The 138,209-nt window shown below is 39.9% G+C and overlaps 5 protein-coding genes across 5 annotated transcripts; 3 read left to right on the top strand and 2 right to left on the bottom strand.

Annotated features, from left to right (window-relative positions):
* The first annotated feature begins 19,342 nt into the window (after positions 1 to 19,342).
* Positions 19,343 to 44,861, top strand: wu:fc21g02 (formin-A). Its single transcript, XM_042392649.1, has 15 exons — positions 19,343 to 19,379; positions 20,076 to 20,222; positions 23,924 to 23,969; positions 25,363 to 25,510; positions 25,621 to 25,678; positions 25,815 to 25,896; positions 31,774 to 31,889; positions 32,284 to 32,452; positions 37,836 to 37,966; positions 39,108 to 39,185; positions 39,422 to 39,451; positions 39,658 to 39,726; positions 39,905 to 40,039; positions 42,392 to 42,520; positions 42,792 to 44,861. The coding sequence occupies exons 2-15, from the start codon at positions 20,217 to 20,219 to the stop codon at positions 42,903 to 42,905; spliced, it is 1,311 nt and encodes a 436-aa protein (XP_042248583.1). The 5' UTR covers positions 19,343 to 19,379; positions 20,076 to 20,216; the 3' UTR covers positions 42,906 to 44,861.
* A 13,331-nt stretch (positions 44,862 to 58,192) lies between these two features.
* On the bottom strand, positions 58,193 to 60,428 carry tmem109 (transmembrane protein 109). Its single transcript, XM_042392737.1, has 3 exons — positions 59,894 to 60,428; positions 59,123 to 59,225; positions 58,193 to 58,834 (listed from the first exon to the last, which is right to left on the bottom strand). Exons 1-3 carry the CDS (start codon positions 60,353 to 60,355, stop codon positions 58,461 to 58,463), a joined length of 939 nt encoding a protein of 312 aa, XP_042248671.1. The 5' UTR covers positions 60,356 to 60,428; the 3' UTR covers positions 58,193 to 58,460.
* A 4,907-nt stretch (positions 60,429 to 65,335) lies between these two features.
* tmem176 (transmembrane protein 176) lies at positions 65,336 to 85,019 on the bottom strand. The gene is made up of 7 exons (XM_042392808.1): positions 84,904 to 85,019; positions 82,914 to 83,042; positions 80,709 to 80,819; positions 80,425 to 80,481; positions 75,731 to 75,877; positions 72,117 to 72,233; positions 65,336 to 66,567 (listed from the first exon to the last, which is right to left on the bottom strand). The coding sequence occupies exons 2-7, from the start codon at positions 83,037 to 83,039 to the stop codon at positions 66,508 to 66,510; spliced, it is 618 nt and encodes a 205-aa protein (XP_042248742.1). The 5' UTR covers positions 83,040 to 83,042; positions 84,904 to 85,019; the 3' UTR covers positions 65,336 to 66,507.
* A 67-nt stretch (positions 85,020 to 85,086) lies between these two features.
* On the top strand, positions 85,087 to 92,592 carry si:dkey-9i23.16 (uncharacterized protein LOC571915 homolog). Its single transcript, XM_042392869.1, has 6 exons — positions 85,087 to 85,225; positions 90,158 to 90,242; positions 90,352 to 90,462; positions 91,454 to 91,510; positions 91,875 to 92,045; positions 92,373 to 92,592. The coding sequence occupies exons 2-6, from the start codon at positions 90,162 to 90,164 to the stop codon at positions 92,478 to 92,480; spliced, it is 528 nt and encodes a 175-aa protein (XP_042248803.1). The 5' UTR covers positions 85,087 to 85,225; positions 90,158 to 90,161; the 3' UTR covers positions 92,481 to 92,592.
* An 8,951-nt stretch (positions 92,593 to 101,543) lies between these two features.
* Positions 101,544 to 126,064, top strand: vps37c (VPS37C subunit of ESCRT-I). The gene is made up of 5 exons (XM_042392684.1): positions 101,544 to 102,228; positions 102,633 to 102,742; positions 113,435 to 113,606; positions 120,245 to 120,327; positions 123,164 to 126,064. The coding sequence occupies exons 2-5, from the start codon at positions 102,650 to 102,652 to the stop codon at positions 123,887 to 123,889; spliced, it is 1,074 nt and encodes a 357-aa protein (XP_042248618.1). The 5' UTR covers positions 101,544 to 102,228; positions 102,633 to 102,649; the 3' UTR covers positions 123,890 to 126,064.
* Positions 126,065 to 138,209: the final 12,145 nt, after the last annotated feature.

The raw sequence follows: 138,209 nt of genomic DNA, 5'->3' as shown, positions 1-138,209 counted from the left end.
ATTGAGCAACACACAAACATGAGATATAAGCTGTGTCCCAAATCCGGACTACATTCTAATTCTATGCAGGTCTTGAGTGTGTAGTGTGTTCATACTGGAAGAGTGACAAAATGAATTACTGTCAAGGAAAAGGAAAGGAAAAAAACACTTTGCTTTCTCTTTATGGAGTTTAATTGGCCTTGAGATTAACAGTTTTGTTTGACATCTGCCTGCAAATATATTGCAAATTTTAGAGTATACACTCTAACTGCCAACCTTGTATTAACCAGTTAATATTTTTGTCAGCACTAATGTGCAGTGCGTAACCTATTAATTGATTTGTATTAAATTGATTTCATTCTACATGTTTTACAGAATGCAGCACCCACTAATTTGTACCTTGTCATAATCCATTTATGATATTGTATTGAAAAGGGATAGACCATTCATTCCTTTGTCATTTGTCATTTGTCATTCGTTGACTGCTGGTGGTTCTAGGCAGGGGTCAGGGTTAGGATAGTCCTGTGGCCCCCTAAAATACAGAGTGTATCTCCACTATTTGACAAATTTCTTTGTCAAATAAATAGTGGACACTTATTGTCGCAGCCAAATCTTTGTATTTTAAGTTTCCTCCAGTGTGTGAAAGCGCCACTGGGTTGTAACAGCTAATTGTCAGTCAGTGAGTGTGGTTAAACATGATATAACCGAATGAAAAGTGTTTTGCATCCTTTGATTAAAAAATAGTTAAGTGTCAAACAGACAGAAGCTGTCACTGCGAGAGTGTGAATGGAGGTCGTTGGAAAAGAAACTCTGAAGTGAACCATGAAGTCAGTCACTCTGTCCTCACAGCAACAGAAAGTTAATAACTTAATTAAAATGAAACACCTCAGAGAATTAGCTTGTTTGTCAGTGTTGCTAACAATATCAGACTGGTTAGCTAGCAGCAAGTTCTGCTGACAAACAAACAACATAGCCGACACAACAACAAATGCAGTGGGACATTAAATATGACATAATTCACCTCCATGAAAGAAAGAAGACTTTCAGATAACGTGAGTCAGATACACCTTCTCTCTGTCTCTGGTCGCTAGTTTCTTCTCTGATGGTTAAATGTTTCTCTGTGGCTGTGGTGTGCATTTATTTTCTTAACAAGAATGCAACAAACAGATCATATAATGTGCTGTAGGTTGTTTGCCCGAACACTGAAGCTGTCCATGAATGGCTCCACTTACACTTAATGTATTGGTTGTTCAGTCACCTGTTGATATTGTGTGATTTGTGAATGAGTCTATACAGAAGTTGTTTACAGAAGTCTGGTTAGTACCTGTCAGATGTTTTTCTTTTCCCCTGTGCTGTATAATGAGTAATGAGCTTAAAGAATGCTGTAGACTTTAGGCTATTGTTTGTATGCCATGCATATAGGAAAGATAAGTCATGTATTTGATACATGCAGTAATACTTTTTGATATTAACATAAACTTTTACATCTGTGAATGTTTAGTGTTCAGTCTCTTTAGTATTCAGTACTGATCTGTACCTATATCAGAGTATAAGCTTTGTGGAAGGCTACTTTATGTCTGTCCACTAAGAAAATACATAGGAAACAAGTGTCATGTCATGTGTCTATGATATGCCATTATCTCTTTTTGATGTGAACATAAATCTGTTGTCACAACAGAACGATAGCTACTATAAATCTGAAGTTGTTAACATTGTCCTAGTTTGCACTTGCTGCCCTGGGCTGTTGGTATTGGGACTGCAGCTAATCATTAGCTATATTTGGAAGCACAGTGTGCAAATACTGTGATTAAGTAAGTTTTGAGGTACTTGTACTTTAGATCACTTGAGAATTTTCATTTTGAGGCAACTTCCACAGCACAACATTTCAGAGAGAAAAATTGTGAGTACTGAGGATTGATATCTGCAATCAAAAAATACTGCAAGTTTGACAACGACCTGAACAAAGATGCCAAGTACAGTCTGAAGACATGTTTTAGAATCAGAGAGATGAAGATTGACTCAAAGCCCCTCTCTCTATCTCTCAATGACACACAGGCTACACAATGCCCTGTTAGACTAAAATGCATTCACAAGAAAAATCAGATTGTACAAATGCAGATACATCATGGCAAATGACCCACGCATATTATGCTAAAATGGATCAGAGTTCAGTAAGGAGTGAGATGGACTTAAGTGCAGCTCACAGTAGGGCTTGTCACACACTCAGACACAATCTTTAAACTTCTACCCTCTGATAAAACACACAGAATCACTATAACAAAATCAACCACTAATTAGCAACTGCTTGAAAATCCCAGCTAGATGTACTGTAGTTTACAATAGAAATATGAGCATGAAAACACTGCAGGCTGACAGTCTACAACTCTCTCCCCACTGAGAAAACACAGACCAGTGTTTCCTCTAGGATTTTTTTCATGGGTGGTAGCAGGCCCCCTAAAAACACCAGTGTTGTCACAGGGCAGACATGTCAACAGTGTCATCATAGACGTGCGCAGTAAAGCAGTTGTTCGTATCGGTGTATATTTCTACACTGAGCTGAAATGAAACAAGTGCACATAAATTAGGTAAATAAATATTAACAATATTTATTTACAACATAAATATTAACAATATTTATTTACAACACATAAATAAAAATATTTACAATTACATATGCACTATTTACAGCACAGGCAGGCACATGCACACACTGGACCCCAGGAAGAGTAGCTGTTGCCCTGGTAACAACTAATGGGGATCCACATACACAATAAACAGTACAACACTCATAACTATTTACATGAACTATTCCCTTTTACAAAGCCAATGGTTCAATGGCACATTGCACAGTTGTTGTTATTGCACATGATTTTCCTTGGTTTCCTGAAAAACATTTCAAGGGCCTCCTGGTAGGGGAGCGCAATTCACAGGAAAACATCATTATTTCATAGAAACACACTACAGATGGTTATACCTCCATTATATCACCATAGAAGCACAAATATATTAAATGCTCAATTTACAGGGTCTTCACTGTTGTTGTTGATTAATCCATCTGCACTGATGCAAATTTGAAATGCAACACACTGTAGGATGATGATCTATCCAGTTTTGAATTATCACTTGCCTTTTGAAAACTGGGCCTGTTACAGAATTGTCACAAAAGTATACTAGGATACATGTTGAGGTTTGTTTATTTATAGGCTACTTAAGTTATTTAGCCCTGTCATTATTTAAAGAGAGAGAGAGGTAGATCTAGGTCCCATAGGCTTTCCAAATTATTGCCTTATCACAAGTCACAACTCTTGCTGGGAAAACAAACAAAAAATGTGACTACTTTGATATGAGGGAGTCTGTGAAATGAGGAGAAATAAAGAAAATGGAAGACACAGAGTTCATCCCTGATATGGAAAAGTTCAGTGAGCTGTCAGCATTGTTTCTACACTGTTCTACAATGAACAGATAAAGCTGGAAGAAGGCTTGAAGCTGGATGAAGCAGGAGAGCTGCTGGCTGGTGTGGAGAATACGCTTTTGGTGTGAACTATCCAATTGTGACTTGCATGTGGTACTTGAATGCTACATATGTAGTGTGAACCTAGTGCACACTGGATGCTCTGACCAAAGAGTCACGCTAGGTTCACTGCCTTAAGTATTTTAGTCTTTAAACTGAAACTTGATCAGCATTAAATTCACAAAACCTCACAGAGAATAGTCCACACAGAATTTAGTTTTCTCATTTTCATCAGGTGACTGTTAAAACTTCTGGCTTAAGTATTTTACTACAAAGTCACCATCCAAAACCCAGCCATGGTTGTTTCTGTGCCTGTCAGGGGCAGAATTTGTTATCTATGTGAATAGAGCCTTAAAATCTTACAGTGTCCTCACAAGTCTGTTAGTGTGGCCAATTAGAGCCACTGGAATCTGATTTTTCTAGTTTTGACCACAAACATAAGGAACTAATAACATGCACCAGAGCCAGATTGCTGCAGTTCTCTGGCTCTGGTGCTGTGCTTAAACCTCTCGATGGGCAGAGTGGAGGTAGAAGTGTTGGGGACACGGAGATGGAGGACTCAAGTGCATGACTCTGGAGACAGTTCAGTTGCGAGATCAAATGTCTTTACTCAGAAACAGGGATTGGTACACATGAAGGCAGTCAGTCAGGCAACAATCCAGAAAACGGCTAGGCAAATACAAGGTCAAAACATGAGCAGATATCTAGAAAACAAGGAACACTAAAAACTAGAAAAATGCTGGAACGCTTGACACCAGGAATGAAGAAGAACTGGCACAGGGAATCTACCCATGTTAAGGTGAGCATGTGTATGTCAACTTTGAATAAATGGATCATCTACTCCAAAGATATACAGCTGTTACGACCCCTCCCTTTCTGCCTGCAGTGGTTCAATTGGCCACTTCCTGCAGGAGTAAGCCATCAGGGAGTGTCAGTCAACCAGTCTGGTCTCATGTGGTACATCCCAAATCTCAAATAAATTGCATCCATGTTTCCCTCACTTCTCACTCCTCCCTTGTGTTGTTGTCCTCTCACCGTGGGTCCATGGAGAAATGCAAGCAAACAAGCGAGGAGAAAGGAAACAAGGAAATTTGTTTTAAGAGACATGAGACATCCTCTCCTCTGAAGCGACGGCTGTTTCTGATGATGGTGTCACAGCTGGAAGCTGCATAAAGTGGCCAGTGTTTGTCATGACTGTTATATTCACCCTGACACAAATAGTAACCCCCACCCCCGCCTTCATGACACCGTGTACATCTCTACTTGTTTTTACATTGTTATTGAGTCACTTGTCATTGTTTGCCACACTGATAGGCTACTTGCCCATTGACTGTAATGAAAGAATTGACCTTAGCCTTGACTTGCTAAGCCATTCACTCTGTCACTTTGATGACTATTGTCATTTCATCTATTTACTGTTAATCAGCAATTCAGTTGCTGAATTTAATTAGATGTGCTCACAAACTATCAACTGTAATGCCAGCTGAATCCCATCAACTCATTAAGAATGTCAGATGCCAGATACCAGGCTTATATAAGTGTATATAATGCCTAACCAAATCTGTATCCTCCATAAGGATTTGAAAACATGTCAAATACTGCAGTAGCTTGTGCGCTTATTTCCACATGGGACATACCAGCAAGAGCAGAAACTTTCAAGACGCAGGAGAGTACGTCTGAGGTGTGCAATCCTATATTTACTAGAGGTAATCATCACGCAAATATATTACTTTAATAGTATATAAACTAACGCATCACAAATACAGCAAACACATTGATAGCTGTAGGTTGTCTAATCAGACATCACAGCATTTTGCCAAACATAGCTACAGTGCATGCACAAGCCTACACACAAAAGGTGGAATATATCTCAGCTGAATTGTTTGTCTTTAAGGTTGAGTTGTGCCAACTCCTTATATAACATTACTCTGGAAAAGAAATGTGAGGAGAGACCTTTGTTAATTATGTGGCTAAAATCACTGTAAGAAGAATTTCAAGAGCACAGATTCAAGACTGTTTTTCACAACTTACATATTTAATGTTTGTACTCTGACATATGAATATACTGTAACATATAATACTGTCAACCACAACTTGAAGCGTCATAAGCGACTATAATGTCAAATACTTAAATTGTCATTGTTGTACAGTCTGATGTATGAATATAATGTCAAATACATACATTGTCCGAAAACTTAAATGTGCTTTTTCCACTCTCAGACATACCTATAACATAAGACAAATAAATACATATGATAAACCTATTGCTTCTTAACTAATTCCTCAAACAAATCCAAAGCTCTCTTTGCATTTGCTTGCCCAACCTGGAACTGTTCTTCCTCCTTGGGCATCCTCCTTCAAGATGGCCATTAAAGCCACCCTGGAGGTCGTTTGGTGGGTCGGGACAGGCAGAGGTGGATGGCTCATCATCCGCCTGTGTGGTGGTGCCACTACTTGTGCCAGGCTGTGCTGGATCCTCCTCTTCTTGCTCCTTACATGCCTAACTACAAGTAGTGGCCCCAGCTCCAGGAGATGATGAGCCACTACCACTGGAGGCCACGTCAGCCACAGGATGATGGTTTACCCCTGCACACAAGTCCATCAGGACTAGGGGCTCAATAGAGGGCGGCCTCCCAATGACCTTGTGCATTAGGGAAAACCGTGGCCAAGTGGCTGCCGTGGCCTCCCCCGTGTCTGTCCCCATCCCCGTCGGTGGATGTTTGAGCTCCTGGAAGATATCAAACAAGAGATTTATCAGTGAGATGTTTACACACTGAAACCACCAAACTGTGATGCATTATGTAAAACAACAAATGTCACAAATGCTTATTATGGAAGTGAACTGAGCTCACAATGAATAATCATTCTCACCTTGTATTTCCTCTTAAGGTTGTCGTTGTTGTGGGAGTTAACCTTCCCTCCATTTTCATCATCCTTATGATTTCCCTGTGGAGTGCAAACCACGTCAACTTATTGCATCCCTGGTATGGCTCCACACCAGAGGAGGCTGGTCCATAGAGACAGAGGAAGTTGCTCCTCCTCTATTTTTTGAGAGGCAAGACGGAGATCAAAATGTAAAAAAGAATATTTGGTTGAAATAAACCATTACCAAATCTCAACATCATTTATAAAATATTTTTTCTCTCTTCTTTGGAAAAAATCCATTATTTAAATTCCGATTAAAATGCGTCAACAGCGACACCTACAGGGCAGGCAAGAGGAGAAAGGGCAGTCTGTGTGAAGTGGTGGGGGGGCAGTGGGGGGCAGAGGAGGATGGGCTCCTGCTGTTTTTCTTAGGGTGGGATCTCTTACATCAATTTAATGTACTTCTATACTACAAGGGAGGATGTCCTCCGTAACAAGTCAACAACCAGAATGCAATATTGACATTGCGTTGGTCCAATGACAGTTTCCAGATTTCATCTTCAATTCTCTACTAGTGTAACGTACGTCGGTGTGACGAACTGATAAGAGAAGACGACCAGTAAGATAAATCGATGGAGTAGCATATCAGAAAATAAATTATAATGTGCAAATTGCAAACTATATTTTTAAACACATCAGTAAAACATTACATCTTATTAGGCCCTTTCAACAACCAAATTCCCTTCTTTTCAGATTTAGAGGTTACGTTTCACTTCTTTCATCAAGCAGTAGATAGCTGCTTCTGTCAGCCAATGCAACAGCTGACTTGTTGTAGCAGCCCTGAAGGACTGTTGAGAATGGATTTGAACTGGGCGGTGCAGCAGCAGCAGGACACCACCAGGGAGCGGCTGGAGAGCTCCGCTCTGCTGGCGCAGCGTTGGCCCTCGCTGCCTCAGCTGTCTGGGCTGGACCCTAAGCAGGACAACGCTGACGTGCTGCAGCCTGACATACACTGCTCTGAAGTAAACTCCTCTCAACAACAATAGAAAGTTAACAACATAACTTAAATGAAACAACCAGGAGAGTTACGGTAGCTTGTTTGTCATTGTTGCTGATGATATCAGACTGGTTAACCAGCAGCCACAAATGGATGTTATGACATGGTTACTTCATCTCCATGAAAGAAAGAAGACAACGTCAGATAACGTGAGTCAGATACAGCCTCTCTCTGTCTCTTTGGTTACTAATTTCATCTCTGATGGTTAAATGTCTCTCTGTGTGTATGTTATGTGAATTTATCTCCTTAACAAGAATGCAGCAAAGAGATCACATAATGTGCTGTGGGTAGTTTGCTTGTTGAAGTTACAGTGAGCTGTCTGGACTCACTCATTCATTTGGAATTGATTCAGTTTTTAATTGAGTGGTTGTTCTGTTACCTGTTGATGTTGTGTGATTTGTGAATGAGTGTGCAGGAGGTCTGGCTACTTGCTTGTGACAATTTCTTCAGTTCGTTTTTAATCTGAGCTGTATATTGAGTAATAAGCTTAAAGTAACTAGAAGAACAAGTGTTAACATGTTCCCTTTGTAATTCCATCATGTTTTGAGCTCATAATTTAAAATTATTGAGACAACATCTGTCACACTATTCAGGCTACTGTAATTTGTTGAAACTCAAAGATCTATGTTATTTAATGTTTGTGTTGGTTAAAAGGCTAGTTTAGCCTTTGATTAGTAGTGTATATCAGTAAACTGAGTAAGGTATTGTGCTCTTGGTCTGTTCTTTGAATAGGTGGAGACAGTTGTTAACTGTATTATGTTGATACATTAAAAGATATGGTGCGCTGTGCTATTGTTTTTTTCTTTTTGAAGGTGGAGAGAATAGCGTTGGTGCCACAGTATTATAGAAGCCCACTATTTCAGAGCAACCTGCAGGTACAAGACATGTTAGAAAAATCAATGTATACAGTTTAGGGTAATTTTATGGAAAAAGTAGTTTTAAACAGGTGTACTCAAACTTCTGATGAGTGTATATCAGTAAACTGAATAGGGTATTATGCTCTTGCTCTGTTCTTTGAAAAGGTGGAGAGAGTGGTAAACTGGATTATAATGATACATTAAAAGATATGGCATGCTCTTGCTTTTTTCTTTTTGAAGAAGGAGAGAGCAGCATTGGTGCCAAAGTAGTAGCAGTGTCATCTCCCTCCTTAATGATATGTACTTTTGGTTTTATTTGAGGTTCATAACAGTGCATTGTACTAAGCAATTGTTGCTCATTTGTTTGTTATTCACATTCACTAAAATTCACCAGAATGCAGGAAATCAAGTCTTTGTAACAAATATTTTCCTAATGGGGGACCCCTCGCTTAAGAAGTGGCCTGACTGGGGCTATAATTTGCGCTTCATTTCCCAACCCGAATGATTTTCCCAGTCCAACCCTGGCATCTCACATGCAAAGTGTGGGGAAGAGCCTAAGTGTGATCACTTACAATAAGCAAGGTACATAATATTTACAGCAAACACTATTGTTAGTGCGTACATAGACAATGGTGATAACGTGATGTTGCATTGATTATAACACCATGCAGGTGCTTGTGCTGGTGAGCGAAATAGCATTGAGAAAACAGACATAAAACAATAAATTCACAACCAGGCCTTCTTGGCTGTGTACCTCTTTCCAGTAAATAGGTGCTCATTTTGTAACCTGACTTTGATTAGTTTTGTTGTGTCTTCATTGTCCCCTATTAAATGAGACATATTCCAGACCTGTCAGTACAGGGCAACCCACTGTACAAGCCATGACACATTATTTCACTCACATAACATGCAGAACACAGCTAGGCATATGTGTATGGTTTTTTATCAGTGACAGTTTGGTTCTTGAAATGAGCAGCTTCAAATAACATGTGGCAGCCACAATGCTTGTAATTTTGTTACTGTAACACTTTCTAACACTTGATGTCCGATAAATGATGGAATGCTGTGCAATAATGATCAAGGATGTTATTAGTTTATGACATAACAAAATGGGTTGTGGATTGAATAAACTTATTGACACATGACAATGTTTAGTATCCCCATCTTCTTGTATTATATCATTGCTCTTTTGAAGTCGTTGATGTAAGCACGTCTGAAGTACAGTGATTCATTGCAAAGAAGGAATTAATGGCACTTGTACTCTTTCTCCATCATCTCATTCAAATGTGCCAGATGTAGGAGTGGAGAATTTATACGCCATGGCATTTAGCTGAAGGTCTTCTGCAAAGACTGCTCTCATGTTTCCTCTCTCCTCGCTCCTCGGAGCAGAAATAAGAGACTTGGGATGCCCGTCAAAATGGCGGCCCAGGAACAACTTCCAGTTCAGGCGAGGAGCGAGGAAATATCAAATGAGAGACTTGAGATGTACCCATTGTCTCTCTCTCTCTCTCTCTCCTAGGCTCCACATCTCTCCAGGTTTTGGGTTTGTTTTGATGCTTTTTCCTGCATTCAACAGTAGCATACACAGTCCTCACTCATCCATACATTCCATTCATTACTGATGCAGTTACTCCCTACACCTCATGCCTTTTGTAAATAGTTAGTTTATTTCCAATAAAACATTCAATTGGCACTTTAACCTGACTTGTCTCCCCTCTTTGTCACATGCACTGAGCTGGTTTGTGACAAATAGGGGCTCGTCTGGGAATTGAACCTGGAACCTCTCGCACCCAAAGCGAGAATCATACACACTGCACATTGGTTTATTTTTTTGGCCCAGAGCACATGTCTGAAACAAGTTAACCCCTTCGCACCTCAGTGGCTTATTTGAGAATATTATTTTTGTTGAAAGTCACCAAATATATATATAAATTAAAGAAATATATATAATATTCAAGTATGTTTCAGATTTTGTGTCTATGTGCATTTGGTGTGTGTGTACTGTGTGTTTTAGGGAGGAGAGAGCCCATCAGTGACAGACACCAGCTCCATTAACACCCTGCTGGGAGATCAGGAAGGAGGCAGGAGACAGCAGGAGGAAGCTCCTCACCCTATCTCTCTGGAGGAAACTCATTTCAGCCACTTGTATCCACAATCTACAAGTCACTACCCAAAGCTTATAACCATAGGTGAGCATTGGGACACAGACCGAATGGTAACTTGAGAGTTTTGCCTTCTGGCCCATCTCTTTCTTCACCACAACAGTCCAGTACAACATCTGCATTACTGCTGATGCTGCACCAATCCACCTGTCAACCTCGCGCTCCATCTTACCTTCACTCGTGAACAAGACGAGATACTTGAACTCCTCCACACGGGGCAGGAACTCATTCTCAACCCAGAGGGAGCAGTCTAGCTTTTTCCAGCAGAGCACCATGGCCTCAGATTTGGAGATGCTGACTCTCATCCTGGCCGCTTCACATTCAACTGCAAACCGTCCCAGTGCCTGCTGGTGGTGCTAGTGTTGAAGCCAACAGAACCACATCATCTGCAAAAAGCAGAAAAGCAATCCTGACGTCCCCACGCCAGACACACTCCTCCCCCCAGCTGTGCCTTGAGATTCTTTCCATGAAAATCACAAACAGAATCAATGACAAGCGACAATCCTGGTGGATTGACACAACTCTCACTGCAGTTATATATGGACTGAATGGCTTGCTGAATGGCCCCGGTATCCTATACTCCTGCAGCACTCCCCACAAGGTGCCTCGAGGGACGCGGTCATAAGCCCTCTCCAAGTTCACAAAGGACATGAAGACTGGATGTGTGAACTCCCATGACCCCTCAAGTATCCTTGCAAGGGTAAAGAGCTGGTCCACTGTTCCATGGCCAGGACAGAATCCACATTGTTCCTCCTGAATCTGTGGTTTGACAATCGGCCGGAGCCTCCTTTCCCGGGACCTGCCATCCAAATATGGCCTGGAGAAGGCAGCTGTATGGCCTTGTTGATCATCTTTTTATAGTTGAATATTTTTATTGACTTATGTTTCTGTTGGGATGATTACACCTGTTTTGCATTACCAGTGCTAGTATAGGTATGTATTGTATATAGTATTTGTATGGATGATCAAGATTATCTTGAAAATGTCTGCAACATTTTATTTTTTGAATTCCATCTGATGCACTTTACTCCAGTTTCCAATGAGGCACTGCAGTCACTCGTGGATGTCCAACAGCCACTGACATTCATCAGTGGAACTCTGAGGAAAAAAGATGTCTTGAATTGCTGAACTTTTCAACAACATGAATGTCACCGAACACAAAAGTGAACACTAAAAGCAAACTCTTAAAACAAACTTACCCAACAGCCTTATTTTTGTTCACTTATTTATTTTTTCACAGATTTTTGGGGATCTAGAGGACAGAATAACTTGATTTTCTCTAGAAAAAGAAAAAAAATGTGTGTTGTAATGGCCACTATAGAATGGGAACAGGATCAGTTGATAGTAAAGTTACTGTACATATAATTTATTGACTCAAAAAAGTGTTGAGTTACTCTGCAATGACAAGCCAGAATCAGCTCAAATATACTGGACTGATTCCAAGTGGCCCAACATTAGCTGCTAACTGCAGCTGACTCTCAGGCCATAATCTCTTTTAAAATGTCCATATAAGTTCCATGTTCCGTTCCGTTTGTGAGTTTGTATATCTGTTTCAGAGTTTCAGTCACAAAAATGTTCCCAAAAAGTAAAAAGAATTTCACGCCGCAGTGCATCAAGTTGTGCTTTCAGAAATCCCTAGACAAAAACGTAACAAATTTGTGTCAGTAGTAGAGGACCTTAAACAATTAGAAAATATGAATCCATCAGAACAGTGTTGTGGTGTGACAAAAATAAAGAGGGGAGGAGCATGTTTGGTTATTAGCAATAATTAATAATTATCCAAGTTTATTATTAATTATTCAAATCAATAAAGTTATTAATGTGAATTAATGATAATGGGGCACCACTCAGAAACCAGGGCCAATAACGAAATAGTATGGTAGTTTCATAAAAGGAGTTTACTCAGTTATGCTAATATCTGAGGGATACCAGCATCCACGGGTGAATGAAGGTTTGAGTCCGAGCTCTGATTCTCTCAACAAGCCTCTTATCACAACAAGTAAACATAATAATCACAAAAGACCTCTCTTTAAATGTACAACAGAATTTATTAACCTCAGAATGAATTAATAAAATTAACAAATGCTTTAGTTACAGTAACAAATTACTGTACTATGACTATTAAAGGGTACTGTACTACACTGTCTAAGCAAAACATACATAAAACAACAGTTGTACACGGTTAAGCACACATGCAGGTGAATGCATGTGTATATGTCTGTGTGTGTGTATGTGTTTGTGTACGTGTATGTCCTATTATCTGGAAATGTGAGACCTATTTATAGTCAATCATCCGACATTGCGTTTGCAGCTGATCCAATACAATTCATACAACAGGCTTAACAGTCAGGAATTCGTGTTACCAACACTAAATGTTAATTCACTGGTATTCTCAGGCTGTGACAAGCAGTAAAGCAGCATGCCTGCACCCTATTGGAGCGGAACCAGGGCTGTATTTTCGTGGAGACACATCGACCAGTGCAAGCAGCGCTCCGACTGTTTGGATTTTCCTGACCTTGAAGCTTGCTCTGCGTGTCTGTGTGGTATTTTGGTGACCAGCGCAGAGAACACGGTGCACAGATGGGAAGCGAGGCGCAGACAGCAGTGCAAAGACAGTTCTTATTTTTTAGTTGAAATTGGTCCAAGACAACAGATGTCTCAGAAACGCATCTGTTTGTGGTGCAATGTCACTCCACAGCTGCTTTTGTGATTTTATCAACAGGATTAAACTAAATACTTGGTGCAGATGTGCTGCAACAACAGATTAATGCTTTGAATATGAATAAATTATTTCAATTAAATACTCTCCAACCAAAATAACGTTTAGCTAATGTGGTTAAAGCAGGAAAGTCAGTAAATCAGTCTACATGGATCTGTAAATGAAAGTGACTCTTACAGTATCTGTCCACAGCTGCTTTTTACTGTATGAAAAGCTTCTCCCTCAGTTCATTAAAGTAATGTGCCAGAGCACAGTGCTGTTACGCATGGCCATTCACTGTGTTTACCTTCATTAAATTACCTGATGACACCAGGCTGCTACAGTATAACCACACACACTTCTACACACATCAGACTGGTCGGTTATGTGACTGTGACTGCAGTGATGTGACTGGCTGAGAGAGTATTTAATAATCACCAGACCCACTGATCTATGTTCACCTTCACCCAGCCCTTTTTGCACGTTGCAGTGCTGCACATACATGAACCAAAATAGCAGGTGCTTATCATTTAAAAAACAGTATAGCACAGCGGCCTTAAGCAGCACATAGAATAGCATGTCCTACCTTAAGATGTCTCATCAGTGCTCTCTTCTCTGCCATCCTGTCAATTATTCCATCAGTGTCCAAAGCCATAAGAATGTGTTTTTCTGTAGCCATAAGCATGAGTGCTTCAAGATGCAGTGCGCCGCAATATATTGTTGATGAATTTTAAGGTTGAAAAGCTGTGCTCACATGCCACATGCGTAATGGAGAGGGTCAGGTCCGGAGCGCCGCTGTTAACACTGTCACTACATGAGCTAATGTTAGGAGTATTACCTGCTGGAGGTTGTCACGCACCTTGCGCTCGTCCTCAGCAGCACCCTCCTCTTCTTGCCCCTGCTCTCTACTAGAGTTAGCCTGCTCATCTGTCCAGATTCTTTCCTCTTCCTCTTCATTTGGCGATGGACTGTTAATGTTATCACTGCAGCTAGGCACGCTAATGCTAACAAGATTTTGCTTGGCAGTGGCATATTAACTTCTTGTTGCTTTTAAAACATTTTGCAGCATCCGCCTTGATGCAAAACCCTAACCCTAACCCTAACCCTAACCTTACTTTTTAATTTACACAATAACAGTAAATAGCCAGGGAAGGCTGCCAACAGGACTGCGAAGGACCGCGAAGGCTCAGCCTGCATCCCAGGATTTCCTGCGAGATGAGAAAGCACAAAAAACTCTGGGGAAGAAGCAAAGAACATGCATTGATGTTACATGAATGCATACAGATGGAGAGGAGGAGGAGGGGAGAGGAGCTCAGTGCATCATGGGAAGTCCCCCAGCGGTCTATGCCTATAGCAGCATAACTAAGGGCTGATCCAAGGCAAGCCTGGTCAGCCCTAACTGTAAACTTTATCAAAAAGGAAAGTTTTAAGCCTACTCTTAAACGTAGAGAGGGTGTCTGCCCCCGGACCGAATCTGGAAGATGGTTCCACAAGAGAGGAGCCTGATAGCTGAAGGCTCTGCCTCCCATTCTACTTTTAAAGACTGTAGGAACCACCAGTAAGCCTGCATTCTGGGAGCGCAGTGTTCTAGTGGGATAATACGGTACTATGAACTCTTCAAGATATGATGGTGTCTGACCATTAAGGGCTTTGTAAGTTAGGAGAAGGATTTTAAATTCTATTCTAGATTTTAAAGGAAGCCAATGTAGTGAAGCTGAAATGGGAGAAATGTGATCTCTTTTTCTAGTTTTAGTCAGTACACGTGCAGCTGCATTCTGGATCAGCTGGAGAGTCTTTAGAGATTTGTTAGGGCAGCCTGATAATAAGGAATTGCAATAATCCAGCCTAGAAATAACAAAAGCATGGACTAGTTTTTCAGCATCTTTTTGGGACAGGATGTGCCTGATTTTTGCGATATTATGTAAGTGAAAAAAGGCAGTCTTTGAAATTTGATTTATGTGGGAGTTAAAGGACATATCCTGATCAAAGATAAGTCCCAGATTCCTTACGGTGGTGCTGGAGGCCATGGTAATGCCATCCAGAGTAGCTATATCATTAGATGATGTGTTTCTAAGGTGTTTAGGGCCAAGCACAATAACTTCAGTTTTATCTGAGTTTAGTAGTAGGAAATTGCAGGTCATCCAGGTCTTTATGTCCTTAAGGCATGCTTGGAGTTTGTTTAACTGATTGGTTTCATTAGGCTTCATTGATAAATATAATTAGGTAGAGCAGTTGGGGCAGATAATATAGACATAATAATAAAGCAAAAAACATGTTGTTTTCTGGTTTTGGTTTAATTTCTATTCCAATTGCTGATTTGAGGACAAAAACAGGAAAAGCATGCCAATTTCTGTTTTTTAATTCATATGAACGGAAAAACAAAATAACGCATTGTATATTTGTTTATCCTGTTATCAAACAAGCTGAACACAGCTTTGGACGGAGGGTACACGGACCCCTTGGGTTGCCTGAGAGGGCAGGATTTAAGCATCCGACTCAACTTGTGGCTGTTTGGCTGGGATGGTGTTCATCCTGTCCATCGTCACTACTGCTTTCAAGCATTATATTTCGGTCTCCAAACCGCCATGGTTACAGGCGAGTTACACCGGCTTTTCCTTTTAAACGCACTTTGGGCGAAAGCGGCAACTCTTGAGAAAGACTGTGTGTGCTCATGTAAATATACAGACATATAGCATATAGCTTGAGAGCAATATATGGCAGCTACTTTTCCCATATTGGCTAGGATGCAAAAGCTAAATATGCTGGTGTGTTTATATCCTATATCCATGGGGGGATGTATTGGATTCTATTCTTGATCTTTATATGGAAAACTGAAAAGATATGCACTACATGGACCAATCTGGTTTTATGTTTTAAATTAAATAGGTAGAATGTTATTGTTATTTTTGTTAATGTTAAGATCAGTACTTGGGTAAATACTTCCGACCACTTCATAAAAGTAAATGTATCAAAGTTAAACCCTGTGTTAACATTTTAACAAGACAAACTCAACAATAATATGAATTAAATGCTTACTTTGGACAACATAAAATCAGCTAAACATACAAATGTATGTAGTATCTTCGATATTTATTTTGTGTAATTTATTTGTATTTTCTTATTTTTAGCATTATCTTTCTGTTTTCATTATCTGTGTATCAATTTATTGTGTAATTTGCTGAATTAGTCAACTCTGTTGAATCGTTTTATTCCTGTTCTTAATATTTGTGTATGTTTGCTGTATAAATGTTCAATGTTAACATTCTGTTACTGTGAGTCAACATTTCCTGCAGATGAATGCTCCTATGTTGCTGGTTTTCACATCTCTGTGTTCACAGAGCCAGTATCTTTTTTGTTGTGTCTTTTTAGAGCATCCTCTGGGATTATAAAATACTAATATTTGAAATTAACATATTATCCAAATGGATATGCATATAGCTATAAGTTCCTGCTACATGTGTCATTCGTTTGACAAAGTACCATCTGTAGTCACAACAATAATAAGAATTAAAGCTGCAAGCAGCGTTGGAACGGGCCTTCGCGGCCTTGCGCACTTCGGGCCGCTGAGCAATCAAAGGGCTTCTGTGACGGGCATGTAGATGTCTTCAGACCCTCGCTGTTCTCAGACAGTGCAAGAAGGAGATAAACATCACTTTCTTTGTCCACTATTTTGCCCGCTGTTGGGGCTGCTTTACTGAAATTTCGTAGGGGGTGCTATTCAGCCAGTTTGCATCACTGATGGAACATTGTCATGTACACGTGTTCAGGCCGGGAGTCTTATCAAACATGTAAAGTTTGGTGCAGACTGGAGCATTTACAATAAAGTTATAGCAACTTCCTCTGTCATGGCAAAACATCAAATCTCAACAGTGTGAGGATGAGAATTTTCTGCAGGGTGAGACATGGCTGCCTTGCTCACACCTGTGTCATAAAAGTCATGCAAGTTTTGTGCCCATTCTCTTGAATTTCAATTAGTAAATTGAAAACCCTTGATGAGTTGTGTGTAAAACAAATTAATTTCCTAATTTTCATCAAGTTTTTTTTTAGGAATGTAAAGACTTTTAACTAGGGATGCACGACATTGGATTTTTGCCGATATCCGATATGCTGATATTTCCAACTCATTGTGGCCGATTGCTGATGCCGATATATGCACATATTTTTACCAGCTGGCTGAGGAGGCTATTATGCATGCGAGCATAGATTATACTGTGATCAAGAAAGACAATATATAAAGGAAGAACTTAGGAAGACTTGAGTTCAGTGGCTCAGCATTAAAGTTCTTCCCTCATATAGGCTATAGTCTTTCTTGATCATTAGTACAATATATGATTGCATGTGTAATAGTCTCCGCAGCCAAGTGGGAAAAAATATGTGCATATATGGCAAAATTGGCAAAAATGACAGTCAAAAGTAATCGTGTTAAATAATTGTGATCCAATATTGAACAAGATAATCGTGATTATGATTTTTGCCATAATCGAGCACCCCTAAAAACAACATAAATTGTGATTTACACACACACACACACACACACACACACACACACGCACACACACAGAAAGAGTTTAAATATGTATGTGATAAATTGTAAATATGTATGTAATGAATTGTTTTCTTTAAGAAACTGTTACTTGAACATTTTTCAGTGTGCTCCTAAAGTTATATGTGTGCTCCTAATTTTTTTCATTTAGGAGCACATGTACTCCTTGAAAAAAAAGTAAGGATTGAACACTGATGATGTGATGTGTAGGAACACTAAGAAACTGGAGTGTGGCGCAGTCCAAGGGCTTCTGTCACAGGCATGTAGATGTTTTCAGACCTGGGCTGACAGGTCTGACTTTACCAAAATTGGCACAAAGTCGTACTTTGATGAGCACACTGCGGACTTCCTGTTTTTGATTTAGGTCAGGAGTGTCAGCGTATGATTTGTAGGTCTTGATGAGACGAATAATTGAGTTTTGGTTCGATCTCTCTACGACATTCCTACGGGCTGTGGCGGCCATTTTGGATACATAGGTGGTGCTATAGAGCACATTTTGGCACTTTGGAGGTTAATTTTTACATTTGATCAAATTTTTCACCAGACCTGATGTGCGTGCCAAATTTGGTGAGTTTTTGAGCATGTTTAGGGGGTCAAATTTAGGGTTGAAGTGGCGTATTAATAAAGAATAATAATAAGAAAGAAACAAACACACGAAAAACAATAGGGTCTTCGCCCTTTGGGCTCAGGCCCTAAATATAAATTAAAGCTGCAAGCAGCGATGATCGGGCCCTCGCACCCCAGCGCATGTCGAAGTGACGCTCAGTCGAAGGGCTTTTGTCAGTGACTTGTTGTGTAAAGTTTGAGGCAGATCCAACCGTGTACACTCAAGTTATATCAATTTCCTCTGTCATGGCGAAACATCAAAACTCAACGCCACGCCACGGCCAAACCATCATGATCATACACTAGTCTAGATGACACACACTGATTTTTAAGTCCTTACGATGGATTCTGTAGGAGGAGTTCTTTAAAATACAAGGTATGCGAAATGGCCAAGAAAAGGCGAAAATGTACCATTTTTTTCAAGATGGCCGACTTCCTGTTCGACTTACAATAAGGCTTCAAGAGGCTTTTTTGTGCGTGTTGACATTATACATGTGCCCTGTGAATTTCATCTTTCTACGTTAATCTGGAAGGCGGGGCTGCAATTTTGAAATTTTAAAGGGGGCGCTGTTGAGCCATTTTGCCACGCCCATTCAAAGCGACCACATAGGATTTTAGCTGACATCACTCTAGACATGTGTGTCAAGTTTCATGACTGTAGAGCAATCCCTTCTCCCTGAAAAACAGTATCATATTTCATGGCGAAGGATGTGTCGCCATGGTAACAGCATTCAGTTTTGGGTCATGAGCTGCCAAATGTAGCATCACCAAGGTCTTGTTTATTAGCTGACTTAATTTCAGGTGCATCAGCCAAATTTCCTAGGAGTAATTAGACAAAGTACGACGCATGATACTTCCTGTTGCCAGTAGGTGGCGCTATGACTTTCGCTAAATATGAGACTGAACATGTGTTCAGATTGGGACTCTTAACAAGCATATGAAATTCTCAGTAAATTTCAGCTGGATTCGATCACCGTGCTGCCCACAGGGCGTCAGAGCGTAAAACATGTAACTTCCTGTTGCCAGGAGGTGGCGCTATGACTCATATCCTGTATTGTCACATGGACCCGTTCAGGGCGGGACTCTTATGAAGCACAAAAGGTTTGGCTCTCTTAGGATCATGTATGCCGGAGTTATAGCCGTTTCATTTTTCATGGCGAAGGATCGAAATTCGCCGCCCAGCCACGCCCCCTAGGAAAGACTAATGAGAATTGTTTTAGCAACTTTTAATCTCCTATGCCTGTAGATGATACGGACCGAATTTGAAAGTCCTGGGGTCAAATCTCTAGGAGGAGTTCGTTAAAGTATGCGGGCTGGAAATGACAAAATCCGTGCAAAATTTCAACTTTGATACAAAATGGCCGACTTCCTGTTGGAGTTAGGCTATGTGTCCTTGAGACTTTTTGGTGCGTCTGGTCATGATACATATGCATACCGAATTTCGTTCTCCTACGACAATCTGTATCGAGGGGCTCAATTTTCTTGACTTTCTAGGTGGCGCTGTCGAGCCATTTTGTCCCGCTTTATTTCGAGACCCATAAAATATCGAAATTTTCGCCAGTCCTGACATCTGTGCAAATTTTCATGAGTTTTCGTGCATGTTTAGGCCCTCAAAAATGCGTTTGTTTCGGAGGAATAATAATAATAATAATAATAATAACTCCTTCAGTTTCAATAGGGCTTCGCACCGGTCGGTGCTCGGGCCCTAATAAACACTTTTTTCCCTGTAGGTGACATCACATCATCACATCCTCCGATGTGATTTACGTTCCTTCACTTTTTCGACATTTCCCTTAGCATCCTGAAGGCACCGCATATCTGATCCTCCTCCACCCATAACCACCCTAGTCCGAGCGGCTGCAGCAGTGTGACACACCAACTACCTACTATAACTACGTTATGAGCCCTGAATAGATTCAATTCACGGATTATCTACACATGAAGGTAAGTGGTACAGGTACAGGTAGATGCTACATTCTAAGCGTCAGTTCATTGTTAAAAAGGGAGGGTTTTCAACACGCACAATTCGACAGGCACATTTTGTTCCTAAATGCCCATCCCAACATTCCGGTTAGACTCCTTAAAACTAGCAGCTCTGTTGGGTGGGGCATCTCAATGGCCACAAATTCATGTGACTGGAATTAGTCTATTGAAGTGGACAGCATGAAGCGAAAGAGGCTCCAGTATGACCAAGAATACAACACGGTTCAAAGCAAGTGAATTGTGGTGTTTGTTAATGCAGACTGAGCGGTGCTTGCCTACATGTCTGCCTGCCGGAGTTGTCTCCTGCTCTAGTTTGTGTTTTTACGTCCAACACGAGCTTTGAAAAGGGACTCAAGTGAGGAGTGCTTGTTAAATAAGGTTTTAGTTCATATAAAAGGCACATTCAGTCTATTTTCCTAGTGCAGCGCGCGCTCTCGTGCGAGGAGGAATAAACTGATTTTTTTTATCGGTGCACGCGCGCCACACCTATCTATGCCATGTATCACATTACGGGTCATATTAGCAACATTAGCAACATAAACATTTTTATACGTTTCATATTGCAAACAAACCACCAAAGACCAAAGGGGTTAAAACAATGGTGCAGAATATCTCCTTTCTTTGTTTCAGTGATGTTTATCCAACATACCATCATGTCCCACAGGGGGCCTGTGTCGCTTTCAAGTGCCGTCGAAATAAGCAGTAGGAAATCGGCCAGAATTTTCTCCTGACCATTTTTTTTTTTATTTTCTGGTTTAGAAAAATCAATCAACATGAGCCGCATTAAGCCTTGATTGCTTCTCAGACATCTGATTAATCTCAGATTTTCACCAGTGAAATAATCCAATCACACTGCTAGTGAATGACATTTGTGCAAAAGTCTGCTGCTTGAAATCTGGCTGTAATGACATCTTTTCATATCCTTTTTTGTTTTTCAGAGTGTCAAAAATACCTGACTTCATTTAGAAGGTGGAGAGTAGTGATAATACAGAACAAATGCATGCTTATGTCATGTGTGAAGTCAAACTACACTTCAATAATATACCTTAATATATTTTATGCATCAGTTTATGGAGTCATGAAACTGAAACATTGAATTTAACATTGAATATTACCTGTAACTGAACATTGATTTAACAGCCTCAGCCAGACTTGTATGACATCATCATATCTTAGTGATAGGGTTCCCCTAAAAGACAGTAGTAATTAGATAGTTTATTGTTAGTTTATTCATACAATTTTGATTGCTATTTCTTCTAAATCTGTTGTTCATTTTGTACTTACAGTCACTTACAGTGGTCCTTTTTTGACTTGCAGTGAAACAGTTCTATACAGAGCAGCATAGTTTAAGGAATGTTATGGATGCAGTTCTGCTATATTAAGATCCAGCAACCTGTTGCCTTTCTATTCTGAGCAATACCTCAGAATAGAAAGGCAACAAGCAGAACAGCTGAAATGCAGACAGGGGCAGATTTTGAGAGCATCGAGCCTGACTGGATTGATACAAAGGAGAGTTCTCTTTCTAATGTCAGATAGCTCATTAGTTAAAGAATTTCATAACATTTGTTCCAGTAAGAGTTAAAAAAAACTGTTTAGTAGATAAATGTGAATGGTTGTTCAGTAGTGGGCAGTGTGTTGAAATAGCTGTCTGGACAGTTTGAACACTGTTTGGGAAAATGACTTTGGGTTAATAAATGTTCCTCATGTCTTCATTAGGACTGCAATACTGTGTTGGTACTGACTGAAATGTGTATGTAAGAAACTGCCAAGTATGGAAAGTTGGCATTAGATATCTAATCAGATTCATAATCTTGTTTACTTGTTTTTATTAGATAGTTCCTGATTCATATTTTGAATTTAGTAACTGCAGGAACAATGAATGGATTTATTGTGAATTTAGAATCAATTGTAAATTAGTAATTTTGTGATGGTTTATATTTTGGGTTATTTTTTGGTTTATTTGTTATTGCACTATCACAGTGATTGATAATCAAGTCACAAGAATATGGGTGGTGATATTCGTATCATCAATTTAAGCACCTGTTCACCTGCATGGCAGCTGGTAAGAAGGAGGGAGAGGATGAGTGGGCCCTGTATTTTTTGCTGACAGCTGTGATTGCCTCTGATTGCTGTGATTATTTTGAGTATATGTTGTGCACATTATAATAAGTTAATCTTTTACATTAATAAAAGTTATTAGACATATATTTTGATCTCAGCTAATCTTTCTGATAGCGTGTCAGACAATCAGTAATCAAGATCCTACCCAGACTTTTTACTTTGTTTCCAGGAGTCGCTACAGTAACTTTAAACTGTATGTTATAAAGGTTAAGCATGTTTTTTACTGCTGCATGGTCTTGAGTTAAAATATAACTCTGATGCTTTTGAGAGGTTTGGCTGTAAGTTGTTAAAGTAACTACAAGGAACTTTTCACTGGTCATGAAACAGTCTCATGATGCCTCTGTATGACCTACATAAGCAAACAAGACCATCAGCGAGAAGATTGGCTATTTCTATATTCAGACGGGTGACAAATTAAAGGAAAAATCAACATAGAGTTGTCTTAGGAAGGTGTTGTGCAGCGTTACAGGTTGCGTTTCTCCAAAAGTTGATTCTGGTTCAACTTTCTTGCTGCGGCCCCTGCAGCCCCCCCCTGCAGGGGCCGCAGGTCTGCTATATTAAGGTCTGCTGCCAGCTGGTTATCTTAAGGTAGGAATGCGAAATTAATTTTCTCTCAATGAAAAACGTAGTCTCCTTGAAGTTTATGACAAACTGCCAAAAACAGGCCGACGAGATACAGCAGCGAAACAAGCGTTTAAACAGCTGTTCTGTATTTTGGAATAGTCTACTAAATACATTAAATAAATTAAATACTTTAAATTCATGTAGTAAATATACAAACATCAATTAGATGGTAATCTGCATGAGAAATTAAGAAAAAGAAACAAAATTGGTTATAATAATCACTCGCTAATAGTGATCAATTTTCTTGTTTGCGCTTTGCAGCTAAATGTAGCAGGCAGCTATTGTTTGTTTGATTTTGTTAATTGAAGTAGGAACTTAAGTTATTTGAGGTTTTACACTTAGCAGTTTATCTTTGCAATCATTTTTATTTTTATATTAAGCATTCATTTGACCCTTGGTCTCAAGGCTGCCTTGGTTTCTTATTGACTAAGTGGACTAAAGGAACATAAATCTTACTCGTTGAGTTGACATTGAGTAGCAAATGTTTACATTTGATTCAGTGTAATCTTTTTTATTTGAGACCTATAAAAGTGTCTACTGCAGGCAAATGGAAAGAGTAACTCAAAACATCAATCTAGAACCAAATCTATGAATGTATTGAATTGAGAACTGATTTTGAATCGCAAATCAAATAGATTTTGAATCGCAAATCGAATCGGTTTTGAATCGCAAATTGATTGTGAATCGAATCATGACCTCAAGAATCGGAATCAAATGGAATCGTGAGATTTCCTGAATTGTGCACCCCTAATGCATTGTTCAAACACAGAATTGTATGAAAAATTCTAGCCAAGCTCCCAAAGATTTTAATCAGAAACTAAGTAAAGACTTTGACCCTCTGTCTACAGTGATAACATTGTGGATTGAATTTACTACTAACGATTTTTAATGAAATCTCCTCTGTGTCTTGTCTGCAGATGATGTGGAGTGTTGTGATTGTGCTGGCTGCTGTCCTCAGTGTGGGTGAGTATCATTTCATTTCTCCCACCTGCTGTCAATGATGCTGCATTAGATGGAATATTTAGTATGTGCTTTTCAGGCTGACAGATTGCTTAAAGGCATTGTTGAAGGTAAGCTGACCTGTAGAAACCCCTCCCATCTCCAAAGTCCAAAATTTCTAAATGTATCACCAGGTATGGCATTCATGGTAACCAAAAGGGTAAATACTCATAGAAAAGTCAGTGATGGGAGAACAAATGTGAGGAGCTATGAGAATTTGCCCAGTGTTACGTTCACACACACACCTGGTGAAATGTTGTGGAAAGCGGGCATGGCTGTCAGATTGTTAACATCAGTAATCACCTTGTTGGGACGGGCAGTAGTGCGTTTGGTTATTAGCAATAATACATAATTATCATAGATAATTATGAATTATGAAAATAAGATATTGTTAACCTTAATCAATAATTCGGGCACCAACTGTTGGATCTGTGAGGAACACAGTTGATTATTTGCAATTATCAATTGTCAAAGATAATTAAATAATTATAACAATTAATAGAATTATTAATATGAATTGAACAAATACGGGGCACCACCCGGAAACCGGGACCAATAACCAAACAAGGTAGTCTCATTAAAGGAGTTCACCTAGAATGTTAATATCCGAGATATATCAGCATTCGAGGGTGAACAAAGAAGGGTGAATTCGAGCTATGACTCCTTCAATCAGCCACTTTTCACAATGTTACACACAATAATGACAGAAGAACTTCTCTATAAAGATATAACAGTGTTAATTAAACTTAGCAAAATTAACAAAGTTAACAAATGCTTCATTCAACAAGCCGTTAACCAAGTAGTTTGCTGGTCGGCTCAGATTCAGTAGTCTCTGTGTTGAGATATTTCAGCATTTCTTTGAGCTGTTTTTTGTCTCAAATCTTTCCATCGCTGCTCTGTTGCTCACTGTTTTTGTCTGCTGAGCTCCTGCAAAAGTCCCAAACCGGAAAACATGTTGTGTTACTTTGACAACCAGCAACATTGAGTTGTCAGGTCAGCTGCGCCTTCCTGCATATTAAACAGAATTGATGGTGATTTTGACATTTATTGCTTGTTTATTCTGTTTTGATATATTTGAAAATGTTACATAAAATGTAGTTAATGTAAGTATTGGCAATTTTTTTAAGGTGGTGGAACATTATTAAAAATGCACAATACATGAACGATAATATGATTAATCTCGCGGCACCCCTGGCCTGGGTGTGACTTTTTTGGGAACCACTGCGTTACATGATGAACAGTATGCATACTACCAGCACAACTGAATGGAAAGTTACCCTTTTCACCCCAATTTTCCCAAAATTCTGTTAATGCCAGACATTTTGCCTCAGTCTTTCTTCTCTTGCCTTCGTCTCAGAGTCCTATGCAGTCCACGACCTCCATGAGCGTTTGGCCCACGGTCGCCAGCTGAAGATCTACCTGCCGAAGAGTGCAGAGAAGCTAGAGTTCAGTCCAGCAGATGATCCCAGTAAGACCTATCTGTACTGGGACAGGAGCAGAATCAAGTAAGAAATACACAGTGTTCTGATTGTGGACGTGATGATCAGGGAGTGAAGGTTTGAGTTTCTACCAATACTGATGTATTTCCATGTGGTTATTGTTTTGACCTCTATAGGGTGACTAAAGGCAGGGTATCTGGTACAGGCAGTGACCGACGCTGGTACATCGACAAGGTAACCAAAGTTATTTGTTTAGAGTCCAAATGTTCTGGAAATGGAATTAAGTGCTGGATTAAGGCAGTGGAAATTTATGGAAAGAGTTCGATTTCAAGTGAAGGTGTCGCACTTGTGGTCTGTATGTTTCTGTCAGGTCACTTATGAGGACCAGGGGACGTACACGCAGAGAGACTACTGGAATAATGAGGTGTCCACTGTCAAAGTGGCTGTCACACGTGAGTTAGCCAAGGGCTGTATTAGCCATAACTTTCTCTTTCTTTGAGAGCACAGCTTGAAAATGTCTCATGGGCTGAACACAAGCAACTGTGTCCAAAAGTCACAAGTCACAGGATAACAGTAGATGCACAAGTAGTACAACCAGACCGAGCATGACTGTATCATTAAAACCCCTGAGTATATTGGGAACTGAGCAAGCATGTGTTTTATCGCTCATAAATTCAATTTATCATTTCTAAGTGGAAACATGTGATATTTATTCTTTCAGTAGTTTTACTTTAATATCATGTTTGTCAAGATAAACAAACAGTATTTAATTATCTCAAACACATTTCTATTTAACAATCTGTGCATAGAAAGATTTCATCTCATAAACACCACTTTGAATCCCAACTGAATGAACAATGAAGCACATAAGCCTTTAATCCTGAGACAGTGATACATGGAAGTCCTCATTATCAGAAAACACTATTTGTACGATATAACAAACCGGTATATCAGTATATTAATATTATATATTATAATATAATATTATAATGATATTAATTTATCATATACATTTAAATACACATTTTAGAAATGAAAGTCCATTCACATCTATTGTTTTGGGTCAGAGTTAGAAAACAGATATCTGAAAACCAGGGGAAAAAATGTATGTGGCTAGATACCAGAGGCCAGTAAGGAAATATGCTATAATGTATTATTAGTAATCACCAGGCTCTATCATGCCTCCTCAAATGACAGACAGCTGGCTGAAAACCATATGATCTCAGATATGGATATGGACAATGGATTTTCACCCACTAAAACAACCTGTAATCCCAGTCATGCTAAAATACGTTCATGTAATGCCACTTGTTCTTCTCACGAGGGAGCAAAGCTCGTAGCATACTGCCAAGGGTGCGGTTGAAGTCAAAAGTCTATGCACACCAACTCAAGTGGAGCGTGAGTTTGGATGGAATGAAGAGGGGCTCTAGCTTCAGGTTCTGGAGATTTGCTCACAACACACCGTTTACACTTTGCCACATACTCCTTCATTTCCTGCTCTTGGCCATCCCAGTAAAACCGCTGACAAGCCTACTGAAGTGTGCGACTTTGGCCTTGATGCCCTGCATCATCATGGATGCCCTTGAGTACTATTGGTCTCAGTCCTGGTGGGACAACAAGCTGGTGGACCTTATGGCCTGCAGACAGGTCTTTGGTTACCCTGTACAGAAGACCATTTATCAACTTCAGCTTTTCCCATTGCCTCAGAAGTCTCAGGACATGAGCGTTCTCATGGCTTCTTTCACGCCTGGATGGGCACCGCTTTCACTGAACGTAGTACAGGGCTCTGGATATGGTGGTGTCTTCCTCGTGCTTCCGTTGGAGTTCATGTGAGACGGCTGGAAGTGTTCCTTGAGAATGGAGGGAGTAGATATTGCCAACTGCCTCTATAGTAGCCACTCGGTCTCGTGAACAGGGCTGCAACAGTGTTGGTGGTGACATTACTAGATTTTGCCTTTCCTTTGGTGTTCCAGGTTCTGAGGACAGGATCAAAGTGTTCACAGTCAAGTGGAATGCGTCTTGGACATCCTTCTGAACCTCCTTCGCCTCATTGACAAGAGACTGGTAGCGCTCTTGGATAATTTACCAGGTGATACTGCCCTTAATGAAAGGGATTCTGCTGAGGCGGTCAGGGATGACATTCTGCACGCCTGGAACATACTTGAGTCAAAGTCAAAAGGGGCCAATTTGGACACCCACTGCTGCTCACTAGCATCCAGCCTAAGCTTGCTGAGGATGTAGGTGAGTGGGTTATTATCAGTCCACACTGTGAACGGCTTTCCTTTTAACCAATGACTGAATTTGTGGCAGAAAGCCCACTTCAAAGCCAGGAACTCAAGGCAGTGCGCAGGATATCTGTACTGGGCTTGGTTCAGGGACTTGCTGGCAAAGGCTACAGGTCTTGCTTTCTGTTCACCCCTTGCTACTTGCCTCAGACATGCACCTAGACCATAGGTGGAAGCATCAACAGACAAAATGAAGAGCTTATTGAAATTTGGGTGAGTCAACACCACAGTGTCCATGAGAGCCTGTTTCAGAGACCAGAAGGCTTCCTGGCATTCTGTTGTCCAGTCAGCAGGAGATAGCTTATGACATTTTGGGCGCTGGGAACGGGGCTTGGACTTGGGCTCAGATGTTAGCTTATATAGTGGTCTTGCTAGGGTAGAGAAGCCTTCAATGAAGTTGTTGTAGTGGTTGAACATGCCCAGAACTGATCTCAGCTTCCGAGGAGAGGGAGTACAACCATCCTCCATCATGAGGTCCTTCTCTGTAAGGTTTGCTATGACCTCAACCATCTCTGGATCTGTAGACACACCATTCTCAGTGATTATATGGAAATGTCACCTTATATGGATTATAAGGTGACATTTCTTTGGAGCAAGTTTGAGGCCGTGGTTTTGCAGGCGACTGAACACCATCTTAAGTCTCTCAAGGGCTAACTCCTCAGGTAGTGCAAAGATGAGGAGGTCATCAAGGTAACAAAGGAGACTGGTGTAGTTCTGGTCACCAAAGATGGATGTCATGATCCTCATGAAGGAGCCTGGACTGTTGCAGAGGCCCTATGGTAGCCTATTATACTCATAGAGGCCAACAAGGGTTGTGTATGAGATGAACCTTTTGTCATCATGGAGGGGGACATTATAGAAGCCAGAGGTCAGATCCATGGAGCTAAAGAAAACATTACCTCCAAGAGCAGCCAGGGTATCAGACTGGTGAGGCAGAGGGAAAGCATCCCTGAAGGTACATCTGTTTAGCTCCCTAAAATCAGTGCACACTCGAAGGTCTTCATTCTTCTTGTAGACTAATACCAGGGTAGATGCTCACTCACTGCAGGACTTCCAAAGAGGTGCCACAACTCTGCTAACTATCACATTTCAGTTGAGGGTTCTTGATGTTGGAGGCTCCACGATAACTGCACTGCCAATGGAGAGGTCAGACTGCACTGGGAGTTTGCCTCATTGTATGTGCTCTGTGCGAGGCTGCAGTGTTACAGATTTCTTTAATTTCACTGTGCCTATCTTGTCAGGAATATGATGGCCTCTCCAACGCTCAAGGTTTGCCATCAGCCCCAGAAACTTGGCACTTTCTCCCACATTTCCAGTGTCAGGTTTTTTCAGAAGTTTCCAGTAAGCCCTGTCATTTTTCATGCAGTGCAGGAAGTGTTTTATGACATTGGTGCCTATGATGAAAGTGTCAACTTGACCAGGTATCACAAGTACAGGAACTATCATCTGAATGCCATATACAGTCATTTTCAAGTCATAGATGCACTTGGGTTTCACAAAACACCTCCACAGCCCACAACTATTTAACTACTGGAAATGGCTGATGATCGCACTCAAGGAGGATGCGCTATGTCTCCATATTTATAGTGCAGGCCATGGAGCCGCTGTCTAAAAGTCCACAGAACTGTCTGCCTGCTGTCTCAACTGTTGTATAAAAAAGACTGTCACTGTCCATTAAATGCTGTGTTCTTTGAAATATCACTTTATCATCTCCTTCTTGTTCACAAAAGTAACTTCACACTGACTGAAGGTCATCTGCATCTGAATTGTTGGGGGCAAATTCAGTGCCCACATTCTCCCCCTCTGAATGTGGACATGCTAGTTTTCCATCGGAGTAGTGTTGGCATGAGCAGGACTAGAAGAGGCACTGACAGTGTGCTGGTGTCTGGGGCTGTCTGTGATGCTGTCTGCCTCTTGAAAAGCATGAGAAGCAGAGGTGGTCACGAACATAGTGTGTTTTTGTGCTGTGACTTCTGCTGTCACAGACATGACACATGTTACGGGGTCTGGGGTACTGGAATTGTGTGTTAAAGGAGGGACTGGGTCTGTTGCTATGAGCCTGCTGATCATGGAGGAGCTTGGACAGCATGTCTATCAGGTGAGACAGCGATGTGGCATCAGGGTTGCTGGACAGAGGAACTGGCTGTGAGACAAGAGGCGGGGTGGGCTCAATTCACTGAGGGCTAGGCCTTTTCTCCACGAGGGACTGAGTACTCACAGTATACTCTGACTGTGACATGCAATACTGTGGGATTGTGTGTTGTCTTCTACTTGCAATTCTGAACTCTTGCTGACGGCTCTCAAGCATGTCCTGCACCTCCACAACAGACCATTTTTCCAAAGGCTTGCTTCTGAAGAATGTGGCTAGGTGCTCATCAGGACAATGACAGATGAATTGCATTGATACTTCAAGTCCAGGTTCATCAACTGAGCCACCCCTCCGATTCAGACAGTCAACAACATGCTCCTTAGTTTCATTAAGGCGGAGCCAATAATCAAACGCAATCTCACCAGTGCTTGGCAAGGTGGCGTAGAAGTCAAATAGGGGAGTTGATGAGGAGATGGCTTCACCAAAGTGCTGTTTAAGAATATTAAACACTGCATCAGGGTTATACTCAAGGTTGTAGGGGCTGTTTCTCACTGACACCTTGACTATTTCCTTAGCTTTGCCTGCAAGTTTTTCCATTATTTCCCTAAAACAAATGTTCTCTCTCTCTCTCTCTCTCTCTCTCTCTCTCTCTCTCTCTCTCTCTCTCACACACACACACACACACACACACACACACACACACACTCTCTCTCTCTCTCTCTCTTCATCTTTTCCTCTCTCTATTTATTTATTTTTTCTGAATTTTCTGGTAAAAAATATTCATGTTCCAAGTTCTTGTTGAGTAAAAGTATATAAGTATATCTGATATGCCACAGTATATAAGTATATCTAATATGCCACACAACTGAGAATACCTGAGTATGCAGGACCTTTAGTAAAGGATCTAAAAGGATAAGCGGTATAGCTAATGGGTAGAAACAAATATACTAGGGCTGTCTTTAAAATTTAAAAAGTTAACTAATTAATCTCACATTTTGCTGTGATTAATCACGATTAATCACTTTTTTTCTTCCTAATATTGAAGCTTGTAATAATGGATATTAAAATGTAAAATCATGGCATTAATGTAGAATCAACACCAAGGAAGAATATTAAAATTCAAATAATATTGTTGAATAGCATCTTTTTAACTTTGAACACAGATTCTCTCCTGTGAACTACAGATTTCCAATAAAACCATCAAGGCCATTCACTGTCAGCTTGACAGGCATATTTCTTATATGCACTAACAGAAATAATGACAAAAACCAGGCCTTTTAAAATGCCAGTTGAATTTCAAAATCATCAAGCCCATTAAAATTAGATCATCTTAGAAGGGAAGAGGGGAATAATATCTTAGATGCACTAATATAAATAATAATTAACAACAATAAATGTGTTCCATGTTCGAATGCAAGTTGCATTTCAACAAGGTCCGTAATCCATCCATAATCCATGCAAATATGAAAAAAGAACAAGGAAAGATTCTTATTCACACATGGAAGACACAGAGAGAGAGTTCAAAGGGACCCCTTTTATGAATTAAGCTAACTGTAGCTAACTTTGGAGCATTATTTACCTGCCCTCCTGAAAAGCTAGCATGACATGGTTGGTACCAAAACCTTAGGTCATCTGGTGTCATATGATGTCAGTATCGTCAACCTATCTTTAAAACTAGTAGGGCTGTAGTCAACCTAAGAAAATCTTGGTCATCTGAAATCGTACTTTTTAAAAGAACTACATTGCCGCTGCCTTAGCTTTGTAGCTGGCTACTATGAAGTTAGCCATCTAGCTTAGTTTACTGTTGCCTATCTTTCAATGTAATTTAATTTCTTCAGGAAAAACCCTCTATGTGTTCAATATGTCCCATGGTGTGCTCAGGACTAAGGCACAAATATAACTCCATACTTTGGTAGTGTGACTTTATTTCTGTATTCTTCTCTTCTCTATTCCAGCCAGGCATTACTATTTGAAGTGTCTAGCAGGCGAGACTCTCTACATTTCACTGGAGGGCATTGACCTGGCCGACGCTGTCCTCTCCTTTTCGGGGGAGGCTGCGAACGTTACACTGGTGAGATGGATGAAGGGATAAATAGATGATAGATGGGAGGATGGTTGAATAGGTGATGTGCACAGGGATGGAGTGGATTCAGGATTTGGGGATGGATTGTTCAAAGTACAGAAGTGGGGGGTTGAATTTGTTTCAATACCTGTGTTTTCATCTTTCAGTATGTCTTTGTACCACAATACTATATAAATGCTGAGTATGTGTCAGTGCATTAGCTGGCCCTAAGAAATAATAATTTCCCAAACACCAATTACGTCTTTGAAGTTTTCAGATGGATGTTTTTGAAAACCCCATCAATTTTATTTTTTGTAACATTTTAAAAGCTTGCAAGCATATTCCCTTGTGATTCAGATGGAAATGGTGCTGAGTGATGACCTAACAGGAATGTCTCCCACAGGTGCGTGATGGAGCACGGGTATCCCAGGACCTTCCAGATTACTGGGACAGAGTTCGGACCCACTCCATGAACATTGAGATCAGAAATGTGAACTACAGTGATGAGGGACGTTACACCCTGAAAGACCGCAGGGACCGGTTGGTGTCTGTTACCAGGATGGACCTGACAGGTAGGTCTTCATATGTATATATGTGTTTGTCTGCAATCAATGAATTTGAATTTGATTTAAAAAGCACAGAAAAAGTTTTCAAGTGTGCTTTTACTATTTCTTCAGCTGTTCTGTCAGACTCTGAGCTGTAGAGAATAAGACAGGCTTCTTGCTAAACACAAGACTTGAATGGTACCATATGTAATGATGTACCTGTCTTAATGAGAAAGCTGATGGCTGGATAATAGCTAGACCACACATTTGGAGTTATCATACAATAAATAATGATTATATTGCTAATTAATCAGTATTTTAGTACGCGAGAGAGAGAAAGAGAGAGAGAGAGCAGCTGTGGTAGAGCGAGCTAGAGAGTGAATGAAGAGAGCGAGACAGCTGGTGAATCAAATCAATAAACGTTATTTTCTGATTGTTTCACAGCAGTAATGTTCTAGAGCACAAATAAACACCCCCACACACCTCTGCTAAACCCTTTGGCGGTGGGCCGCACCACCTGATTTGATCTGAATACGGCCTTACTCTGTTCATTCATCCATTTCCTTCTGTCCAGCTTGTTCATATCCCTGGCATTAGAATCTGCTCCTTTTATGTTAAAGGGCCAGTATGATTCAACAGCAGTGTTTGTCAATGGTGAAATAGTTTCAGAACCTCCCCAACACCTTTTCAACAGTGGGATTTGGGGATTGTGTCCGACAATTTTTGTAACTTTCTGAAACAGATAATCAGTCACACTCACCTCACACAGTGACTGGCCAGGCATGGCGAGGTGACAATGTTGGCAACTTCTCTATCTAGCTTTTTTTGCATTCTTCACACTACAACACTTTTCATGCACACAAGCAAGTGTGACACCACAAATGTCTTCCAGGAGAGACTGTCTGAAAATGTGCTTCGTATCTCTGAATTGAATGATTATCACGATTTTACTCACCAGAACCGGAACAACTATAAACACTTTTGTCTTCCAACGTGGTCGAATATGTCATACAAATTAGTTATTTTCTAGCATATACAGGCCCTTAAGTATTCTTTACTTTACTGTCTTTTTCCAAGCTTGCAGGCAGCCACTAATTTCCCTTCATTTTAGTGTGATATGAACATCATTTTATGGCTTGTTTTATATATATTTTTATCGTACCTCTTGTGGTGTTCAGGCATATGGTTCTCATTCCATAAAATAAACCAGTACAACAGCACACAGAACATGGCAATCCTTCCAGTACACTGTAGTGTTCTCATGTAGTGTCGAAACTCTGACTAAACACCAAGTTAAATAATAGCCAATGAAGAGAGAGTTGTAGTAAGGTTGCTGTTAGCTTGTACACAATTGTAAACAAACGTATTTAACTAACTAATCAATACTAATATATGCCAGATAACTGTAGTTTGTTAAACTGTAAAGTAGTTATCAACTTCTCATATTCAACTAGAAATAGTTACCAACAAATTATTTCTAGTAGAAGTTTGAGACATACAGTAAAAGTTGAACAAATGCCTAGGAGGGAACACAAACACAGTGAAGAGTAGTTATCATGGTGAAGAATGTATAAGCTGACAAAACAAATAGAATGAAAAAGTATGTAAATTAAATAAAATAAGGAAAAAAAGAATCAAATGCAGCTATACCCAGTCAGTTTTCTCATCTCTGGCTCAGGTAAGATCGTCATAGGTTCTTCTCAGGTTGGATAGAAATTTCTGGACCTGTGATAACCTCTAATGCACAGTACTGTGTAAACAATTAATGGTTAATGGCTCATGGTTAATAAGAATGACCTGTAACTGTGATGTCACAGGTACTATAGTAACTGTACTTGACAGAATCTTGCCTTCGGACTATCATTAAAGATATAAGGCCAAGGCTGCATTCACATCAAATCCGGCAATCCGGCACTACTAAGTGGTGGGGGCTTGTTGTTTTAGATGAGACAATGGGCTCATTTGAGATGAACCAGGCCTGCGCAGAATTGATCATTGGCGATCACTGCACAATGCATGTTAGATTTTTTTCCGACTTAATTGAAACAAGCTCTAATGTCATGCACATGTGGGCAACAATAATTTCATGAGACTTAGGTGGCTGCAGTTGTTGGAGGCAGGCACTGCAGTCGCTCTCCACTGACTGCAAGGATCAGTACATGATGGGAAAAATCTGGCTGTCACCGGATCAAAAAGACTGGAAAGGTCTGGGTGGGGAAAGTGAAAAAGTGGCGCTTGTCCCTCCCTCATTACCACCACTGAGGTGCCCTTGAGCCAAGCCCTTATCTTATACTGGGCAACTTCCAGGTGTGAATGTGTGTACCTGTGTGAATGTGATCAGGGCAGAAGAGACACTCAGTGAAACTTCCCTGAATAAATAAAGGTTAAAAAAAAGTCTGATCCTGTACAAAAAATTCAGATGTGTTGATGACAACTTTTATCAGCCACAAAACATCCAATAACCAATTACTGCAGATAGCTAACAATATGAACATTATGCAATTATTTAATTCTGGTCAGCATTATGACCTGAAATAAGAAAACTTTTGGTAACAAGTGTGACATGAAGATTCTTCTCCTCTGTACAGATGTTAAGCCCTGACAGTCTAAATATTCGGATTTGATTTGTGTTTTACTTTATTTATCTATTTGTTTGTGCTATACAAAATGCTATTTTTATATAATTGAAAAATGTAATATATACATGAAAACGTTCACATGCAGGTAACAAACAAACTTTTACCTGGATATACTCAACTATATTCATTTAAAGTAAATAAACATTTGTACAGGAGAGGTAGGAAGCTAAAATCTTATACCAAGACCTCTCCCAAAAACTCAAGACAAGATAAATTTAATTACACTGAAAGAATGAAAGAAAATATTTTTTTTAATTTGAATTTCTTTATCTCTAGAATGAGATGTGAATGAGTTTAATTAGTCTGATTAATATGATAATCTAATATTGGAGATTAATGTTACAGAACAAATGCTGTTTGATGATCACATGGTATCAGGTAATTTTAAAGTGGAAACAGACAACTTTTCAACATCCCCCCAGTCTTAGCAAGTGGTATTATTGTTTGTGCTGCTGTCGCAAAGACCACTAGATTGTTTTCCTCAGAGCCTAGCTCCGTGAAGAAATGATCAACACCACTTTGGAAATTGGAGAGTAGAAAGAAGCATGTTCACTGAAAAGGGTTTGAAATTGTCACAATTTTATATTGAATTTGGGAACAGGCAAAAGCTAACTAACTATAAAGCAAGGAGTCTCTGTCTGTCTGTCTATATGTATGTATGTATGTTTGTCCTTTGCATATTTTGAAAAGGATGTGCAGTGTAGAGTGTGAAGTTGTTTGGATCAGCGGTTCTTGAGAAATATATAAAAACACCTCATAAACAACATTGACTTGCTGCTTCTTCTGCTCATGGAGTGAATGAGTTGAAATATGGACAGCACCATGTTGTGGCAGAAAGAGGTGGACAACAGAGGAATCAGATGGTCGAGACACAGGTGTCAGATGGGGAATCTCTTTTATTTCACAATGGCTCACCAACAACGTAGACAGACAAAATTCCAACATTACAGAACGTGACATGCCTTTTTATATTGGAGACAGGCTATGCGTGTGTATGTGTTCATGTTGCGTGACAAGTCTCATCCTGTTTTGCCAGACTCTTTGGCACCCTCAAATCTAAAGAACAATGAGACATTCCCCAATTTCACTTATCTTGGACTTTGACCAAATTTGAGTAGGCATCTCTGCACTAAGTGTGTGTGTGGTATTCCACCTCTTTCCCAATATCTCCAGATGTCTCCTGTTTTGGTTCAGTGGACTGACATGTTTGGTATCGGTACAGGTCACCGCGACCTGGCACTCATTCCAGGTCACAGTTGCCTGACCCTCATTCCCCTACAGCCACTCTGCCATTGCAACTCACACTGTGGTTAGAGGTGGTACATCCATACTGGTAATAACTTGAAAAAGTTTAAGAGACTTAAGCTCTACTATTGAACTGCGTACTGTGAATGAAACCTGGCATGTACGTTCAAGTCTTAGTGCAGGATGTGTCAGGATGGTGCTCTGACTCGACTTCACACTTGATGGGTGTACTGCTGAGGACCCAAGGAAGTGTAGTGTGGAGTATGAAGTTGTTTGGACACATGCCACGTTTAATTAACTTTGAGTAAACAAGCAAACAGCGAGCTGCTCAGCTCTGTGTCTGAGTGCGGCGCGGCTGTTTGATATAAACACCGTCACATCACAGCGGGGTGGGGCGTCTGGGCTCTGACTTGCTGAGCAGGACAAAGGTACACGCTCTGCTCATTTAAACTGCCCAAGAGAGAAGAATGAGCATACACAGGAGAAAAAAACAGGCGGAGGCAATAAAACTAGCAAATAGGAGCACAGACACCTTTGATTGACAGGAGATTCAACCAATGGAAGGCCGTAAACTGCTTCTACGGTTCAACCTCAGTTTAGTCTCACTAGTTAAATTTCTGTCTGAATTTAAACTATTTAATTAATTTTAAGTCCACATCATTTTAATTAATACATTTGTCAGTTGATACATACATACGCAGTTCTTAAGAAATAATAAGCAATCAGCCCATTCCGAACAGGCATGTTTTGAACAGGCACTGCCCTAGTTGTAATGATGTGCATTTCATAGTAATAACATAGTTTGAGTAATGTTATTGCTTTGCACAAACAAGTAACTACAGCAGTGGTTGGCATCAGGGTGGAGGGGGAGTAACATTGGAAGAAAACATTCATTCATTTAGTCTATAATGGAGACATGAAAGCAGACTAAATTCTTTAGTATGTGTTGAGAAAAGGGAACTGGGTTGGTAGCATGTTTATGTTTTTACAAAATGAAAGAAACTGCAACAGAGATGGTGATAACATATATTCTGTCTGTTGATTTTCATATGAACAAATAGATCAGCCTGATAGCTAGCCTGACTGGATACTGACAAGAAGAAAGCCCTCTAGAAAGTCCTCTAGAAATCAAAAGACAAGTTTATTCAGCTAGTATGCAACTAAAACGTAGCGTATGCAGATATAAGTAGTGTGTCATCAGCAATGATCACAAGGTAAACAGTCAAATACGGTGTTCACGGTACGAAGTAATCCATCAGGAATGTGCAGTTAGATATATGTTTGGCCAGCACAATGTGACGTTTGGTTGCGCTTCGGCAAAATTTGAGTCTGGTCCGTTTTCTTGTCAGATGGCTGCTGCATTATTTTGCTGGCCCCTATGAGGTCCCCCCTCCCGCAGCGTAAATGCACTACCACCATTCAAATTAATGAGAGGACTACCATTTTTCATGCATTGCTGGATTTGGTCTGAATTTGGCCCATAACAGCTGTACCTGTGCACACCCCAACATTCTTTTCCACTGCAGACCACAAGGAGTACTCAGGAGGAAACCCGCTCATGGCTCTGCTCTTACTGCTGGGCATCCCGGCTGGGATTTGCTGCTGCTGTCGGAAGAAGATTTTCAAAAAGAAAGCCACCACTGCTGCAACACTACAGGTACTAATAGTATGCACTAACAAGTAAACATAGCACAAAAAGTAAGGAAATTTGTGTTTGGTAGATTATCTCTTTGTTGTAACAATGCTTCTTGGCAATAAATCTTATAACGTTGGAAAGCCTGTTTATTTCCCTTTTAAATGGTGCCACATTTGTAAGGAACATGCATTTTTGGGATGAGCAGTAGAGCTGGGTATGTGGGTTGTGCCCATGAAAAATATGCCAAATCTTCTCTGCCAATGCCAAACAGCTTATTTTGCTGTTGCTATTGACTCTTGTTATGGCCTGTCAGGGAGTCAGGGTGCGGGCCATGTTCTCTACCGATTTAGCATTGCACTTACATAACATTGTCAGACTCTCGATTAACAGTAAAAAAGAAAGCATGAAAATCGATGCAGCAGAACCAAAGATGTTTTCTTTTTAATTCCACACATTCTCATTCCCTGTCAAAACCTGGTACCTGAAGTACCCAGTTGAAGATTCGGATGTGTTAATGTTATGTCACTGAAGGCAGTTTCTCAGACCAGCTCCCTCTGGAGTAACAAAAGGCTTTATATAACTTTTTTTTATGTACAGTATGTAGTAGTACTCCCAACACCCGGAAACACACACTGATATGTAAAGGCCACCAGTGCCTACTTTCCCCAAAGGAAGTTATTATCATCACTCCCTGCTATGTTGAGCTTGCTAGCTTCCATGTGTGGAGTGACAAAGTCAGAGACTAGACACCAAATATCAACACTGTACATTCTGCATTCACATGATAAACCATTCCACATGAGTTCGCTGACTGAAATATTGGCCCCTTTAAACATTTTGTGTAGTAAATTAATAATCTTCACCCCAAAACTGATATATAAAAATACATTAAAAAACATAAAAGAGTTCCATCTTCTCAAATGTGAGGATTTACTGCTTTTCTATGTTTTGTATCATTATAAACTGAATATATTTAGGATAGACAGAATAGGCTATTTAATTTTTCACTATTTGCTGACATGTTAAAGACTAAACAATTAATTAATCAAAATTATTAATTTGAAGAATAATAAACAGATAATGGATAATGAAAATATCATAATCATTAGTTGCAGTCCCCAAACAATGTACTGCCTCATCATTTGTATGTCTCTCTCTCCAGACCACTCCAGTCCATCCTCCTCCCAGTGGTCCTGTTGGACCTTCTCCTCCCTACAGCACTCCAGGACAACCAGGAGCAGTGAGATCATACTCCTAATACTGATCACTTTTCATGTAGTCATGGATGTTATTACTGTACAATTGGGTCTTCATATAATTTCGTATAATTGACAGTATCCCATAATAGTATCACATATTGTTTAGTGGAAATGGTCTTGTCTGATGGAATGTTTATATGAATGTCTCAAAGTGAATCTTGATTTGTTGATGTTTACTCAACAAATGACAGAAAGTGACTGTTTTCTGTGTTTTCAGGAGTACTACCATGGACCTAACCCTGGCATGGTACATAACACACACTTACTATACAAAGTCAATACCTGTTTACATGATCATTATACAAATTATCATCATTAGTGTTTAGTAATAGTATTTAGTAATTAGTATCACAATTAATGGTGTATTATTGGTGATTTGTTTGTGTAATGTTAATCTAAGACAAGTACTTTTCTTGTGTACATTTCTGTGTGTGTATGTGTGCTCCTATACAGGATCCTACAGTCCATCCTCCCCCTCAAACCACTGGCCCAGGACAGTGGAATGGCCCCCCACCCCCTGCTGTTAGTATCACAATACAAGCCTGCTTTTTGAAATATTGGTAAAACCAGGCTTACATGGTCTTACCAAACTAGATTCAAAGCTGTCAGCTGGAGTTGAATGTTTTGGTTTTATTTTCTTGTTTGTCTGCTTCCTCTCTCAGTATTTACTGATCTAGTTCCTGTTTGTCTCCCCATGCAGGGTTTCAGTCCAGGCTACCCATCTCAGAACCCTGCCTACCCTCCTGCTGGCCCAGCTATGTACCCCTCTGCCCAGCCTCCACAATGGAACGGTCCACCACCAGGCCAGTACCCCCCTGGACCTGTAGCTCCTATGGTATGATCCAACTGTTAAAAGGCCAATACCTGCTTTCCGCCCCGTCGCCATAGGGGTCTGCAGACATAGACACATTCCACATGTGCGCACTAGTAAACAGGGCTACAGCATGATAACTTTCCAGTTGTAAAATCTGGTCTGTGAGTATTACAAACCACTGTGCAGTGTTTTCCTGATCAGCCTTTAAACACAATAATATGTTACTTCAACCAGACTTTTCAGTCTGAATGCAGTTCCTGTATGTTAAGAAAAGTGACAGCTTAATGAAAATAGGAATGCAGTACATGCATAGGGTACATTGCAAGCCTCTTAAATTGCATCCATGTTTCCCTCACTTTTTCGCCTTTTCCTTGCATCTTAGTCCCTCCCATTGAGGATGCATGGAGAGACGCAAGGAAACCATGGGAGGAGGGAGGAAACAAGGAAATATGTTTTTAAAGAAATGAAGTCACAAATGTACTCCTGAGTGGACAGCTGCAGGCACCATGGACGCATAGTAGTTCTGTTTGTACTACTTTCTAGAGTCCATTTGAAAGACGTGTTCCACACATACGCAGTAGATCAGTGTCTACAGGAGGACAGCGTAGTGGTTTCAACAAATTGGTGGTACGCGGATGTACACACAGAGCCTACACATACACCCTCTGATGATGAAATTTACATCACGGAGACCCTTGTGCACTTGCGGACGCGGAAAGTATGATTTCCTAGTAGGTCTATCTGCGGACCAGCAGTATTTACACGACACACCCACCTTACTACATGACACACCCACTTGGTTAGGTTTAGCATGAGCAGTGGGATGATTAGGGTTAGGGGTCAGGGAGGTGTGTCGTGTAGCATGCCATTATGGTGACAACAAGGGAGGGGGTGTCGTGCAGTAAAGTGGGTGTGTAATGTAGTAAAGTGGGTGTGTTGTGTAGGTCTGCAAGACTGCATATAGACCCTTCTCATAGTTTCGGCTTGAGACGTCCTTTCCTCTGAAGCATCATGTGAAGCAACGTCTGTTTCTGATGCTGGTGACACAGCTGATCACAGCTTTCATTCATCTTTAACAGCTGCAGCGACTTTTGATGAATTTGTGTTTGCACACATGTGCACTGTGTCAATACTAATAAAGGCTCACAATTATCACTGCCAGAGCAGCTGTCTCCTCCCTGCAGACTGTTACCTGTTTAACACACACCTGCACGTCAATAAGAACCTGCATTCTGTAATTATACTGTGTACTGTGTCCTGCTAGGAGGCACATGAACCATTTCTATCAGCAGAATGCATTTGTATTATTTATTTATTATTTGCATCTGTATTTATCGATATTTTGATTGTATATTCATTGTTTAATAACCCAGATTATGGGTAGGGTGTCTTTTGAACACTGGAAATTATTTTTGGCTAAATGTTTCAGGGAAAATTGAAATTATGTAATTCATATCGAACCCGAAGCTCAGGAATTTTCAGCCTCACATGTGACTGAATGGAAATGATGACAAATTATGTATAATATAAATGTGTTTAAACAGTGTTTCTTTCTGAAGGACAGAATCTCCCTGACTTTAAATTTATCTATAATAACAGTTAATGGGGGAAATAACAGATCATGAAAAGAAAAATCTTTCTAATAAATGAAGAAAGTTGTTTATGGTTCTTTTGTTGATCAGACTGACAAATAACAGATTTTCCTATTTACCTTCCTAATAAAGCACTATTTGTTTTTTTAACTTGATAAGCTTTTCCTAAGAGGCAAGGCAACTGTATTTGAATAGCACCTTTCAACAAAAAATGCACTTAAGTAAAAGTATTAATATCATAATGTAAAAATACTCCAATACTAATAAAAGTCCTGCATTCAAAATATTACTTAAGTAAAAGAAGAGTAATGTAATAAAGAGTAAAGTAATATGAGCACAGTGTATTTTAATTATCAAAAGTAGAATACTTGTTCTGCAACAAAATGGCCCCTGTGAGTTATTTTATCAAATATATTACATTATTGAATCATTGTTACTGATGCGTTAATGTGTAAGAAACATATTATTGTTGTAGGCTAATAATGTTGTAGGCTAGAGAAGGCCAGGCCTTCCCTAAATGTAGAGTTAAACAAAACCAAAAGAGTGAAGAGTGAGAGAGATGCATCAGCACAGCAGCAACAATCCCCCCCCCCACATTTACTTTAAAGAAGCAAATGTGAGTGATGACTGAATCTACTTAGTTATAGTTGCGAAGTGGTTTACATAAGATAAAAAGAGTGTGTGTGTCTGTGTGTCTGTGTGTGTGTGTGTGTGTGTGTGTGTCTGTGTGTCTGTGTGTGTGTGTGTCTGTGTGTGTGCCTGTGTATGTGTGTGTTTGTAGGGCTATGCTCCAGCTCCAGTCATGTACAGCTCTCCTCCACCAGCAGCCAGTGAACCTGTGAAGGAGGAGGTCAAGATGGAGAATATGGGAGCCTCACCTGCTGACCCTCTGCTGACTGCTGCACCACAGGTACAGACACACACATATACACACATGCATCCATGCACACATACACACACACGCAAGTAATTGTACTTGTACTTATTTGTGGTGAATACATTACCAAAAATTGGTAATTGAACTCATGGTTCTGGATGACATTTTAACCATGGGGAAATGACAGGATCAGGTCTGTAACAGACATGGACCCACATATGCTAAAAACAACGATTATGAGAGAAGCAAACTTAATCTGTTGTATTAACTGTATTATCACAGAATTTTTATTTTCACCCCCCAGGCTGACACAGCTTCATCTCCTCAACCCCCCTCCTCCACCAATGTTCACAGCTCCTCTGACGGTGCCTACAAGTTTCAGATCGACGGAGGGACAAACTCCACCAACTTCCTGTAGAGCAGGTCCTGCCCCTGGAGCAGCCTCCTCCCAGTCGTTCCTCACTTTAGTTTTACAGCAGCCCTCTGTGACCATTTTGCATTCCTTTGTCTAAGCATTCAAATCAGGGATGCAAAATGGCACAGGTAGGAACAATGAAAAGCATTTGGACTGTACATACCCCTTACCTTCTTGCCTTGCTCAGTGTTTAATCCCTTACCTGACTGAAAAGAATGTGTTATCAGGCTAAATTAGCAATTATCTGTGGTATATAATCTACTACAGCTGGGTCAGCAAGCTGTGTTTGTGAGCAGTCACATGTAGGATTCAAAGAGTCAGTTATTTTGGGATCAAACTTCCAGAGGCAAGGAGATAAGGAAAGGAGGTGTTCTCTTTTAAGTGTTAGCAGGTGGAATAGAGAGTGATTTCTTATATAATGTGCCAGAAACCAAGAAATTAAGAGATTTACTCAAGTGTGGAGCTTTGAGGTGTGTTCAGACTAAACACAAAGATAATGTTTGTGTCATTGTGCTCAATCAAATTTGAGCAGTGGAGTGTTTTTTAAGTTTGTGTTTACTAGCTACTAACAGCCAGTGGAACTAACCAGACATCTAAAAACAGACACTGACTGTATGTGTATGTGTTAAATGTGGCCAGGACTGTAAATAGAGTCTTAAACCTTTGTTATACAAGTGAATATTTATCTGAAATTGTTGTGAAAATTAATCTTGAGCAGATACTTCAAGAGATCCCGGGTCTGTTCCTGTCCATTTGTGTCCATTGACCTCAAAAGTTGGCATTGAGTGGAGTCTGAACACACCTTCAGGGCCTGGTCTCACCAGGAAGCGGAAGGGAGAAATTTCTTCATGTGACATTGTAGTTATAGATAGTACCAGTCGCACAGTCAACAGAAAGAACACACAGTAACACCATCTACTCAATACTGTAGATACCCTAGTTTCACATCAGGCTGTTGTGTTCTGTAAAGCTTCAGAATCTCTCCTTGTTTGGGTTTGCTTATTTTAAAATTTGGTAAGAAATTTCTGTGTACTTAGCTTTTGGGGCCCATGGGGTCTGGTGCACTGGGGAAGTTGCCTGCTTTATCCGTTTGGTAGTCCATCCTGCAGGTCCTAGGTTCTAGCAGAAGTGACAGATTTTCTAATGAGAAGGACTGTAACACAGAATTACTAAAAGGATAGATACCTCAGTTTTTGACTGGCAGGTCAACACTGTTTGCTATTGGTCGATGGTGCGAATTTGTGTGTAAAAACCTGGTAAAACTGAATTCACTAGAACCCCCCCCTTCAAATGAAGTTGGTCTGGTGTGACATGTGGCTGCTGTACATGCTGGTGGGATCAGGCCCTCCAAGTGTCTTTTTAACAACCAAACTGTAAGAATGCTACCAGAAGAAGCACTCTGACTGCCTTTCAAGGTGGCCACATGCCTCCTTACTGTTACATCAAAAAACATATCACTTTCTTTCCATCCAGAGCCTTAGGTACCTATATCCCAAACATTTATCAACATTCGGAGAGCGAACCAGTGTGTCATGACAGTGTTGCGGCTTCATGTTTGTCTGTTATTACCCTGCATAGGTGGTTCAACACCTTTTTGAACTATGGTGCTTCTAAAATCTACACCACCTACATAGTAAAGCCCAGGCCAAACAAGATGTTCAATGTTAGCAATTGTTGGCACTTGTTAATTCAATTTGATCATTTGGATGATGCAGTTAAAAAACCAAAGGGAGTGTACATATTCACCAACAGTTGCCTGTTGAGTGTTGCTGCATCCTTTCTGATGTCCAGGATGTAGGTCAGAAACATTCCTACTTATCAAGAATACTTTTCTTAAAACAGGTATTTATTGACCTGTAAGTAACATCACAAATGCCTTTCTCTGCCAAAGTCTGGTTTTATTGTCAGTATCTTGTTCTTTACCTCTGCATGTTGTGAGGAGTAAATGCAGTGAACTTTGATGCTTTCATCATCACAGGGTATGCAGACCAGATGCTGTCAGTATTTCATTGTCTTGAGGTCGGCTGGATCCAGTATATGTCTTGCATTTGGTGTCTAAGCAAACAGGTTTTTGGAGTCACATCTAAAACTGAGACGAACAAGTTCAGGTCACTTGTCGACAGTTTACATTAAAATAACCAGCATGCTTCACTAAAAGGAGGCTTAGTTTTTAGTTAAGTGATTTACGTAGCACAGTGCTGTCAAATCATAGCTGGCTTTAAACATAACTCATACAATATACATGTATATATAACTAAGCTATTCAAATGTTCTGAACACAGTGAGTGCCTTTTCATTTCTCAATGTGAAGGTGACTTTGGCCTCTTTTCTACTTGATCTTTGTGTCTTTGGGTCAATTTTCATATGAACAGCAAAATATGGTCTGTGGTTTTTTTACCTTTATGTCCAAGACCTGATGTTACTGACATGTACAGACCGGTGACAAATTAAAGGAAAAAACAAAATAAAGTGGTGTTGGGTCACCACATACCGTCAGAACAGCTTCGGTGCGCCTTGGCATTGATTCTACAAGTCTCTGAAACTCTTCTGGAGGGTTGAACACAATTCTTCCAAAAGATATTCCCTCATTTGGTGTTATGATGAAGGTGGTGGAGAGCGCTGTCTAACACACTGGTCCAAAATCTCCCATAGGTGTTCAATTGAGTTGAGATCTGGTGACTGCGAAGGCCATAGCTTATGATTCACATAATTTTCATATTTGTCAAACCATTCAGTGGTCCCTCATGCCCTGTAAATTGGGGCATTGTCATCCTGGAAGAGACCACTCCCATCAGGATAGAAATGTTTCATCATAGGATAAAGGTGTTGACTCAGAACAACTCTGTATTGATTTGCATTGACCCTTCCCTCTAAGAGGACAAGTGGACCCAAACCATGCCAGTAGAATGCCCCCCACAGCAAAACAGAGCCACCAGATCCCCACACTGTGGGGGTCAAGCATTCAGACCTCTGCCGGTTTTTCTTTTAATTTGTCACTTATCTGTAGCAATGGTGATATGAACTGCGGTTCGCAAAAGGTTGAAAATGTGGTTTTTATTGTTTTTGTGTAAGCGCAACCAATGATATTCACTAAGTGTAGATGTAGTAGATGGCTATGGGTGCTGATGCAGTTGGAGACAACATCAAACTGGCACTATTTTTGTGGTATTTTGGTCTCTCCAGTTCCACATCCACCTCTGGATGTCAGGCCAATGCCAGTGGTGCTGGCACTGGCTTCCTACCTCTCATTTTATATTTCTTCATTCTGTACATGCACGTGCTACTCTGTGTCAGTGAAACTATGCATGATAAAACAAATTTCTGGAATTACTTTCATTTCTAACTCAGAGCTGAGGTTGGTTGCCCAAGAAATTCACAATTAGTTATCTTACAGGAGATTGTTTAAGGGAAACTGTGCCCTGAATTAAAACAGATCATATGTGATCTGTTTTAATTCACCTATCATTTATCTATCTGATAGATAAATGATAGGTGGATAAAGGAAAGACTGCAAACATTCTTCGGTTTTTCAGCATTCTTCAAAATAAGTGCTTGTTGGATTGTCGAACAGTGTCTGAAACCCCCTCCCCACAGGGGGCTATGTCCGACAGTTTTTGACGATCTGACAATCATGTCCACTTCACACAGTCGCTGACCCAGTGACCAGGGTTTGAACTTCTCTCACAAGCCTCATAAATTCTTCTGTCACTTTTGAGTAATCAACATGGTCGGACCCTCCCTGCCTTTAGCACAAGCCACAAAATCATGCTGCTGGTGATGTACCTGGTGCTCCTGCATCCATTTTATTATGACATGGCTTTTCTTCTTCCTGTGGATAACTAGTCAAACAGACAACCTCATATCACATGAAGAAATTTGCAGCTGCTTCAATGGATTTTGATAGCTGAAGTGGTATCAGCAGTTTCATCCATGGTTTATGCCCTAGAGTTGATGGTAAACATCAACTCCAGGGCATAAACTGTAAACAATCACAAAGGCTGAAAAACTATTTGTCAACCAACAGTAGCCTCAAAAGAACAGAGTCAATAAAGGTCTCAGTATGCTTCAGACTAATGATTTTATGTTTTTAAAGGTTAAAGGGTTTATACTTGTTCTGTATGGCTATGTGTCTTTTTAGTCTTGATACAAGGAATCTTATAAATGTGGCTAGCAGCGCACATCTTTAGACAGTCTCTCTCCGAGAGCATTCATAGCTCTGTGTCTACCTAATTTTTTGACTATTGACCCACTCAGACGTCAACATCGTCAGATGTTTTTGCTTTTGCTTGCCTTGGTTGGTTGGAGCTATACATTTGAGGCGGTCTGATTGTGTGGCTTAAATGACAGCTGTAGCATTCCATAGGTCTGAAAACAGCAACTGAAAATTACACTTCAGTGGTTCTTGCTTAGCTATATTTGCCAATCTAGTGTTTTGTACTCTTGTCAACATGCTTAAAGATGCTCCTTGATTTTGTTATAGCACCCAATGATGCACCCACAGGGCTGGAGGAAATGTGGAGATTTGGGGGTGCTGTAACAAAATTGGTGAGTGTCTTGAATTTGTGCTTGTGTCATTAATAAACCTGAAATATATGTTCTCTCTATATGTAAATCTTGTATCCTTTTTGAGGCAATGTAAGGATAGTGAAGTACTATAGGACCTACAATACTTACCTTTTTTATTTCCATTGTACTTGGGAACAGTGTGCTTGTAGCTGTTTGGGAATACAGAGGGTGTTTTTGGATATTTGGTGCTTAGCTGAGTTGGGGCATGCTCCAAACAAAATCATGTCATGTGGTTTTAATTCTCTAGGTTCAGCCTGGGGTGTGATCAGAGCAGGGGGGCTTTTTGGTTTTACAGCAATCAATGATAAGGCCATATTCCACAGACAGACACTGATTGACCTATGATATAATATAGTGTGATTTTTTTATAATATTAAACACTAAATCAATCATAAAAAGTCCAAAAAAAATTCAAGCAAATAAGTAAGTTTCTGGTGAATCAAAGCTTCAAATTAATCATCATAGAGCTGTATTTCTTTCATTTTCTCCATAATCAAGAAAAAGCTGCCATTGAGTTGAGGTTTGAACAAAAGACTTACGACTATACAAGTCTATAACATCAGAAAAGGAAAAAAAACTGCAAAATGATGTATGAAAACAAGAAACAGTGGCAGTGGTACAAGACTGTCCCATGCCGCAAAGTTATGCCATTGATCTCCTTTAACAAGTAGCAATTTGATATGAATGAGTGAAAGTAAAAGTTTTGTCATGCCTATGCACACTGCCCCCATTCCTAAATCACAACTTGTCTGACAGAAAAATCAAGGTTGAGGGATTAAGATTGTGTCTGGGAACTCCCAACAGCTTGGTGGAAGAGTAGAATTTCACATGGACCCCAAGGGGAACATCTCTCTATCCCGCTATATAAAGTAAGGAATCTCTGTCTGATTATATGTATGTATTTATGTATGTCCTACGCGTATCTCGAGAACTGTTCATCCAATCTGCTTCACACTTGGTGGGTGCATTGCCAGGGATACAGGGGAATGAATTGCTGAAATTTGGTGCAGCTTGGACATGCAACACATCTAATATTAATAAACTTGAAATAAACAAGCGAACAGTCAGCTACTCCGCTCTGCAGCAGTGGGTGGGGCATTTGGCCTCTGCTACTGCATGTCATGGTCAGAGCTGTACAACCCTGCCATGAAAGAAAGGAGGGGATAACATCTCTCTTCATTTGATAATGTTAAAAGTTAGGCTTTTTTGTGGGTTTCCCAACTCATTTAAAAAAAAGATGAGAGAAAAAGGGAGAGAGAGGGCGAGCGAGCTGAGTGCAAGAGCGAGCAACAGAGAGACAGCGCTGGTGAGGAGAGACAGTGGTTGAAGGCTTTGTCTGCGAGAAAGAAAGCCTGTGAATTACAGAAATAAAACGTTGGGTTCCCTGACTCATTTTTAAAAAGACAAGAAAAAGAGAGAGGGCTAGCTAATTGAGAGCTCAGGGGGAGCGACTTTGTGAGGCAGAAGGGCAGAAGTTGCTGCAACGACATATAATGAGAGGAAGCAAACAGTTATTTGGCATTTTGTCCTGTAGCTCTTCAGTTATCCAGCTGCAATTATCCACTGGTAAAATGTTTTTTTAAATGTAAATTGTGGTTTAACCGGAGCCATTACTGAACCTGTCCGACTGCAGCTCTGCTCCACAGCGGGCAGAGCTGCTCCAGCAGTGGACCTGTCAGCTGCAATGTAGCTCTGCCAAAACTGATGTTTAGGCACCGCATTGAACAGGACTTGTCAGCTGAAGCTGTCCACTGCAGGGCAGCTCCGCCTAAATGCCAGTTTCAGCAGAACAGGTTCAGTTTCGACAGAGCTGCTCCACAGCAGACAACTTCAGCTGCCAGACAGGACAGACAGTTTCGATGGAGCCCTGGTTACACTGCGATTTAACATTTTTTAACAAGATTTTACCAGCTGATAATCGCAGGAACAGAAAGCCAGAGAGTTGAAGAGCTGCATGGCGAGAAGCCAGAGGGATTTCTGTTGTATTTGTGGCTTCCAGCAGCTTTTCCTCCTGCAGACAGTTATGAACGGAGAGACCCCCTCCAGCCGGCCAGCACCGCTGTAGCTGCTGTTAGCTGCTCTCCGTCTCCATCAGCATAGCGTTTACCCGGGGTAAATTCCCATCACTTACCATGTAATTACCCGGAACTTACGGTGTAACTTCCTTGTATGAATCTGTACATATAAAATACTTACCAGTTCTTACAGGTACTTAAATGTAGGTACAGTGGAGGTAACTTCCTCGTATGAATCAGTATGTTACATATATATATGTGTACTAAAATCAAATGTTTTTGCTCATGGCAGTTATGACAATCATTTTTTATGCATGTGTGTTTAACAGGCAAGCTTCACCCACACTCCAGAGATTTATTCTGCTTATGTCGTATGTCTTCATTGTATGAATTTGAATAGAAAAAGTCGAGAAATGGGTCTACATTTTTGAAAATGAGCTCCTAGCAGACATGTTGATCCAGTAGTGCAGCAACTCATATCAGGCAAACTTACCTCTCTCAAGTGCACAGCTATGGAAGGCTTGTATTGTCATCCGAGGATGAAAAAATAACAATACAGTAATGTTATAATATACATAGTATATCTTTAATTACACAATAATAAGGTATGCAGGAAGTTATGAAAAATAATCTTATTTCTGAATTACACAGAAACCACAATGTATGTGCTTTTCTCCCAGTCTTATTCTGTAAGTACAGACTACTTACCCTATAAGTACATGGTAACAACAGGGAGCCGGCTATATTATTAAGTTCACACTGTTCCCCAGTCCTTATTCTGTAAGTACAGACTACTTACCCTATAAGTACACTGCACGTTATCTGTGCTGTAAGATGAAAGTATAGCAATGACGTTTATAATTGATATTATTTGAGGGGCGCATTGGTATAGGGTTGGTTTAGATTTGTAAATTGGTTTGGAGGGGTTTAGAAATGGTAGGACTCAGTTGTATATTGATTTATCGCCAGAAATGTATATCTTTTGTCTTTTTGTTTGTATTTTGTAAGTAAATAAAATATATATATTTTTAAATTACAATATGATATATCAAAACAATGGTTAATCCATTTTCTGATCAGGGTTCTAATAGTTGCAGTACCAACAGTATTAAATGGACATGGAAGCAAATCAGATGGTTAGTGAAAGGGTGGTGCTTTTTAAGGCTGATTTAAGCCAAAACTAGGAACATAACCTGCTCTGGACCAGGTTAAGTTTGCAGCATAAGTTCCCTAATAGCATCAACTTTTGGGCCATATGTGGTATTTAACTGGCACATGTGGCTGAGATATGACATGGAAAAATGCATATTTGCCAAATTATAACCACATATGTTTCACCATACCTTGGCAATCATGTGAACTGACATGCATTGATGTTCCCCAAACATCACCCAAATGGTTTGCACCTGCTGCTGCACCTGTATGTGGCTTCAACCTGAAAGACACAGTTTGGAGGGTTATAAAGGTAACCTTTTCAACTGCTGTTGCAAGACTGATGAACTGGAAGGGGGTGAATTAAAAAATATCTTTCCAGTGGCTGATCTTGAAGGCAGTTGTCATTGGTAAGCAGTGTGACAACACTATATATATATATATATATATATATATACATACATATATATATATATATATATATATTAGCATGCTTTGTCCACAAGTACTCATGGTTGGGTAAACGTGTGTGTGCATAGGAAGATATGACAAAGATATGAATAAAAATATAACACTGCTGTTGTCTGATGTGTTCTGCTTTCTCATGGCGCTGTGTTAGGATGGCCATGTAGGGGCTGGACTTTAAAGCAGGAGGTTTGAGGCAGAGGTTAGGTGCAGACCAACCAGGTGTTTATTTCACCCACAGACACAGTACAACAGTCATAATTCTCCCCATAAAATACTGTGGACCACAGGCAGCATGTGATGCGGACAGCAGCAGTGCTTGATGGACACTGGCAGCCTTATATGGCCAGCCACTGGCAATGACCTTGACCCCTACCACAGTATAGGGAAATCTGCCCCTCCCCAAACATCAAAACTACACAAAAACAACAAATACATTAAAACACATTCATACTACACCCATGTCAAATAGTATACCTAATCTAGATTTATGCTACACATTACAGTAAAATCACAGAAAACCTGAACAGCAGATTAAAGTACACTAACACCCCTACACTAATTACCACATGGTATCTCCCGGAACCTTTAAATTGGTGCTCAGGTAGCCTGGAGACTCTTTTAGCTAGAACACCCTGGAGAGGAGACAGAACAGAGGTTTGTGACCTACACAAACATTCAATCCACCATCATTTCAGCAAAGGTTATACCTGTGGTGGCCACACCACATGTGAGGACCAAGTGTTAGTGGTTTTCTTTAACACTTAACATACAGACATTTCAAATAATGACAGTACACATAGTCTTGTTTTTATACAGCACACACTTTATTATTGACAGTTTGTTTGCTAATTTGAGTGCACGCATTTTGGTTAACGTTCTGTCTTTAATATTTCTTGCTTGCGTTCATGCTTTACCTTGTCTTTTTTTTTTCATGGATCCAGCGAGTCCTCCCTCTGGCCAAAAGAGTCGGAGCTGGTCAAGATGGCCTCTTATTCTGTGGCAGGCAGGAATTGGAAGAGGTCAACCGGGCGTGCAAGAGGGGAGTCTGCCTTTCGAGATCCAGTTATTTTAATTACTTTAGGACTTTAAGTTTTATTTTTCTTGCTTTGATAGTTAGATTGCTTTTAAATAGTTAATTGATTTAAATCTTTGTGGATATTAAGTAGGGATGCACAATATTGGTTTTTTTGCCGATATCCAATATGCCGGTATTTCCAACTCATTGTGGCCGATGGCTGATGCCGGTACCGATATATGCACATATTTTTTTCCAGCTGGCTGAGGAGACTATTATGCATGCAAGCATAGATTGTACTAAGTATGCTAACATTAGCTGAGAGGCTAGCGGAGCGTTTGCCACAGCATGACCAGAGGGAAGCACAGCCAGCTAGCCTCCCAGCTAATGTTAGCCCCGGCTTTCTATGTGGATCCAACCGGAGCATCGAGCCCCAGTTTGTTATTCAGGTTAAAGTGGGAAGAAGCAGCAGGTCTGACGGGCAACTTGAGTGAGGTGGAGCCTGCGGAGGAAGCACCGGGACTGTAAGGATGAAACAGTCCGTGGAGGGAAGCAGTCAGGGGAGAAGGCAGCGGAGGAGAAGGCAACAAATTGGCCTCTCATAATCAGCAGAAATGGCCGATGCCGATATTTCATTTTAAAGCTTTTATCAGACTATACCAATGATGTGCCGATAATACCGTGCATCCCTAATATTAAGGTTAATTTGAGATGTAGAGTTAAGTGTCTGTTCCTGCCCCCCTTGTACGTCTGTGTGTATATAAACCCTTCCTTATGTGTCATTTGTCAGTTATGTTGAGTTTAGTTGAGGTTGCTGTTTGTTTAGTTGACCTCAATTTGAGTTAAAGGGCCCTAGTTTTTTAAATTACTTTCCTCTAGTTTTCCTATTTTTGTATTTTGGAAAAAATAATTTTTTAAATTGAAATTAAACTGTAAATAAATTACTATTTTTTGCTTTATACACCTGGTGTTCCTTAGTCTTACTGCTGGGTCCCTGACAATTGGTGGCAGTGGTAGGATCATCCAGTTAAAGAGCCAGAGTGTTTTTTGTTTTTTTTCTTTATGCTTTTTCCACTTCATTTTCCCCCCATTTTTTTCTTGCTTGTGGAATGCTGAGAGGAAGAGGAAGCAGAGCAGGTAGTAGCCAAGCACTGCAGCTGGAAGTGGAGGGACAGACAGACAGTGAAGGAGAGAAGTGTGAAGCTACTGGTGGGGGTAACAGGCATTGAGGGGGAAGAGATTAAAGAACCTACTATTGCAGATCTGGCAAACATTCTCCAGGCCTATATAGGACAGCAGAGGGCACGAGAAGCTCAATGGGACAGAGAAGTGGCTCAGCAAGTCCGAAGGTTTAAGTTTCTGCAGCACCAGTTTAATCCTCTCCAGCTGGAAGTGCAAACACGAACTGTCCCTGGGCCTCAACTTGCTCCATCACAGAGGCTTAAGGTGGACACTAGTTCTGCTAACTCTCCATCACAGATTGTTTCTCCACCAGGAACTGTTCATTGGGACATTACAAATCTAGGTCAGTCTCGGTTCTTCAGGGAACCTAAACTCCAAAAACTGACTGATTCAGATGATATTGAACATTTCCTAATCACCTTTGAAAGAATAGCCGTTGCATGGCTGATGAAATAAGTGAAACCATTTTTCTTGAGCAGTATTTAAGAATGTTATCTCCTGAGCTCCAGGTTTGGATCAAGGAACATGACTCCCAGACTGCAGCTAAGGCTGCATCACTGGCTGACATGTTTGTGGCTGCACGTCCAAAGAACTTATCGTGGGCCTATAAATCCTGGAAGTCAACCAAGGACAGCCCAAAACCTGGCCCAGCTCAGCATGCTTCAAGCACAGCGGTGCCTGTGGGTAAGCCTCCTGTAAAGGAGAACCAGCTAGTTTCTAACACCAGCTCAAAGAACTTTAAACTTCCCATTCGCTATTTATGTGGGCAAGAGGGCCATACAAAACCAAGGTGCCCCCAAAGTACCGTAAAACTCACCCAGATGTGCTATGTGCCAAGACCGAAATTTGAGCCAGAGTTAAGATCTCAGCAGCCCTTAAAAGTGACCTCAGTTCAAATTAATGGGCAGGATCTTAAAGCGCTCATTGATACAAGAAGTACACAGACCCTGGTGCAGCGTCAGTATGTTCCTGCTCATGCCATCTGTACTACTGAAACTGTTCCTATCTGTTGTGTTCATGGGATGGAAAACTATCCAACTGCTGATGTATATGTCAAAGTACAAGGACACACTTATTTATTGAATGTGAGTGTCACAGATGACCTCCCGTTTCCTGCTGTGCAAGGCCATGACCTGCCTGTCCATCTGGAATTGATTCATCCCGTTCAGCCCTGCAATGTAGCTCTGACCCGGGCCCATGCAAAGCAGTCAGGTGACACAGTACAAATCTCGAGCACACTGCCATTCTATGATGCTGAAATACAGTCAGGGCCCACTAAACCTTGTCTACCTAAATCCCGCAGACAGAGAAAGCAGGAGAAGTTCAGGTGCACAGTAGTGTCTCCTCCTGTTGTTGCCCCTGAACTACCACTGGGTTTCAAACTCCATGAGAGTATTAGTCAGTTGCAGCAGCCGGATGCTAGCCTAGCTGAGTGTCTGCAGAAAGCCAGAGGGAACAAATGGGCGGGGAATGATGAGTCTTGCACTGGAGTTTATGTTCTGCAGAATGGTACTCTTTACCATTGCCACAGATCAGTCAGACAGCTGATGGTTCCAAAAATAGCCCGGGACACTGTCCTTACTTTGGGCCACTCCATTCCCTGGGCTGGCCACCTAGGGAAACATAAGACCACAGCCCGCATCCAACGTCATTTCCACAGGCCTGGCCCATGTAAAGATCTAACACAGTTCTGTAGGAGTTGCCCTCAATGCCAACAAACATCAGCTAAATTCCCCACCAGAGCTCCCCTCCAACCACTCCCAATAATCAGCACACCATTTGAGTGCCTTGGAATGAACATTGTGGAACCAGTGGAGAGGAGCAAATCAGGAAACTGGTTCATGTTTTTCATTACAGATTATGCCACTAAGTATCCTGAAGTGTTTCCACTAAAGTGAATTAAATCTAAGCCTATTGCATTGTGCCTTGTACAGTTCTTGTCAAGAGTTGGTTTTCCCTAGGAGATACTGACCGACCAGGGCTCTAACTTCATGTCCAAATTGCTGAAAGAGGTGCACCAGCAGCTGGGCATCAGAGGTTTGAGGTTTACACCTTATCACCCACAAACAGATGGACTCACAGAGAGGTTTAATCAGACTCTGAAGCAGATGCTCCATAAGTTTGTTAATGGCACTGGCTCAGACTGGGACCAGTGGATTCCTTACCTCTTGTTTGCCTACAGAGAAGTTTCACAAGCCTCCTCTGGCTTCTCAGCTTTCAAACTGCTATTTGGTCATGAGGTCAGGGGTCCCCCAACTCTTCTAAAAGAAATCTGAGAGAGAGATCAGGTGAGCAAAGAACCTGTTAATGTTGTTTTCTATGTTCTTCAGATGAGGGAGAAGCTGGATAAAATGACTGCACTTGCCCAGGAAAACATGGCAGCAGCGCAGCATCAACAGAGGACCTGGTATGATCGAGCCACTCGGGAGAGGGCTTTAACCCTGGCCAGAAAGTGCTGGTGATGCTGCCCACAAAGGAGAGCAAGCTGTTGGCCAAATAGCAAGGGCCTTTTCAGGTAATTAAGAAACAAGGCTCTACCACCTATGAAATCTCGACTCCAGGTCAGAGTCACCCCACTCGGATTATCCATGTCAACCTGTTGAAGTGGGTCCCTAGGCCTGGGGAGACATCAAGTGTTCTACTAATCAGAAATGTGAAAGATGAGGATGTGGAGGAGCAGTATCTGCCAGTGCCAATTCCTTCAGCCTCTGACCTTGACCATTTGCCTGAGGCCTAGCAGTCACAGGTGAGAGCCCTTTATGCACCTAATGTTTTTCAGGCCAATCCAGGCCGTACAAATGCCATCGGGCATCATATTGCCTTAAAGGAAAATGCCTCAATCAAATGTATGAGTTATCGGATTCCCGAACGCCTCCTTGGTCCACTTAAAAAGGAGATTGATTTGATGTTGTCCATGGGAATTATTGAGGCTTCCCAGAGTGAATGGTGTAACCTCATTGTTCTAGTACCTAGAAAGGATGGCACAAACAGATTTTGTATTGATTTCAGATATTTGAATGCAATTTCTAAGTTTGACTCATATCCAACACCCCGTATTGATGACCTCATAGACTGACTAGGCAAGGCCAAGTACCTCACCACCATTGACCTTTCTAAAGGCTATTGGCAGGTTCCTCTGACACAGTGGTCTCGTGAGCTGACTGCCTTCCGGACTCCATGGGGACTGTCATAGTTCACAGTCATGCCTTTTGGGTTATATAGAGCTCCAGCTACCTTCCAGAGGCTCATGGACAAGGTACTGTATGGCCTATCAGATTTTGCTTTTGCCTACTTGATGATGTTGTTGTGTACAGTAATTCCTGGGAGGAGCACTTGGAATATCTCAGAATTGTGTTTGAGTGTCTCCGCAAAACGGGTCTCACCATCAACCCTGCCAAGTGTACAGAGATCGAATACCTCGGCTATGTCATTGGGTATGGTGTCATCAAGCCCCAAGTTCAGAAGGTCCAGGCCTTTCAGTCCTGCCCTTTACCCCAGACCAGAACTCAGCTGAGGTCATTCATTGGCATGTCAGCTGGCATGTAAGTTAAAGTAACTAGCAATTGTGGGATTAGCAAGAAAGTCGCTATAAGGAGAGAGCTAAGAGTGCTTAAGTGCTTAATGTAAGTTTAAATGTACAGGGGGTAATTAGCCGCAGTAATGAAGTATATAGCAAAATTAACTGGGTTGAGAAGCAGAAACGCTACCAACAACTCAAGAGAGAACACAGAAGCTAAATTAGACAATATGCTTACTGCAGCACATCGGCAGCACTTAGCTTTTTTCACTGAGAAACATTTACCACATCCAGTCAGGATATCTGGATATCAGTATATATATGGATAGCATCGCATGTATATATACAGTACATATAGCATGTCCTGACACATTTCTGACATTACGATAAATGATAGAAAAGTTGACTCTCTCTGAGTTTGAGTATATTCACTTTTATGAGTTAAAAGAATAGTTTGCTTTTGGAAAATAGAGTGAGAGGAGAAGACTGATATCAATCTCATGTCTGTATGGTAAATATGTAGTCAGCATAGGTTAACATGGCTTAGCACTGAAACAGGGGGAAACAGCTAGCCTGGCTCTAGGCAAAAACCACCTACACACACCTCAGAAGTTCACCAATTACACTTTGTATCTTGTTTGTTTAATTTGTATACAAACAGAAATGTAAAAGCAAATATTTGTGGTTTAGGGGGAACTTGTATAGCTACCTACCACACTGCACATAAGAACAGGGTTGATGGAGAAACTGTTCATCAAGAACCAGCTTCAGCAACTCCCTTGAAAACCACAAATTTGTATTTTTTACATTTTTTTATGGACAGATTGAACAAATAATATACAAGGACACAGCAAGGCTAGCTGTTTCCCCTTGCTTTCAGTCTTTATGCTAAGCTTGGCTAATACATCCCTTTAATACTTTACACATAGACATGAGAGTCGTGCTGATCTCATCTCACTTCTGGATAAACAAAGCAAATATGAGCATTTTTCAAAATGTTTAAATATTTCTTAAATGTAAAAGGACAGTTAAAACATTGGAAGTAAAAGCTTTGTCTTCTTGAATCCTTTACACTTTGGCACAGTTTACACTTCCAGGGCCTGCACCTGTGCCCTGATTGATGGCTTGCTGGAAGCCAAATTGCCCCTCTGGGACATTAAAGCTTTACTCTACACATTCTTATTGGAATAGTCCAACAGTTTGTGGATTATGCTTATTCACTTTCTTGCTGGAAGTGGGAGCTAACTGAGGAGGTAGAGCCATGAGGCGATTAGCTTAGCTAAGTATAAAAACTGGAAGCACGGGGAAACTGCTAGCCTGAGACTGATTTTAATCTTTTCTTCTCAGTCTCAAAAAACAAAAGCAGATAAGCATATTTCCAAAAATGTTTCAATGTTGAAATTTTTTTAATGTGGTAAACATGTCTACACACTGCTCTTACACACTGAAGCACAGTCTTTTGATCATATTGCCACAAATGACTTTAAACCCAACATTATAGAAAACATCCAAACTGTAAAATTGTGCTTTTCTCCTTGACATTCCAGAAGGCCTGGAAGTACACCAATGCTCCAGCATTTGTAGATAAGGCATCAGATAGAAAAAATAGAAGAAAACATTTGACTTTTCTCAGTCTATCTCTTTTACTCCTCCGTCCTCCTTGACCTCTCCATCTCTCTCAACCGTCTCTCCAGGATCTTCACCTGCTCTGCCAGGTGAGTGGTCTTATCTTCCACATTAGATCCCCTCACAGTCCCGACACCCAACAGCACGCAGATGCACACAAGGACAGCCAGTCGCACTGCCATAGTTTCTGTGCCCACACTGTGATCGCTCAGGATCAATCCAAAACAGGCCAGAGCTACGCCCACTTTCAGCAGCCATAGGGCCCGCCTCAGAGTGGAGGCAACCAATCGGAAGGCGAGGGAGATCAGGCAGTAGCCAATGAGAGCCATGAGAACCCACTGGGCAACAAAAATCAGCCCCTCTGGGGTCACCTTGTTAACTGGGATGCCAACTGTGGAAAACAGACAGAGCAAAGGGGACAATTTAGTAATATATTAGAGCATTATTTAATATTACCTCAAGTTTATTAAAGATGAAGAAATATGTGATTCAAATCTGCAATAATCCTTCCATTATATTCAATTATTTCTATCAGTAAGGTTAATATTGTACACACCAAGTTAATTGCTGAGATGTAGGAACATGGTGACATCACTAAAAGGGAGAGGCAGACAATCAAATAGCCTGTTTCTATGTCTCTTTGTGATGGACAGGACAGACTTTAGTGTGAAGTGTTTACCTTGGATTCCAGCAGCCTGGAGGAAGTGTGTAACATATTGTAAGAGTACGTTCACACCACTGGCCAAACTTCCTGCAATGACCCCCAAAACCTGAGAGAACGCCTGGAGGAGAGTAGGAGTGGGGGGAGTTTGAGCAAGGATTGCAGCTAACTCATGGTCAGATAATGTAGACATGGTTAAAGCATTACCTGTATATACATTTACCTTTAAGATTATCAACAGTAATTCAGACTGAATGTGAAAAAAGTCGAATCAGGACCCACAGTAACCTATACTGTTGCTCACCTTTCAATATAGCACTGAAATCAATATCACACAGGGCAACGTGTTTAAAGCTATATCTGACCATGTATGGCACTGCACAAAATAGTGAAAACTATCAAAGGTTATGTTTCTAAATGTGTTTTATTCGACCAACTGTCCAATTAGGCCCTAAAGAGATTCAGTCTATTATTAGGGTGATTAAGAAACACATCAAATCATCACATTTCAGAAGTGAAGAATGGAATATTTACTTTAAAAATGACTTAAACAATTAATCAGTTAATGATCGACTAACTGACTTACCGTTGCAGCTCTATGTAAATGCATGTGTAATATGAGCTGAGAGGTTACTTTACAACTACAGAATATGGTGTTAAACTAATTTTTGAAAAAATAAAGTGGTGGATTCTAGACTTTGTTTTTGGGGTATTTATCCATGTAAATCCATATGCAGTGTGTGAGTGTGTGTGTAGCTGTCTTTCGCAGGCCACACTGTTGCACTCTACCTTCTGTACCGACAGCACCGTCTGCTCTCCGGCCAGCTTGCCCAGGTAAGTCCTCCCCTCCCCGGCCAGGTCAGCCAGGGCTGCCCGGAGCTCCTGGATCATTCCGGAACGACTCTCGAACACGTTCTCCCCCGAAACAGAAAGCAACAGTGCGCTCAGTGTGCACAGCGAACACAGCCCGCTGAAGAATTTTTGTGTTGAATGGGAAAACATACCGGAAGAAGGTTTAACTATCAGCAAGACACATATACAGACGACAAGCGGTAGACAGTGAAATGTACAGGAAAGCAGCCACAGGGGCAACACAGCGAAGTTTTCCAAACAGGATGTGGAAAATCTTGTTAGTATGAATGAAGAGACATGTCTGCCACCCACTGGGCAGACTGTGCAACACGTTTCCACGACGGCTTTACAGTAGTTTCCCTCCACCAGTAAAGTCTCTATATTGAGTCTCTTACACATCGCTATGCGGGGGTTGGCTGAAACTCACAGATATTAAATGCACAGCTAGCTGTCTGATCAAGAATCAGTCAAATGTCTGTGTTGATTCGTCTTTTCAGCTGCATCCATAGTGCTGCGTTCAAATACATTCAAGCAGCACGTTAACTGCAGTTATCAGAAACTCGTCATGTACAGTGCAAGAACAAGACGGTACAATAAAAACATACAGCTAAACAGAGATGCAAAACAAAAACATACAGCCATACTGTAAATATATCCACATGTCAGATCATTATTATACTGTGCATAAAGGGTCATGATTATATTATAATAAAAGGTTATACAGAAGAAAAAGCTGCGCAGTGTGCTTCGTAAAACATCAAAAAACCCATAAAAAGACAGATGCATCCTCACTGATTGGAAGAATAAATGCTATAAAAATAGTCTGTTTGATGCAATTGTTACATCCTTTTCAGAATATAACCATGTATATAAAAAAGTCTTTTTTTTAAGCAGTTTGATCATATTATTAATCCCTTTTTGTTGTTGTTGTTATTATTATTATTATTATTATTATTATTATTATTATTATTATCATTATTATTATTATTGATAGTCCACCCACGTAGCCATGGGTATGCCCGGATGTACCTGTGCCATCTTAAACTGGCACACCCAGCATAATCATAGCAGCCTGTCAGAGGCTGTCAGACAGACTCAAGTAATAACTGTGATGCGACTCAGCCGACGCACTGTAACGTCAACGCTACAGCAATTGCTACAGAAAGTTTTTAATGTGTTATTTGAAAAAACCTGAGGAAGAAGAAACTCCTCCGCCTCCGACTGAGTCCACCAGACTCAGCCCACAACGAAGTCAGCCCAGCCGCTCACTCCCTGGTGGTACAGCACTTTCTCCCGGTCAGCCTGATGTGGGTTCACGCATAGCCAAGGGAAGTATGGGTGCTGGGGGAACTGCAGCCTCCAGGTGACTGAAAACCTATAGGCCCATTTGTGTTGTTGCAATAATACTATTTCTCTGTCATGTACAAGCTGGTCCGAAAAAATTAGACCCTGAACGTAAAGATAGTGGAGTGGGGAAAAGAAGCGTGACACGCAGCTCATGGACCCGGTTGACACATGCCGGTTAGAAATGTCTCTGACAGCCCAACTACTAAAAATTGTAGTCATCAACTTGACAGGACAGAGGGAAGTCTCCAGAGGGAAAAGATATGAACTTTTAGCTACTGAAATATTTTTTAGAAAGCTCTGAGGGAACTCAGGAGGATGGTTGCTTTACTCCAAACAATTTCACTGTATGAACTTGAACTGTGTATGTGATCTTTTGGATGTGTAGGAGAACGCAAAACATTAATTAACATTAGATCCAGATAATTAGCTAATGAAATTAGGCTGCTGTGTCTTGTGCGTAAATGCGCACAGCGTCTCCCTCAATTGGACGTTTCTGCTGCAGTCGGATCGCTGCAGGTATTTAATAAAGTCAAACATTTTTAAGAAGGGGGTGTTTAATAGTCATAATGAAATAAAGTGGTATTAAAACTAAATTGAAATTTTAAAATCTATTTACAGGATGGAATAGTAATAGTTTTGAAGTGTATGAAATATATGAAGGTGGCAAGAGCAAACATTAAACATAAATAATTAATAAATTATTAAATATGTAACAGTGGAGCTTGAATACAATGCATAATCTAAAGTCCAGTTTGATTAAATATATGAAAGTGACAAGTGCGGGGATTAAATGAGGGATGTGAAATGTAAATTACAGTTTGATAACTCCGTCTTCATCCCGTTTACACACACGCACGCACGCATGCACGCATAACGTTGGAGTGCTTTACTGAATGCCATTGCTCAATATTAATTGAGGAAGAATACTTTTTAAAAAAGATGATTTTATATCAAATATACTCAGCCACATATTCTGGGAAATATAAAATTAAATGAGCAACTTCACATTTTACAATCACATGCTATGAATTGCCTTTTCTTAACAGAGATAGTGGTGTTTGGATTCAGGTTGCGGCGGACGGCAGCAATTTGAAATAGAATGAAGCCCACTGATGGCAGACAGCCCAGAACAGTAGTCGAACGTGCCACATCCACCCACAACACAATGCTCTTCCCTAGCCTTCTGCTATTAAAACCTAACAAAAAAACTTTATTTTTCAGAATTGAAGGAGAAATAACAAAGACTGATGGCCTTGAGATGAACCTATCATACTGTTGTGTTACTAAGGACACGCTGGTGTTTTTGTATTGAGAAATGTTAAAGATATCATTAAAAGGAAACCTTAACACCTGCCTGAGTCACATTAATGGCTGTATTTTGACATTTGAGTAGATTATATTATAGATGCGAAACACTAGAGAAGTAAAAGATGCACAATACATTAAAGTTGGTTTGTGATTGTGGAGACCTCTGTGTGCGCACCTCTGCTAATTAAAGACATGCAAATTGAAGTTTTTGTGCTCTCTGCAGTTTTTTCATTATGACCAATCTGTGTGAGAATGTGGAGAAAAGCCTGAAACACTGGAAACCGCTCCACTCACTCAATTAGACGCAAAACAAGGGCAAATTGCACTCAGCGGCATCTTTTGTGAATAGGACCTTAAAACGGGGCAGATTGCAGGTGCAAATGCTGCGTAATGCACGATGCTATTAGCGGGCGCAATCCATTCTTTGTGGCTTTGGCCCAAAATGTGGAATGGTCACTCAGCTGCACATGAACCGACAATACAATAAAACACTGTTGTGTTACTTTATGCACAAACGGAATATTTGAAAATTAAAGACAGCGCGTTCATTTGATATGAAAAACATTTTATTTTCATTGTAAGTCAAAATAAATTATTATTTAACTATAATCATCAATTATTAAAGGCTAAAGGTCTGTCTGTCTAGATATTTTATGTTGACATTGGCACTTTCTAAAGGCAAAGAAGTCGAACCTTTTATTTTGAAGAATGCAGCGCAAACACAATTGATAGAGGACGCTGGCTAATCAGAAACAAGGGGGCGTTGAAGGCCCACCCACCAATGAAAACGAAACATTGACTAGTGAATTTGTTCTGTCAGTAAGAACTGAAAACAAGAAATCAAGCTGAATTTGTGTTTTTTGGTTTTTGCCCAAAATTTGGGACCTGTTTCCGGTTTCTGTCTGTGTCAACTGTACCGAAAAAACCTTGGTCCTGGACACAGACCTGTTCATTCTTCAGTCCAAAAATGAATAATGATGAAAGGAATTGGCAAAACCAAAAACGGGCCGTTTTTCATTAATTGATTCTGACACCAAAAATAGTTTTCCGTTTTTGGTTTTGAAACAAATAACATTCATAACATTTTAACTCAGGTGGACGCATCTCAATTTGTTCTTACAAAGTAAGGCTATTTGTATGCGTTTGCATAAAAAATTGTTTGACATTCAGTCTGAACAACCTTCACTTGAGACCTCACCTGACCTATGAATTACATTTAGAAATTTTGCATTTGAGTTATACATGAAAAATCACCATTGTGTTTTCCAACTGAACTAAAATATAGACAGGGTAGGGAGTCATCAGCTTTTCAGCTGTTTTGAGTTAGAGGAGTTAAAACCTATGTTGTCCAGATGAATCTCTTACACCCAGTCTCTTTGATCTTGTGATCACATAAGAATGAGTGCAAAATCAGACCGACCAACCCCCTAAAAGAAGTCCCAAAGAAATTTTAGGTCATGTGTTTAGCTGAAGGCAAACTGCTCCAAATGGTTGACGTAGTCAGGGAATGTCATTTGTACAGACACACTCAGTATACCTTTAATTAAGTACAGAGAGTTAATGAAGTGTGCTGTAACTGTAACTATAAGTGTCTTTAACAGCCAATATGACTAATATTTGATGAAAATACACATTTCCCTTTGCTCCACATGTGGCTTTCATGATTTAATAACCAGAGCTGCTTGTGAATTGCAGCAGCGTGTTTGTTCTGTTGTTTTCTCTCATGTGTATGGTGTGCTGAAATGCCCACATTTCAGCCAATTCCTCCAGCTGTAGTCCATACTTCTTCACAAACACACACATGGATTTGAGAAAACGTATCTCATTTGACCACAGGTTTAATTCACACATATGTACATATGATTTTATTTTGTATAAAATAAACAAAACTATATCAAAGAGTTAGTACAAAATTAATGATGAACACATCTCTCATAAAACTGTGTAAACATAGGCAAGTGGAAATAAAAATGGTGCACTTTATACTGTTTACTTAGTGTCACATGTTCCTTCCAAAACTGTGATAAAATTAAAACCGCACGGGAAAACAGAAGGGAAATCAGAGGGCTCTGTGTGGTGCAAAACTCAGTGTTGCTAGTAAAGTGAGGTTTCTTCCTCATCTGCGCTAGTTTGCACTCCAATGCCATTCTATCAGGGTTAGGTAAAAACAGAAGACACAAAAAAACTAACGTGACTGACTGTGCTCTGACTTGGTCAATGACGGACATTAGAGGAAAAGCTTGATATTTGGGGAAACTTGCTGAGAGTAAGATGAGAAAGTTGATATCACTCTCATTTCTGTTCGCTAAATATGAAGCTGCAGCTTATTTACAATTTAGCTTAGCATACAGACTGAAAACAGAGGGAAACAGGTAGCCAAGCTTTGTCCAATGATAACAAAATCCACCTACCAGCACCTCCAAACTCACTAATTAACATGTTGTATCTCCTTTGTGTAATCCATATAGACAGTAGCTTCCTGGTTATCAGCCAACTGGTCTGGAGCCGGAAATAGTCCAGCACATAACCCCCTGTAAAATATTGATTTGCCGTTTTTATACAGTTCTGTTTTTGTATGGATTAAACAAACAGGATTTTGCTTTAAAGGTGCTGGTTGGCAGATTTTGTTGCCTTTGGTCAGGTCCAAGCCAGCTGTTTTCCTCTGTTTCTAGTCTTTATGCTAACTGGCTGCTGGCTGTAGCTTCATATTTACTGTACAGACACAAGGCTGATATCAATCTTCTCATCTAACTCTCAGCAAGAACACAAATAAGAGTATTTCCCAAAATGTCAATTTTTTCCTTTAACATCATTAAGTATTAAAGTTTATTCTAGACCTTGGAAATATTAGTTTGACCAAAAAAAAAAAACCTGTTCTGGAAAAAGCTAGTAAGTGGATTCTGACTTGGGATTGTTTTTATCAAATGAATGGTGCTGATTTGAGGGCATTCCTGTGTCATTTTGGATCATGTTTGGCCTCATCAACTTAGTGGAAAATAGATATTTTGTCAAGTGGCAGCTCTCACATGGACTGCAGAGCTTTTTCCTCTAGTATTTCTTTTTGCACTTTTCTGTATTCATGTTACATCTACCCTCACTAGCCTTTGGCCTGCTACATCCCCACCGCATCTTAATGCTTCATGAAGGGAATGGTGTTTGGCTTTACCCAAATTTCAGAGTCTCCAGACTATCATGATTACACACAGGGGACCATGACGCAATTTTGAATGCACTTTTTAGGTGACTTTTTAAAAAAGTGTTGATTTATGTGCATCATAAAGAAAGAATACCTATGCAATCAATCATTTTGTGTATATTATTCCTCCTGATTCCACTGTGTTTTCATGTGAGTCCCAAGTGCAGCCACAGAAATGTCCACTGCTTACTGCACACTGGTAGACACATTTTCACATTTCACTGCCACAAAATAATTAAGTATCTTGTGATGGATTACCGAAGGAGAGAACAATTTCTTGTATCTCTCTTCATGTATCAACATTTCTTCACTTCATCTTTCCTCCGTCCTCTTTAATGCATTTGTTAGTATTACATATTTCAACCACTGTGTTAATTTTGGTGTTTTAAGAGTATTGCTGTTGATCCTTTTATTGCAGCTCTGTTGTTTATTAAAGGGTTCAATCATTTGGTTGAACTGAACAAATAATCTAATATTCAGGTCTTCACATACTTTCAGCTGGTGACCACTCAGGTAGCACAGTGGATAACTGTACTAACAGATACAAGTAGATAGACAAATGAGATCTTAACATCAGCTAACTGGTCACCTCTGTGAAAGATGATCAATCACTTTGACAAAAGTTAATCAGTACATCTTGATGACAGCTGATCAATCATCTTTAGAGATCATCTACCTGAATTTTGGTCAAATGATTTGATCAGTTGAGGACGGGAGGTGGGAGTGATGTGGGCGTTGATGGAGCAGCTTGAGTGAGAGACTGCAAAAGACAGGAAGAGAGAAAGTTGGCATTGATGTGAACATAACAAAGACTGCTTGTATACAGTATACACTCTGAAAAGACCATTCACTTTTAGGAGCCTTTGGGAGGGGACAGCCGTCTCTGTCTCAAAATGTGGACTTTGGTGGAAGTGGTCCTTGAAATGGGACGCAGCTCCAGTGTCAAGTGACTGGTTTGTATTATTAGTCAAGACTAATATTGGTGGGAATGGTTGGAATGTCGGTGTGAATTGAAGTGGGTTTGAAAAGAAGTTGCCGTCAGTAAAGGGCCTGATATATGGGCAGTGGTTTGTGGTTCTGTTTGTACTACAGTGGATGTCTACATACCCAGACATTTCACACGTTGGTCAGCACACCAGGACCCCTTGTACCAACATGTTCTCATCCCAGGTTGTCAAATACCAATGCTTTGTCACACCACTCTGGTGTCTCATGCAGACACAGAAGGCACTCTTTGGCATCTGTATAGTGACGCACCAGGCTTTCAGTTAAATCCAATTTAAACTCATCTGCTGCAATATTACATGCTCATAGCACCTGGTGTGGTCTGTTTAGGTTTAGGCACAAAAACCACTTGGTTAGGTTTAGTTAAAGATTGTGGTTTGGGTAACTTTTAGTCATCTAACTATCTAGCCAACCACCCAACCTGCCTTCTCTTGAAAAGGAAAATGTCACCCTATATAGACATCATCAGTCTCATGGCGTCTAATATTGACATGAATGGGTTTACATTGGCGTTAGCTGAAAGCTCAGTGTGTCTCATGTAGACGCTAAAGAGTGCCTTGTGCGTCAATATCAGACACAGCAAAGTATCAGTATTTGACACCCTGGGAATAAGAACAGACTGCTTGTACACATGGGCAAAACATCATACCATGCAGATGCAGAACGAATGATTTGATAATGCTCTGCTTTAGGGCTGTGTCATTTCTTTCAGACATGTTATAAGACATATAAAAAACACTCTGCTCTGAATAATTTGTGTCGTCTATGATTTTTCCACAAAAAAGTTACCTCATTAGAAATTCAATCTCCTCCTTCTCCCTCATGTTAAAGTCCAGGATTGGCTCGAAACTAGTAGAGATGTCATAAATAATGCTCTGAGGTACACGTGTTAAACTCTTTAATTTAAGGTGAACACAGAAATTTTCCACTTTCAGCAGATGAATGTGAAAACAAACTGCACTGCATCATTCTGCACAGTGAAGAGCACAACATCCAACTGAAGACACAAAAGGCACACGTTTGAGTGGAGGGGGGCTTTTAACAATTTCCTACCAACTTCCCTGGAACTACAGGTATATGATATTGTATGAATTATATGGAAATTGCTGTAAAATCAGTGTTACCAAACAATCAGCTGACTGATCAGTTGTTGTTTTTTTCAACACAGAGAGCATTGCTATGCTTTTCCCTCCACATTACACAACATAGTATTTAATGATGCTGTCACACAAGTGAAAAGAAAACGATGTTTTGCTTTACCACACACTGAAATAGCAGCAGCCAGCTAATATCAGCCCAGGGAGAAAGCGGTAAACAAGGAAATGATCCCCTGCCTATTAGACCAATTGTTTGTTTTGAGGATATTGAGGTAAATCACGACAGAGGCTCTCATTTCTTTAAAAAACCTTGTTAGTTTGGTCAGTTTTACAAGTTCTTTATTGTGATTGTTTTGACTCAAATTTCACAACAGGGTTTCACAGTGAAAAACTTGTGCCAAATCTTACAATCCTTTTTAGCCATGCTAGCAGCATGATTCTAGTGATGGCAATATCAATATGTCGGTGGGTCCACAACTTTGGTCCAGATTGATATATCTCAACAACTATGAGATGGATTGAAATTAAATTATGTACAGATATTCATGTTCCCCAAAGGACAAATCCTACTGACTTCAGAGATCCCCTGACTTTTCCTAAAGCTCTGCCATGAGACTTTTAAGCTCTAGATTGTAATATCTCAACTACAAAGTATTGGATGGATTGCTGTGAAATTTGTCATAACTTTGATCTCTTGACTTGACTTTTCATTTAGCAAGTCTAGCATTGGGTCAAATTTGACTTTTTGTCCAATTCTTGGTTTATGATGAAATGTCTGCAAAACTTATGACATTCACATGTTGATTCAGTGCTTTTGGGTCATTTATTTTGTGAAAACTATCTGCTCCACATTAAGCTTCAGCTAGGGTGCTATATGGAGGGGAACTGAATGATTCCAGGGTCAGATATTGACTGTCGGCCCCACGTAGCAGTTGACAGCCCTCCCAAATTTTTTTGCCTCACCCCTGATCTACCAAACACCTCCTTCTAAACCAGGGTTTTGCCTACATGGGTATTTGAATGCCATATGTCAGAATTAAGGAAAACATTTTGTGCCAAACTTTATCTTCATCCTCTATAGTGCTGTCAAATTTAACATATGAGCCAAGCATACCAGAATGCCCTCTAGCAACAGCCAAACCTGACATACAGTACATATTCAAATATGACAGACGTGCTAAGCGTCCGCCTAGCCACTAGGGTCAGTGTGATGTACATTTCGCCCATGTTTAGACATATCCACATATGCAAATGCCCAATGTAATACAAACAGAACAGCATCCATTTTTGTTGTCTGTGTCAGAATTCACTCTGGATTATATCAGGTCCTCTATGTTGTTGGTGTTCTCTCTCTATTTATATCTGTTTGGGGTGACAGCATTTTGGATCAGATCTAATTATCCTTTGGTCTATTTCGAACCAGATCTGAATGTCCACAAATCGCGTTCAGATCATGTCTTTCAAAAAATAGAATGCGCATTCTCACTGTGCAGACACCCAAAACTCTGAGCAGGAGTCATCAGTGAGGCAACAGGAAACATGACCCCTCACTGGCTTCCCATCCAAGAATGCGGCTAGTTGTTTTTGAACAAGCTGGGAGCACTGATACTAGTACTTATTGAAGTTTTCAATATAATGAAATACTTATATCATTTAAATAACTATAATAATACAAATCTTATGACAGTAATCATTCGCATCATTATAATTCCATGCAGCGTCTCAATGATAAATGATAACTTTATCAACCACTTACATATGGATGTGGTGTGCCTGCTCCATCCAGTTACCATTCTCTCAGTGCTTCCCTACTTCCCTAATGACTGATAGTGCTGCTAGTGAACAGATTAGAGACAAGACAGCCAATCAAAAAATGACCTACTCTAATTCTCTGGTTGGCTGAAATTGTGGCACATTGTAAGGATGTGTTGAGTGCAGGCGAATTCGCACTGTCACTGTGAGCAAGTGTTCCAGGGTTTGAGAGCACATGGAGTGGAAATTTGAGAGAGGCAAATGAGTACAAGTGAGAGAGGTTACATGGATGGTATACAGTAAGTATAGTATGGATACAGTAATAGCAGCACACAAATAAATTAACTGAGCACAGAGTGGAATTTTATTTGCTCAAATTACATGATTCTATTGTATTCTGATAATATTTTCTCAACAAAATATAATTTTTTTTGTGCTCAAAATGCCTCATTGCATTGTCAGGATTGAGACATAAATATAATGCCATATAATTCTAGTTCTAGTAGTCTAGTAAATCCTCTAAAACAGTGTTCATACTGTCATGAGACTGTCATGAATACAAAGCTAGTTCACTTTTATTCAAGGCTCACATAACCCTGGATAGTTTTCCACTGTACTGAACCTTAAGTTAACAGTAAAATATGATTAGCCTGAGGTGGAATTGTTCAGCACACTGTAGTACTGATTACTCTTCACAAACTTCACTCCTTCATGAATAGCTCACTGGATACTATTAGCTATTCATAAGAATAGAGGAAGCCAAAAGACTTCATTTATTTTTGGCTGAAACTGTCATGGTCCTGTCACAGTCCTATCTGGTCTCATTGTGTTTTCCAGGTTTGGCTGTCTATCTGCTCTGTGTTTCCCTCCCTTGTTCTCCCAGCCAATCGGCTCCCTGCTTGTTCTCCTGCCTGGTTGCCTGTTCCCTAGTTAGTTCTGTCTGTATTTAAGCAAAATTTTCAGTTCAGTCATTGTCAAATGGTCTGTTTGGCTTGTTCCTGAGGTTTGTTACAATAAATAGCTGTGCTTTAGATCCTGTCTGCCTGCTATCTCTTGCACTTGGGTCCACCTGCCTACACTCAGAAACACAAAGTGAACATCAGCTAGGGTTTATTTTGTCACCATAGCAATGGCCACAATGCAATGATGTTCATGCTTTGGCATGTTACATGTATGAATTGAGCCTTGTTAAACTCTTACAAACTGAACACAAGATAAAAGCATGCTACAGCTTTGTAAGCATGTTAATAATCTAATATTGTGAATACTGTGGTGTACTCTGGTAGGTCTTTTACAGATTTCTAATTTCAGCATGGGTTTTTTTTTAAGTAAACACAAAAATATACATACACTGTGACATTCTCTGCTGGGTCTCTGTTGGTTCTAAAACTCATCAGAGACTTATGAAATTGTTTTAGGATGGTCAACAGCTCCTTAAGGCAGGGTGAACCAGGTTTTACTGCAAATAGAGTGGTAGGTCTTTTACAGATTTCTAATTTCAGCATGGGTTTTTTTTTAAGTAAACACAAAAATATACATACACTGTGACATTCTCTGCTGGGTCTCTGTTGGTTCTAAAACTCATCAGAGACTTATGAAATTGTTTTAGGATGGTCAACAGCTCCTTAAGGCAGGGTGAACCAGGTTTTACTGCAAATAGAGTGGAAACTGCTTATAGTGATCACATCTGTGTCAAAATGACCACTATAGGCGGATTATAACCAATTTTTTTTTCTGTATTTCTTATGCAGATTACCATCTAATTGACATTTGTGTATTTATTATATGAATATAAAGTAATGAAATGGACAGAGAGAGAGAGAGAAGCAGTGGTCGAGCAAGCTAGGGAGTGGATGAGGAGAGTGAGCAGTGATAGCGAGAAAGCCGGTGAATGAGAGGAATAAAATGTTATTTTCTGATTGTTTCACAGCGGTTACAAATAAACATGCCCACAACCGCACTCCACACAACCCTGCAGAGGTGCACCGCAACGCCTGATAATGGTGCCGCAGCTGCTAATTGCTTATCATACACGTATCATGGGAGTAAAATAGAATTACTGTAGTTCTAAAAATGTTTTTCCATATGTTTTCATGTATGAAAAGACCCAAAATGAATACTGTAAGCGGACTATTTGATTACTATAGGCAAATTATTTAAACAGCATTTGTATAGAAATGATTCTGTCCCAAGCTTTTTGATCCATTTAAGCGGTTGATCACTGTAGCCGTGATCACTATAAGCAGTTTCCACTGTACTTAGAGAAAATCCTTTCTCAACACAGCGGAAGTATTTGTCAAAGTGAATATCAGCATATAAGAATATGAATAAAAACATATGTGTTGAAACTGTTAAAAACTGTTAGTTCTTACTATATACTTGTCTCTATACAAATAAACATCAATAAAAATATAATCAAGTCTTCGTTAAAGGAGAGAAAGTATTGGAGTCTTACAGCGTATGGTCCAAAGATGCGTCTCTGTCTGTAGAGAAGGAAGCACAGAATGGCAGAGATGGCTGTCTGGGCCAGGGTGAAGAGGAGGAGGGAGGATTTCACTCCTCTGCTCACCTTCTGTTGAAAGGGACACACAGAGGTCACATTGCCTTTTGTCACAACAACACACATACAACACATTAACAGCAAGCCTGTTCGTCTAGCTGTTGAGAGGGGCACCAAAGAGGAAGGGAAACATGTTCATTTTAAAACATCTACTTAATGAATTGATATGATCCTTAAGTACATTTAAATTTTATCATCTCATTTCATAAATATATAAGCTAAGATAAGTTTATTTCAGTCTCACTGTCCTGGGTTATGGTAGCAGGCTGATATCTACAACAGACCCAAGGCAGTTTTTATACTTTTTATTACAAGTTACATTTATTTTCTACTTACACTAAAACCCCTGGACAAGGTTATTCCGAAAAAATAGTGAGCATCTGTCCCATGCCTCTATGACTACCCTTGAAAATGTTTTATTTTCTATATTCTGCCATTGTTATCTTGTCTGACAGGGAAGGAACTATCCATGCAGGACAGGTTTTCATGAAGGTAGGTGTTGTTTCTGTAGTAGGTAGAAGAAACCTTTCTTCCTTCCCTTCTGTTCAGTTCACACCAAACCTCCTGCACACTGTATGAATGGCAATGATCATGCGCTGCTTGAAAAAATGTGAATCTTGGAAAATGTGGGACTTGTAACCTTACAGTTAACCTCACTTCTTTGGATGTCTGTTGAAAAATAAATAGTGCAAAGCAATGTGAGTGTTTAACTTTCAATTAAAGTTGCCCACACATTTACACCACAAATAGACTGATCTCTTTGCCCTTCACTTTTTCTTGAGGCAGCAGGCATGGCTAACCAGCTAGTCCAACATTATTACCCACTTCATCTGGGCCTAAGTAAGGACATTCTTTTCAGTGCATCCATCACTTTGGTCCAGAACAACAGGCCCACGTTCTGAAAATATTCTACACAGTGTGGTCATAAATTGAAATATGTTACTGTTTTACCTCCATACTCCAGCGCATTGGATTTGAAGTGTTGACTCGTAGCTATAAGGCTGTTTGAGGGTGTTCACATCCTTCTGGATGAACAATGTGCGGCTCACAGCCCTTACTCCTCTACTTTTGAATGAATGAATTAATTTATTTGATGATTTTAAAAACATAACAATGTGCTGCAGTCATTACATGCACTAAAAATCGGCAAAAATGAAAACACAGTAAAGCCCGAAGGCTTATTTCCATTGTGGTCCTGTAGTATAACACTTAACACATCACAAGAAAAAAGCAAAACAACAAGACAGCAAGCAGCAGCGACAAGAACAGCAAGACATTACAATCAACAGATAAATAGCAGGTGGCAGGGTAGCTATGTCAATATGCTCATGTTTTCTTGGTCATAAAAAGTCAGAATAAAAATTAAATATGCTACATGGTACCATATCGTTAAAGCCACTTTAAACATGTTCTGTGAAACACTCAATTTCAGATTTGTGGGCAGAATATTCCACTGTACTGCTGTACTGTAGAGAAATGTGTTTTGACCCACTAGGCTATTAAATTGAAAAGGTATGGAGTCTATCAAGCTACCTCTTTGAACGTAGCTATGATTTTCTCTTAGTAGTAAGAACAATTAATTAAGAACCTTGGTACCATATTTTTTAACAATTTTGCAGGTGAGCAACATCTTAATACTTTTTAAAATGTGCAGGATCAAGATGTGCACATGAAGGGACTTTTAATATAACCCTTATCAATTTATTTTGAGCGTTTTGTAGTTTGTTTTTGAGGTGTTGTGATAATATGGTGTACCAGGAGATGGCAGCATCATCAAAATGACTTTTAACTATAGATCCAGCTAATTTGTGAAGAATGTGCTGTCCAGAACAAGCAGCAACCTCTGGGGCTGAAAAATGAAGCCAACATGGAAGTGCCAAAAACTGCAGTTCCTTGAATGGCCACCTGAGGCTGCCTCCAAAAGCAAGTCGATCCCCATAGACCCCCAAGTTAAAATGCCCAACTTTACAGCAGAAATAAACATGTTTACAGCCTGGTTCAAAAATGTTTTTTTGTCTCTATAGCTAAGTTCCCCATTCATGATAACTGTACAAGGGGTGAATTTTTATATAACTCACCCATTTAAATTTATATGGATGAGTTATACAAGCAGAAATAGTACAAGCTGAAATAGCCACAGTGAGATGTTTGATGAAGAGCTACAGACGACCAGCACACCTCCAACAGGTAAACTAATTATTCTTCTTTGCAGTGCTGTGTAATGGAGTCATGACTCGGCATGTCTAACCCAAAATATGTTGGAGCAGAGCAGTGAACTTGTGCGCTGTGCGTGGATCAGATGACCATATAAAAAAAAAATGTTTTTTTGTCTCTATAGCTAAGTTCCCCATTCATGATAACTGTACAAGGGGTGAATTTTTATATAACTCACCCATTTAAATTTATATGGATGAGTTATACAAGCAGAAATAGTACAAGCTGAAATAGCCACAGTGAGATGTTTGATGAAGAGCTACAGACGACCAGCACACCTCCAACAGCTAAACTAATTATTCTTCTTTGCAGTGCTGTGTAATGGAGTCATGACTCGGCATGTCTAACCCAAAATATGTTGGAGCAGAGCAGTGAACTTGTGCGCTGTGCGTGGATCAGATGACCATATAAAAAAATCTGTTATGAGCCGACGTCCACTTGGGCTGAAAGTAGAAATAAATGTTGTAAACCGAGTGTTCAGAGCAGTCTGAAGCCAGTGCTTTTTGCTCATAGGGATTACTTCTACAAACATTTACCTCATTATTTGAAACATTGGCCACTTTTAACATGAACATCTGACATTGTAGCATTATATATAGGACTGAAAATAAGGAAAAGCATAATAGGTCCCCTTTAAAATTGGAGGACTGTGATTTAAAAGGGAACGCCTATACTGTTCATCAGATGTGGATATAAACACCCTCAAAGTATAGCTGAGATCGAGCACTTTATCGTGGTAGTAGACCACAATAAACAAAATGTGTCACTGTCCCTTCTCTCTGGCTGCACTGTAGATAGTCCTCATGGATTTGGCGACCCCTTGACACCATCAAAATATACACACTTTGGTCTGTGATAAATTTTTGCTGAACACAAGCATGGTCAAGACAAGCTGATGACGTATTTGAATCTGTGACTTGTTAACAGTTGCCTTGCCAATGCCTTCATGGGTGATTTGATAATTAACAAGCAATGCAAGTTCTTTTGTTAGCAAACAAGCTCTTTTTTTCAAGAATGGCTGGAAACTGGACAGTCAGCACAGAGCATCTGGCATCCATAAGTGTTGCATTACTGCCATCTGCTGGACTGTCTCTTTCCTCATCTATTCCAGCATTGCCATGGCATGTGTAAAAAAAAAAAAAAAAAAAAAAGTGCAAGACGGAAATGTTCCTGAATGTAGCTGCATGTGTGACTATTGAAAATCAACTAGCGATACCTTAAAGGTTATCCCAGTGAATTACAGGGAACTATGTGTGAAAGAGGCTATAGTGACATTCAGTGACGCTGACACAAACCGTGGCATAGTGTTTCTCATTACAGCTGCCATGTATCATTTTGACACACGGCGCCTCAGGATTCTTGTCCATGTCCACAGAGTAGATGATCACAGCCGCAATTGACAGCACAGTGGACACCATGCTCACCATCAAACACACTCGCAACTGAAAAAAAGAAAAACATTTTTCCTTTTAACCATCAGAGGGGGCAGGAACATAGTAGTAACAGGAACAGCAGCTGCAGTAGCCTAGTACAAATGCTGTAGCAGCATAGCTGAACTTTAGCCCTAAACGTTTTTGGCTGGTCACAGATCTTTGATCTTTGTGTTGAATATTGTCAGGTTGTTGATCAATGATTCCATGCTCTGTGAGGAGCAGGTGGGCTGTGAGAGCAGGCCTCGCAAGCATCTATATGGAACTTTTAAACAGGGTAACTAATGTCACCAGCTCTGCTTAGAGGTGATACATGTTTGTACTGTAGTGACTGTCTGATTCATCATACTCTGAATGATACTATATAGATGGTGAATTGGTGTTGGTGTATGGTTATCCAACTAATACAATGAAAATTGAAACAGGAACTTGAGTGCCAGAAACAGAGGCAGCTCGCCTTCATAGTAAAAGTTGCGCATTTTGAAGCATGTTGGCTGCAGCTCAATTTAAGAGCTAAACTAAATAAATAAACATAACCTAAATAATTAACATAATTAATAACTTCTTTTACACACTTTGGAGATGAAACTATGTAAAGGAAAGCAGAGACGGTGTAACCAGCCCCAGGGATTTTCAAAGTAAACACTCCGTATGTTACAGAGACGCACTGAGCCGCTGCAGACATTTAACATTAAAGTGGACATGAAACATGCATGTTTTGGCACTGATAGTGCCAAAATATATTAGAAAAACCACCATTGCATAAAATTTAATTTTAAAAAGTTGTTAAAACCACAGATATGACAAATTTATTTTTGTAATTTATACCTAGCTATCTAGCTAGCAAGCCACCATTTTGACGTGACGTCACTGCCTACGTAGCAGGGTTGGTTGGTTCCATTGGCCAGTGAAGACAGTGAAGTATTTCTGAACCGGGTTGAACACACACTTTTTGAAAATGAAGGAAGATGAACTCAAAATGCCTGTTCAGTCTGTGGCAAGTCCCATTGCTTACACATTCGAGCCAATAAGGCATGGGAACTGAGCAGTGGTACGGGTGGAAGAAGTCGTGGAGCCGGTGGTTTGGGGTCAAGAGCAAGTCGGCAACATTACTTGGTGTCAGTGTGACTATTGTACGCCAATGCCGTCTGGCATCAGGAGGCTGATCTGGACCATCTTTTGTGTGACCACTCCTGCATCACCATGGTGCACACATTCAAAGCTAATAACGATGGTACCTAACTTTAGTTCACTGGTTCACATAGCTGACTATGTTACATACTGCTACTGGTGAACGAGGCAGTGTGATGCGGAACATGTCTGAGAGGCCTTACATAACAATATGATGCCACATGAATGCTTTCTATGCGTAGTTTGTTTACATCACATTGTGCAGCACGTTATGAAACAGACGTTTGGGATACTGCTGTCAAAACACCATGATGTAGACAGTTTGATGTTGGATATTTGGACAATCAGGTTCATCCTCAATAACTTATCTCTGTACTTTTGAAGCGCATGTTAAGACGCTAACTTGATCGTGTTTCTTTCACCTGAGAAACATAGCCAAACTCCGGTCTGTGATATCAAGAAATGAAATGGAGATGTTCATACATGCTTTTATCTCATCATGTTTGGACTACTGTAACTACTCTAACTTTTTTTTACCTGTCTTAATAAATCTTACATACATCGCTTACAAACTGTCCAAAACGCTGCTGCTAGGCTTAGGCCTAGTCTCACATAACTCCTGTTTTAAGGTCACTGCACTGGCTTCCAGTAAATTTCAGAATTCATTTTAAATTTTTGTGCTCACTTATAGAGCCCTACATAGCCAGGCTCCACAGTACATTATTGACCTTCTGCATCCCTACACCACTAGTCGAGCTCTTAGATCCTCCACCCACGGCTTTCTAAGTGTACCTCGTACACATTTTAATACTCAGGGGGTTCATGCTTTCCAGTCAGCAGCCCCTAAGTTTTGGAAAAGTCTTCCAACAAGCTTAAGGTCCTTGGATAATGTAGACTCTTAAAAAGCAGCTAAAAGCCCATTTGTTTAGACAGGCATTGAGGTAGTATGTGCTATCCTATCTTAATTTGTCCATTTTATCTGCTCTCCTTGTATATTTTATTTGATGTCTTTGTTTTTTATTTATTCTGATTTTATTTTATTTTATTTCACTTTATTTTATTTTATTTTATTTTATTTCTTTGACTGTGAAGCACTTTGTAACTGATGTTTGTGAAAGTGTTTGTGACTGATGAAACTGTCTAATTATTTGACCAAATCACACAGTTACTTAAACAGACCCATCAGGTTGTGGGTGTCTGTCAAGACTCAGCAAACGGATTTCAACAACAGATCAGACACAGATCGACTTTCCTGCTTCATCAATACATGAGGACATATGGAACACATTGGGAAATAAATGAGGTGAAAACAATGATTAAACTAAAGAAGGAAATAAATTTGGACAGCTCCTAGCTGCTTCTAGCCGCAGGGTCAGCACCTTGGAGAGCTGATCAAGGCCTGACAACTGTATATGATGATTTTGTACATGACTAAAATTAGTGATTTGATTTCTGAACAATATTTATATTGCAATATTTTTTAACAATATTTTTTGACATTTTTGAGATTACAATGATCAGGTTTCCATACTTTCAGCAATTAAAACCCTGTTGATTTTACCTGTCACTCCATGACTGAACAAAACGATTTTCAAGAAACCAAAGCTGTAATTAAAAAAAAAAAAACCTTCTCAAAAACAAATGAAAAGAAATATGCAACAAATTAATGAATAGGATCTTAAACTGGTGTCTGGGGCTCACCACGGGAGGGTCCAGGAGCAGCAGGGGCCAGTGTGCTTGATCGTGCGCTTTCACTTCATGCACAAGCCAATCCATTTCCTCTGCAGAGAAGCCTCCTTCTTACTATTTGGCAAATGTGCCATTATAATAGCAATCTGCCAAGTTGCAAGTGCACCTGGAATTTAACAACCTCATTGTTGTGGCCAGATCCTAGGAATGGGCTATGTTCCACACAGCCCAGCTGATCTTGCACCTAAACAGGTTAGGGTTTGCAATCAACTGGAAGAAGAGGGCTCCCCCAGCCACAATAAGAGGTGGAATATCTGGGGGTTGTGCTCAATTTGTGCAGATTGCGGGCTGTTCTGTCGAAACTCAGACAGACAGGCCTGCAGCAGGCAGTTCACAGACTGCGGTGGGGTGCAATGGTGACAGCGCTGACCGTTATGCAGGTGCTGGGGTTAATGGTAGCAGCTCATTTAGTGGTGCCGCTGGGACTGGTGCACATGCCATGCCTGCAGAGGTGGTTGGACAGCCTCTGCTTGGATGCCAAGAACCACGAGCATCGCTTGGTGACTACTCCTCCCTCGGTGCAGGGATACTTCTTGTGTCACGGTGTTCACAGATGCATCCCTGATGGGGTGGAGAGAGGGACCTGCCTGGGGAGAGTGATAGGTGGAGTGTGGTCTCCGACAGAGCTCCGACACATCAACCCCCTCGATCTCCAGGTGGTGTTTTTGGTCGTCCAACACTTCAAGCCCCTGGTGCAGGGGAGACATGTTGGTGATGACCAAGCACCATGATGGCCATCATCAACAGACAGGGTGGAGTTCGGTCCGCTGCCCTGTTGAGGATGGCGGAACCATCTTTGGGGGTGGATGGGACATGTTTGCACACATGCCATGGCCAGGAAAGCTGCTTTACGCCTTTATACCTTTAAGCTTTTATGTCTTTACGCCTTTATGCCTCTCTGTCTCATTCCTCTCCTGTTGGCGAGAAAGAGACAAGAGCAGTGGTCGGTCATTCTGATAGCCCCAGGTCACCACTCCGTGCCCTGGTATGTAGACATGACTCAAATGCTGGCAGCCCAGCCCTGGACCATCCCCCAGTTTCGGGTGGCACGGTCTCAGAAAGTGGGGGTGATAGGTGCATTGTCCACTCTTCGCTAACCTCTACAGCCTTGGCTCTTGAGAGTGACAGGCTGATTGGATTGGACTGTCAACAGGTTGTACAGACCATTCAGGAGGCAACACCTAATGATGCGTGCCTCTACCCCCCAATGGGAACTGCCACTAGTGCTCGAGGCTTTGGTGAAGTGTCCTTGCAAGCCTCTGGAGCGCTCCTCCCTTCTGTGTGCACTGTAAATCAGTGGAGGACTCTTAAGAGTGATTTAGTTTACGAAAAAGATTATATAATACAAAGTATTTAATGACGCAACTAAAATACAGGAGAAAAATGTAAAATTAAAATGACTTTTTCTTTCTCCAACAGCACTTGTAGTTCCCCTGATTTTCCCTGCTGGAAAATAGCCATGGACCCACTGAATTTGTGCTTTGGATACATCCTTGTTAAAGAGCAGTGATTTGAGTGAGGAGGAGCAGAAAATTTAAGAAAGAAATGGAGTCTGTGACCCATTAAGAGAAAGTGATTTGTTGGCAACTGTGCATGTACACCTTTATGAGAATGTGTGACTTTAAGTGATTTGTGAGTGTATAGCTGTACGTATGTGTATGTGTAGTCTGCAGACTCACAATCTTGATGGTGCAGTGTTTGTCCAAGATGATAGCGACCACTCCTGCTGTGATGAACTGGGCCCACCCACACACGCGCCCACACATACACACACACACACACACACACACACACACACACACATACACACATACATACATACAGGAGAGATTGGCTAAGTCAGATGACCAAAGCCTTTAAATGTGTTATTATGACTTTCTTTTTCCTTTTAAGAGCACAAATGTAATCAACAGAAATCAAAATTTAAACAGAATAAGACTCACTCACACATCCGTACACTCACCGTCAGGCCGCTCCACCAAGGAACTCCCAAGTTGACCACCTCTGTGAACTCAGTGAAGTGCAGAGGAATGGAGTAGGACATGACCATCAGCCCCAGCATTACTTGACTCACCTGACACACGCATACACATATATACACACATGCACACACAGAGTAAAAATCATCACTTGCTACCAGCTTTGTGAGCAGTAATCTGGTGTCTAGCTAGCTAAACAGTTCATGTGACCATGTTGAAGGATATGCCTTGCCATCAGACACCAAACACAACAGCACAACTCAGCAGGAAGTGGTAGAGAAAGTGAGTGAGCAACAACTGTTCACCCCCCCAAAAAAATTTCTACTAATTAAACTGCCCTTGAGCAAAGCACAGCTGCTGCAGTGGATCAACTCTGTGGTCCCAGTGGCTGATAATGTGGAGGCATATGTCCTCCCCTCAATAATGAAAAGAGGAAGAATGTCTGGATTAAAAAAATACTGATATGCATTTCTACCAAAGACATTACTGTATGTTTTCAGTCCTTTTTCATGTCTGTTTTTGTTTGTTTGGCCATAGGAAAAGAAACATCAGAGGGGTGTACTACGAAGCGAGATTAGTGGGTTAGCGAGGTATGTTGAGCATAAAGCCAGGGTTTTCAATGTCACGAAGTTGGCTCTCTTTTAACCTGGCTACATCACCATGGTAACTTATGCTGCAAACTTAACCTGGTCTGGAGCAGGTTATGTTCCGAGTTTTGGCTTAAATCGGCAATAAAAAGCACTGTCCTTTCACTAACTACCTGATTTGATATGTCACATTGCAAATTTGTAATGGTGCAAGAGGTTAGGATTACTTGTGGGATGGGATTTTGTTACAATATATCAAATTGTATTTCAAATTAAAAAAAACAAAAAAGCAAACAAAAAAAACTAATGAAGAAATACTTTGAACAAAAAAAGATTAATCTATTGATATTTATCACAGATAATATTCAATCTATAATATTAATTTCAGTTTGATTTGGCCAGAATCTAAAGTGATTTCCACTTATACCTGAATGCACTTCTTGAGAGTAATGTTTAAATCTGCTGCATCAAGTTAAAAGTTTAAGAGCTTTGGATGTGGGAGGTACAAGTGCATTGAGTGGTCAAATAAGTATATAAACTATTTATGAAATTAATAAATTAAGGAATTTGTTTTTTAATTAACGAATTTACATCAGCAATTTTCTGCCAGCATTCCTCTCTTGACTTATTTGCACCGACAGCGTTGCTTTTTGCTGTGATAATGTATTTATATTCTTCATATCTCTCCATTATAATGATCTGTTCCTCCTGACTAAAGAAAGCGGCACACGATCTGTCCATTTTGTGCGGAAAAAGAGTCAAATGACGTGCCAAACTTTTATGGGGACGCGCACAGAGCCTGAAGCAGAAAACCTGGGTTAACAAAGAAAGTTCATATCCACCATCGTGATACCAAGTATCTCTGATCGCGAGTTTAGGGTTTGTCGAGCCAGCTCACACAAAGAAAGCCTGGCTATGTTGAGCTTGCTTCGTAGTACACCCCTCAGGTGAGTTTTTGGTCTGGATCCAGATCCCGTTTATCAGGCTCAAGGTCTTGAGCTTTTTCCAGTGCTTTCAACCTCATCCCTCAGTCTTCCTCATTGTTTTCTTTCTTTCTTATTTACTGTTTTCAGGGTCAAAAAAGAACCTTTTTGAATTGTTATTTTTATTTTTATTTTTATTTTTTTTTTGATTGTGCATAATGTAATGTGGGTTGCTGAATTGTGATGGACATGGTCTTTGGCAAAATGTACCACAACTCTTATTTTAATTGCCACAAATTATGAGAACAGAAACACACATTAACTCTGAGAATTACCAAAAACATGCTGTACCCTTACAGGTGGTGCTACAACATCATCTTACATTTAACTGGCTATTTAAGGAGTATTGTTTGACTTAATTGAGGTGGGCTAGAAGCTTCCCCTTCCTTCTAATCGATTGATATGATATGAAAATTGTTATTGATGCTTTCATCAGACTAAAACGGACTATAACGGTAAACAGCAAACAAATGTATTTTCCAAAATGTTGAACTATTCTTTACACATGAACAAAACTTGCTCCCTTTATCAATCTGACCGTATCCAAAACATCCACTCAGTTCTACAGCTCTGTGTGGTTAGTGTATGGTAATGTACAAATACACAGTTCAAGACTCACCCCCAGACATTTGGGCTCTCCTCTCTGGATGGCAGCATGCAGAGCCTGCTGTCTGTCAGTCAGCTTGACAGTGTTCACATCCTCCAGCACCTGCACCGTCAGATCCCTGGAGACTGCCACCGCCATCACCTGCAGAGGGCAACAGAGGTCACCTTCCATACCACAGGACCATGAACTAGCTCCATTTTTAAAGATGGCACCTTATTATAACAGGTTTTTGAATCCGTGAGCTCGGAGTAAAGGTATGGATTTGGGGTGCTACAAGGCATTCTCACAGCAGATTTGTCATAGCAGGAGAAGCACAGGTGTAACTAACAACATTAGTGATGGCTCTGTTCCATTTAGATGTCCCAGTAAGAAAGCCCATGAGTCATGTAGCCTACAGTACCAGGGTCCTAGAACATGGAATTCAATCCTTATTAATGTTATTAACATAACTATAAATAAAATAAAACCTGTTTTTCCTGCTATGGCATGTAAAATTGTCAACTGTGAGGTCTGCTGGAGGTCAGAAAAAAATAACATTACAGTGTAACTATAAAGGACTCAGTGTAGTGTAAAATGATATTATAGTGAACTACTTAAATAAGATAGTAGAAGATGTTTCAGTGTGTACACTGGTAGTGAGTGGTTGGGCTGAAATGATACAGTGAGCTCACAGTTTGGAATGAAACATGTTCCACTGACAATATGTTTAACAAAGACTGACTGAATGTACAAATATCTTAAAGGCTTTGGTTGTCTGTTTCAAATTTCAGCTGTCCAAAAACCCCAGCTGAAACATCTTCACACAAACTTTGTTTAGATTTAGGACATTCTTGGAAACCTCCTGTAATTTTGCATGTTTCAACACATTGAATACAAACCATGTCTACTGCACATTGCAGCTAGTTATTTTGCAAAACATATTGTTGTGTTTCATAACTTTGAAAGCATTTTTCTCGGCAATCATTGGTTTGCATTATTTTCTGTATGATAAAAAAATCTTCAGACTAATGACAAAAACAGGCAGATTTAGTATAATGAATTACACAAGGAGAGCAAGTTTCAAAAGTATATTACACGATTTTTAAACTTTATGGAAATGAGTGGAAATCAACTGCTGCCCAGAACATTAGGAAAAATGTACAGTACAGTAACAGTATATAGCTTGCATTTGAAACTGGCTAGTAAAAATGTGAAGTATACATGATCTACAATTAAGCTGCTTAAACTTGCAAACACATTGGTAAGACTATGAGCTGGTTCACATTTTAAGGCAGTGTGGAGACCTCTGACAGTCCATAGACTTTACTGCATATTGTTACATTTTTGTAACATGATACATTGTAACCCCTACAGTAGTAACAGATTTGTGTTATGTTTGTTGTGTTGCTGCATTTGGCTACATCTCTTAAAATCAAAGAATGAACCATTTCACAAGAAAAACTAATATTTTTTTCTGTTTCTGCTCGCAAAGTGTTGCTCTCACGTGGATGGTGTTGCAAAAGATGTGAAACACATCCCACTTTTATTTAAAGTCCAATTTTGGCGATTGGGTGATCAAATGACACAGCACATACTGTTCAACAACCAATTAATTTAAATCAAACTTAGTTAGTTAGTTGCAGTGCCGGAAACAGACTATCACACTGCACTATCTCCAATCAGTACCATTGCTGTTACTATTACCATGTAGGGGTATGTAGAGCTGATCAGTCTAGACAGATGTTAACATTTACGCAAGGGTTACGTACAGATTGATTAGAGCGTATTGCATAACCTTACTGCTCCTGTGTTGAAGCCTGGTGTTTGGGCAAACACACTTCTGTGCGCCTGTACTCTGAAGTAGCCAATCAACAGAGCATGTCTTAAATCACCAATTTATGAACCTTTAATAAACGTTAAGCAAAGTTTAAACACAAGGCCCTGCCACACTGAGAGTAATATCATTTGCGGTATATTTAGGCTGTTCTGTAGTTATGAGAAAGTAAATATATATCATCCCTACCTTTTCTGTCGGGATATGTCAATAAATTTTGTCGATCTTTTTCGACCACTCCTGATTTTTGATGCGTCTCTCCTTTTTGTAGGCGGGTATGTGTTTATTAGTATGAAAGAGAGCGACTGTTCTGTGTATCTGGATGGGATCCCGCGGAGCTCCTCCTTTGCTTCCTCTCCTGGCTCCGTGCATTCCAGAAATCATTTCGTAGTCAGGATTTTTCACCATTGGAAGTTTTGTTTGAAGGGCAGTAACGTAAGACTCCGTTTCTCCAGTGTGACAAACAAACCCTATATCATCAAATACCATCACTTGCAAACTTTTGGTTGAGGTAAGTAACCCTGTGCTCTGTTTTGTAGTGTTATTATTCATTAGTGTTATTGTTTAAGTAGGGCAGTGGCGCATTTTATATTTTTCTGGCACAAAACAGTGAGGTTGAAGTGCCGTATTTCACCTCTAATGTCAAGGTGTTTACATCTACATCGGATAATAAGAAATAAAGATATTCTCATTTTTTGTAGCATCCCAATTTTAGGGGACAACATGTTGAATAATTGAACATAAACTTTAAGAAAGTTATCATATTAAATGTTTGTATCAGACAGTGGTCAGTGATTGTTTGAGGACATAAGAAGATTCTGTCTGTACCTGTATGCACACTGTCTATACCTGTATGCACCCTGTCTGTACCTGTATGCACCCTGTCTTTACCTGTTTGCACCCTGTCTTACCTGTATGCACACTGTCTATACTTGTTTGCACACTGTCTGTTCCTGTATGCACCGTTTATTTATGTAGCACCAAATTACAACAGAAATGATCTCAGGGCACTTTTCACATAGAGCAGGTATAGACTGAAACTCTTTAATTTACAGAGACCCAACATTCCCCCATGAGCAAGCACTTGGTGACAGCAGCAAGGAAAAACTCCCCTTTAACGGGTAGAAACCTCAAGCAGAACCAGGCTCTAGGTTGGCAGCCATCTGCCTTGACCGGTTAGTGAGAAAGAGAAAGGGAGAGGGGAGAGAGGGACACAGAGCACAGCAACAACAATAATAACAATAACAACAACAATAAAAATAGAAATATGACTAATAATAATAGTGGTAGCAATGGGCAAATACGGCTTTAATAATAATAGTAGTAACAGTGGGTGTCAAGCTGGACCAAGGGGACAGCATGTGTTCCGCAGCCACAGGCAGCAGGTGGTCCACAACCGAAAGTCACCTGAGAGACGAGAAAACACACAACTCCGGGGAAGATGTTAGAAGTTAGTAACATGCATTAATGGGGCATGAATGCCTACAGATGGAGAGGAGGAGAGATGAGCTCAGTGCATCATGGGAAGTCCCCGGCAGTCTAGACCTATAGCAGCATAACTAAGGGCTGGTCCAAGGCAAGCCTGGTCGGCCCTAACTATAAGCTTTATCAAAAAGGAAAGTTTTAAGCCTACTCTGAAACATAGAGAGGGTGTCTGTCCCCAAGACCAAAACTGGAAGATGGTTCCACGGGAGAGAAACTTGACAGCTGAAGGCTCTGCCTCCCATTCTACTTTTGGAAATTCTAGGAACCACAAGTAAACCTGCATTCTGGGAGTGCAGTGTTCTAGTGGGAAAATAGGGTACTATGAGCTGTTTAAGATATGATGGTACCTGACCAATGAGGGCTTTGAAGGTGAAGAGAAGGATTTTAAATTCTATTCTGGATTTTACATGGAGCCAGTGCAGAGAGGATAAAAGGAAGCCAAAGCAGTAAAGCTAAAATGGGAGAAATATGATCTCTTTTTCTAGTTTTGTCAGTACACTTGCAGCTGCATTCTGGACCAGCTGGACAGTTTTTAGAGACTTGTTGGGGCAGTCTGATAATAAGGAATTGCAATAATCCAGTCTAGAAGTAACACATTTTTTTCTACATCTTTTTGAGACAGAATGTGCCTGATTTTTGCAATATTACGTAGGTGAAAAAAGGCAGTCCTTGAAATTTGTTTTACATGGGAGTTAAAGGACATATCCTGATCAAAGATAACTCCCACATTGCTTGCGGTGGTGCCATCTAGAGTAGCTATATCATTAGATGATGTGTTTCTAAGGTGTTTAGGGCCAAGCACAAGAACTTCAGTTTTGTCTGAGTTTAGTAGCAATGCAACCTGTCTGTACCTTGCCCTGTGGTACTTATACAGTTATGCACCCTGTCTATACTTTTATGTTCCCTCTCTGTACCTGTATGCACCCTGTCTACACTTTAACTTGGGTGGCTGTGGCTCAGGAGGCATAATGGGTCGTCCACTAATCGGAAGACTGGTGGTTCCATCCCCGGCTCCTCCAGTCAGCATGTGGAAATGTCCTTGGGCAAGATACTTAACCCCCAAGTGCTCCCGATGGCTGCGCCAGAGGTGTGTGTGTGTGTGTGTGTCAATGTGCATTAGATTAGATCCTGATGAGCAAGTTGGCACATTGCATGGCAGCCTCTGCCATTAGTGTATGAATGTATGTGTGAATGAGTGACTGTTGACATGTATTATAGAGCACTTTGAGTGATTTGAAGACTAGAAAGGCGCTATAGAAATGCATTCCATTTACCATTTACCATTAGTAAACTGTCTATACCTTAATCACATGCTGTCATACCTGTATGCATCCTGTGGTACTTGTATGCACACTTCTTGTACTTGTATACAACATGCACCTTGACTATACCTGTATGTACCCTGTCTTTGCCTGAATCTAGCCTGTCTGTACCTGTATGTGCCCTGTTATACAGTGTATATGTTTGTACCCCCTCTGTTCCTTTATGGCATGCTATCATATCCGTATGTAGCCTATCTGTACCCTGTCTATACCTGTATATACCCTCTCTGTTTACCCTGTCTATATATCTACCCTCTCTGTAACTGTATGTACCCTGTCTATACCTGTATGTACCTCTATGTACCCAGCTGCATCTGTAGTTAATTAGTTATTTTATTGGCACAAATAGATAAAACATTTGGGTCCAAACAATATACAAAAAGTCATATATACAATAAAGCCATTAATATTAAAAGGTGATACAAATAACAATACAAAAACCCACACATACCCCGTGTATACCTGTATGTACCCTATCTGTACTTGTTTGTACCCTGGCTATAACTGTATGTAACTGTTTGTATCTGTGTGAACCCTGTTGATAACTTTTTGCACCCTCTCTGCACCTGTAAGGGAGAACAGGGTAAATTGAGCCTGTGGGTAAAATGATCCACCCCCTTTATCTAGGTAACCATGAACAAAAGTAACCATGTGACCACAAATTAAGTAACTCAAGCACATGGAGAGAGTGGTAAGCAAAACAGAGCAAAAAAAAAAAGATTTTGTCATACCATATTTTCAGTTGTATGTAGCTTTGTATTTTGTATTTTGTATGGTGTGTTCTGTGTGGGGTTTTTTGTTTGTTTTGTTTTGTTTGTTTGTTTGTTTGTTTGTTTGTTTGTTTGTTTTTTGGGGGGGGGGTTGTTGTTGTTGTTGTTGTTTTGCTTCGTACTGTTTGTTGTGCTGTTGTATGTTTTGGTTGTGGGGGACTATGGATGCAAATTAGCTTCAAGCTAACTCCGGTGTAGTACATCTTTAATGTTTAAAACTGCACACTGTCCCAATCAATAAATCAAATCAAATCAAATTCATCATGTTACTAAAGTTATCAGTCTCGTATCTTAATTAAAATTGATAAGTTTTTGACATTATTACATGTTAATTTGACCATGTGCTTATCAATACTCAGTAGTATTGTTTGACCCAGGCCTCCTGCTACCTTGTATGTTCACCCTCACATAAGAAGACAATCATATTGTTAGTTATTTTTCCATCAGCTCAACTCATTTATTTTTACTATAATGAAAACTGTAAGCAAACTGGGTGGCACTTCTAAATTCCAACTAAATTTCCACCCCCTTACATAAATACAACATTGATTACTGCATGATTAAGTGAAAATGCATCAAATGAACCAACACTGACCAAATGTTTACATGAAGGAAATAAGTGACTTTGTTTTCTTGAATAATAAAGGACAAAATGTTCCCTTCACTTCCGCAGGGCCATGTCAACTCATTTCGTAATGAACCTGACCCCCCTTTTAATCCCCACTGCTTTTTACTCTCCCTTGCCTTTCTTCTCCGCCTCCTCTCTTCTTCCTCCCACCACATCTGCTTCTCATCCAGCAGCATTCCTGTCTTTCCTAAGAGGATTCTGACATGTGGTTTTGATGAACTAGCACACTCACACACGCTCTCGCTGTTCCCTTTTTTCTCTCTTTCTCTACCTCATTCTGTTCGGTATTTCTCAATCCCTCTCTCCCTGTCCAAACATATACACACAAAGCAAACCCACATGAATGCACTTGCACAGATACAACACACATGCTACTTAGTTTTATTGGCTTCCCACAGTCCTTTGCCCTCCCCAGCAGTGTGTTTCAGGATCATGTGTCTCTGTTGTTCTTTGAGTCTATTCATGTCTTTTTTCTTCTCTTGTGTCCCTGTTTCTCTTTTGCTCTGGTTAAAATGTGCAGTTTTTGAACATTGTGTAGAAATTATATTATTTTTTGCAAAGATTTTTTCCCTGCAGTGAAACATTTTTTATGCACCATGACATTTTATCTACCCTACATATCCCCTTCTATAATTTCACTTAAAACACTATATGCTATTCTGACTTCATTGTGAAGGAGTGTGTGAAGATAACAGTGTTACTGTTACTGGTGTAGCCAGTCAGCGCTCCCAACTAGATATGACATTGTTGAATGTTAACAAAATAACAAATCAGGATCATTCAGAATAACTGCAAAGGTTGCTGACTCTGTAGATTCAGAGCCCACAAACTAATATAATTATTAAGTATAAATAAATAATAAATAAAGTTCTTACTGTATACCTACACCGGGACATATTGTAAATAAAAGGGAAGAAGCCAAAAGGTTAGGGAGTAAGAAGGTTTGACATTTTTGTTCAAGAGGGACATAGAAATACATTTTCTAAACTACTGAGTACTTACCAAATAGTTATGGGATACAGCAGTGTTGTTGTTACTGGGCAGGAAAAATGGGATAACAGTGTTGATACTGAGTTTTACAATTGTGGGGTTGAAAAATTAGAGGTCACTTGGCTGTTGATAGCAGTGAAACAGTGAAATATAATGAAAATGAATAGTGGTTTGGTGGAAAATATCTTTCCATTCCATTCCAGGTCCATTCAACTGTTCTGTTCTGACTTCAGTTTCCTGTTTTGCAGTATCATGTCTTCTGAGGGGGTGATGCCAGCAGCTGAACCCAGGTTACACCGACTCTCCTCCTGGTTTGACCCTGAAACTGCTGCGGTGAGATCAGTACACCACTTAGTCTGAGTGGAGTAAACTTTATTTGAATTTAAAGCCATATATGTTATTATTGAGTAGGGTGTAATACCAACTGTCTGCGTCCGTGTAGGTGGTGACTATCCTCCTGGGGCTGTTCCAGGTGCTGCTGTCTGTCCCACTTGCTTATGCTGACCAAACTCTGCCAAAACTCTTCATACTGCCACTTGTCCTAGGAATTGTAGTATGTACCTCATGATTCTTATTCTCATTTTTAGTCTGTGCTTATGTATTGCCTGCTCTAGCATGTAACTTTACATAACATTTCAGTCATCATTCAAGAATAATGTGAATAATGCCATTCTTCAAAGGGCAACAGCTGTACATGTTCCTCGGTCTTGGTCTTACTGGTCTGCCTTAAAATAGAGGTGTTCAGTACACCAACAGATGAATCTTAAAGCTGAATAGAGTATACCAAATTGTCATTGTCACTGACTGAATCAGTAGCTTTTAGCAGTGGAGCTCCCCTCACTGGTGACTGAAAGCACCTACATTCAACTATCAGCTCAACCTCTTATATACAGTATGCTACTTCCTGGTTAAAAGCTTATTGAAAACCCAGAAAGCTAGAAAACAGTCATCATGTCATAATTCTGTTGCAGCTATTAATGACAGTGCTTATAGTCCAGGTTTTACACTGAACTTAATAGAATAGTTTGGACCAGACTGAACAGCCCTTAGGTGTCAGTATGCTTCAAAGTGCTGTATAGTGTTGGATGGTCAAACAAGGTCTGAAACTCACTCCCCCCACACATTTCTGACATCTTACGTGAGGGGCTGCGTCCGACAATTTTTGTACACACTGACAATCCACTTCATGTGGTGATTGGCCAGGTGTGTGGATGTGAGAAAGTAGGCGGTGTTTGAATTATTCTCTTAATATCATTATTTTTTATTCTTTACAAAACTCTTTGTATTGTGTGCTTGAATGCAACTGCTTAAAGAATGGGTTCACATTTATTCAGGTCTATCCTAATACAACACTCAAATGTCCATGCCTGTAAAACACATTCAGTTAGAGTGACCAAATGGGTGAAATAATTCCTTGTGTAAAAAATATATCCTGGCATGCAGAAATGATATCAAAGATCACCAGGTGAAATACAAGGTTTCTGCAGGATTGTCTGCGGCACTCACGCAGTTAACAGTCATGTGTATGTGTGTGTGTGCTGCAGATTGTGGCAGGAGGATCATTCACCATGGCCAATGAGAGGAACCCCAGCAGACTACTGGTATGTTAAGACAACAAGCTAAGCCTCTCATATCTTCTCCTGAATGTCAGACAACACATTCCTGAAAATATTTTTAGGGATCTGATAGATTGACATTTCATGCTTTCATCCATACAAACAACAAAATCTCATATAAAGTAAACCATATAATTTCATACTCATAGTCAACCTAGGCACAATCTCTTAGGGCCATTGTGATATTACTTGTAATAATACTGTAAATATACTTTGTATTATTTTATAAATGTTAACAGTAATTCACATAAAAAGCAAGAACATCAGCTCATTTAAATTTTACTACAGTACAGTCAGTGCATGGGTGTTTCAAAGTGCCACAGTGATGGATCTTGACTGCCGTCCACAGCTTCGAGGTTGTGCCTGCAGTAATGTGGTTGGCCTGCTGGGGGCACTGCTTGCCTTCTGCCTCTACTGCTTCAGCCTCAGCAAAGAAGGCAGCAAAGAGCTGTGTGTACCTGTTAATTCTGAATTTGCTTTCCGACCTTCCTTTTATGGGTGTCCTGGGGAATTCCTGACGGTCAGTATGTTGCTTTCGTCAAACTTTTCCTTTCCTTTCTGAAGTGAAGAAAAGGGAAAACAAAAAAAAGGTAATAAGACTGAGAGCTAAGCAAAATGATGGAGTTTGGGAAGGATAGAGAGATGGGTGAGATGGAAGGATGGCAATGTGACGATGATGATGATGATTAAGAGAAATACGTGGGTGCATAGATAGAGTAAAAGAGTTATGAAGTAAGGGATAATAGTGGATTGTCCTGTCTCATGAGAATATTCAATAATGTAGATAAGGCTAATCAGTCAGTTTAGTCACTGCTGTGTGTATGACTGTGTAATGTGTTTACTGCAGGCATACTGCTGGAGTGTGACACTGCTGCTGCTGCTCTATGACACTGGTGCTGTGGTCCTGCACTGCCTGCTGTCTGTCTCCGCTCTCAAAGCACTCAAAACGGACTAATATCACACTGTCTTTAAAGTAGTAAATCCCTTTGTGATCTCTATTTTTTTTAATTATCTATATGTTTTAAACCCAAACCTATCCTTTAATTATGGAGCTGGAGCCAGGAGGCATTTAGATTAGCTTAGCATAAAGACTGGAAGCAGGTGAAAACAGCTAGCCTGACTCAAGTAGGTGTAAAAAATACACTTACCAACTCCTCTAATGCTCACATGCTAACTCCCCAAAACTGCAAATTGTCTTCTTTACATTTATGTATAAATTAAACACTTGCTTCCAATCTTTATGCTAAGTTAAGTTATCACCTTCTGGCTCCAGCACCATAGTTAAAGGATAGGTTTGGATTTTTGTTTTTTTTTTCTTTGTCTTAATACAATGTGTACATGGAAATGAGTCATCATGGCTCTAACAATTCTTACTCTCCAACTGACCCTGAAGCTGTTCCTGTTGTGGTTTGCAAGGTGGACCCAAATGCTGACACAGACTAGAGTGAAGATGAATGAAATAAGACTTTATTGCCAGGGAGGTGGGGAATGGAGGTGGATGGAGTGGGGATAAAGCAGGCTGAGGCAGAGGACTGGAGGGCTGAGATGAGTGAGGGAGAATGACAAGTGCTGGCAGAGAGAAGCAGGTGATAGTGGGCTGGAGAGCGTGCAAGCTGGCAGGCAGGTGAGTGGTGGCCAGTGCGATTACATAGGCTACAAAGTCAACGCAAAGAAGCAATCACGTACATTCACCTGGGGCAGCAGACATTAACGTGACTACACGTCTGTGCAAATGTTTCAACTTGAGCAAAAAATTCACGTGTATCCCTGGACTTTTATGAATGTGTTTCATAAATGTACAGAGAACAGAGGAAAAAGGAGAGAGACTGGAGGGAAATAACAGACAGAACTGGAGTATGTGGTCAAAGGCTGAACTGAACACAAACACTGGAACACTCCCACAGATGCAGTCTGTTGCATTACTGTACATTAGCTGTAAACTAATTTCAGTTAGCTAAATCAAGTCAGTATCTTCTAAAATTACAGTGTGTTTAGTACAAAATTCCCTAGTTTTGTTTCCACGAATGAAATTTCTCACTGAGCTGTGGCAGAGGGATACATTCTGGTAGAGGTGGTGTGTAAGCCAAGTGTTGGAGTCATCCGGCTTTTACTACTCAAGACGCTCAGAGAAAACTTTAAAGTGATTTTTTTTCTTTGCAGATTTGATAGCTGGAGTATTTTTGCAGCCTGTGTTTTTGGACACTAATATTTTGGTAACAATCCGCTCAGCTGATTGACCCCAAGATCAGCTGTTCTGGTTGTTCTGAGAGTGCTGAAGCATCGTATTAGCATTAGCTGAACTTTGGAATGCATATTTGCACAGAACGAGGGCTGTGGATTTTGGCCCCCATTTCTCACAATGTAGTGACGTTCTGAGAGAATAGCTTCAGGGTTAGTACGGAGGGTAGGAATTGTTACAGCGACTGACACCCATTTCCATATACATAGTGGCATGTGTATTGTATTGAGACTTGAAAAAACACTGAACCTATCCTTTAACCAACAGTCATATGAATGGTATCAGTCTCTTTATCTCACTCTTGGAAAGAAAGTGAGTAAACATATTTCCCAAAATGTCAAACTATTCCTTTAAGAAGTAGACAGGCCTCCCTTGTCCAATGAACTTGAACTCAAAGGAAAGTCTGTCGATATGGTCAACTGTCCTATCGGCTAGTGGTTCCCAACCTGGGGGTCAGGAATCTAATAATGATTAAAATGATTCGAAAGAAAGAAGTATTTATGTTAATTTCTGTTGATTTTTTTTAACCTTTCTTGCAAAATATGGGTCTTATCTTATCTCTCACATCTCTCCAGCTCTTAAGAGGGCAGGTGAGACAGATGGTCAACTTTTAAAACTAATTAAAACATGTACTTATTAGGATTACCATCTTGTTTCTCATTTTTTTATTACAAGACTGTCAGCTAACATTGTTATAGCAAATACCTCAGTAGAGTTTTAAAATTTTTACCCATTAAAGTGATCTACTCCTGATTCACTGCTAGCCAATTGTAGACCAAGTTTCACCTAAACTTCAACTGTATTTGTGAGTACCCTATTAACAAGGAACACCACTGATGTGAATTTAAATTTATAAATTTAGTTTTAATTTATGAATATAGTTAATAATAGTTATTACAAAATCTGAACTGTGGGGCTGATAGTATAGAAGATACATTTACCAGAACACTAAACCTGCCTCAAGTTTTATTTTCATAGGTGTATTTTTGCCATTAAGAGAGCCTCACAAAATGATAGTTTGGTGTGTTGGCTTTGAAAATGGATGTGGCTGGGCTATGTGTCATTACTGAATGTGTTAATATGTTTACTCATTAACAACAATTAATTATTGCAGCTTTAAAGTTACACCAAGAAATGTTTACCACTTGGGGGCAGAAGAACTGACTAACACGCTGACAAGCCCACAGTCTGATATATTATTGTCTTATAAAGTTGCTATTGTAACATTTTAGCACAAATACCTATTTACATGTACAACCAATTCAGGCAGTTATTTTGAGTCGTGTTTTCTGGGTACTTGGTGATAAGTTGTTGTCTTTTTAGTTCTGCTTATATGTTCACCAGTTAGCTGCTAACTCTGTCTGTCTGCTGTTTGATGCTGGGCTGGTAGTGTACAGTGTTTACGATTCAGAGTTGGAAACAGCTGCCTTTTGGAAACAGGATTGATAAGAACAAGGAGACTAAAACATAACACATACAATAAAATCATGAGCCAAACAATAAGAAAAAATCAAACAAACAATAAGCTAAAAGAGGCTAAAAAGCTCTGTGCAGCTGCAGAGTTGGGTGATAATTCTTTGTGGGTTTGTCACTGCGACCATACATCACAAACGTTAATCTGATGGAGAAAAATACTGATTGCTTGAGCTTCAGAGAATTTATGTCTAACCTACTTGTATGAAAAACACCAATTTCAAAATGACTTGTTAACATTTCTAGAGACTATGAATATGTGACAAAATTACCTTTAAGTGAATAACTGTAAATATTTGAAGGAAATGGTATTGACTCATGCTTCAGTAATCTGTTCATGTATTTTTTTAACCAATTGCAGATATACTAAAAACAATCCAATTTGGGGACAGAAACAGAGGTTACAGATGTAACACCAATTTTACAGGAGCATATGACACATACTGTACATACACACCTGTTCAGTCTGTATTTACGTGGATGTTTATATAGCACTTTGTAATGATATATATGTTGTGTTTTACAATTTTATAACAAATCAAATATAAAGAAAATAATGAATATAGGGGAGGTCACTAACATGAACATCTGCACTAGTCAACTCTAATCATTTTAAAGGAAGCAGCTTGTTGCAGCATTACATGGTGGCAAAATTTTTTAGGCCTGTATGCATGTTGTGGGAGGACAAACACCTTACACAAAGCCTTACAATATAAGCTTATACTTTATACAGGTGTTGCTCTTATTGTGTCCACACCCTGCCTGTGCAAAAATACAGCTTATTCAAATGGTGTCCACTCATGATGTAATAAACTGTTTCTAAGACTCATGGTGTTTTACCATGTTGTCATCTATGGTTTTTTTGACTGACTTATTATGAGTGTTTCCATTACAGGGCCTGGGCAGTCAGCCAAAGAGCAGCTGTTGCCCAGGTAAACCGCTTCACAGTATATTGATTTGATTTGATTTATTGATTTGGACAGTGTGTAGTTTTAAATATTAAAGATGCACTGCACCGGAGTTAGCACGAAGCTAATTTGCATCTGTTGTCCCCCCACAATCAAAATATACAACGGCACAACAACAAACAGTACAAAGCACAAAAAAAACAAACAAATAACCAACCAAAAAAATACAAAACAAAACAAACAAAAAAAACCCCACACAGAACACACCATACAAAATACAAAGCTACACACAACAGCACATCAAATACACCCATAATGTCACACAGCTGATTGGTCTTTAGTACATGTTTTAGTTTGGCCTTGAATGTATTGCTAGAACTACAGTTCATCATATCATCAGGTAAGGCATTCCACTGAGTTGTGGCTTTCACAGAGAAAGCTGACTGCCCAAATGCAGTGCGACAAAATGGTATGGTACAGTCTTTTATAGAGGATATTCTGGAGGATCTAATAGAACTTACTGAGAGAGTACACAAAGTGACATAGTGGAGGAGGGGCCAAACCATTTAAAATTTTATAAACTAGGCACAAATTTGAGAATAATCTAAAAGTCTCAAAGCATTGGCTTTTGTCCAGAGTTTTTAGAGTTTGTTTGTATAAGGACTCAAGGGTTTATGGCTGTTTCTCCAGCCTGCCCCCAACATGTGATGCAATAAGATATATGGAAAAGAATCATAGCATGCATAAATATCTTGGCTGCATCCAAAGAGAGATTGTTTCTAATGTCTAAAATTTGCTAAGTTGTACTTTATGGTTTTAACTGTTTTTTTAACATGTTTCTTAAAGTTCAAATTTGGATCCGGTGTCACACCAAGATATTTAAAATCAGTAACTATGTCAATTTTTTCACCTTTGATGAAAATATCAGCATTAGGAGGTAGTACCATAGTTTTAGAGAAAATACCTTTTGTCTTGTTTACATTTAGACTCAGACATGATTGATCAAGCCAATGTGTGATCCTTTCCAATGCAATTGTTCTCTTAGCAGCAGCTAACTCAGTTGTTTTTGCATGTGTGCACACAACGGTATCATCAGCATACATTTGTAGTTCTACATCATGACACTGTTGAGGGAGATCATTAATATATAGGCTAAATAATAGGGGACACTGACCCTTGTGGAACACCCATTGTGCACTTCATGCTACTGGACAGTGTGTCACCAACTTTAATACATTGTATCCTATTGGATAAATATGAAGACATTCATGCCAGTGCGCTAGATGAGAAGTTAAAGTTAGAGAGGTTTGATATTAAAAAATCATGATTGACTGTATCAAATGCTTTACGCAGATCTACAAATACATTACAAACTATTCCTTTGTCAAGTCTTGATTGATGAAGTGCAAGGTAGCAGTTTCAGTGGAATGATTTGCTCTAAAGCCAAATTGCATACAATGTAGACCAAAATTGCTTGTATTAAGAAATGTTGTCAGTTGTTTAATGACAACTTTCTCAGCAACCTTTGAGAGTACTAGCAGTATGCTTATTGGTCTGTAGTTACTGGCTTCAAGGCAGTCTCCAGATTTAAAAATTGGCGTGACAATGGCATATTTCCAGTCATCAGGAAAGGAGCTGTGTTTAAAAGACAAGTTAATTAAATGAGCAATAGGGGGAGTTAAAATATCATTGTGTGATTTGACAAACGTAGTATCAAATTGGAAAGCATCTCTACTTTTGGAGCTTTTTAAGGAGCTGATGATTTTGTATGTCATTAGTCTCTACCAGCTCAAAAACCTGACCTGTTGCATCTATAGGAATAATATCCAGTTTCTTTTTCATAATTTTTTTTCCTAACTCATATACAGACTCAAAAAAAAAATATTAAAGACAGAAGCAACAGTAAATGATCTTCAATTAACTTTCCCTGTACTTTGAGTTTAAAATCTCCTAAAAATGCTGGGTCCCTCCTTGTGAGATTATTGATGTTTTTCCAGATCAATTTACTATTGCCTTTTGCCTCAGTCGAAATACTGAGATAAATATGAGATTTAGCATCTCCTAGCTCTTGGATAACTTTGTTCCTTAAACCTTTCCAAATCAGCGTGTCAGTGTCTCTTCTAGTTTTAATTGCCTTCCTTAGTGCAGCATCTCTAGACTTAATTAGTTTCCACAAATTTTCATTAAACCACAGTAAATTGTTTTTATTTTTAGATTTTATCTGTATCCTCACATTAAATCTTTCCCTCACAGAGTTGATTCTATGAGTAAAAGTATCACAGCCTTTTACTAGTTGTTCTAGTTGGAATTTCTCTGTGATCATTTTTAGTTTTTTTAAATTTTTTTATTAGTCAAAGCAGGTCTCTAGTCAAATAGCAGGGTTAATATACACAACTGTCACACTGAAAACAGTTTGTCACATGCAGACACTGTCATAACAAGCTGTCTTTTTAGTCAAATACTGCCAGTAAAAAGGTCCAGAAATGTTTGTTATACTGTATGTTCTTACTGTGTTCTTACCTGCTACAAGATGTTCAGGAGAAAGCCACATTACAATAGTCTCTCTTTTATTTCTGTAGCCATTAAAATGCTGCATTTGTTCATGTAATACAGAGACATCAACACATAGATTCATCTTTGTCTTAGAACTGCAGTCAGTTTCGGCATGTGTCATAATCCTCCACATTTATATAGGATGGAAGAGTCTATCTTTGGGTTGGTCTTTAGCTGTTTTAAATATAAATTTTTATTGGTTATATTTTTCACTTTTATTACTTTTATTTTATACATTGTAGTTTTTATATTCCTAATATTATATTTGGCTACAGATTTTTGCTCTTCATCTGTATATTCCTGTGAATAGGCTTGGGCGGTATCAAGGTATTACGGTATACCAGGGTATTTAGAAATGTTGAAGGTATGATGTTCGATACCGTCAAAAATAAAGACGCTCCTCTTTCTATTAAACTGATAAGGACATGCTGTATTGAGGTGATGTATTGTCGCGCCACCAAAGGTCAGTCTTTACTGAACCATGGCTGTATAAAGAGAACTGCATACAGCGTTGGAGGCGGGGCTCCATTCATTCTTATGAAAGTTGCTCAGTGGTGCATGACACCAAAAAAAACACTTCCCACTGTAAAGAAATATCCAGGATGAATGCATACTGCGCACGCTCTATGGGTGCATTGGGTCCATAGAGTGTGTGCAGTATGCACCAGAGTTGGCTAACTTCCCATTTAGTCCTGCACTAACTTGAATGGGGTTAAAATAATTAAATTGTGCAGCTCTTCTAGACTTTCCAAACATCATCGGACCGAATGGATCAAATTCTGATAGTGAAATGAGTCATTTCAAAGGGGTTGTGACGCTCAAGAAATGGATCCACCGTTTTACAGTCGCTCCTTTTCCCATGATTGTGTGCGGCAGAAATGCTTTTTGGGCCACTGTCAGACCTGGAAATTGTAATTCCACACTTTGGCCACTACATCAAACTGGCTTCAAAGCCCAGCGCTGTTCCTGGGGGCTTGGTTGGAACAGGGAGCAGAGCAGAGAGAGGATGGTGACTGGCGACTCACAATAAACACAATATTGCAATAGCAAGCAACCACCACACGAGGCTAGGCTTGTTTTACACTTCAAAAGGATCGCCGCGCACAGTGTCAGCCAATTTTTCCCAGTGGTCGCTCACGGTATTGCAACGAAAAATCCCCCTGTGGCCCAAAAAGCATTTTCCCCATAGACCACCACTGTAAAAGAGACGTCTGTAAAACTGTTGACACATCGAACTTCAAACAAGGTCAATTATGACTCTTTGTATTATGAACTTTTGATCCATGGAGGTTTTATATTTGTAAAACTTTCCTTGAGCTGAGAAAAGCAATTTAAAAATCCATGACGTCACCATAATGTTAAGTCTATGGGCCGAGCGGGAACTCGCGGGTGGAACCAGCGGGGGAAACACTACTGCACATACTCAGTGGGCTGCACAACGCAGAAGCAAACCCGGAAGCTAGAAACTTTTTTTGGCATTATGCCAGCTGAGCAATTCCTATAGGAATGAATAGGCGCCATTTTTAGTCTGGTATCCAGCTCTTCTTATACATCCATGGGCTCCATGGAGCCTCGCGCTGCTAGCATCCAGGCTAACAAGCTAACCTGTTGCTCAGCCCTCATAATAGAGCCAGACTCAGGGTGAGCTGACCAGGGGCCAAAGTGAGCTGACTGGGGGTTGGTGCTGATTGCTGATACTCGGTAGTTAGTAGTGAATACTTTGTCTTGGTTATGTGTTTAAACTCTCCTGGGTCACCACATGGCAGGGCAGGCTGCCATTTAACCTATGAGGTAGTTTTCCACCAATCATACAATCTAAAGGCATGTCCAGCCAGACTCCATTCATAAATCCCAGCTTTAAGGGGACTTGGCTGTAGGCCAATGTTGTTTCCTGCCACAACATGATTTAAAGTTTTTTCTGTGTTCATCAGGTACTGCTGCTCCATTTGGCTGACATATAATCAGACTAACATACCTGATTTTCACTTTAAAAAAGAAAAGCGCTAATACTGCGCTGTTGAGCCAGCCTAAATCACAGCAGGGAAAATTCCTTCACCACAACAGCCCTATGTGGAATCATGAAAATATTGCCACATTAAACTTTATCTTGAGATCACTTCTCTACTAGCCACAATTTTATTCAACTGCCAGTCTGCCACCACCACCCAGACATCATGATGTCCTCTGATGTGTCGGTATCCACTGTGGCAACAAGTGCAACAAATCCCAATCATAATAATCATAGTTAGACTGACTGAAGGCCAAACCAATACAGATGTTTTCACATGAAAGTCTCGCGAGTAGCTGATAAATTTGTGCTGACATCCATAAGTTTTCCTTCCAGAATAAGTCTTTCTACCAGAATTTTAAATGTTGTAATGGTGGAAAAACTGCTGAAACAACATTTAGAGAGTACGCAATAAGTTCTAATAACCTAGAAAAAACATGAATACTGCTTCTACTAGTACCACGTAAGTTACTACTACTACATACTACTAACATGAATCATAAAATGTTCATCATTCATGCTGCGTGGATTCTAGGCAAAATGCTAAATGTCTTATAAGAATCAGATCAGCTTCCCGTGGACAACATAAAGTAGTAGGTCAGGCTAATAGTTAGTTAAACCAGACACCACAGACAGTTGTTTTTCAATCTAACCCGGCTTTGTGTCCTATAACTTGACTGAGCGATACTCTGCAGCAGTGGTGGTCCTCCGCCTGTGGAGCAGGGTGATGGATATCTCACCATTGACACAAGTGTTAGAGCACTCTAGTAGCATGAGATGGAACATTATCGTCACATAGGGGTTTCCCTTATATCAGCTGAGCATAGGAACCCACCACTACCCTCCAACATAAAGGGACACCAGAGGCAACGCGAGCCCAGTAGAAATAACTTCCCCTAAATATGTCTGTGAACTGTAAACATTTCAAACGTTCATACTTATGAAACCGGAGTTACAGTCCGTCAGTACTGTTATAGAATATGTTAGTTTTGCCCGAACACCCCCGTAAACCATGAAATGTGGATGCTTCCTAAAATGGCGGCGGTTTCTGTCAGTGAAGAGTGAAACTTTCCTATTTTTAGCAAAAAATTTCCCGTTTTCTGCCATATTCGGTCGGTTGCAGTCGTCTGTTCATTAAAGTAAGCATTATCGGAACACATCGACGTTTGACAGAGATCGTGGGGACCAAGCGGCGTCACTCCGGGCTCCGTTTTTGATCGCCAAATCGCTGGGCTTCCCTCAAAGTTGACGGCGGCTGAGTGCCTGACATTGCGATCATACCGACTGTTGTTGTCATCACACTGCTAAACGCGGAACCATCTGGTGAGATTGGACGTCGGCCGTTTAGCTAGCTAGCTTGCCGACCAAAGTGCGTCGAAAACGCCTCTGCGGCTTTTTGAGCTGGATCCCGTCAGGCAGGTCAGAGCTCCCGTGAACGTGTCCCCTGTCAGTGGAAATAAAGAGGTGGTGTTGGATGTCACCACTAGTCAGTGTCGGGCCAAATCTGGTTTGCTAGCATCGTGTAAGTACCAGTTCATTTTCGCCCGTTTTCTGTTCCGCTACACAGCTTGTTCTGTTTTGTGGCCTACCGTCACTTACCTCGACAAGTCATACAGTATGACTTTAATATGCTAGCTAGCTATTAGCCAAAGGTGTACAAAACATTTTATTATTAATGTTTTATCCCATCTAGCTACTCATTAAAACCCACAGCTGTCCTGTAATCCCTACTTGGTAGCTGTTTTATTCAGGGAACAGCTGTAGGTGATATGGTTTTTTTAACAAAGGTCTTATATGAGATTAACTAAGAATTATCAACTCAAGGTTAGTAACATTGAAATCCAGCAGTTAGGCCTCAGACTATCCACTCTATGTTTCCAAACATTGTTTTAAACTCTCTTTTTCCGGGTCCTTTATGATGGACAGCCATCCTGGCAAATCAAATGGAGAAGCTCCAGGACCTGAGCCAATCAGAGCTACAAGAGCTCCTGGACAACCCGGAGAGGGTGGAGTGTATGGCTCTGGAGTCGGACGAGGTAAAGATAATGTTTCACTTTACATTTGGCTTCCATTTTTGAAAGGCAACATTTCCTGGCTTTCAGGGTGGTTGGCCTCTCAGTTTGAAAGGGCTATGTGAGAGGTTAGGGATTTGATTTAAAAGCTTTAAAACCTGGAAGGGTTTTTGGTTGACCCTCTCAGTGTAAGTGGATTCAAATGACATGAGCAACTCAAACTGTCAAGGTAATGAATTATAGGATTTTATTTTAAAACCCCAATCTGACTGGAGAGTCTGGATGGGTTAAAGAGGAAGAGTGCTTAAGAGGACTTTCACTGTTGGAAAGATGATGATTTCTCAAAACTTGGTCACGTATGAAGTAGAAATGTGCAATTATTTTCATAGTAGATGCCTTATGGCCAGAGAAATTTGAGAAAAAGACTGTAGACTTCCCTTTTGCTCTCAGAGGGGAAATCATCATCATCATCAACAACCACAATGCATAGAATGTGGCCCCTTCAAAGGCCGCTCCCAGGCTACTCCTACAGTATGGTGATGTGTTTATGGAAGGCAGGTGGCAAATTCGTTTCAATGCAGAGTGGCCAGTTAGCAGAGAAAAGTTAGCATTTACCTGCATTATATAACTCTTGACGAATCTTTTGTTCAATTTTTACTGTTTATTTATTCAAGTGTTTTGTTTTTTTTTACTGATGTTTATGACCGCCTCAGTAAATAATTTATAGTAATTTGCTGTTAATTTCCTCGAATAATATGCATTGAGAAGTTGCAAAAATAGCGATTTCCTATTCAATTGTTTATGAAAAGGCCTGACATACAGATAGCGGCACACCAATACACGTTTACTTAGTATTATTGCAAGAAGCACACATATCACTCTAATTTAGTAGGATATATCCCAAATCAAATGGACTTCGGTTATCACTTATAAATGTATTTGTAGCCAAAGCAGTGTATTTCCAAAAGATAAAACTACAATTAAATGAAGTTGTTTTTTTAAAAGTAATGAAACCAACAGACAGTAGTGTGAATATACTTTGAGCCAGTATTTATTACAACAACTATAATAATCCAACTTGTACATTACCTCATAAACAAGACACAATATATTCTCCTGTGCTGAAACAGCAGAACCGCACTGTGAAGTCTGGCAATGTGAGACTAACCACTCACAACCACCAAAGTTCATGTTGTACGTCAGAGAATAGAATCTTTGTTTAGACATGGCTGTAGTAAAGACAATCATCAAAAAAACATAAAACATGAACACAATAATAACACTAAAATGTAAGACAATTGAGGACACAAAATGCGCTGCTACTATAAGTACAATACAGAATATAATAAAAGGTTAATATGATAATAGCAAATAAGAACTCCAGCAGTAATTATAGTGGTAAGATAAAGTGCTAATGTGTGTGGAAACAAGAGGTAGTTTATGGTGTGTGTGTTAGAACTCAGAGCAATTATCGCATATGGCATAAGTGGGAACTTGAACCTGTTTTGCAACTAATGGTTTCAGCTTTCAATGTAGTGTGCAGACTAAAATGTTTCACAGAGAATGCTGCTGCTCACCAGTGATGTCACTTGCCACCTTGACATTGTTGCCCAGTTATTTCCTGTTTTGCACATTTACATTTCCTCACCAACAAATCTGTGAGAATGTCAGATTTCATGACTGATCTTTAAAATAAAACCATCAACATTCTGTTAATCTCTGCAGAAAAGACTGTGTTTTGCCCTCAGTGTTCACACGTGCTTCACTTCTTTTGCAGAGGTACACATACAATCTCCACACTTTCTATCTCTTGCCCTTTAACTATGATCTAAGGGTGGAAGTGAACAAAAGTTACCAGCACTCAACAGGCCAACAACTTGATAATAAATATTCAATTTACAATGATATGAAGCTGATTAGCTAACAATAAGCTTACCACAACAAGCAGAGAGGCATGGCCCATGCTGTATTACCAGGATTTTCCACATGAATCATTAACTCTGTGAAAGACTGCAGATTGTGACCGATAGCCCATGGCTGCGGAAACAGAACCAAGACAGTACAGAGTAACTCATTAACAGCTGGCTAATATAGTTACTGGACGTCATAATATATCAGTGGATGGCAATTAGGCTACTGGAACTAGTTGCAGAGATACAGAGAGTATTTGCCAGAGAGCATTTGCTGTTATTGGGGCATTATGGACATGCTATCCCTCCTGTATGGAAATTAGCAAAATGTTCCCATAACAATGATAACAGCTTTTCCAATTTTTGTCTCTCATGTGAACTCACTGTATGTTTCTTACTCTTCTATCTGTTCTCTTTCACATCCTGCATTTTTCCATGATTTATCATGATTCTGCATCAGTTCACAGGAAGTACCTTCTTTATCACTATATCCGGGCATTGTTTTGATGTCCCAATTCCAATGTTTTTCTGTCCCTTACCGTGATCAGAGTCCTTTAATATTTAATATTAATAGAGTCTGATCTGATACTTATATTTACATAGCTGCAGAAGATATCAGATTCATAAATACTTTATTGATCCCTGGGGGGGGAATGGGTCATGTTACAGTTGCTTACATTCTAGAGTAGAAATATATGTAAGTGTTATACTACAATATTTTATCAACAGTGTAAATAATACTGCCGAGAAATGGGATCTATAAATGTGTTAAAATGCAAGAATGGCACCTTGCGTGTGTCTGAGGGAGCAGCAGCCGTTGTATTGCTACTGGAGGTTGGTTGACACTATGAGTTTTCACAATTATTGGACACTGTGTGAATGGGTAAAATATTATTTCCTGTGTGCAGTGTGTGGCGCTGGAGATGACAGTTTGGAAATTGTGTATACATTTTATGAACTATATGTCATTCAGGCACTAATACATTTACCAGAGAGCAACTGACATGGATATACATTTTTATGAATATTGGACCTTGCATGTAAGAGATAACTATCACTTCCTGTGTCCACTATGTGGCGCTAGAGAACTCCTTCTAATTATACTTCATGTTTCTGTATATCATGAGCAGACCACATCATGTAAATTTCATGTAAATCGGATGATGTTTGTCACATAAGGCTGACTTCCTGTTGTCGGTAGGTGGCGCTATGACCATGACTCAGTATTGACATTTAGATGTGTTCAGGCCCGGACCCTTGCCGAACATGAGAAATTTGGGGCAGATTGGACAATGTAAAGTGGAGTTACAATGCCCCAAACTTTTGTTGGGCAAAATTGTCCAGCACGCCACACCAAGGGTGTTCCATGAAAACTAAAAATCTTCACAATTTAGTCTTTAGATGTAACCTACCAAATTTTAAGTCGCTCAAGTTAAATCTCTAGGAGGAGTTCATTAAAGTATAACGCCTGTCAGTGGTTTCACTTTGCGAAAAAAATGCATAGATTGAAAATGGCTGACTTCCTGTTGGACTTATGGTATGGGTCCATGAGGCTTTTTTTAAAGTCTGGAGATAGTACTTTCGTAGTAATTTCGTACCAATAAGTCAAATTTAAAGGTGGGGGCTTGGATTTTGAAATTTTCAAGGGGGCGCCCTCGAGCCATTTTGCCACACCTAAACCAAAGATCCATATCAGATATCAAGTTATGCCACTTGTGTATCCTAAAGGCCTCAAATATGTGTTTTTATATGTGAAAAAATTTGAAAAAACATGTATTATGTTGAGAATGATGAGAGCAATAAACCCACCGAATTTCATGACCATCAAATAAACTTTGTTCCAAAATGGCGCTATGGAGCCTGCTGGCCACGCCTGAGCCCAATCACTATAGAAATTTTTGCCAGTTCTGATGTGTGTGCCAACCTTTGTGAGTTTTAGGTTTACCAAGCACCTCAAAAATGCAATGGCATACTATAATTATAATAATAATAATTGAATAAATAATAATCAGTGCCAGGGACCATTGGGACCCTGGCACTTTTGTGCTCGGGCCCTAATAATCTCTACAAAAACAGCTGACAAGCCAGGACATGATGGGGCATCCACCTGCATTGCTGTCAGCTTCTCACCCAGTAGAGCCAGCTGGATAGTGTTGAAAGCACTGGACAAGTAAAAAAACACGACCCTCAGATTGTTCGCCAGCTTGTCCAGGTGGATGTAGGCGCGGCTTAGCAGGTAAATGATGGCATCCCCAACTCCCAGTCGGGGCTGGTAGGTGAAGTGGAGGGTAGGCTTGCCGTGGTGGTCGATGTTACTGGTGTTACACGTCATTACATCCCACATGGAGAATCATATTCTGTACAGATGGGTACTCTTTTAGCAGACTGGGAAGATGATGTAAAATGTTCATAACTTTGGTTCCTGAAAAGAGTGAACAGCTGATCTTCTTCTAATATTCCTGATGATTGAATCTCCCACGATTAATGTAACTGGTGGGAGATACTGTGGCACAGCTGAGCGGACATTTTGATTAGGAGAACATGCTGAGTAGAAACAGTCACCCAGCTCTGTGTATCCAGCTACGTCCAGCACAGTGACTGGGACATGACCAACCGTGCAGCAGGTGGAAGAGGAGGAGGTATGGACAGAGGACAGTCATCTTGTTCCTCCAAAACAGAGAATCTATTCCCCATTTGAACACTGTGAAGTTGGGTCAGGAGATGAGGGTAGCGGTTGGAGCATCTGCCACCTTGTTTTCCCACCCAGGCCACAGTCCATGGCTCTGGCAGGGACCATGGATCAATGGTACGAACAGGAACAGCGCCTGGCAGACACGGAGTGGAACAACTCATCAGCTTTGGCTGTGCCCCCATTTTGGGCCATGGGTCATTGGCCAGGAGAGGAGCAACATCAGATCCAGGGGTAGTGGTGTCCAAGGCAAGGCAACAATCATAACTAACAATAACAGTAGCAATAGCCGGGGAAGGACACCAACAGGACTGCGAAGGGCACAGCTTATGCAGCTGATTTGGGAACTGACTGGAGGCATTTTTCCGAGTTTGAGGCATCTGCAGTCCCTGTTAAAAAAAGGTTAGCTCCCAAAGCTAAAAACAAACTGGTTGTGCTAGCCTCGACAGGCAGTCCAGACCGGGAATGTAAAACTTAAAGAACACAGATAAACAGAACAACAACAACAATAGATACATGACTAGCGACAGCAAACAGCAGTGACAACTGGAGAGGGACATCCCCACAGCCACGGGCCAGAGTCCGGTCCCTGCGGTTTCCTGCAGATGAGAAAGCACCAAGAACTCCGGGGAAGAAGTCAAGTCAGTAACATGCAATAATGATATATGAATACATACAGATGGAGAGGAGGAGAGAAGAGTTCAGTGCATCAAGGGAAGTCCCCTGGCAGTCTAGGCCTATAGCAGCGTAACTAAGGGCTAAACTAAACTATGGTCCAAGGCGAGCTTGGTTGGCCCTTACTATAAGCTTTATCAAAAAGGAAAGTTTTAAGCCTACTTTTAAACGTAGAGAGGGTGTCTGCCCCCGGACTGAATCTGGAAGATGGTTCCACAGGACAGGAGCCTGATAGCTGAAGGCTCTGCCTCTGATTCTACTTTTGGAGACTGTAGGAATCACAAGTAGGCCTGCATTCTGGGAGTGCAGTGTTCTAGTGGGGTAATAGGATACTATGAGCACTTTAAGATATAATGGTGCCCGATCATTAAGAGCTTCTAGAGAGTCTAACTTTTGCCTTCATGGAGGATTCATCGTTAACGTGTACAAACTGAAATCGATGTGATAAATAAATAGGACTTAAACCAGCTTAATGCAGTTCCTTTAATGCCAATTAAATTTTCCACTCTCTGTAATAGGATTTGATGATCAACTGTGTTGGATGCGGCGCTAAGATCTAACAAGACACGCACAGAGAGAAGTCCCCTGTCCGATGCAGCTAGGAGGTCATTAGTAATTTTCACCAGTGCTGTCGCTGTGTTATGATGAGCTCTAAATCCAGACTGAAAATCCTCAAATAAACTATTGTTATGTAGAAAGTCACATAACTGATTAGAGACTGCTTTCTCAGGGATCTTAGACAGAAATGGAAAGTTAGATATAGGTCTATAGTTGGCTAAGATGCCTGAATCAAGAGTAGGCTTCTTAAGAAGAGGTTTAATTACAGCTACTTTAAAGGACTGTGGTACATAGCCTGTTACTAAAGACAGATTGATCATATCTAGTAAAGAAGTGCTAATTAAGGGCAAGACTTCCTTAAGCAGCCTAGTTGGGATTGGGTCTAAGAGACAGGTTGATGATTTAGATGAACAAATCATTGAGGTTAATTCAGAAAGGTCAGTTGGAAAAAAAACATTCCAAATATATGTCAGGTTTCACAGCTGCTTCTAAGGTTCCTGTGTTTGTGGATAAATTGGTGCCTGTTGAGGGCAGAAGGTGATGAATTTTGTCTCTGATAGAATTTTATCATTAAAGAAGCTCATGAAGTCGTTACTACCGAGAGCCACTGGGATACACATATCAATAGAGTTATGACTCTTTGTCAGCCTGGCCAAAGTGCTGAAAAGAAACCTAGGGCTGTTTTTATTCTCCTCTATTAATGCTGAGTAATAGGCAGCTCTGACATGATAGAGGGCCTTCCTATATGTTTTAAGACTATCCTGCCAGACTAAGTGAGATTCTTCTAGTTTGGTGGAACGCCAAATCCTTTCCAATTTTCGCGATATTTGCTTTAATTTACGGGTTTGGGAGTTAAACCATGGAGCTAACTTCTTATGTTTTTATGTTTTATTATTTTCCTTTTTAAAGGGTTAATGGAGTCAAGTATTGTTTGCAGTGAGCCTGTGGCACTATCAAGATTATTAATATGGGAGGGACTAAAATTAACATAAGTCGTCTGTAGAATTGAGATATAGCACTGAGTAAAATACTGATGGAATTGCTTCCTTAAATGTAGCTACAGCACTATCAGACAGACATCTAGTGAAGGCATTTTTGTCTAATCGCGTGTAATCCAGTAACAGGAATTCAAGTTATCAAGTAGTGGTCTGATAAAATAGGATTTTGTGGAAAAACTATCAAATGTTCAAATTCGATGCAGTAAGTCAGCACAAGATCAAGGGTGTGGTTGTGACAGTGAGTGGGTTTATTCACACACTTCATGACACACTTTGTTACGAAGGGCTCTATTACAGATTACTACATTGTGGTATCTCTATATAAAGCGAGGAATCTCTCTCTGTCTGTATGTATGTTTGTCCTTCACATATCTCGAGAACTGTTCATCTGATCTACTTCACACTCGCCGGGTGCATTCCTGGGGATACAAGGGAGTGCATTGTCGAAATTTGGTGCATTTTGGACATGCGACACGTTTAATATTAATGAACTTGAAATAAACAAGCAAACAGTCAGCTACTCCTCTCTGCAGCAGCGGGTGGGGCTCCTGGGCTCTGCTACTGCATGTCATGGTCAGAGCTGTACAACCCTGCCATGAGAGAGAGGAAGGGATGACATCTCTCTTAATTTGATAACATTAAAAGTTGTGCTTTGTTGTGGGTTTCCTGACTCATTTTTAAAAAAAAAAGAGAGAGAGAGAGAGGGTGAGCAAACTGTGAGCTGAGGGGGAGCAGCTGTGTGAGGCAGAAGTTGCTGCAGCGACATATAATAATAATAATAATAATAATAATAATAATGAGAAGAAGACAAACAGAGCAAGGTCATTTAAACGGGCCAGAGGTCATTTGGCATTTTGTCCCATAGCTCTTAAACTATCCAGCTGTCTGATCCTGCAGTTATCCACAGGTAAAATGTTTTTTTTTAAATGTTAAATCTCGGTGTAACCGGAGCCATTACTGAACCTCCTGTCCGACTGCAGCTCTGCAGCGGGCGGAGCTGCTCCAGCAGTGGACCTGTCGGCTGCAATGCAGCTCTGCCGAAACTTGCATTTAGGTTCCGCAGTGGACAGGTCCTGGACCTGTAGTCTGAACTTCTCTGCTGCAGAGCAGCTCTGCCTAAACGCCAGTTTCAGCGGAGCAGGTTCAGTTTCAGTGGAGCTGCTCTGCAGCAGACAGCTTCAGCTGACAGACAAGACAGACAGTTTCGACAGAGTTCTGGCTGTTCAACGTTTTTAAACAAGATTTTACCAGCTGATAACTGCAGGAACAGAAAGCTGGAGAGTTGAAGAGCTGCATGGCGAGAAGTGAGGAGGATTTCTGTTGTTTTTGTGGCTTCCAGTCGCTTTTCCTCTCGCAGACAGTCACAGAAGGAGAGACCCCCTCCAGCTGGCCAGCACCGCTGTAGCTGCTATTATCTGCTGGTATCTGCTGTTATCTGCTGAAGCTAAAACTGTCTCTCTCAATCAGTATATATATTTAAATGACTGTGGGGCTGGGGGTGGTGGCCATTATCATTCTTCCATTTATATAAATTTCATAACTTAAAGAACTCCCAAACGGTCGACTCTACGTCACCATTAGCCCTGTCTTTTCAGGGCTGATCTTTTGCGGACAGGTTGAGCCATTTTCAACCCATGAAATGCCAGTTTTTATTAATTTGGTGTCAATGTCAATATTAAAACCAGTGTTGATGTGTTTCATCATAGTACAGTCATATAATTTAGTTTACAGCTCAAAAAACATGTTTTAATGTGCAATACCTCTTTAATTTATTATTATGCTGTTTTAATTGATACAGTTGTCAACTGATACATAAATATGTGGTTGCTTTTACGGTTCGACCTCAGTTTAGTCTCACTGGTGAAGTGTCTGTTTGGATTAAAACCATTTAATTTCTTAAATCCTTATTGTTTTAATTGATTTGTTTGTCAGTTTATACATACATATGCAGTTCTTGAGAAATAATAAGCAATAGGCCTGTTCCAAACAGGAATGTTTTGAACAGGCACTGCACTAGTAGGGCTTAAAATGTATGATCTGGTTAAATCAGTGTATTTGGAAAATAGGTGTCCTGTTAAAATTGGAGACAAACAAACTGAATTCTTCACCCAGAGAAAAGGTGTTTGCCAGGGTTTAAGTCCGACTTTATTTAATGTGACTGTTCAGTCGGATAAATGTGCTGCTCCTGGCCTCTCCCTCCTAGATAGGGAGGTGAAGTCTCTGTTTTATGCTGATGATCTTGTTCCACTGTCTCCTACTGAACAAGAACTACATCAACAGCTGGACATAGTAGAAGGGTTGTCAGAACTGGGCCCTGGTAGTAAATATGAATAAAAACTAATGTCATGATTTTTCAAAAATTATGTCAGAAGAACAAATACCAGTTTACCATAAATAATCATATCATTGAATATAGTATGAGTTATATCTACTTTGGTCTAACCATAACAGCATCAGGGAGTTTCAACATGGCAGTGAATACAATACACAAAAAAGCGTGATGCAATTAAGAGAAAATTTTATAATTTCCAAATTCCAATTAAAATCTGGCTTAAAATATTTGATAGTATCATCAAGCCCATTGAAATGTATAGTAGTGAAGTATGGGGTCCATCCGTCATTGTAGCTATACCCATTGGGACAAACATCCAACAAAATCTTTACATGCAGAATTCTGAAGATATATTTTACACATACACGGAAAAACACCAATAACTGCATGTAGAGTAGCAGATACCCACTGATAAATACCATTCAAAAGAGAACACTCAAATTTTTAATCACCTTAAATCCAGCCCCCTAGACACTCTCCAGTCCAAAGCCCTCCAAACACAAGAACTGAGCCTAGAAAAGAGTCCCCTATATCAGTTGGTGCTGAGAATAACTGCCCCCTCTCACACACACACTGACCAGTCTCACACCAACACTGCTTTCCAAACACCAATCAGAGTAAACCAAATTATACTGCAATGTAAAGAAATCAATCTGGAACATTGGAAAGGAGAAACTAAAAGCCAAAGTAGAGTCGAATGTTATCTGGCCCTAAAAAGAGATTATGAACAGGCAGAATATATTTCTATTGTCAGAGATAGGAAACAGAGATAGATCCTAACCAAGTGCAGGCTCAGTGACCACAAATTGGCAATTGAAAAAGGATGACACAAAAAATTGTGACAACCAAAAGAAAACAGAATATGTGGTCACTTTTCGATAGGTGAGGCTGAGACAGAGATGCTCTTCCTCCTACAATGTAAAACATTCAATGAAATAAGGAACATCTACCTTAAGTGGTTCAACGCTAAACACTATTTCAGATTTCAAAGAACTTAAGCTCTCAAAATTAAAAGTAATCCTAGGAGAGGGAGACAGGGCATATCTTGCTGCTTAACCCTAACCCTAACAAATACATGCATAAGATATAATATACTAAATATAATTAATATATATCACTGTTAATGTTATATTAATGTTATTTTGTTTCATTGACACTTTATGCTTTGGCAATGTTGTTGTGACATTCATGCCAGCAAAGAAGTTTCTTGTGCATATGCCCTATGCACAGGGCATGTGCAGAGATTACGAGATTGTAATTTTTACTCACACACTGTGCTTGTAAATTATTTTGCCGGTTCACACATCTGTTTTTAGGGGCAAATGCGAGTGAAATACTTGCACTGTAGTGCTTTGCTCTATGTGTGACTTCATGTGTGGTTGAGTGACACATGAACTTGAAACCATGTGATATTGTCACATATAGGTTTTGAGGTTCAATACTCAGCTGTACTTCCCACAGAACAATATTTTCACTGCAAAAATCTCTCTGCTTTTAGTGGCAACCACTATGTTGCTGTTGCTGTTGTCTGACATACGTCTTTTTCCTCCTCAGATCCAGAACATCCAGCTGGAGAGAGAGATGGCACTGGCATCAAATCGCAGTCTGGCAGAGCAAAACCTGGACATGAAGCCTCGTCTGGAGTCACAGAAGGAGGTACTTGTGGAGAAATACAGTCAGCTCGAGGCCGTCAGAGAAACCTACAGACAACGCTGCTCCGTGAGAGGTAGGAGGGAGGGAAGAACAAAGGGTGGATGAATACTGGAGATGGAGACTTTCAGCCAGTGACTCATGAGCAGTGATCATGTCCAACTGTTGACAAGTTTTGATACTGTGTCATACTCTGGAAATGTCACAACAAATAAAATGTTAAAACGTTTTTACCATGATGTACCGGAAATTAGGGAAGCCTTAATGCTGATTACTCAGTGTTAGGACAATTGATATTATTACTCAGTATTAAGTTGACAGTGTTAACTGAAAGGGAAAATTCCCAGACTGACAAATGATCAACAATGTGAGCAGCTGCTGAACTATACAAACAGGTCACCTCATCTTATAGGAAAATTAAAGTTGTCCATCTTGATGTTGATTCAAAGACAGACAAGAACGGCCCTGCAGACAGCAGACACACTGACACACACATCTCGCATGGTTTGTTCTAAAACCTGAACTCACGACTGGTTGCAAGTCTTTTAAAATGCAAGCTGTAGCTTGAGGCTGCAGTCAGAGATATCAGCTTCTTCACAAGGGTTGCTGCTGTGCAGTCCTTTGTGATGTGTTGTCTGGTGATACATAATTGATACACTATTATTGCTTTTTGGAATTTTTGTCATAATTTGCTGTTTTGAGTATTATGATCAAACTTCTTATGCATATTAAACAGATTAGAGCAGGTTAGAGCACTCACAATCATAGAGAGCTGAAGTCCTGACATCACTTCCTGTCTAACCTCTGTTCCACTACCTTCTATAACTAGAGGCGAGTTCAGCATTACATCAGTCTTTGAGATTACTTTTCATTTTCTAGCTATTAGAAGTTGAAACCTTCTTGATTTTAATTAGTTAAACCATGATTTCTTTGTGAACTCCCATGAAAATGTACCAGCGGGGGTACTTAAATCTTCATAACTTGTTTTTGTCTATATCCAAAAACTCCTCTCTGTCCTGTCTTACTACAGACATGTCTGAACTAGCCATGACCTCTCAATTCACCCATGGACTAGCCTCTTTTATCAAGCTCACATTTAAATTGTGATGGTCTTTGGGCTCTTGGGAAATTATGTTTGTTAAAGGCAACTAAAAATGGAAATATTAAACAACCATATATGATTGTTTTTTAAAATACCACCCATGTCTTAACATATGGAGTGACCAGCACAATATACTGTTGAGACAGGCTGTGTTCCAAGGCTGGATTTTTACTTATTTATGTTATTACAAATGTCAGTGAATGAATGAGGTGTTCTTACCTGTGGAACAGGACCTGGAAGTTCCAGTTTGACTTCACCTCTCTATTTATCCCATCCATAGTTGGTTCAAAATTTGTAATGGATGAAGGGTTCATTTCTCTCTGGATACCAAACCCTGACATATACTGTAACTGTACTGCCAATAGTTGGGTTTACACAAAGTTCTGAATTTACCTTTTAAATGAGAAAAAAAAGGAACAAGGAACAAATTATTTTAAATTTTTTATAATTTTCTATCACAATATTGTGATACAGTACTATATGGCAATAAAAGTAAAGTGAGGATGCTTTCAAAAATATTGCCATGAATAACAGCATACAATATATATATAGATAGATAGATAGATAATTAACTGATAAATAAAAACTATTCATTCTGATTGGTCCCAAGTTTATTCTGCAGCATGACAACGACCCTAAACATCCAGCCAGAGTCATAAAGAACTATCTTCAGCTACAAGAGGAACAAGGAGTCCTGTAACAGATGGTATGACCCACACAGAGCCTTGATCTCAACATCATGGAGTTAGTCTGGGATTATATGAGAGACAGAAGCAGCTGAGACGCCTAAATTCACAATACAAGAACTGTGGCAACTTCCCCAAGATGCAGGAACAACCTATCTGCCAAGTACCTGAAAGACTGTGTGAAGGTGTACCAAGGAGAACTGCTGCTGTATGTCAGAGCTGCTCACACCAAGTGTTGATTTCATTTAGAATTATATATATATATAGTCGTTGTCATGCTGCAGAATAAACTTGGGACCAATCAGAATCCTCCTTGATGATATTGCATTACGGATAAGAATCAAAACATCTAAAGTGTTTAAACCTTTTACACAGTACTGTATCATCACACTGATAAATCGCTGCATCACACTGATAAAAAAAAAAAATCATAAAATTCCAGTATTGCCATAAAGCTGTAACTAAACTTCTGTAATCTAAAAAATATGCAATATAAGTGCAGCACATGTGTCTAATCTGCAAACAAGGAAAAACAATGTGCCAAACTGTTTCCTGTACGACACACTGACACATGACGTGAGACAGTTTGATCACATATTGTAAATCAAGGCTAGACGGTTGTCTTTAAAAACCAGAAGGATCATTCCGGGTCAAATCAGATAAGATTGTTGCAGCACCGTTTCAACAGTAGCGCAAGATTTCTCCCACTCCCTCAAATATATGTGTAACATCAACGTAAACATTAACAGCTAACCCATTAGTTTACATTAGCTAACAGTTAACATTATGTGATCAGCACAGGCAGCACAAGTATTAATACACGTTGTGATTTAAAGTTAGACACACACTCTCCTAACAAGCTCTTGGTAATGGTCAAAAATTATTTTCTCTGGCAGTTAGTATTTATAAGACTGCCTGCGTCACCTGTCTGTGCAGCTTGTAACATTAGTAGTAGTGGAGACGTCAGAAGACGCTTTGGACTCGTTTTCACTCGTCATGAATTTGGTTCCTTCGTGGCAGAAAAACACGTTACACAGTCATTCAGACACTCCTGCAGGTTAAACGGGACTAACCAAACACTTTTAGGGCTGACTGACTCACACACACTCACTGTAAACAGACTTTAAGACACTCGCTAGTCTAGCAACATTAATGCTGCAAACAACCCATAATGCAACACTCCGTGTAGAAGTCGGTTTTACACATAGACTGTATAAAAATTAGGGGTGCCTTATTCAGGAAAACTCACGTTTCGATACGATTCTGATTCTTGGGATCACGATTCGATTCACAATCGATTTGCAATTCAAAACAATTCACGATTCAAAATAGATTTGATTCTTGATTCAAAATCAATTCTCAATTCAATACATTCATAGATTTGATTCTAGATTGATGTTTTAGGCAACTCTTTCCATTTGACTGCAGCAGACACTTTTGTAGGTCTCAAATATAAAAGATCACACTGAATCACTCAGTCAATAGGAAACCAAGGCAGCTCTGAGACAAAGGGTCAAATGAATACTTAACACAAAAATAAAAATGATTACAAAGATAAACTGCTTAGTGCAAAACAAATAATAACTTCAATTCATACTTCAAATAACAAAATCAAACAAACAATAGCTGCCTGCTACATTTAGCTGCAAAGTGCAAACAAGAAAATTGATCAAATTGGTCAGATTGATCACTATAAGCAGATGATTATTATAACCGATTTTGTTTCTTTTTCTTAATTTCTCATGCAGAGAACTATCTAATTGACATTTGTATATTTATTACATGAATATAATGTAATGAAATGTGCAGTTTCACTATTTGCTGAATTTTATTGACTGTTTCAAAATACAGAACAGCTGTTTTAAACGCTGTTGTTTCGCTGCTACATCTCGTTGGCTCATTTTTGGCAGTTTGTCATAAGCTTCAAGGAGACGACGTTTTTCACTGAGATAAAATGACTTTCTCATTCCCGTCCTCAGGTAACCAGCTGGCAGCAGACAGTTGTGTGTTGTGCATTAAGCTGGGGGGTGGGGGCCGCAGTGAGAAAGTTGAACCAGAATCAACTTTTGGAGAAACACAACCTGTAACGCTGTACAACCCAGCCATGAGGGAAGACAAAAACATTACTAGAAAGAGGGGAGAACATTTGTCTTCGTTTGATAACATAAAAAGTAAGAGTTGGGTCTGGGCAAAAACCCGCGCGGCATCATTGCACCATCTATGGGATTTAGCGAGCTAATTCATGTCAGGAAAAAATGGAAAACAGCGTTGTGGCAAGACTGAAAAATGTGAATCGACTCTTGGAATTTCTGAATCGATTCTGAATCGACAGAGATAGAATCGCGGTTCTTATTTGAATCGATTTTTTGCACACCCCTAATAAAAATACACTGGTACTTTATCTGTTGAAAAAGAAGATCTGATGTTGTGAACAGGCCGTTAGTGGAGTGTGTATGCAAATTAACCTGTAGACCAACATGCGTAACTGGTCAAAAGTATTCTCAGCAGTTAACCGTTGACATTCTAACCTGGATATTGCTGATTATATATGATATTCAAATGAATTTTGATCACTCTTACCCATTTATAGACTTTATTTTATCATTAAAATATAACAATAGCAATTAATATATTGAATTGTTCACATTTTTAAAAAATCAATCAGACAGCATTTTGTGGAAAAGTCAAACATTCAGTGTATAGTTTTAATAAACTCATTACTGTTTTTCAATACACTGACTACTAATTGTTGATTGTATACTGTTTTGTCTTCATACAATGTAATTATCACTTATTGATATTGCAACATTGGTTTTGGCCTTGGTGCCCTACATTTTGGCTGTGATGCCCTAATAAATTTGTATTTATCAGAGGCCAAAGTAGCCTTTGAGAGTGTAAAAATTTAAAAAATATCAAGGGTCAAAGAAAATATGAAACACTGGAATTGAACACATAATATTTTACAAGCCTTAGTTTTGGGACCCAAACATTGTATACACAAACTTTGAACAAAATCTGAGACGGTGTTGCAACCACTTTCCTGGATGCTGTCTGATTTGACACGAAATGACCCAGAATGAATTCTTCACAATGCATTTGCTAAAGTTGGCCTTGCAATTGCAGTAGTATCATTGTTTTATTGTTAAACATTACTATAGATGTCAGGGAAGAGTTCAACTATTAATCCAGTGAGATGGCAAAGTTAATCAGACAGATTTTATTGATTTTTGTAATCTATGAAGTAACATTTCTTCCAAACCTGATGTATCAGTGTGAGACTGTGGTGCTTTTGTCTGTCTCATATCTCTCTCATGAGACTGTTGATCAAACAGAAAAGCAGGCATTACTTTGAGCTCTGATAACTTGTGATGGACATTATATAGTTCTTTGACAAATATTGGAGTAGAAGATTAATCGGGGAATGTCAAGTAGCAGGCAGCGTGACAGATGGGTGTGGTCAAGTTGGACCAGTAACCAGTAACCTGGCTGTTGGACCAGTAACCTCACCGAACAATGGTGTCATAGTACACTGACCACACTCTACCACTTCACCACAGCAGGATGAGAACATGAAACACTGCAGGTCAGCTGCTGTTTAGTTGCTCTTTGAGTACCCGAGTGTTTGGGGTAGGGATGTCAATGCTTAACCATTGATCGGTCCACCGAGAATATTTTCAAACAGGTTACGCCTGTCGGTCTATTAGTTAATTTGTATACACACTCCGCTAATGGCTTGACAATTACATGTTCACCACATCAGATATACTTTTTGAATGGATAAAGCACCGGTGTAATACTGACTTCTACACAGAGTGATGCATTATGATTTGTTTGTAGCATTAATGTTGCTAGGCTAGCGAATATCTTAAAGTCTGTTTATAGTGAGTGTGTGGGAGTCAGTCAGCCCTAGAAGTGGTTAGTCCAGTTTAACCTGGAGGAGTTTCTGAAGGCTTGTGTAACACGTTTGTCTGCAATGGAGAAAATGAATTCATGACGAGTGAAAAAGAGTCCAAAGCGTCCTCTGATGTCTCTACTGCAGAAACGGAATATGTCAAACTGACAAATACCACTGTCACAGATGATAAGGAGCTCAAATCAACAAACAGGCAGTCACTGCTGGAGATTTTTTTTTTTGCCAATTCCAAGACCCTGGCAGGAGAGTATGTAGGTAACTATACTATGATGTAAGTTACATTCAAAAAGTAATGTTATTTTTTCAAAAACAGCTGTTGGGAAGGGAAAGGGGGGGTTGTCTTATAATCAGGGTCGCCCTATATTTCTATTATTATTTAAATTCGTACCTCGAGCCCGAGTATGTGATGCCATTGAAAGCAACTGTGACATTTAAAACACTTTGAGGACCACGTACCGGATAGCTCTCACAAACAAAAGCTACATCACAACTTTTCTTAAAAATTAACTGGTTAGTTACCAGTTAATGGGTGTCGGTCTGTGAAAAGTAAAATCACCCAAAACTAAACCCAAACCCTAGTTAGGGTTTTTAAACCTGCAGTGTGGAACTTTAACGTATAAATGAACATCCATTACATTCAAGCCCTTGCCAAACAAGTTCACACAATGCTGATTAAGCCCATCACCACCAGATAAATCTCCCTGTATTTCACAGTATACAGTTTTTAATCTGGTGTCGGGTTTGACATTCCCACACCTTCCCGCAGGATTGTGCAGAGGTGTGGGCATGTCCCTCATGTCCCTCTGTGCATGGTGTAGATGTAGACTGACAGTGGGTCACTCACCATTAAAATTATGTCACCATGCAGTCACCCACATTAGCTGAACCAGTTTTTCCTGAGGTCCATTGTGCTGTGTGTACACATATACATTTATACTGTTCCCTCTCTCTCTTTCTCTCTCTCTCTTTCTCCCATGTGTTCTCTATGTCTCTGTCTCTCACTTTTACCTCAGATGGGATGGTCGGTCAGGTGTCTCCAGAGGCGTTGTTCTCCAGACTACAGAGAGAGGGCAGCAAAACGGAGGCAGAGTCAGAGGTCAGTGCTTAAAGGACCAGTGTGTAGGAATTAGTGACATCTAGCGGTGAGGTTGAAGATTGCAACCAACTTAATACCCCTCTCTTGCAAATTTTTATTGGTATATTTTCAACCTTTGGCTGACAATCCTAGTACAATATTTGAAATTAGTAGACCTTCAGTATTACAAGCAAGCAGTTCCATGAGGTTAAATGTCCAGTCACCTTGTGATGCCCAAAACATACTCCCAACAAGTATACAGACACAAATGGTAATGCCTGGCTTAAGAACTACGAACATGTGGCACAGCTGTACATACTCAACATGTACAACAGCCAGAAACTCAAACTGGGCTGCTTTGATAGACCAAACAGGAGGTAGCTTCATCCTGTTGTTGACTGCTTTATACATTGGTAGGATAATGAATACGGCAGTAAGTATCATGATGCAGCCTCTTGCTTGTTAAATTCTGAATACATCAGCACCAGTAACGCACTACATGATTTTATGACACTGAGGCAGACGCTTCCTCTCTGAACTGTTCTGCTGTCTGGTTGTTCAGCCTCTAGTTACTGAATGGTTGCTGACATTTAAAATATGGCACGTCTTCATGGGGTTCTGTGTTCAAAAAATAAATAAAGTCTGAAACTCTTTGTTCTAAAAACAATTTAATGTCAGCTGTCTGTAAAACTCTGAAAACTCTTTGTAATGCAGTGAATGAATGTAGAACAGGATGTATTCCTCTTCGCTTACAGATATTTTGATGGATTGTGGACCACCTTCCATCCTATCTTATCTTATGTAGCATTGCTGATTCAACTATATAGTGATGCCATGGTTATCATGTTATGTCAGAGGTTTCTAGCCTTCTTTGGCTCAGGACTTCAATTATAGTCTGAAAATCTTTTTGACCCCAGCAATTTAAAATAAAGACATGTCTTTGATATGGGATACGGCCACAGGCAGGGATTTTGATGAAAAGTTTTGAAAGAAGATCTACAGGAATTTCACAACTGTGGAATCACAGTGTCAAACATTGTGTTAACTTGTTAGCTTACTGTGCATCACAGGAAGGGTCACTTTCTTTGCTTTGTATACAGTTGCACAAAATGGCATTCATGGTCCTCCAACATAATTCAAGCTATTACATTTTTATTGGGGTTTTTTTTTGTTTGTTTTTTGTTTCAGACTGGACTCTTCACAGGTTTGTACACCTGCAGCATGGTTTACATTCCATTAAAACCAGCCTCAGTCAATGAACAATGGGCCCATATGAAAATTTTCTTATTTGGCTCTTATAATAAGATATACATTATATTTGTTCTTGTACAAAGCGATAAGAGGAAATTAAGAAAATCCTACGTGGCATTCAACAAACTCTGTTAACTTTTCGTAAATCGCTTGTTTCAGCCTGTTCATGAGGAGGTATGCATTCGTGACCTGTGATCATTAACATAATCCACACCCCTAAAATGTCCATGCCTCCATGTTCTGATCCATTTGTGGGCATTCACAAAAAGTTCCCAAAGAGTAAAAACAGTGCTCAACTTCAAGTTCTGCTTCCAGAAATCAGAAGACAAACGCATAACAAATTTAGGAGTGACAGTAGGAGACCAGAAACAATTAGAAATTAAAGCTGCAAGCAGCAACATCCGGGCCCTCGCACCTTTGTGCATGTCATGTTTTGCCGCAGTCGAAGGGTTTTATTGTGGGTATGTAGATGTGTTCAGGCCTGGACTCTTATCGGACTTTGCATGAAGGAGTTAAATATCACTTCATGTGACCACATGTTGCACTAGAGAACACACACGAATTATACAACTTCCTGTTTCATGGCGAATCATTGAAGTTCGCTGCATCACCACGGCAACGGCGTTCAATGAAAACTCAAAAATTTGATAACTTTTCATCACAAAGGTCATTAGATGTCACCGACCAAATTTTAATGTCAGTCAGGTTAAATTTATAGGTAGAATTTGTTAAAATACAATGCATGAAAATGGAAAAAGCTGTGCAAAAATTGCAAAGTAAATGGCTCACTTCCTGTTGGACTTTTTTGTGTGTCTGTATATGACACATGTGCCTACCAAATTTCATTCATCTACTTCAAATTTAAAGGTGGGGGCTTTGACTTTGAAATTTTCTAGGGGGCGCCCTCGAAACATTTTGCCACACCCAAGTCCGAAATCCATATAAGATATCAAGTTTCGACACTACTGACATGTGTGCCAGATTTTGTGAGCTTTCAAGCATCCCTAGCCCATCAAAAACAGCTTCTTATTTCATGGTGAACAATATGTCGCCATGGCAGTAGCTTTTGATGAAAACTCAAAAGCTTCAATATTTAGTATCATCAACGTCTTACAACTTAGCTGACCAAATTTTAGGTGGATCAAGGTAAGCTGCTAGGAGTTATTAGTAAAAGAATGGGGCTTATAACTTCCTGTTGCCAGTAGGTGGCGCTATGACTATGATTCAGTATTGCCCTGTTCATGTCTTCAGACCAGGACTCTTCTCAAGCATGTGAAATTTGAATGAGGGATTTTAGTAGTTAGCAACATTTTTTTTCCTTTATTTATTCACTCAAGTTTCACTGATAGGCAGCTTGTCATTTACAGTTACACATATTCACACCTGGAAGCTGCCCAGTACAACCACAGTCTGACCTTCTGTCACTGAGCAGCTCCACTGGAACAGCTGGGGTTAACGGCTTGGCTCAAGGGCACCTCAGTGGTGGTAATGAGGGAGGAGCAAGCACTGCTTTTTCACTTTCCCCACACAGAGTTATCCTGCTGGTCCGCAATCAGTCCCAGCAGTAAGCATCAGTGTTACCCTCTGTGCTCCTCTCTGTCTGCAGGCTTTAGCTGATGAGTTTCTGGAGGGCTCTCTGCAGTTGGACTCATTCCTCGACCGCTTCCTCTCCCTGCGCTCCCTCGCTCACAAAAGACGGGTGCGGATAGAGAAACTCCAGGAGATCCTGCGACAGAGGAGTGAGGGCAATCCCATCGCCATGACATCATCAACAGGCATCAGCCAGGATTCCACCGCTACACCTTCACCATGGAATCAACAGACAACAGCAGCAACAACGACAAATGAGCAGCAGCCGAACTCCAAACCTCAGTCCTCCAGCTACCAAAACACCTCGCAGCCAGCCTCCTCGTCTGCAGGGGCCTCCTCCTACAGCCCGTACCCTGTCTCTCCACCCAACCCTACTCCAGCAGCGGTGGCAGCAGCAGGCTCCGGCCCAGTCAACCCCCTGTCACAGTTCCCTCCATACCCAGGTTCCAGCTCACCTTTCACCCCTGCAGGAAGCTTCTCCGGCCCTAGGTCTGCTTTTGGGCCTCCAGCTTCTGCCGTCTGCCCTTACCCGACACAGCCCTCCTTTCCTACCCCACACCCAGGCTCAGCGTTTGGCCAGTACACCCCCAGCCAGCCCCAGAGTGGCCCTGCACCCTACCCAGCTTCCTACAGCTATGGTGGCTACAGCTACCCAGCTGGGCCTGCCTACTCCAATTCTCAGTCACCAACGGGGAGACCCATCTACAGACCAGGATATGGAGTTCCACAACCATACTCCTGAAAGCACTACTGCTCCTTTTTCTGAATTCTTCTTAATTCTTCCCTTCTTTGCTGTCTCACCTGTTCCTCCTTCCTCACCCTAATTCCCTCCTTGTCTTTCTACCTTTTACACCCACCCTCCTTTTTCCCATGCTACCAGATTGTCTGATTCAAGAGGTCTGTTGCTTTACTTATCTTTGTTGCACTATTTCTCTCTATCTCTCAATATCTGTCTGTTAATCTCTCTATCTTTCTATCTTTCCTCATCCTCCTCTGTCACCCTACCGATCCACCGACTTCCCCACACTAGTCTCAGGTTGTTGCGTTGTGTTTAAGTGTTAATACACTTGTATCTGGCCCTTCATGCACTCACTCTCCTTCTCTCCATCGCTCCTTACTTCCTCCTTACTTCACTCCTTCTGTGTGTGTCGCTATTTGGCAATCAGATCGTCTTTATAAACACACAAGTGCACTCCCCCCAACGACAAATACATGAAAAACCTGTCCATGTAACACTACAGAACATCAGTGTCCAGAATCTGTGTGGTTCACATTGTTATTCATGAGCACAGTCTGCATTGAGAAACTTTTAATGGAAGCTTTAGCAGGAATCAGTCACCCTATATTTTCTCCAACCAAAGAACCTTGTGATGATGACAGTGCTGTGTTTTGTTTCCTTTCATTTTGATGGTGTTGAAAAAGGAAGTTAGCTGCTGCTGTGTGTCAGCAATTGTGATAGCCTTTCCATCACTGTAATAGTATTGGTCACTGTGGCAACAAGCAGTGTCAACAGTTCCCTGTCTGAGTTCAGCCCAGTTCGGTTCAGTTCAGTGAACAGTGGCTTTCATTACACAAAATATCAATGTGGTCTAACATTTACACTAGCTGTTAGCATGTTTGTACGTTCTGTAGATCTTAAATAATTGTACTCCTCAGAACCTCTACACCAGCTCTGAGGAGCAGAATCATTCAAAATATACTGAGCAGCCCTAGCAAGAGTTTTCCAAACTATTTTACACCACATTTGTTGACCTTTATGTACTGTCCACCGTGCATGTTAGCACTACATCACAGAAATAAGCCACTGTTTTCCTTAAAAATAAAGTAAAAGTTAAAAGCTGACTTTGTTTTTGGACATTTTAGGGCAATGGAACAACCTGTAAACACAATATCACCATTTTAAGTTAATATGACTAACATGTCAGCAAGCAGTTGCCTATTTACACACCCAGCAGACACAGAACAAGATTAGAACAAATTTGGAGTCGCCTCTCTGGCCATCTCATAAATATAAATCCATTATTCACTCTCCTTGTAGCTCTGTTTTGGTCTTCACCAACTCCCAAGAAAAATATCTAACTCTTAAGCTTCTAAATGCTCCAGTATGTTCACTGGCTAATCGCTAGCTTTGTCTGTCTGCTGTTTGGTGTAGTGTACTGTGGGGTTATCCAGTTGATGAGAGTGGAGTTTGGTCAGAAAACCAACACAATGAGCTAAAAGATGGCAACTGGGCACGCTGTGGAAGGCACAAAAATTAGCTAGCTAGCTTAAGTGGCGAATGTTCTCTTATTACCCTCTCATTCCCAGTTAAGACACAGCTCACTGACCTGCCGAACTTTATAAACAGGCAGAAGCAATCTGGCTCTAACACTGATAAATGGAAAGAGCAGAATGAAACAGTCCTACTGTATGTGGGTTCAGAGGTGTTAGCAATGCAGTGGACCTGAAATGCAGATTGTTTGATGCCGATATAGGGGGAGTTATAGCACTGTAGTCCTGTAGTAAAGCTCTGAACCAACACAGAACCAAACATGGTTTCACTTCTTTGTTCCCACTTTCCCTGTCATCCCCCAAGCCTCATCACTTCCTCCTCTCCCTCACTCTCCTGCTCATCTCTAGATCTGCTTTTTGACCATGAACGGATGCTTGACAATGATTACCAGATGAAAATAGTTTTATTTCTAAAGTTCAAACTATCAGTGAGAACACATGTTCTGTATAGTTTACTAGAGTGAAAATATAAAGGTTGGTGATCAGTTCTGTATCAGTTGAATCAATTCAAATAATATCACTGATATTGCAATGTAGGTAACTGATGAAACATTGTTTAGTGATCTTTTAGAAGTTGTTACTACCTGCTCCAAATTTGTATTACACTTTGGAATAACCACAGACACATTAAATCCTTGAGATGTTACATTTCATCAAACTTATCATTTTAAGTATTTGACATGGCCTCTCAGCTACTTCAGAGCACTTGTTAGTATTGTCAGTGGCTAAACATTCACTCCCTGATATTGTTGTACACTGTAATTCTAAAATGTCCTCCCAGCACAAAACATAACAAGTGAAGTGGGAGGACATTTGGGGATTCAGGGGTTCTGTGACAGTCAGTCTTACTGAAGTGCCAATACACATGTTGGAAATTCAACACACAGTTTCAACATATCACGATATTCCTTTCAGTAAAAATAGCAGTGTGTTGAAGTGATTGAATTGAATCCAAATTGGTCCCAGCCTCTGGAATACTGTACTGCTATTAATACATTTTTTCTCCCCAAGAAAACAAGGAAATCATTGAATAGAGCTCAAGTTGAGGTCTGAGTTGTTTGTTTGATCGGTCATTGAATTACAGTTTTAGTATAAATGCAAGATAGAGGGAGTTAGACGGTAGCTGTGCTGTAGCAGTGAGTCCCTGTGTGATTGAAGGGAGGGCAGTATCATACGCAACTACAGAACAGCAACACACAGGTTTGAATTATCAGGAGTGATTTCCATACTTCAGTCCGGAACACTGCTCATATTTATGTCATGACACTGCATGTCAGAACTATTTGCCAATTATCCAAAAGAGAATTATGTCATTCTTTTTTATTTCAAAAAGGAGTTTGCTAGAGCCACAACTGGTGCCCAGGCTTTAGTAAGAATCCCAGCTGGAGTCTCATCAGCCGCACATCTCTGCAGGAAGGACTCAGTGTATGCAGACCTGCAGCCAGTCAATGATCTCATGGTGGCCTCTGTTGTGTTACTGTGGCCTCCATAGGAAAGGCTGGACATCTAGAAGGACACCACCATGGTTGCATTAGTAAGGGAAAAGGAAAGAAAAGGAAAATTCTGTAGCTGTTTTTTAAAATATTATTTATAATTTTATTTAAAGGTCCATGGTTGTTGCTGTTAGTTATCACCTGATTCCAATGAAATTATAACTGACATTTTGGATGCAGGTGTGTCCACTTTAGTTTAAAAGCTGACTGCTTGTCTGACTGCTCATATTGCTTGACTCCATTAAAGATAATCTACCACTCCCCCAGGAATCAGCAGTTTCATAAAAAAAATATAAATAAATAAATGCATATATATATATATATATATATATATATAGGAATGGCAGCCAACATTACGAAAACCAGTCCCAGCTTGTTCTAAAGTGGTCTACATAAAGTGTTGGAAAATAGCACAAAGTCAGCAAAAGTAGAATGATGCTAGTTTGCTTGTGTATAGTACTAGCATAAAAATTGATAGTACCACTTAATAATAAGGCATCCTTTTAAAAGATGTAACTAATGGGTTTATTAATAGTTAATAATATTTCACAGATCAGTTAAAAGTCAGAAGAAAAAAATATTTGATTGGCAGGTTGCTTCACACACTGGGTTGCTTCAGTTATTTATAAATCCAGTTCAAAGTTTGTGTGTTAAGTTTTACGTTCTTGGTAACTAACTAGTTTCAAACTAGTGATTTAATAAATCTGGTCACACCATTAAAACTTAGCTAGTAAAAACCTTAGTGTCACAGTAGAATCAAAAGTAGAAAGTCACTGTAACATCACATGCTGTAACATCCAAAACTTACAGTTTAGGGGCCAAACAACACAGTATTAAACCTGCCTGCCATTCTGTGTAAATGAAGGTATGACTTGTTTTATTTATACATGCATATAGATGTGGCCAAAAATATTGGTACCCTTACACCTTTTTTAAAAAAAAAACTATTTTCTCTGTATTAAGTTGAAACTGACAGAAACATACGTTATTCATCATTCTTCATTTCACATTGAATATAACTGAAACTTTGCTTTTGATTTACTACTGAATATATTATTTATACAATAAAACAAATGAAAATGGCATGGCCAAAAATATTGGTACCCTTAACTTAATATTTTGTAGCGAAGCCTTTGGAGGCAATAACTGCATTCAAGTGTTTTCTGTAACTCTGAATAAGGTTTCTACACACGTCTCCACTGGTGGTTCGGCCCACTCTTCTTGAGCAAACTGCTACAGTTCTCTCAGGTTTGATGGGTGCCATCTCCCAACTGCAAGTTTCAGCTCTTTCCACAGATGTTAAGTCTGGATTCAGATCAGGACACACTGGGGTCTTCCTGGGCCTTCTTCCATGGAGCCCATTTTCATTGAGACAGTGACAGATGGTGTGACTTGAAACTATTGTACCTTGAACTTGAAGATCAGCTTGGATCTTTATTGAAGTTTTCCTTGGTTCTTTCTCAACTATTTGAGCATGTTCAATCTTGGGCCAATTTTCCTCTTGCAATCACATCCAGAGATGTTGACTACAGTTCCATGGGCTTTAAACTTCTTAATAATATTGGCCACAGTGGTCATAGGAACATCAAGCTCTTTGGAGTTCGTCTTGTAACCTTTACGTTGACCATGCTTTCTATTACCTTTTAACTAATGTCTTCAGACCACTCTCTAGTTTTCTTTGTTTTCCATGTTCAATGTGATGCACATGGTGGCACAAAACAGCAGTGAGTAATTTTCTCCTTTTAGACTGGCTGCATGAGTGATCATAAGATTGAAAACACCTGTGATAGTAGTTAAAACACAACAGTCTGCTTAAAGTAGCACTACAAATCAATTATTTCTTACAACTTCTAAAGGGTACTAATAATTTTGTCCAGGCTATTTTAGAATGTCTTTGCAGAATAAGCATGAATTCAGTTATTTTCACAACTTTTTTGATTTGTTCCACTGCAAACCAAACATAGACATGCATTGATAATAAAATATCTTTTAATTTCAACACTGTTCAGGGCGAATGGTGTATTATCTTAATAAAATGCAAGGGTACCAATAATTTTGGCCACATCTGTACATGTAGATTTACGTGTTTGAGAGTTAGTAATATTCATGCAATTTCCAATGAGTAGGAAACATCAGTTTATGTTAACCTAGATAGTTATTACAGTTACACTTAACAGCTAATATTTTTAGTATAATTTTAAGTATGTTGCATTAGGGTTAAATCAGATGTGTCAACTACAGTCCATTACCTCCTTTACTCTTTTATCTGCATCAAACAATTACACCTGGCAATTAGTTGGTGTAAATATTAAAGATCCCCTCCAGACAAGTATAAAGACATGCAAATACTCTCCTTGGAACAATAATGTGTGTCTCATACAGTTACAGTCTTTTTCCACAAAAAAGTATAATTACCAAGTTAAAATCCTTAAACTGGCTTCTATTCCTTCTCCCTTAGTAAAAATCCAGAAACTATGAATATGCAAATATATCTCATTTTAAAAGTTGAACTACTGGACACAAGATATCTGCTACTTCACTGTAAAGTCCATTCTCTGTGTATATGCACAGGAGGCTTCAAGTCACCACATCTCAATGGTGTACATTGCATACTGGACAGTGATTGGCTTCCAATCTAGTTGTGATGTCACAAATCATGCTCGTAGGCCCGCCCCTAAAAATCTGATTTTCAGTGAGGTCAGAGAAACTTTCCACTTTCAATGGATATATGTGAAAACAGCCTTCTAGGGTCAAACTCTGCACATACATCATTCTGTACACTGAAGAAAAATATATTTTTGAGTGGACGGGTGCTTAAAGTAACAACTAATCGCTATACAAGACCTTGTTTGTGTGGCACTTAGTAAATATTTAAACATAACTAAGTTAAAACTCAGTGAAAACTTGAGTTACAACTAAGCTAAGTTTGAGCAGTTTATGTTTATCCTTCAGAGGACTTTCAGCTTAGCTCCATAATTCATCATTTGATTTGGGACTCTGGACCTAAATCCATTAATTAAGAACTTATTAGCAATTATAACTGGAGACTTGATGGCCTATTAGAAAGAGAGAAACCCATGAGCATCACAAACATTTGGAACTGCATTACTACCAATCAGAAAGGATAAACATCAGTCAATAGGATTTTTAACAATCTGGCAACCCAAAATGTGTTAATAGCTGTCAGCAGTTATAAGCTATGTAATTAACCTTATAGAGCTGCTATGTAAACATAAGTTAATGATTATAAACCATGAATAAGCCAGCAGTTCCAGTTTATAAAACTTGTATAAAAGATGCCCTACTAGACAGTGTTACTTAGTTAACCTACAGTGCACATGATCTCTATTTGCAGGTCAAACAGATCATTTGACAGTAAAATGCATGTGATGGTGCATGCACCACCTGGATCTCACTGCTGTTGCCACAGAGCTCCACACAGTGGCACAAGCTAACAGACGGTGTTGGTGCATTTGGTTCTTCAAACTGTCGTCAATCATGTCATATGAGAGGCTCAGTGAGGATGAGTCAGGTCTTGATCTGCTCACAGGACAAAAGTGCATGATGAAGAAAAGGTCAAGGAAATAAGGCCTGTTGATGTCCTGCTGCTGAGCTACTGCTGGTGCTGAGCACAGCAGAGAACAGCATTCTCTTTATTTCTGTATCACCTGTGTTATACCTTTTACTCACCACACAAACACACACACAGAGAGACCAGTGTTTTGGCTGGTTTCAGTTCATTTTTAATCAATCCAACAAGGCAGAAATACTTTGAGCATGAGAAGCTTTTCATATCCCAACTTTAAGACATGAATTATTATAGTGGGTTTGTGCTGAGGGAAAAAAGAGAGTAATAATAGTATTACAGTGTTTTAGAAGAAGCACAAGGGAGATGTTCTAATGTAGTCTAGCATTAATATTATCCAGAGGAAAGTAACATTAAGATGGATTTATCTGTTCTTCTGATGGTGATGAATTATATGATGATAATGATGACTGAAGAGCCTTTTTTTGTTTTTTCTTTCTCTTTTTTGGGGTTGTGAATAATTAAACTGAAGTTGATCTAAATTGAGTTCTGTGTCTTTATTCTCATATGTTAAATAGAGGTGGACATATTTAGCAGCAGGGAGAAATAAAATACATTCAGGACATTCTTTCAGTATATTTATAGAATGAATATAATACTGGATTATTTTAGAGAATACAAATGTAAACTGGATTTTTTTTTAAATGAAACTGGTGCAGTGCGTTCAGAATGTGCCTGTTCGGAACGGGCTGATTGCTTGGCTTCCGGCCGCTGCCTCAACGCATAGAAAAAATAATACAGTTGACTGGAAGTGTGAATGAGTATATACACCAACATGAAAGAAACTAACATTCTATTATACACAGATGTTATAAATAATAACTACTCTAATAGTAAATAAATGTTTTTTTCTCATTTAAAGAAAAATAAGGGCTGCATTTAAAAATAAAATGATGTGCATCCTAAAATAAAGTGGGATCTTAGATTGTTTATTTTCTGTTCAGCTTTGAGAATGTTTGCTCCAAAGAATTGTGCTTTGTCTGTAGTGTGGTGCTTCACAATCGCCACAGTCTCAGACCATATGAGAAAAACTGGTTTTGAACTGCCCGTGGGAAGTATTTGCTTTGTTTTACGCGCATCTATGTGTATTGAGCTCTGAGCACTTCTTAAATGCGAGTGACCTACGCTCAACCATGTACCTGAGCGCCTCCTGTGTAGACAACTGTTCACTTGCTGCTGCTGATCTGCTAAACTTGCTGCTCACGCTACGCTTTCTGTGTAGACACGGGGGTAAGAGAGTCCATTCTTGATTAAAAGCTCTGTTTTCGCTGTCTACTTTTCTCTTTTTAGGGCACTTTTCTCTGACTCATGTCACGTCTCGTGTCTGATCTTTGACATGCTCTGGTCGGCGGAGAAACTCCGCCCTCCCCCTGGCCAGAGCTGAGCGGCTCATTGATTGGTGGTTTATTCAAAGATTATTAATATTGAACAAATCACGTGTCCAAATTGCACTCCCTTTGTTCCTCAGCAATGCACCTGTCAAGTGTGGAGTCGATCAGATGAAAGGTTCAAGATATATATATATATGATGTATGCAGGACATACAAACATACATGATGACTTGCAATTTTCTACTATTAAACTCAGATAAAACTGAAGTTATTGTGCTTGGCCCTAAACACCTTAGAAACACATTATCTAATGATATAGCTACACTGGATGGCATTACCCTGGCCTCCAGCACCACCGTAAGGAATCTGGGAGTTATCTTTGATCAGGATATGTCCTTTAACTCCCACATAAATCAAATCTCAAGGACTGCCTTTTTTCACTTACGTAATATCACAAAAATCAGGCACATCCTGTCCCAAAAAGATGCAGAAAAACTAGTTCACGCATTTGTTACTTCTAGGCTGGATTATTGCAATTCCTTATTATCAGGCTGCCCTAACAAGTCTCTAAAGACTCTCCAGCTGGTCCAGAATGCAGCTGCACGTGTACTGACTAAAACTAGAAAAAGAGATCATATTTCTCCCATTTTAGCTTGGCTACATTGGCTTCCTGTAAAATCTAGAATAGAATTTAAAATCCTTCTCCAAACTTACAAAGCCCTTAATGGTCAGGCACCATCATATCTTGAAGAGCTAATAGTACTGTATTATCCCACTAGAACACTGCGCTCCCAGAATGCAGGCTTACTGGTGGTTCCTACAGTCTTTAAAAGTAGAATGGGAGGCAGAGCCTTCAGCTATCAGGCTCCTCTCCTGTGGAACCATCTTCCAGATTCCGTCCAGGGTGCAGACACCCTCTCTATGTTTAAGAGTAGGCTTAAAACTTTCCTTTTTGATAAAGCTTATAGTTAGGGCCGACCAGGCTCGCCTTGGATCAGCCCTTAGTTATGCTGCTATAGGCATAGACCGCTGGGGGACTTCCCATGATGCACTGAGCTCCTCTCTCCTCTTCCTCCTCTCCATCTGTATGCATTCATGTAACATCAATGCATGTCACTAACTTTGCTTCTTTCCCGGAGTTTTTTTTTTTTTTTTCCCTGGCTGCTGCTGTGTCATTGTCATTGTTGTTACGGTTGTTGATATGATTGTTGTTATTTTGCCCCCCCCCCCCCCCCTTTCCCTCTTTCTTTCTGTCTCTCAACCCAACCGGTCAAAGCAGATGGCCGCCCACCAAGAGCAGGGTTCTGCTTGAGGTTTCTACCCCTTAAAGGGGTCGCCAAATGCTTGCTCATGGGGGAATTGTTGGGTCTCTGTAAATTAAAGAGTAAGGTCTTGACCTGCTCTATGTGAAAAGTGCCTTGAGATGACTTTTGTTGTGATTTGGCGCTATATAAATAAAAATTGATTGTTTGATTGATACAGAGATTCCTTCCTTTAGTAGATAGACTAGTGCAGTACCTGTTCAAAACGTGCCTGTTTGGAACAGGCTGATTGCTTATAATTTATCTAAAACCATATAAATATATATATATACAGTGCTACTTGAAAGTTCGGGAACCCTTTAGAATTTTCTATATTTCTGCATAAATATGACCAAAACGTGGTCAGATATTTACACAAGTCCTAAAACTAGACAAAGTGAACCCAATTAAACAAATGAGACAAAAAAATCTTTTTTTAATTTTTTAAATTCTTTTTCATTTATTTATTGAGGAAAATTATCCAATCTTACACATTTGTGGGAGGCAAAAGTATGTGAACCCTTGCTTTCAGTAACTGGTGTGACCCCCTGCTGCAGCAATAACTTCAACCAAACATTTCCAGTAATGTTGACGTTAGTGGGAGACAGGCAAGGTACTCGGGAGCGTGCAAAAACATCACTTGTGTTGGATTTTAACAGAAAATCTGGCCTGGATCCTTCAAACAGAAATCAGTCCACAGGCTGTTACAGACAACCAAGAAAGTTGGGGAAGGTCTCATTTTTAATATTACTCATCATGTCATTGGCAATAAAAAAACAATTAATACATGTAAATTGCTTCACAATTCTACATATAGACCCTTTAAAGGTGGAGGCCTTGACTTTGAAATTTTATAGGGGGTGCCCTCAAGCCATTTTGCCACACCCAAACCCAAGAGCCATATCAGATATCAAGTTACACTACTTCTGATGCATGTACAAAGTTTTGTGAGTTTCAAGCACTCCTAGCACCTCAAAAATGTGAAAGGTAATTAGGGGGCGCTATAGAACCTATGTGCCATGCTATCGCAATAGTTCCTAGTTTGAACATAGGTGCAAAGTTTCTGCGCATCCTAAAGGCCTCAAATGTATTCAAAAAATGAAATAGACGCACGAAAATCAAAATGGCTCGCTTCCTGTGGGGTAAAAAAATTCAAAAAAATGTATTATGTCCAGAATGATGAGAGCAATGATCCCACTGTATTTCATGAACATCCAAGCAACTTTATCCCAACATGGCCCTGCATTTGGGGGCACTATGGAGACCCCTGGCCATGCCCAAGCCCAATCACAACAGAACTTTGTAATTTTCACCAGTTTTGATGTGTGTGCCAAATTTTGTGAGTTTTTGAGCATCCCAAGCCCCTCAAATATGCAATGGGGTGGCGGAGTAATAATAATAATTAAAGGTGCAAGCAGCAATGGATGGGCCCTCAAACCTTGCGCATGTTGGAGGGAGTGGCAGCCGTGGTATCACTATTGGAGATCTGTTGACACGATTCTGAATTGTCAGGAATATTAGATACTGGGTGAACAAGTAAAATATTATTTCCTATTTGCAATATGTTGCACTAGAGATGACTTATTAGAAATTGTGTATACATTTGATGAACTATGTGTCATTTAGGCTTCACTTCCTGTTGCACATAGGCAATACTACATAAGCAAAATATTAAAGTAGCAATACATTTACCAGAGGGCAACTGACATGGATATACATTTTCATGAATATCAGACATTGCATGTCTGAGATAACTATCACTTCCTGTGTCAGCTATGTGGCGCTAGAGAACACCCTCCAATTATACTTCATGTTACTGTATATCATTTGTAGACCACACTATGTAAATTTCATGTAAATTAGATGACATTTGTCACATAAGGCTGACTTCCTGTTGTCAGTCGGTGGCACTATGACTGTGTCTTAATATTGACATGTAGATGTGTTCAGTCCTAGACTCTTATCAAACATGAGAAACTTGGGGCATATTGTACAATGTAAAGTGAAGTTACAATAACAAGTTACAAATTACTAAATTGTGAAGTTACAAAACTTCACAATTTAGCATCGCAAAGATTGCTTTGATGTCACCTACCAAATTTGAAGTCGCTCAGGTTAAATCTCTTGGAGGAGTTTGTTAAAATACAACACCTGTCAATGGCTTCACGTTGTGAAAAAAAAAGCAAAGAAGATCCAAAATGGCTGACTTCCTGTTGGACTTAGGGTATGGCTCCATCCATAAAAAATTTCGTTCATATACCTCAAATTTAGAGGTGGGGACATTGACTTTGGACATTGAATTTTCTAGGGGGCGCCCTTGAGCCATTTTGCCATACCCATGCCCAAGACGCATATCAGATATCAAGTTATACCACTTTAATGCATGTGCAAAGTTTTGTGAGTTTTCGAGCACCCCTAGCACCTCAAAAATGCTAAAAGTAATTGGGGGGCGCTAATTACTGGGAGTGACCACACAAACAGGACCAGTGAAATGCTATCACCTCCACAGTGTTACAATCTTAAAAGCAGAAAAACCAGAGCAAATCTTATTATGATCATGATCCCTTGTAGGTGTAAGCAACAGCTGACCTGCTGTTAGCCTGTGGAGAGGTGGCCAGTTGTGGACAGCAAACAGCCAGCAGCTTCAACCTGTCTATAACTCAGCAGACTAAGTGACACATCTTGTCATGTATCTCCTCTGATGTGCTTCAGTGTATCACTGTTAGTCACTGACATTAGTCACATCTTCTGTTCGTTCACTCCATCCTCGCTGTCTCTCATTTTCTCTTATCTCATCATTCTGTAGCCTCTGGTAAGAACTCATCACACCGTCGTCCCTTTCATGTTAGTTTGACAGGATGTGGCTTTGGCAGGGCAAACACTGCACAATAAAATGATTACTTCAATCAGAAAACTTTATAATTGTTCAACATGCTCTATACTCAGGAGCAAGAACATCACAAAAAAGTTGTGCTTTTTTCAATATATACCACAATTACCTACTTATCTGTGTTGATTTGTGGATATCAGTTCATTCAATTAGTTTCCTCTTAAATAATCAAAAACAAATAAATCATAAATAAATAACATTTGAATATTATATAATATTTGGATTCTTTCCTTGCTGCTCCACATTTGCAGCAAAAGTCTCGTTACATTGCTTTTCAGTGATTACAGTAAATATCTTTCCTTTTTTAAATAATAAATCATATACATTATGTAAAATATAATGTATACATATATTTGTATCTACATCTATCTGTACATATACTTTATATTGTGCTGCAACTAATGATTATTATTATCTGCCATTTATTTTCTTGATTAATCAATAAATCATTTGGTCCAAAAATGTCATGAAATTGTCCATTATCATTTCCCGGAATCCAAGATGATGTCTTCAAATGTAATTTAAATTAATCAAATATTCACATTTGATAAGTTAGAATCAGAAAATGTTGTGCTAAATGCCAATCTTGTTATTACCGGTGATTAATTTTCTGTTGATCGACTAATTGATTAATCAAGTGTTTATTACAGCTCTTAACATTTTAAATGTATTATAATTATTATTATTGATGTTATGTTTTTAATGTTAATGTTAGCCCTTTTCAAGCAATAAGCACATGTAAAATTTAAAAGCAATAAAACAAAAAGGGAAAGCTGCGTTAAACTGCAAAATTGTAATGAACCAAGAGAAGGCCAGTAGATACTGCCACTTTAAAATAAGATGACACATGACAGAACAAACATGTTGGGAGCTGGTTTTGTAGCAATTCTACAAAAAAAATTATGAGGAGCGATTTCAAACCAGGGACAACCAGACCTGATATTAAATACAGGACTGCATACCTGAACTAGTCACAACTACTGCATTTAAATACTCTACTAAGGCAGTGGTTCATGTCTTCTTACTGGTAAATAAAAGAATCAGAGTGATTTTTCCTCCAGATTGTTTGATTTGAATAAAACAACATCATATTTCACAATACACAACCAGGTATAAACAGAATTTTTTGTTGCATCATTTTGTCTTTTGTCAAAAAGGGCTTTTGATTCATTTCACAAGCCCTTTTTGGCCGGAGCCCCAGTATGAGAACCACAGTGGTAAGGTTTAATGCACAGTGTGCAGATGTCATTTTTAAACAGATAGGTCTCGTCATTACAAATGTCTTTCTTTCTTGTTTTTGGTGATGTCTTGTGGTGTGTGAGGCTCAGCTAAAAACAATCAATAGAATCTCTAAGTCTTGTTGACATTTGAGCTGTTATCATCTGAAGTGAAGGTCATCCATTTGAGGGGAAATTCAAACTTCACAGCACAACCATCATTTCCCAAATTCATTTAAATTCAAATGCTTTTGACTCCTGAGACGAGTGCACAGCCTGGTGATGTCTGCCCGCTCTGAATAGTGCAGGCTTCCTCCTCATCAGAAAGAATGTGCAGAGCAGAGAGGAGGAGGAGGAGGAGGTGAAAGTCTGCGGGACTTTTGTCGTCGCTACGGCCCCGTAAACCAGAGGCGAAGAATGAGAGAAAACAAGAGCAATGGAGGTGATTGAGTAGAGCGATGAGATGAGTCAAGACACAACAGGACAGAAGAGAAGAAATTGAACTCATAATGGAGCCTGAAGATGATGTATTCAGATTCCATCACATAAATCACCCCCTCATTCACTCTTCCTACATAAACTGAGTAGTAAAGTTTGGAAACAAAGAAATTTTCATGTATTTACATGATTATTTGTCCTCTGACAGGGGTGAAGAATTGCATCATGGTACGTTAGTATTCATTTACATGCTTTGAAATCTAAACAACAGAACTTTTCATTCCATTGTAGTGCACAGTCGACACGACAGCAACAATTATGGAACAAACTGTGACACATTTGCGTTGTTTTCACACAGAAAGCATTCAGTGATGACAGCCTTCAAACTTCCTGAATACTTTTCTCATTCAAACACAAACAAGCAACAAAAATCTGTGGAACCTCTGCACATTTTACACATGCTTACATGCTCACTTCAAAACTCTTCAGTTTATGCACTAACATGTATTCATACAGACAGCAAGAGAAAAAAAAC

Source organism: Thunnus maccoyii, chromosome 2 (genome assembly GCF_910596095.1).
Source record: "Thunnus maccoyii chromosome 2, fThuMac1.1, whole genome shotgun sequence".
Taxonomy (NCBI): domain Eukaryota; kingdom Metazoa; phylum Chordata; class Actinopteri; order Scombriformes; family Scombridae; genus Thunnus; species Thunnus maccoyii.
Note: the sequence above shows the minus strand (reverse complement) of the source record. Positions and strands in the feature narration are given on the sequence as shown.

Bases quoted from the DNA above. Each gene is read 5' to 3' on its own strand.
- vps37c (XM_042392684.1), top strand. From the start codon at position 102,650: ATGGAGAAGCTCCAGGACCTGAGCCAATCAGAGCTACAAGAGCTCCTG. The intron at 102,743-113,434 runs GTAAAGATAATG...TTTCCTCCTCAG, and splicing joins TGGCTCTGGAGTCGGACGAG to ATCCAGAACATCCAGCTGGA. The intron at 113,607-120,244 runs GTAGGAGGGAGG...CTTTTACCTCAG, and splicing joins ACAACGCTGCTCCGTGAGAG to ATGGGATGGTCGGTCAGGTG.
- wu:fc21g02 (XM_042392649.1), top strand. The intron at 37,967-39,107 runs GTACTAATAGTA...CTCTCTCTCCAG, and splicing joins CCACTGCTGCAACACTACAG to ACCACTCCAGTCCATCCTCC. The intron at 42,521-42,791 runs GTACAGACACAC...TTCACCCCCCAG, and splicing joins TGCTGACTGCTGCACCACAG to GCTGACACAGCTTCATCTCC.
- tmem109 (XM_042392737.1), bottom strand. From the start codon at position 60,355: ATGTGTAAGAGACTCAATATAGAGACTTTACTGGTGGAGGGAAACTAC. The intron at 59,226-59,893 runs GTAGAGTGCAAC...ACTCTCCTCCAG, and splicing joins CGGTGCTGTCGGTACAGAAG to GCGTTCTCTCAGGTTTTGGG. The intron at 58,835-59,122 runs GTAAACACTTCA...TGTTTTCCACAG, and splicing joins CCAGGCTGCTGGAATCCAAG to TTGGCATCCCAGTTAACAAG.
- tmem176 (XM_042392808.1), bottom strand. From the start codon at position 83,039: ATGGCGGTGGCAGTCTCCAGGGATCTGACGGTGCAGGTGCTGGAGGAT. The intron at 80,482-80,708 runs GTGAGTGTACGG...GGGTGGGCCCAG, and splicing joins CTTGGTGGAGCGGCCTGACG to TTCATCACAGCAGGAGTGGT. The intron at 72,234-75,730 runs GTTTGTGTCAGC...CCCTTTCAACAG, and splicing joins ATGAGAAACACTATGCCACG to AAGGTGAGCAGAGGAGTGAA.
- si:dkey-9i23.16 (XM_042392869.1), top strand. From the start codon at position 90,162: ATGTCTTCTGAGGGGGTGATGCCAGCAGCTGAACCCAGGTTACACCGA. The intron at 91,511-91,874 runs GTATGTTAAGAC...TGCCGTCCACAG, and splicing joins GGAACCCCAGCAGACTACTG to CTTCGAGGTTGTGCCTGCAG. The intron at 92,046-92,372 runs GTCAGTATGTTG...TGTTTACTGCAG, and splicing joins GTCCTGGGGAATTCCTGACG to GCATACTGCTGGAGTGTGAC.